At 62.0% G+C, this 135967-nt stretch overlaps 6 protein-coding genes across 13 annotated transcripts; 4 read left to right on the top strand and 2 right to left on the bottom strand.

Annotated features, from left to right (window-relative positions):
- Nucleotides 1-2302: 2302 nt before the first annotated feature.
- On the bottom strand, nt 2303-12373 carry Ctsd (cathepsin D). Its single transcript, XM_070009853.1, has 9 exons — nt 12204-12373; nt 10490-10658; nt 8464-8587; nt 7795-7913; nt 6284-6504; nt 4445-4567; nt 4205-4349; nt 3198-3296; nt 2303-3110 (listed from the first exon to the last, which is right to left on the bottom strand). The coding sequence occupies exons 1-9, from the start codon at nt 12269-12271 to the stop codon at nt 2943-2945; spliced, it is 1236 nt and encodes a 411-aa protein (XP_069865954.1). The 5' UTR covers nt 12272-12373; the 3' UTR covers nt 2303-2942.
- Nucleotides 12374-45680: 33307 nt separating this feature from the next.
- Nucleotides 45681-51007, top strand: Syt8 (synaptotagmin 8). The gene is made up of 10 exons (XM_070009952.1): nt 45681-45869; nt 46105-46200; nt 48754-48856; nt 48957-49123; nt 49479-49577; nt 49669-49827; nt 49953-50120; nt 50248-50353; nt 50451-50584; nt 50691-51007. Exons 3-10 carry the CDS (start codon nt 48763-48765, stop codon nt 50922-50924), a joined length of 1161 nt encoding a protein of 386 aa, XP_069866053.1. The 5' UTR covers nt 45681-45869; nt 46105-46200; nt 48754-48762; the 3' UTR covers nt 50925-51007.
- Nucleotides 51008-55068: 4061 nt separating this feature from the next.
- On the top strand, nt 55069-56884 carry Tnni2 (troponin I2, fast skeletal type). Its single transcript, XM_070009614.1, has 6 exons — nt 55069-55149; nt 55312-55353; nt 55817-55945; nt 56090-56179; nt 56367-56543; nt 56675-56884. Exons 1-6 carry the CDS (start codon nt 55069-55071, stop codon nt 56768-56770), a joined length of 615 nt encoding a protein of 204 aa, XP_069865715.1. The 3' UTR covers nt 56771-56884.
- Nucleotides 56885-63505: 6621 nt separating this feature from the next.
- Lsp1 (lymphocyte specific protein 1) lies at nt 63506-103297 on the top strand. 3 transcript variants are annotated; one of them, XM_070009751.1, is made up of 11 exons: nt 63506-63701; nt 91422-91550; nt 95536-95682; nt 97208-97334; nt 97487-97579; nt 97736-97779; nt 97910-97991; nt 98373-98507; nt 98774-98851; nt 98958-99069; nt 102907-103297. In XM_070009751.1, exons 1-10 carry the CDS (start codon nt 63634-63636, stop codon nt 99045-99047), a joined length of 993 nt encoding a protein of 330 aa, XP_069865852.1. In that variant the 5' UTR covers nt 63506-63633; the 3' UTR covers nt 99048-99069; nt 102907-103297. The 3 variants fall into 3 exon arrangements, with proteins under 3 accessions (XP_069865852.1, XP_069865855.1, XP_069865854.1); XM_070009753.1 differs by lacking the exon at nt 63506-63701 and adding an exon at nt 78742-78929; XM_070009754.1 differs by lacking the exon at nt 95536-95682 and having other exon boundaries at nt 63508-63701.
- Prr33 (proline rich 33) lies at nt 100469-101799 on the bottom strand. Its single transcript, XM_070009613.1, has one exon. The coding sequence runs from the start codon at nt 101797-101799 to the stop codon at nt 100492-100494; it is 1308 nt and encodes a 435-aa protein (XP_069865714.1). The 3' UTR covers nt 100469-100491.
- Nucleotides 103298-111416: 8119 nt separating the features above from the next.
- Tnnt3 (troponin T3, fast skeletal type) lies at nt 111417-123211 on the top strand. Of its 6 annotated transcripts, XM_070009756.1 has the most exons (11): nt 112523-112538; nt 112757-112771; nt 115242-115260; nt 117844-117889; nt 119192-119308; nt 119393-119470; nt 119747-119860; nt 119960-120069; nt 120193-120283; nt 121088-121128; nt 122960-123211. In XM_070009756.1, the coding sequence occupies exons 5-11, from the start codon at nt 119225-119227 to the stop codon at nt 123012-123014; spliced, it is 573 nt and encodes a 190-aa protein (XP_069865857.1). In that variant the 5' UTR covers nt 112523-112538; nt 112757-112771; nt 115242-115260; nt 117844-117889; nt 119192-119224; the 3' UTR covers nt 123015-123211. The 6 variants fall into 6 exon arrangements, with proteins under 6 accessions (XP_069865862.1, XP_069865861.1, XP_069865860.1 ...); XM_070009761.1 differs by lacking the exons at nt 112523-112538; nt 112757-112771; nt 121088-121128 and adding exons at nt 111417-111434; nt 121656-121696; XM_070009760.1 differs by lacking the exons at nt 112523-112538; nt 112757-112771 and adding an exon at nt 111417-111434.
- The last annotated feature ends 12756 nt before the right edge of the window (nt 123212-135967 follow it).

Below are 135967 nucleotides of genomic sequence, written 5' to 3'. Positions count from 1 at the left end.
CTGAGCTGTCCCATGACAATCGGGCCAGTCACCTGGGAATGCCCCATCTCCACCCAGCCCGCCCCCAAGCTTGCTACTCTGAGCCCCTCTACCCGCACTCCCATTGTCTTGGCCACTTGTCCCCAGCTGCTTTCCCAGCCTCAGAAAAGAGGGTCCTGGGGCTGGGAAGGTGGCTCAGTGGTAGAGTGCTGGCCTAGCATGCATGAAGCCCTGGGTTTGATGCCTCGGTACCACATACACAGAAAAGGCCAGAAGTGGTGCTGTGGCTCCAGTGGTAGAGCGCCTGCCTTAGCAAAGGAAGCTCAGAGGCAGCGCCTGGGCCTGAGCTCAAGCCCCAGGACTGAAAAAAAAAGAGGGGCCTGCATCTCTGGGGCTCCACCCACCACACAGGGGTCTCCCCGGGGTGCCAGCCCCTGCCCCGCAGCCGCCCCGAAGCCTCGCCCCTGTGCAGCGCCTCCGTTTCCATCCTCTCCACTGCCCAGGCCCCCTCTGTCCCATTTTCTCATTGGCCTCTCACAGCCAGCCCTCCCCCTTCCTCCTGGCGCGTCTGAGACCCACTCCTCACAGAGTGCCCACCCGCCCTGACCTGAACCCCTCCCCGGTTCTCAGAACCCCTTCTCTCCATGGATCTGTGTGCTCTGAGAAACCCTGTCCCTAGGCAAGCCCTCCACGCCCTCCAGAGCACAGGCCCCAGCCCCGCCCGGTGACCCCTGTCCGGGACCCACGGTGCTTGGCACATCTCGAACGTTGGTAAAGCCCTTGGCCAGCGGGGGCAGTGCCCAGACACAAGGGGCTTGACTGGCCTCTCCCCAGCAGACCTAGCCATACCCTGGCGAAGCTCAGCCTCGGCATACACCCCACGCAGGGGCGGGTGGACGGATCCTGGCAGGCAGCCAAGTTCCATGCCCCACTGATGGCCCTTTTGACTGCCCAGGGCTTCAAGCCAGGGACCCCCCAGACCCTTGTTCTCCAGACTTCCCAGGGCTGGGCCTGGCTGAACACCATGTCAGCCTACAGGGGGCTGCACGCTGTGCTTGTCTTCTAGGGGCTGTCCCACCCTCAACGCCCCCCCCCCCCACACCTTGTTATCTAGCTTTAGCCTATGGTTGCTCTAGCAGGTTTGGGGACAGCCCAGAAGCCAGCTCTGTGCCCCTCAGACAAGAGTGAAGCCAGGGCCCACTTCCGGGTATCCGCTTTGGGGGAGACCTTAGGTCCCTCTGGGCAGAGGAGTGACGGGCTGGCCTCTGGTGGAGGTAAGAGCCTCACATCTGCCAAGCGAGGAGGGTCCCGTTTCCTCCACACCCCAGAGCCAGGGCCCTGAGGCGGCCGCTGGGCAGGCCAGCCTCCTGCAGCGGTGCCCGGCAGTGGCAGAGCAGGCCGCACAGGTTGGGGAGGAGCAGCAGCAGCCTGCAGGAGGGAGGAGGGGCTGCGGGCTTCTGGAATGTGCCTTTGATGACACTGGTCTCCCCGGAAACCCTGCCGGGCCCTGCTGAGCTCTGCCCAGCACCACTCATGTTTCAGGCGCACAGAGCACTGGGCACGCGCGCTTACCAGCCTCAGCAGCTCCGGAAGAACCTTCTCCAGAGCAGCTGCCTGCTGGGGGTACCAGGGACCCAGAGCCTGAGCCAGAGACGGCCCAGGATCATGCCGGGACAGGGAGGGATCATCTACACTGCACCTGCTGGGTGGGGCTCCTGACCCAGAAGAGAACCCTTGCCCACAGACTCCTACCTGATGCCCAAAGCCCTCTGGCTGATGCCCTGGTCTCTCCCTCCCCAAGGCCATCTGAGGGCTCCCATCAAACCAGAATGACTCCTGCTGCTCAGTAGAGGGCCTCTGACCCCTGACCCAATGACCCCAGGTGGGTGCAGCAGCACCGGCTTGGCACACGCAAGCACAGGCTGCTTCCGGGACCTGGTGAGGCGGGCCGGGCTAGGAGGGGCAGGCTGCCCATACCACCCAGGCCATGCAAGTGCCTGCTCTGTCCAGGCCCCAAGAGGGGCACACGCGGGGCCAGAGGCCCCACCTGTTTCCTCCCAGGGCAGGGGCGAGGCTGGACCACCACTCTGGAAACAGAACCTCCGGGTGGGCACCCACACCAAGAGTGCGCCAGGACGCATCTGCTGGTCGCCGCGCACGCCTCCAAGCCGGCCAGCTCTTCCCAGCCACATCTCGACCACAAGGCAGGGCAGCAAGTTCGTGCCTGGGTCGCCTGGAAGCCAGGCTGGGGTGTCAGCCCCCACCAAACTCACCAGCACCCTTCCCAGGCTTACACAGAACACAAAGCACACGGACACCAACAGAGGCCCAAACAACTGTATTTGCCCGTGGGCTTTGGTTCTTGGCCGCTGGGAGGAGTGCAGCCACAGAGAGCCAGCCAGGCCCCGCTTCCAGCCCTTTCCACAGGCCAGGGCACGCGCTGGGTGGCCCCGCTTTGTCCCCTTGCTCCTTCCTGCTCCACTCGAGGCTCAGTGGCCAGGATCCTTAGCTGGGGGGGGGGGGGGAGGCACGGTCCGGGCATCTGCCCCGGGCTGGGCAGGTTCCTGAGGACTGCTGCCACCGGGTGCGGAGGACCTTGTGTCCAAGGGTGGCAGGGCTGGGGGGGGGGTGAGGGGTCCGGGGATGCTTAAACCCAGCAGCTGCCAAGCTTGGGCCAAGTCTTCTAAGGCAGTGAAACGGATCAGGGTGCTGGACTGGCCTCCGCCCCACCCCAGACAGACAGACAAGCAGCACTTCTGAGGCCCAGGAGGGCAAACCACAGAACAGGACAAGGAGACCAGCTCAGCCCTGCCTCCCGGGGTGGGGGAACAGGCAGCGAGTGTGTGTGTGTGTGTGTGTGTGTGTGTGTGTGTGTGTGTGTGTGTACGCACACGCGTGTGAGTGGGGAGGGGAAGGCAGGACAAGGCCTGGCCAGCCCCTCCCACTGGACCGTGGTCTGCCGGCTAGAGCCGGGTGGCTTTGGCAAAGCCCACTCTGTTGCTGTCGCGGTCGAACACCGTGTAGTAGCTGCCGATGAAGACGTCGCCCAGGATCCAGAGCGGCCCACTGGGTGGGGGGATGTCCATGCCCATGAAGCCACTCAGGCAGATGCTCTTCCCGGCCTGGGACACCTGCGGGGCACAGAGGACGGGAGGCTGTCACCCGCCCAGCACCCCGCCCGGAGCCCGGCCCGCGGCCCCCCTGGCCATGCCTCTCACCTTGAGAATGTAGTCATCGGCAGTCAGCGTGTAGTCTTTGCCCCCAAGGTTTAGGGTGACGGAGGGCAGGCTGGACACCTTCTCACAGGGGACGATGTACTGGACAACAGAGGAGCACATCAGAATGCAAGCTCCCCACTCACCCACCAGCCCGCCCGCCAGCCACCGCCTGCCCCCCAGCTCAGAGCCCCAACCAGCCCACCAGCCTGCCCCCCAGCTCACAGAGCCCCAACCGCCTGCCAGCCTGCCCCCCAGCCCCAGCTCAGAGCCCCAACCGGCCTGCCAGCCTGCCCCCCAGCCCCAGCTCAGAGCCCCAACCGGCCTGCCAGCCTGCCCCCCAGCTCACAGAGCCCCAACCGGCCTGCCAGCCTGCCCCCAGTTCAGAGCCCCAACCGCCTGCCAGCCTGCCCCCCAGCTCACAGAGACCCAACCGGCCTGCCAGCCTGCCCCCCAGCTCAGAGCCCCAACTGGCCTGCCCACCCCCAGCTCACAGAGCCCCAACCGGCCTGCCAGCCTGCCCCCCAGCTCACAGAGCCCCAACCGGCCTGCCAGCCTGCCCCCCAGCTCACAGAGCCCCAACCGGCCTGCCAGCCTGCCCCCCAGCTCACAGAGCCCCAACCGGCCTGCCAGCCTGCCCCCCAGCTCACAGAGCCCCAACCGGCCTGCCAGCCTGCCCCCCAGCCCCAGCTCACAGGGCCCCAACCGGCCTGCCAGCCTGCCCCCCAGCTCAGAGCCCCAACTGGCCTGCCCACCCCCAGCTCACAGAGCCCAACTGGCCTGCACACCCCCAGCTCACAGAGCCCCAACCGGCCTGCCCACCCCCAGCTCACAGAGTGCAACCGGCCTGCCCACCCCCAGCTCACAGAGCCCAACTGACCTGCCCACCCCCAGCTCACAGAGCCCAACTGGCCTGCCCACCCTCAGCTCACAGAGTGCAACCGGCCTGCCCACCCCCAGCTCACAGAGCCCCAACCCGCCCACTGGCCGCCGCCCAGCTCACAGCTCACCTCGCCCTGGATCAGGGGCACCGCGCCAATGGCCTTCTGCAGCGCCTTCACCTCCTCCACCGGGCCCACCAGGAGGGAGGTGCCCGTGTCCACAATGGCCTCACAGCCCCCCTGGCACAGGGTCAGCTCCTCGCCCACAGACAACCTGGAGGTGGGTACAGGTGTGGCCGGTATGGGGTGGGGCTGGCCCCAGGGTGTGTGTGTGCCCGCCCGCCCGCCCGCGGGGACACCCCGACTCACTGGTCCATGTGCACCTGCCAGTAGGCCTTGCGGGTGACATTCAGGTAGGACAAGTCGCCCTGGTAGTACTTGGAGTCCGTGCCCCCGAGCATCAGCTCCCCTCCGGGCTGCCCGCTGGGGTTCCTGGGTAGAAAGGGGAGCACGCCTCAGTGCCCCAGCACGGGACGGGGCTGCACACAGTGCCACAAGACCTGGGGGCCAGGTCAGGGGCGGGCGGCCCCACCAAGGAGGGCTTTGCCGCTGAGGGACTTCCTGGTCCCACGGGACGGGGTGCCCCGAGGGAGCGTGGAGGGCTGCTTCCCTGCCCTCCTGCTCACAGAGCCTGCTGGGCTCTCAGGACCCAGAGGTCTGCCTAGGACCAGAGACTCAGCCACAGCTGGCCAAGGCCCAGGCTGAGAGGAACACAAGGCAGGGAGCAAGTGCCAAGACCAAGGTGGGGGCTGGGAAGGAGACAGGGAGTGAGCACCAAGAGCCCAAGGGGAGAAAACCCCCCAGCAGGCTCCTGGGAGGTAAGGCCCAACCTTGAGAAGCTGAGCCAGCTCGGCCTCCCTGGGCCTTTGCACGTCCCCACCTTCGTGACTTCTCCAGCTCCTGGCTCCCCCACCTGTGCTCCCTTCCCCTGTGGTCTCACGCAGATGCCACCCCCGGTGCCCGTGGCCCGTGGCAGGACACGGAGGGCCCAGTCAGGCTGCTCGCGCTGAAGCTCCGCCCTCCGCGGGTGTCCCCAGCAGGGCTGGCCCCCTCCTGCCGGTGCCCATCCCCGGAAAACCGGGCCTGATGCTGTCCTCCCACCAGAGCTCCACCCTGTCACCACTTTTGAAACTCCAGGTGTGCAAACATGACAGGTGCATGCCTCTCCTCGACTTGCTCACGTCTAGCCCAACAAGCCTGTTCGGAAGCTGTGGCCCTTCACCCGCTTGCTTCACCCCGGCCCAGCCCCACAGTTGGACCTGTGGGTCTTGTCTGGGACCTTGCTGGAAGAGGGGCCACCCCGCCCTACACCACGGCCTCCCTGCACAGGCTAGGAAGGGATGGAGGAAAGTGTGCTGAGGGCAGGTGGGAAGCTGGGGGAACAAGAGCAGAACGATTTGGGCCAGGATTCTGCCAGAAGTGCCCCCAGGGCCAAGGGTCAAGTGAGGGCCAGGCCTGGAGAAGGACTCTCAGCACGGAGCACTGTGGTCCTGGAAGAGGCCGCCGGCATCAGGCCGGGCTCTGGCCGCCAGGGCCTCCCAGACACCTGCCTGCGCCCCGGGGCACAGCGAGCCTGAGCCAAGATGGCACAGGGCCCCAGTAACCCAGCCCCCCCTTCCAGCCTGACCTCCCGCCAGTGCCTGCCGCACTGGCCTCAGGACCAAAGCGTGAGGCCTGCGGGGTCACCCGTGCCAGGCAGCGGCTTTCCTATGCCCGCAGGGAGGGCCCAGGGGCCACACTCCACGCAGGACCCGGGCCCTGAGTCTTCCTCAAGTGGCATACGTCTCTGATATCCCTTCCTGGTCCTGGGGCATCTCGAGAAGCTTCATCCCCCAGGTCCTAGCACAGACTGAGGCTCACAGGAGGGAAGCCTTGGCCACGGCCAGAACAACCTATCACTGGGCTCAGGGAGCATGGGAGACCACACAGTCACTCAAGTTGTGACTGGGAGCAGTCAGGACCCTGGGCCTGTCAGACAGCCTTGCCTGTCCGGCAGAGCCTGACCCTGAGATCAGAGTTCAGGCTGCAGCCCAACCTCACTGCCTGTATTTCAACACTTCAGAGCCCAGGAGGTCCGGGTGCTGAGTGAAGACAGAGCACTATAGCCTGGCCCTCCCTCACACCTGGTCAGGTGCACCACGTGCTCACCTGTTCAGGTAGAAGGAGAAGATGTTTTTGTCAACGAGTTTCTGCTCCATCAGGTTGTCGAAGACCGGCAGCACGTTTTTGACAGAGATGTAGGGGTAGCCCATGCCCAGGATGCCATCGAACTTGGCCGCGATAAAGGTGATGCCGGGCTGGCTGGTGGCTTCGCCGAAGACCTGCCTCTCCACCTGGATGCTGGCAGTGGACGAGGACTTGCAGGGCACCTGTGGTCAGATGTGTGCAGGGCAGAGGTCAGCAGGACGCACGCCCGGCCACGCCCTCACACCTGCCCCACCCACAGCGCAGCCCAGCTCTGCGACACCCCTGCATCTTGCAGGACCGGCAGAGGAGGGAGGCCGTGTGCGTGTGTGTGTGTGCAAACTGCAGGCCCAGGGCAGAGGGTGTGGCAGGGATGGGGTTGGCACCTCTCCTGATAGAGCTGGCAGGACTTCATTTTCACGAAATACCTTCTAAACCGTCGTTATGAAGGTGGCGTACGGGGGATCCATTTGCGCGAGTCAGGTAACGAGCGCGTTTCCATTTGGACGGTGGCCCCTCTTTCCTTGCTCTCGCCCAGTTCTTCCCTCCCAACCCACCCCCTGGCTCCATGGCCCCTTCTCCTCGTAGGAGTCCGGTGGGGACCACCGCTGCCTTTGCGAGGGCTTCATTTTAAACCACATTGGAGGGTGGGAGGGAGCACAGAGCATCGGACCCTGCTTTCAGCCCCTCCTCCCAGGCCACTTGTGCTCCTGTCCTCGGCTGTGGGGACACGCCACCCAGCCAGGCCTACAACTGGGGCCCCATCCCTGGCCCCACCTGCACTGTGGCTGCGGAGATAAGAGGCCAAGGCGGGATGGGAGGGGCTGGCTGGACCACATCCTGCTCACGGAGGGACCCCAGCCGGCAGTGTGGGGGACAGAGCCCCAAGGCCGCGTTGTGGCAGCACCCTTGGGATGAGAGGGTGCTGCTGGCTCGAGGCCCGGCAAGCGGAGCCCAGGCCAGTCTGTCCCATCCCCCTGTCCAGGGCAGGGAGGGGTGGGGACACCCTCTCCTCTTGTGGTCCCACATACGCAAACGGATCCACATCTCCCCCACCCATGCCTCTCCAAGATGACGTTTCTGACCGTGTACCCCTCAGCCAGCTCCAGGGACCCCTCCTCTCCCCAGGCTTGGCCCTGGGTGCCCTGCAGGCACCTATAAAACAGAAGCCGAAGCTTCTCCATCCCCGGCCCACACCCCCAGGCCAGTGGCTGGGAGGCCTGGCTGGCTCTGCCTGGCCCGCAGCTCCTCCTCCCTCCTCCATCCTTTACCACCAGGCACCAAGGCTGCTCCGGCCCTGGCGGTAGCTCAAGCGGTGCCCCTCCCCGCAGGCCGCAGACCACACCACTTCCTCCCCCACCAACGGCTGCTGTGGGCCGCCCACTGCCGGCAACCGTCCCAGAGAGCTGGGCTCAGGCCAGGGTCACGGTGCCCTCGCCTCGAGCAGGTGCCCGGGACAGGCCCCGGGCACTCACCGACACGGTGTCCTGGCTCAGGTACCCCGAGAGGCTGCCGGAGCCGTAGTGGATGTCGAAGGTCGTGCCGTTCTTCACATAGGTGTTGGACTTGGCACTGTTGTACTTGCGATGGATCCCTGCACAAGTGGGGGGCAGGGAAGGGGTGTCGGGCCACCACCGCCCCTGCGGAGGGCCCTGGGCCTCCCCACAGGGCCTACATCTGAGCTGACCTGGGCCCACACCCTGGAGCCCTGCCTTGCTCTGGGTGCCATAAGTGGTAAGTGGCCTACGCTCTCCCCCAGCTTCCCCCCCTCCCCTTGGTCCGTGCTTGGCCAGCTCAAGTGGCACGAACGGATGCAAAAAGAAGGCAAGTCCTTGGGGAGGGGCAGAGGCCAGCCTGTCTGACGGGGCTGAGTTGAGAGTGAGGTGAACTTCACCAGGCCACCCCCAGCACGCACCCCCTCCCCGCCCCCCGGCCTATCCCAGGAAGCCCGACCCAGCCACATTCCCAGCTCCCCAGAGGTGGCCCATGTGCAGGAAAACGTGGTGCGTGCCCACTCCCCAGGGACCCCCCACACCACGTCTCCACCGCCCTGTGTGTTCCTGCAGTCCTAAGGGGGCAGAGGCCTAAGGGGCAGTCCTAAGGGGCATGGCAGAGGCCGTGCGGTGCCTGGGGCATCAACTCACAGCAGGCCAAGTCGAACATGCGGCAGTGGACAGAAGGGACCCACAGGTTGGAGGAGCCGGTGTCGAACACGACCGTGAAGCACTGCGGGGGCGTCCCGATGCCGATCTCACCGTAGTACTGGGCCTGAGGGCAGCGAGGTCGGGGTGAGGAGAAGGTTCCAGAGCAGAGCTCCTGGCTATCCTGGGAGCTGGGCCTGAATGTCCAGGCTGGAGGTGGGGGTGCCCGGAGTCCACTCCCATCTACAGACTCAGGCACGGGGTGGCCACGCCCCGGCCAGGTGGTGTGCGGTGGGGGCTGTGGAAGGGCAGTGGCCCCGGGAGGAAAGGCCCATGGTCAGGCCAGAGCGAGGCCAGCTGGCCTGCAGACCCCTAGGCTGTTGGAGTCCAAGAACCAGGCTCAGGCTCCAACTCTGAAGGCCTTCATTGAGCACGGGGAGGGCCCTGAGGCCAACAGCCCTGACTCAGTCACAGACACGCCTCCACTGCCAGGGCCTCGGCACCCCATCTGTTCCCAGGACCAAGCCTGGATAAGGGGGTTCGTGCCCCGCTGACCCACATCTCATCCTCAGAGGTGGAGGCTGAGGGGCCTGGGAGCCTGGGACCCAGATCTCCACAGGACACTGGCTCCAACCCCAACCGTCTCCACCACTTGTTTCCAGAAAGCAGCAGCTAGCATTAACTCCTGACATGAGAGAAGGGGACGGGGAAGGGAGGGGGAGTGAGGTGACTCAGCAGCTGTGCCCGCACGCGCGTGTGTGTGCGTGTGCGTGTGTGTGCGCGCATGCACTTGTACACTCTGATGGGATCAGGAACTGACCTGTCCACCCAGACAGGCGGCCCCTCGTCCCCCCGCCAGTCACATGCCTGGCCCTCAGGCTTCCTGTCACAGGGCAGAGGCCTCAGGCCAAACAGGCCAGAGGGTACAGTCTTCCCCTGCCCCGTGAGCAGGGGGACAAGGACAGTCTAGGCAGTTGGTCCTGAGAGAGCCACAAGGGCTCAGGACCGAGCAGAGGCGCTGCCCCCGCCTCCCCCAGTACAGGCAGAAGACAGAGGCTCCAGCCAACTGTGCTCAGGCAGGCCTGATGAGCCACGTTCAGAGATCGAAGGGCAGGCTGGGTCCTCCACCCCACAGCCTCCAGTCAGGCTAGGGTGAGGCTGGGTCCTCCACCCCGCAGCCTCCAGTCAGGCTAGAGTGAGGCTGGGTCCTCCACCCCACAGCCTCCAGTCAGGCTAGGGTGAGGCTGGGTCCTCCACCCCACAGCCTCCAGTCAGGCTAGGGTGAGGCTGGGTCCTCCACCCCGCAGCCTCCAGTCAGGCTAGGGTGAGGCTGGGTCCTCCACCCCGCAGCCTCCAGTCAGGCTAGAGTGAGGCTGGGTCCTCCACCCCACAGCCTCCAGTCAGGCTAGGGTGAGGCTGGGTCCTCCACACCACAGCCTCCAGTCAGGCTAGGGTGAGGCTGGGTTTGACTCCAGGTCTCCTAGGCAGTCCTACAAAATTAAACAGCTTTCAACTAGTGGTCAGTGTTCAAGACACACAGGGAGCTGGGTACAATCCCTACAACTCCGGGGAATACAGAGTGAGGCCAGACTCAAGCAGAAAAAGTGTAAGATCCTACCTAAAAGGAACACCCAAGAAAGAGTGGCTCATTCCTGCCATCCTAGATACTTAGGAGGCTGCAGAAGATTCCATCTAAACCACCAACCAAAGCATCCACAACAAACAGGGCTGAGGGTGGATGTGGGAGTGGCTCAAAGTGCAGACTCCCAGCCCAGCAGCCCGAGGCCTGAGTTCACACCCCAGGACCACACCAAAAGCAAAAGACACACACAGGCAAAGTGGTCTCCACAGTGCCAGTGCCAGAGGCCGGCCCAGCCTGGCAGCATCAGGAGCTCAAACGGCTGGCAGGATGGGGTGGTGCTGGCCAGGGACCTGCAGGCAGGAGCCAGAGGTCCCGCCCACTGAACAGGTGCAGATCCAGGGAGAAGGGCACCCTGCCGCACGAGGCCCAGGTCCTGCCCACACTCACGTCCATGTAGTTCTTGAGTATCTCTGGGACGGGGCCCTTGGTCTCCTTGGCCTCCCCGGGTGACTGCAGGGAGTACTTGGTGATGGGACCCCGAAAGATCAGGTCTTCCACGGGGCCTCCCGCTTCTGTCATGGTCCGGCGGATGGAGGTGAACTTTTTCAGGGGGATTCTGTGAAGATGAAGCAAGGAGATGTCAGACCACACCCCTCCTATCCCAGGAAGCACCCTGCCCCTCCCCATGCTGAGAGCAACTACCAGGAACCCCCACAGCTGCTTACAGGCCTGTTCACCTGGCCATGGCCCACGCAATGCTCCTGCCCAAACCTGCAGGTCCCTAATCAGCGTGGCGGCAACCCTACAACACTCCAGGCTGCTGAGGCCAAGCTCACCGGTGGTCCCATCTGAGCCAAAGGCCACTAACCACCCCCAAAGCCCCACTGGTCTCCAGCCCTCCCAGGACACCTGCTCTGGTCTGCTCTGGGGTGGCAGTCCATAGGTCTGTTTGGGGGTGCTGGTGGGCACCTGTGACCCTAGATGACTGACTTCAAGGCATCTCACTGCATCTGAACCCCACATCAAAGTGGCCCCCACCCCTGGCTGGCAGTGGCAGCAGTCTGCCTGACTTCTCCAGGGGTTTCTATCGTCTCATGAGGTAGATCTGAGAACATCTACACAGCCAGTCTCCACATGGCTCAGGCTGGGGGCACCATGGCCACCAGGGGCAAACCCATGAGCTCAAGGTGCCAGAAGCTTCTATGTCCTCGTGTATATACCCTATGACCTGCTGAGAGCAGGCCTGGCTTGCAGGAGGGTACTGGAGGTGGTGCTCGGGGCTCTGCTACGCCTGGAGCTCCACCCTGTCCGGACGGGGTGTGGACTGGTTGGCCTGGCCCCAGAGTCTCCAGCCTCCTATCTCATTTGGGCTAGTGCTCCCAGGAGAGCCTGTGATCACTCAGAAGCAACTTCTTCCCTACCCAGGAATTTAAGCCCAAGGTCAAAGCTGGCTTTTCCTGGCACGCCAAGGGCGTGCTCCAGGAAGACAGGATTCTTGCCCAAGAGTGGTGGGCTGGAAGAGCCTGGGCCAGGTCCTGGCCTGGAGGGACGGACCAGAGATCACAAAACAGATACCACAATCAGTCCCTAGACCCAGAGTAGGTGGGAGGGGCTCCGGCTCTGCCCACCCCTAGGGGGCTGCTTCCCCACCCCCCACCCCACCATCCAATCTTGACCTTCCCCAGAGAAGGGTGGGCGGAGGACAGAGTGGGCAAGGCCGGGCAGGTTCCAGCCTGTGGCTGTGTCTACAAAGCTCCCACGGAGGCTGCACGGCCTTGGGCAAGGCTCAGAGCCACCCAGCCCCCTGCCCCCCTCACCCAGCCGCCCACGGGATAAACCTCAGCGCGGCCCGAAGGCCCCACGTCCACCGGGCCCCCAAGGCCCCAGCTCGGATGAACCGTGCCATTCCCCAGCCTCCTCCTGGCCGGGCCTAGGGTCCCTGGGGTGCCCACGCCCAGCAGGCTGGGGGGGGGGGGGCTGGCCCGGCCCCAGCGCGCGCCCCGATGCCCCGGGGAGCACGGCTCAGCAGAGCGGCAGCACCGACCCCGGCTCGGCCGGGACCCCGCGCCCGGACCCCCGGCAGGCGCTGCGCCCCGGGCTCCGGGCCTCGAGACGGGGGCGCGCGGGACGCGGGGCGCAGGGCCCGGCCCCGGGTCCTCACCTGATGAGCGCGGAGGAGGACGCGGCCAGCAGGCCGAGGGCCAGCAGCGCGAAGCCGGGGGTCTGCATGGCGGCGGCGGCCGGGCCGGGACGGAGCGCAGCGCCAGAGGTCGCGCGCTTATAGCCGGGGTGACCGCGCAGCCGGGCCCCGTCAGCTGACCGGCTTGTTTGCCCCGGGCCGGTCACGTGGGCCGCGGACCTGGGGCGGGGCGGGGCGACCGCCGCGGCGGGCGGGCACGCACGTCGCCGGGAGCGCGCACGTCGCTCGTCCGGCTCGGGTTGCAGACGCCCGGCCGCCGGGGCCGCCGGGGCCGCGCGACGTGCGCGTAGCCGCGAGGCGGGCGCGCGCCTGTCCCGGGCCCGCGCTCTCCGCCCGGGGCGCGCCGACCCGGCCCCCGGCCCCCCCCGGTCCCCGACCCCCGGCCCCGGACTCCCCGTCCCGGCTCCCCCAGTCCCGGCTCCCTGGCCCCCCGGCCCCCTGGTCCTCGACCCCCCGGCACCGACCCCTGGCTCCCCGGCCCCAGACCCTCTGACACCCTGGCCCCCTGACCCCCTGGCCCTCCGGCCCTGGACCCCCCCAACCCCGAACCCCCTGACACCCCAGTCCCCAACCCCCTGGACCCCAGTCCCCGACCCCCTGGCCCCGGACCCCCCCAGTCCCGGACCCCTGACACCCTGGCCCCGACTCCCCGGCCCCGGACCCCCCCAGTCCCGGACCCCTGACACCCTGGCCCCGACCCCCCCGGTCCCCGACCCCGACCCCGACCCCCCGGTCCCCGACCCCCCCGGTCCCCGACCCCCGGCCCCAGACCCCCCGGTCCCCGACCCCCAGCCCCGGCCCCCCCGGTCCCCGACCCCCCGGTCCCCGACCCCCGGCCCCGGCCCCCCCGGTCCCCGACCCCCTGACCCCCGGCCCCCCCGGCCCCGGCCCCCCCGGTCCCCGACCCCCGGCCCCGGACCCCCCAGTCCCCGACCACCCGGTCCCCGACCCCCGGCCCCGGCCCCCCCGGTCCCCGACCCCCTGACCCCCTGGCCCCCCGGCCCCGGCCCCCCCGGTCCCCGACCCCCGGCCCCAGACCCCCCGGTCCCCGACCCCCCGGTCCCCGACCCCCAGCCCCGGCCCCCCCGGTCCCCGACCCCCTGACCCCCTGGCCCCCCGGCCCCGGCCCCCCCGGTCCCCGACCCCCGGCCCCAGACCCCCCGGTCCCCGACCCCCCGGTCCCCGACCCCCGGCCCCAGACCCCCCGGTCCCCGACCCCCGGCCCCGGACCCCCCGTCCCGGCTCCCCGTCCCCCCAGTCCCGAATCCCCAGTCCCCGACCCCCTGGCCCCCTGGTCCCCCTGCCCCGGACCCCCTGACACACTGGCTCCCCAACCCCCTGGCCCCCCGGCCCCCTGGCCCCCCCAACCCCGAACCCCCAACACCCCAGTCCCCAACCCCCTGGACCCCAGTCCCTGACCCCCTGGCCCCGGACCCCCCCCCAGTCCCGGACCCCTGACACCCTGGCCCCAGACCCCCTGGCCTCCCAACCCCCTGGCCCCCTAGCCCCGGACCCTCTGACACCCTGGCCCCCTGACCCCCTGGCCCCCCCCCGGTCCCCGACCCCGTGGTCCCAGACTCCCTGACACCCTGGCCCTGGCCCCCCGGTCCCCCAACCTCCTGGGCCCCCGAACCCCTGGCCCCAGGCTCCCTGGCCCCAGGCTCCCTGGCCCCAGGCCCCCCCCGGTCCCGGACCCCCTGACCCCCCCCAGCCCCCTTGTGACCCCCTGATCCCCTGGCCCCCGGCCCCCAGGCCTCCCTGAGCCCTTCGCCCTTGCGGCGAGGACCCCAGGTCAGCTTCGATGAGGCCCAGAGCCTCAGGGTCACCTACTGCCCCGGGGCTTGAACTCACTGCCTGAGTACGGCATCTCGGGCCACAGCTCTGCCTCCCGTGCGTTTGCTTGAAGGAGGGAGGTTGTTGGGTACAACTCTGGATCCTCCAACCCCAGCCTCTGTGGAGCTGGGGTGCAGAGCAGGAGCCCCCTGCAGGGCTGGGGTTGGGGAGCAGGCTGAGCTCCTGCTGGCCTGAGCCCCTGCGGAGCTGGGGTGCAGGGCCTGAGCCCCCTGCGGGCCTGAGCCCCCGGTGCCGGAAGGGCTTGGGGTCAGAAACGGTGTTGTACAGGAGGGAAGCAGGATCCACCGCTGGGCCCGCTGGGCTCCACATCCAGATGCCCGAGCCGGGCCTCAGGTCCACCTCCAGCCCCACTCCACAGCACTGGAGCCACGTGGCCCCCAACGGCAGCATCGGATTCCCCATGGTTCCCTCCGCTGAGGAGGCCAGGCCCCTGGCCTCCCCGACCTGTCACCTGCTGCTGGGTCAGGGCCACGCGTGGAGGACCACGGCTGGGCCCTACCTCCGTGTGCGGCTCCTGTATGTACGGGATGCCACTCCAGGTGGGATAACGGAGGCCGGGAGTGAGGCAGGCAAGCTGCTCACCTTGGAATCCGGGGCCCTGCTCCTGGTGGCAGGCACGCCAGAGGCAGGACGTGGCACCTGACTGCCGGGCGTCCGATGCACAGGCTGCTGGCAGGGGCAGGAAGTCCCCTGGGCACTGGGCAGAGGACAAAGAGGCTGTGTCCACATGCAGATGGAGGCATTTCTGAGAGACCCTGCCCACTGGAGAGAGTGGGCCGTGTGGAGGTGTGGCATGGGGGCCAGCTGTTGAGGGTGCATGGCTGAGCCAGGCTGAGAGGCCTGTGCTGGCCCTGGGAATGGTGGGGGGCCCAGAGGCTGGCTGTGGCCCACTCTGCAGAGGAGGCCTCCTTGGCCCCGCCCCTGGGTCTTCCCAACTTGCAGCAGAGCCCAGGCGTTCCGTAATTGGTGTGGGATGGATCCCAGAGGGTCTGGTAGATGCAGGAGGGAAGGGGCAGGGGTGCAGCCCCTGGCCGGGGGAACGTCCCTCACCCCCCAAGTCCTGCCCACTCCTTTCACCTGCTGATCCCCTGAGGAGCCGATGTCAGTGCATGCCCAGCTCTGGCCCCAGGACTCTGGCACCTGCCAGCCTGGCTGGGGGAGGGAGCTTCCTCTTCTTTGTTGGGTTTCTGCCTGCCCCAAGCCACTCCGGCTGTGTGGCGAGTACCCAGTCTGAGAGGGAAGGGGCGGGAGGGGCGGGTCTGCTGAGCACCTGTGTGCAGGGTTCCCCCCAAACTCCCCTTGCAGCACCTCTGTCTTTGTGCAGGGGCTGGGATGGGGGTCTGTGGGGAGCGGGGTGAGGGATGTCGGCCGGGAGACAGGAGAGGAGCTTGGAAGCCATGACCCCAGCATAGACCCCACCGGCCTCATGTGCCAGGCCTCTTGTGCCCCCCGCCCCAGCACCCAGCATCTATGCATTATCTTGATTCACTGCACTCACGACTACTGACCGCCTGCCACGTGCCAGGCCCTGCTGTAGACGTGGGGAAACTGAGGCACGGTGCAGGGTGTGTATTCTAGAGGAGACTAGATAAAACACAGCAGCGGCCCATGTGGCCCAGAGCTGTGTGGTGACCGGGCCCAGGAGTGGCAGGGAGGGGACCAGAGTCTGCTTCCAGCCGCTTTTGTTTTTTGTGTTTTGGTCTTTTATAGCTCCTCCCCTGCCCCCCCCCCCCCCCAGCCGAGGACCTAACCCTGGGCCTTGCATTTACCGCGCAAGTGCTCTTCCTCTTAGCTAAATCCCCAACCCTTTTTTCCATCAACTTTAAAGGAGGTCCCAGAACTGGGCAAAACACACAGGGCACTGGACACACATGAGCAGATGGCCCCAGGCATGCCTGCCCAGGGGACAGGTCAGAGACGTATCTGGAAAGAGTCATTGTACCACGCTGCTCACACCTGCCACCCAGGATTGCCCTGGAGTGAGTGTGTGGAGAGGCCCGAGTGTCTCCCTGGTGTGTATCTGCAGGCAGCTCTGGGGGTCCTGGAGGGCTGTCGCTTGGGTTTGTGCATTCGGATGGGAAGGGAGCCTGTGTGAAAGACGGGCCGGCCGGGAGGCAGGGGCGGCTGTCCAGTCCGAGGGCAGTGCTGGCCGGGGGGCGTCTCCCGATGGCCCCGCACACGCTGCATGAGAGGGTACGGAGGTGGCCTCTTGTTTTTCCAGAACAGCAGGTGATTGGCAAGGAAGGGAACAGAAGCAGGAGGAAGGGACCTGTGGGGGCCGGCAGGAGCTCAGCTTTGCGTGTTTGGTGGAGATGCTGCCGTGGGTATGCGAGAGGCCCTGGAGCCGGGAGCTGGGAGACGTGGCATGCATGCAGGGCCGCTGGAGGTGGTAGGGGCTGAGCACGCGCATGCACACGAGGTCCAGTGTGGAACCCTGGGGCTCCTGACCCCAGGAGATCAGAGAAGAAAGGAGGATCCAGGCCAGGAGACTGGACCGGCACACAGAGGAGCCCAAGTCACCAAAGAACGTGTCTCCGGAAGGGGCGTGGCCTGGGGAGCCGGCGCCTCTCCAGAAAGACGGGTGGACGGAAGACACAGTCAAGCTGGAGACACTGGGTTTTGCAATCTGACCCGGACACGAGCTGTTGGGGTGAGGTTTCAGGGAGTGAGCACTATACTGGGTGATAAGTGCGGTGTGGGCAGAGGGGGGTGGTCTCATGGGGTTCCCGGTGACAGAACTGAAGCGAGGGGACCAGCTTCTCGGGGCACTGGGGTCCACATACCCTGCAGGACCGCGACACCGGCACTGGGGAGGTCAGCTTCCTGGAGAGTCCACAGGAAAGCGAGGCCAGCCTCCTCCTGCCTGGCACCCAGCCAGGCACTGGTGCCTCACGCCTGCAACCCTGGCTGCTTGGGAGGCTGAGATCCGAGGATCATGATTCTAAGCCAGACTGGGCAAGAAAGTCCATGACTTATCTCCAAAAAGCCAGAAGTGGAGATGTGCCTCAAGTGGTAGAGCTCCAGCCCTGAGGAAACAAAGCTCAGGGATGACCAAGTGGTAGAGCTCCAGCCCTGAGGAAACAAAGCTCAGGGATGACATCCAGGCCCTGAGTTCAAGTCCCAAGGCTGGCACAAAAAACAAACAAATAAATAAAGACACAAAAGCCAAAGAAAAAGATACCATGTAGGGAATGAACAGCCATGCCAGAAATCAGGGAGAAAAACTTTTTTTTTTGTTTTTTTGCTTTTTTTGGGGTCCAGTCATGGGGTCTGACCTCTGGGCCTGGGCGCTGTCCCTCAACTCTTCAGCTCAAGGCTAACACTCTACCACTTGAGCCACAGCGCCACTTCCAGCTTTTTTCTTTTTGCTTATGTGGTGCTGAGGAATCAAACCCAAGGCCTCATGCATGCAAGGCAAGCGCTCTACCACTGAGCCACCTTCCCAGCCCCGGGGAGAAAAACTTTTGCAAATGATTTATTTGACTCATATCTGAAACATAGGAAGAACCCACAAAGCTCAACAAGAAGAAAACAAACAATCCAATTAAAAAATGGCCAAAGGGCCTCGACAGTCACCTGGCAGACAAGGGGGCTGGTGACACACAAGAAGAGCCGCCCGCCTGCCCGCTGACATCACCGGGAGTGACAGATGACAACAACTTTGAGACACCCCTGCAGCCACACCAGGTGTCCCAGACCCCAAACACCCAACAGCCCTCACCACATCCAGAGCCTGTGGGCCACAGGACAGCTCATCCGGTGCCCGGGAGCGCAGAATGGATCACACCTGTGATCCAAGCTACTCAGGAGGCTGAGATCTGAGGATCAGGGTTTGAAGCCACCCTGGAAAGTCCATAAGACTCTTATCTCCAATGATGCACCAAAAAGCTAGAAGTGGAGCTGTGGCTTGAGTGGTAGAACACCAGCCTTGAGCCAAAAAAAAAAAAAGGCTCAGGAACAGCACCCAGATCCTGAGTTCAAGTCCCAGGACCAGCACAAAACAAACACTCCCAAACATTCTCCCATTGTAAGGCCCAGCAAGTTTTCTCCTTGCTATAACCCAAAGAAGTTAATTTTTTTTTCCACACAGAAATGTGTACACCGGTGTTTGGTGTTTATAGCGGCTTCCTTCATGGGGCTGGAGGTAGCCCAGATGCCCTCGTAGGGAGAGCAGGCGGGCACACAGCAGGACCTGGCCCCGCAGAGTGCTGGCCCTCCTGACAAGCGAGGAGCTACCAGTCCTGACCACATGCAGAGGAGACAGGTGCACACTGAGCGAAGGAGCCCTCCTTGCTTTCCACCTAGTTTCCCTGTGCTTGTAAAACGGTTCTGAAACGGAAACTATCCATAGAGGAAAAAAAAAGTCATCAATTAGCCATCGAAATGCTGGAAGTGGAGTTGAGGCTAAGCAGAAGAGGCCAAGCCTTGGGTGAAGACGAAAGAGTGCTAGGCCCTGAGTCAAGTGCTTTCTGTTGAGAACGGGGTTCAGGCAGAGGTAGGCCGGGTGGAAACAGCCCCAGATCGGGTGTGGCTGGGCTGACTGGGAGCTCCAGTCTTCTCAGTGGATCTGGGAGAAGCTTCCAGAAGGTGTCAGCTCTGGTGTGGGTGGGGGCGGGGCACAGCAGTCACGGCGCTGGCTGTCCTGAGCCTCCTGCTGTTCTCTTCCTTTGGGGGCAGTTTGCCTTTGTCACAGGTGGGCGTGTGGCTCTGCGGTGAGGGACCCTGGCCTCGGGTCGGTCGGGTCACGCTCGCTGGCCTGCGTCCTGGCCTCTGGAGCCCGCGCAGAGAGCTGCAGCACCACAGCCCACGGGGGAGGAGGCTGCTGCGTGGGGCTTTATCCTGCTTGGAGTTAATTCGCGGGCCCCAGCAAGGCCTGTGTGGTTCTTCTCCAAAGCTGGTTTTCAGCACCTCGCACGCCTGCCTCCTGTCCAGCCCGCCTGCACCTGCCTGCTGGGGGCCCTGCACCCTGCCGGGAGCTTCAGCCTCGGAGCAGCCCCCTGCACCCTGCCGGGAGCTTCAGCCTCGGAGCGGGCCAGCCCAGCGTGCAGCCCCCTGCACCCTGCCGGGAGCTTCAGCCTCGGAGCGGGCCAGCCCAGCGTGCAGCCCGGCAGAGCCGGCGCCGGCCAGCAGCCAGGCAGCTCCCAGCTCTGCTTCCTACCCCGTGCTCCCCAGCCCGGCTCCCCTCCCCGGCCTGGCTCGGGGCGTCAGGATGGGAGACCCCAGCCTCTCCTCGGAACTGGGGGCGAGCTGGGCCCCCCCGCCGCGTGGGCCGCCCGCAGGAGGCTGACAGGAAGTGCTGAGTCACCCCAGCTCCTCGGCCGCCCCTCCCCCTCGGGGCTGAGTCACCACCAGGTCACCCGGGCCCTGGGGGACAAGGGGACTTGGCTCCTTGGCACCGGCAAGGAGGTTTCCCCTGGGGCAGCCGAGGCCACCAGAGAGAATGAGCTAAGGGCCAGCGGAGGAGGGAAGGGTGGGGCTGTGGCTCTGGCAGAGCTGGGGAGGAGCAGGTTCTAGACAGGTTGGGTGGGTGGGGGACCGAGGGGATGCCCAGACCCAAGGGAGAGAGGGGGAGGGGTGGGGAGACCCCAGTGGGGGGGCAGCAGTCCTGGAGGGTAGGGGGCAGGAGAGGGGAAGGGGAGGAGAGGGAAGCTCCCACCCTGGCCTCCGGCCTCCAGGGACAGCACAGCCCCTCACAGGGGGACCCAGAGGTGTCCTGCTGTGTCTAGAGGACCTCCCTGAGGCCCTTCCTTGGGCCTTGACGGGAGCAGGCAGCGGGTCAGACTTGTCTGGTGGGTGAACAGGGCGTGTTTCAAGACAATGGCAGGCTCTGGGGTGCCCTGAGCTCGGGGGTTCTGAGCGGAGCCTAGAACCAGTCCCCCAGGAGGCTCTGAGGCCCTCAGTGACCACCGCGCGGGGCTGTGCTCAGCCCCAGAGACTGAGCTGAGGCTCGGGGCCCTGCCTGTCTCATCATGAGGATCTAGGAGAAGCAGGTTCGGGGACCCCAGGCCGTCCCTGGACCAGCCAGGGCCTCCGGGGACCGGGGAACCCGCCCCCTCCCTGGGCAGAAGGTCCTGGTGGCACTCCTGTGACAGGGTAGGGGACAGCGGGTCGGTGGCTGAGCAAAGCAAGGCCCAGAGACCTCGCCGTCTCGGAATAACAGCCAGCCAGCCTCGCTGGCCGCCCAGAGGTCAGGCCACGCACCATCCCCCACTCGGAAGGAAGACGCAGCTGCGGCCACCCCAGGCCTCCATCCTCCTTCCTGCGCGGGAAGCAGGAAATGCTCCTCTCTTTCTCTGTGTTAACCTTGGCACACTAAAATAAATCCTTGGGCTGGGTGGCGCAGTGGTAGCGTGCTTGCCCTGCATGCAGGAGGCCTTGGGTTCGACTCCTCAGCACACCATAGGCAGAATAAGCTGGAAGTGGGGCTGTGGCTCAAATGGTATAGCGCTCGCCTTGAGCTGAAGAGCTGGGGACAACGCCTAGGCCCAGAGTTCAGGCCCCACAACTGACCAAAAATAATAATTATTATAACTCCTTGCTAAAACTTCCCCCATCCTGAGACGCTTTCCACATGCGGATCTCAAGGGCCGGTGCTTTGGTGTGAACACGGGGAGCTGAGGGGGGCGGGGGGGGGTGCTCTCTGGTGAGTCCCGCGTGGGGAGTGGCCACAGGTCCCCACAGGCCAGGTGAAGAGACCCGGTCCAGGCAGAGGAGGAGATGGCTTTGCCCGGCACCCTTACACCATGTCATGACAGTGCGTCACCCACCGTCCACCATCTTTAGGTCCAGACGTGCTCGAGGTTTCATAGGCTAAGAACTGGGAAAGATCCAACAGCCCTGCTCAAAGCACGCCCAGCCGGCCACTGTTCCAGTATGTTCCGGAAAGGTCAGAGCTGTTACCCGGGGTGAGGACAAACCCGTCGTCTGCCCTGTCCATCTGTGGGCAGTGTCCCCAGGAAGAGGCCAGTCCCGCCTGCAGGGAGACACAGGGGAAATGGAGGAGGAGCTGCCACAGCTTTCCCGGGCTTCGGCCCGGTCATGGCTTGGTGGCGGCGGCCGGAATGACCTCTCACGTGGGGTCAGAGGGCCCAGCTCTGCTCACAGGCCTGCAGCCCCACAGGAAGTGGCCGGGTAGGCGGCTTGCCGGCCCTCAGCTCTGCAAAGGGCCTTTTCTCCCACACTGGCTGGGCTGTGGATGCCAACCACGGCGCTGCCCGTGGGCAGGACAATGGGCCCCAAGCTCAGCCGGCGCTCAGCCAATAGGTAACATGGTTACAGATGCTAGCTTGGGGCTTTAAGGACTGAGGGGGTCCAGCCCCTGTGGCTGGGCCAGCCTGTGTGTGGGTAGCACAGACCCCAGGGGACGTTCTGGTGGTGGCAGGGGCTGAGGAGGACGTGGAGAGGACCAGGCCGTGGGCCTGTGCTCAGCCTGGCTGTGGGAGGCTGGAGGCCAAGCTGCCACCCGCCTGGCTTATTGTGTGGCTGAGGAGACAGGTTATTGTGTGGGAGGAGACAGGTGTTGGCCTGTGCTCGGTATCCTCTATGGGCTTCGGTCTCTCCTACGTGCCAGTACTAGGGCTTAGACTTAGAGCCTGTTGTTCTTGCTTAGCTTTTTCACTCAAGGCTGGAGCTCTGCCACTTGAACCACATCTCTACTTCTGGCTTTTTGCTGGTTAAAGACAAGAAACTCTCAGATTTGTCCTCCCTGGAGCTGGTTTTGAACTGTGCTCCTCAGCGCTCTGCTTGCTTCCTGAGTAGCCAGGATGACAGGCGTGACCACCGGTGCCCTGTGGGGCCGCTGTATATTCCTAGCTACTCAGGAGGCTGAGATCTTGATCATGGTTCGAAGCCAGCTCTGGCAGAACAGTCTCCAAAATAACTCAGACGAGAAGCTAGGCTGGAGGTATGGCTCAAATGACAGAGACAGATCAGGAAGCAAAGCGGAGCAATAGCCGTCCTGGGCATCTGCCCCATACAGGAGGGGTCCCCAATCCCCTCCCCTCAGCCCCCCTCAGTCCCGCCAAGGTGGAGCAGAGACACAGGGTGGGGGCGGGGGACAGGGTCCACGGGGAAGCATGCGTGGGTCCCACGTGGACTCTGTTTCCGGAAAACCTGTCCTTCCAGGCAGGTCCAGTCTGCAGGAAAGGCCTCTCTTTTCTGTGCTAGCCGCTCCGCCGGCTGGTCCCCAGGGTGGGGGAAGAGCACTGGCAGTCAGCGTACTGGATTCCCGTGCCAGCTCTGGGGTGCCCGCCCCATCCAGGCAGCCGGATAAACGGGTCTGTGGCTGCCAAGCCCTCTGAAGGCCGTGACTCAGAGGGGCCGGCGGCCAGGTGGGCAGAGAACAGGGCAGGTGCGGCCATCCGTGAACCTGGCCGGGGGCAGCAGGGGACCTTGCCTGTGACCTGCCCCTGTGGTCTCTGCTTGGCCGTGCGCAGGAAGCCAAAGCTCAGAGCACACGGGGAGGGAGCGTGTGGACTGTGGGGGACCAGGTTGAGGACCCAGGCAGGCCTGGGGGACAGCTAGGGGGGAGGGTACAGGAAAAGAAGCCCCATTTTGTACACAGACTGGCTGGCGCCAAAGGGCGCAGGTACCGGGGTTCTAGTCCAGGAGTGGCCTCTCCTCCCAGCGAGACTCAGCAAGAGAAACTCGTTCATCCAATCAACATTTTTCTCGACTTGGAGCCTTCAGAAATGAAGAACAAGTGTCACCATCCTTTTTCGTGGTTTCTTGGCAGTACCGGGATTTGAACTCAGGGCCTCACACTTGCTCGGGGGCGCTCTATCTCTTGAGCCACACACTCAGCACTTTTCGCTTTGTTTTATTTTTCAGCTAGGGTGTCCCTCTTGCCGGAGTGTGGGGTGGGGTGGGGTGGCCTTGGACCACGAGCCTCCTGCCTCTGCCTCCTGAGTGGCCAGCTGAGCTTTCAGTGGGGTCTTAGGTCTTCACTTTTTGCCCAGACTGGCCTCGGACCAGATGCTCTTCCCTTCTCTGCCTCCTGGGAAACTGTCCATTTTTATTTCCATGCCTGTTGAATGTAGATGTGTAGACTGGACGAAGCTTTGTGGCCAGCCCATCTGCTCTGAGTCTCCAGACCCTGAGTGTGGCCTGGCCCTCTGAAGGGAGAGCCTTTTATGGCCTCTCCTGCGTGCATAGCAGGCCTGGGGAAGGCTGGGCAATTTTGAGGGGTTTTGTTTGTCCGTTTCCCTGTTTGTCTGTGTGCAGGTATCGGGGCCTGAGCTCAGGACCTGGGCACTGGCGCTGAGCTTTCCTGCTCCAGGCTGGTGCTTTATCACGGGAGCCACGCTTCCATTTCTGCCTTTGTGCTGGCTAATTAGAGACAAGTGCATGAGCGAGACTTCTGTGAGGGCCGGCTCTGAGCCCTCATTCTCAGATCTCAGCCTCCTGAGGCAGATCTCAGGCCTGTATTCCTAGTATTGAGGATGCTTTAGGTGTGTCTTGTCTCGGTCCAGCCCGGCAGCCTGGCCCTGAGCTTCATACTGTGCTGGAGCGCACGCACCCCTCAGAGGAGGATGGGGAGGGCCGTACTCCCCGGCAGGCAGAGCCAGCAGATGGGGGGAAGGGGACAAGCCGGTCCGTCCCTGCAGGGTGGCTCACGCCTGTCATCCCAGCTACTCAGGAGGCTGTGATCTGAGGAGCGTGGTTCAAAGCCAGCCTGGGCAGGAAAGTCTGTGAGATTATCTCCAATGAACCACCAAAAAAATCCAGAAGTGGAGCCATGGCTCAAGTAGTAGAGCGCCAGGCTTGAGTATAACAGGCCAGGCCCCAAGTTTAAAGCCCAGGTCAGGAACAACAGAAAGGAGCGTGAAGGTAGGAGATGGGCAGGCAGGGCAGGGGGCAGGCGGGGGGGGGGGCAGCGGACCCTTGGCCCTGGCCTGCAGGCGACACCCAGGTCTGCTGACCTCTGCACACATGACAGCACCAACCTTCCTGCTGTCCTCAGACTGCCGCAGCTTCCTTCCCTTTCCTGAAGGGACACTGTCCTCCTGTGTGGACAGCTGTCCCCAGCCTCCCCCGCCCCAGACAGACACTTCTAGGCTCTGCCCCAGGCTGATCCTGGCCTCCATCCTCCACGGAGACCACAAGGGGCACGCACACCAGTGGGGCATAGAAGGCAGGGAGCGGTGGCCACACTGAGGGACCCTCCGACGGGACAAAGCAGGGTGGACCCGCTGGACAGTGGGGAAGAACCCGGGCCTGGCCGGGGCCGCAGGCACCGAGGTGAGCGTGGGCAGTGGGCGGTCACCGGGCCCCAGCCCGTCCTGTGCCACCCCGGCTCGGGGAGCGAGGCCTGGGCCCCTGACCCCCTGAGCACGTGGGGTGCCCACAGCAGGAAGTTGCTCAAGGGCTGTGCGTCTCCTGCTCTGGGTGTTTTGCCACCATGGCAGTTTTGCAGCCCGTACTGACCCCGCGACCCCCGAGAGTAAAGTCCTCTGTGGCTGGCCAGCCCCCGCACCGGGGCTGCACACCCAGAGAACACCTGCTGGGCTTCCGGGCCTCAGACCGGAGAGACCCCAGCTGTCAGGAGTGCTGGGACCGCACCGAGGGCCGTGAGAGGGGCCCTTGTCCCCGGCCACCAAGGAGCCACGCGCCACCCAGTTCTGTCCTTCGATCCCCTCAGTGGCCTCTGCCTGTGCTCACGGTTCACCCTGCCTGGCTCTCTGTCCCCCGGCTGGTCTGAAATCCACCCCAGAGTGGGCAGGTCTCGGTGCCGGCACCTGCGTGGCAGGCCTGCCTGGAACACAGATCTCCGGCCGGCTCAGCCCGCGCTGCGGTCAGCCGCTTTGTGGGCAGCATAGCGGGTAGCAGAGGGTCCTGTGTGCGGGACGGCAGCAGGGCCCGGCCTGAGAGCAGGCCCAGAGCTGGGCGCCAGGACTCACGTCTGTAATCCTGGAGTACAGGAGGCAAAAAATAAAAGTAAAATGAAAGCCCATGAGACTCCATCTACAAAATAACCAGCAGAAAGCTGGGGTGTCGCAGGATGGGGTCCAGCCTTGCATGACCCCCAGTCTGCCGCTGTGGGTTAGCAGGCCTGACTGCACATGCATAAGGACTCTCCATTCCTCAGTGCCCAGTCCGGCAGTGGGGGCTGGCGGGGTTCCCCGAGCCCGGCCTGGGACTCAACACTCCCAGACACCTCCCAGCACCCGAGGGCCAACGGGCCCTACAACCCCAGCTGCATAGGAGGCTCAGGTCTGAGGGCTAGTTTGAAGCCAGCTCCAGCTGCTCAGACAAGAAGACAGAAAACCTCTTACCTTTAATCAGCAAAAAGCTAGAAGTGGAGCTGTGGCTCAAGTGGTAGAATGCCAGCTAAGAGGAAACCCCAGGCCCGGAGTTCAAGCCCCACTACCAGAACACACACACACACACACACACACACACACACACACACACACACACGCACACACACACACGCACACACACACACACACACGCACACACACACGCACACACACACACACACACACACGCACACACACACACACGCACACACACACGCACACACACACACACACACGCACACGCGCACACACACACACACACACACACACACACACACACACACACTCCCTTGCGTCCTGGCCCTTCCTTCCTTTTCTTCAGTCCCCACTGGCTGCACAGCCTTTCACTGCCTCTGCAGTCCATTCTTTTCCCAACTGTCTCAGGGTGGAGTCACACTGGGGTTTTTAAAGTCATAACAGGCACTCAAGATTCCTCTCTATTTCTCTCTGTCTCTCTCTGTCTCTATCTGTCTCTCTCTCTCTCTGCTGTTAGTAGGGATTAAACTCATGGCCTTTTGCTCTAAGTTGGTGCTCTACACTTGAGCCACAGCTCCACTTCTGGCTTTTTGCTGATTAATTGGAGATAAGTCTCATGGACTTTCCTGCCCAGGCTGGTTTTGAACCACCTTCCTCAGATCTCAGCTTCCTCAGTAGCTGGGATGATGGGTACAAGCCACCTGCAGCATCAAATACTTGCTACCATATTGTTTCTTTGATTTCCGTGTGGTCCTCTGCTTCTTTGTTCTGAGGTCTGCCTGAGGAAGGGCGTCTGTGTGCCTAGAAGGTGGCTATAGAAAACAAAGCCGCTGGGAGTATTCAGTGGTGAGACCACAAGAAGAGAGTCCACCGCGTCCCGACCACACTCGATGGCCGGACTCCACGCGCGTCCACCGTGTCCTGACCACACTCGGTGGCCGGGCTCCACGCGCGTCCACCGCGTCCTGACCACACTCGGTGGCCGGACTCCACATGCATCCACCACGCCCTGACCACACTCGGTGGCCAGACTCCACGCGCATCCACCGCGTCCTGACCACACTTGGTGGCCGGACTCCACCCGCGTCCAACGTGTCCTGACCACACTCGATGGCCGGACTCCACACGCGTCCACCACGTCCTGACCACACTCGGTGGCCGGACTCCACATGCATCCACCACGCCCTGACCACACTTGGTGGCCGGAATCCACAAGGACATTTTCAAGAAAGGGTCCACTGAGTTCCGGCCGCTGGCCGTGTGCATCTCCGTGGCCGTGGGGGCCGTGGCTCTGTGCTGGCTGCCAGGCGGCTGGGTGAGCTCACCACTCTAGATGGCTGTCATTTTCCTGGGTGTGGCAGGGAGCTCCTGGTGCTTCTACACAGAGGTTCCCAGTGACGCAGACTTCCAGCCTGGGGACCTGTGCCTGTGTCACCTCAGTATCTTGATGGAAGGCATCCATGCACACCAGTGCCTATTTTAATTTATATATAGGTATGAGATGTACATAAAGTATATTACATGGCGATGCACACAGCATATGCAAATTATGTTATTGTGACTTTAATACAGTATGACGCATAATTTATATATTAAATCTGTATATTAAACTTAAAGTACAAATATTAGCCAGATGTTGGTGGCTCACACCTGTAACCTTATCTAGTCAGGAGGCTAAGATCTGGAGGATCACAGTTTGAGGCCAGCCTAGGCAGAAAAGTCTTTGAGACTCTATCTCCAATTAAGCAGCAAAAAGTTGAACTGGAGGCATGGCTCAAGTGGTAGAAAGTTAGCTGTGAGCAAATGTGAGGTTCTGAGTTAAAACTTAAGTACAGGAAGAAAAAATATACAGTAAAATATTCATAAACTATATTGTTATAATTTATACTATAATATATGACACAGCCTTATTATTATTATTATTATTATTATTATTACTATTATTATTATTATTATTGCTAGTAGTAGTAGTGTTTTGTCAGTCCTGGGGCTTGAACTCTGGGCCTGGCTATTGTCCCTGAGCCCCTTTTGCTCAAGGCTAGTGCTCTACCTCTTGAGTCACAACACCACTTCTGGCTTTTCCTGTGATTCATTGGAGATAAGAGCCTCACAGACTTTCCTGCCTGGGTTAACTTTAAACTGTGATCCTCAGATCTCAGACTCCCAAGTAGCTAGGATTATAGGCGTGAGTCAATGGGGCCGGCTTGCCTGTGGCTCCTGTGAGCCTTCTGATAGGTATTTATTTGTTATCAGCAACATTAATTGTGTAAAGGGGCTTTCCGTGTACAGCTTTCACCCATACACACAACACACCCATCAACTTTACTTCTATCACTCTTCCTTAATCCCTCTCCCTCCTTAAAACAATGTCCACTGTTTTCATTGATTGGTTTTCGTCTATGCATATGAAGTACAAGTTTATTTGTTTTTAGTGTTGGGCTGGGGACGTGGCTCAGTGTGCAGCGCGCGGTTGGAAAGCACAGGCCTTCTTGGGTTCAAGCCCCAGAAACTCCTCCCCTCCCATGTCACTTTTCTTTTGCTGGTCCTGGGGCAACTCAAGGCTTGGGCCCTGTTCCTAAGCTTTTATTTATTTATTTTTTTCAAGGTGAGCACTTTAACACTTGAGCCACAGCACTACTTCAGGCTTCTTTTGAGTAGTTTATTGGAGATAAGAGTCTCACAGAGTTCCCTGTCTGGGCTGACTTTGAACTGAGATCCTCAGATCTGAGTCTACTGAGTAGCTAGGATGACAGGATTTCTAGGGATGAGCGGTTATTCTGCTCATTTTTCTGACTTAACAAACCCGCTCTTTCAGGTGCTTGGAAAACCCTGTGCCTCAGATGTTTTCATGCCTCCTGAGTTCTGAATTCTCTCACTTCTGAGTCTGTTTATTCTTTGTCTTGCAGCTACTTTAGATCTATCTTTGCTCCCTGTTTAAGAATGCATCTTGCCAGACACTGGTAGTTCATACCTATAATCCTGGCCATTCAGGAGGCTGAGATTTGAGGACTGAAGTCTGAAGCCAGCCAGGAAAGAAAAGTCTATGAGAGAGACTCTTACCTCTAATTAACCACCAGAAAGCCAGAAGTGGAGGTGGTTCAAGTGTTAAGAGAATCAGCCTTGAGCAAAAAAGCTAAGGGACAGACAGCACCCAGGCCTTGAGTTCAAGCCCTAGTTATCACCACACACACAAAAGAGAGGAATAATAAAGAAAGTAGAAAATATTTGTTCTGAATAAAATAAAAGTGCCTATGTCCCAATTGATTAGGGGCGGGAATGAAATGTCTGGCTTTAAATAATGCCATTAGTAAAGAATCATTATAAAACTTTCCATCCAGCGAAGCTAAGAAATAGCGAACTACACCGAGCAGGTGCCGCAGCGCCAGCAGAGCAAAGCGGTATTCACCCGAAGGACAGACACTGGTGCGCCCACAGCCAGAAAAAACAGCAGGATAACCAACAGATTGTGAACCCCCCACCCCCCAAAAAAAACTTAGAGAAAGAAGTAAGTGGAAGGCAGTTCTCTGAGGCCGTAGGAGAGAGGTGCTGGGGGCCACCCCAGAAGGGGCCCCTGCCACCCACCCCACCAGCCGCCAGCAAGCCAAGAGAAAGGTCCTTCTGGCCTTCAGGCTGTGGCTTAAAAGAGGGGACACTTAGAGAGACAAAGGCCGAGTCCTTATCTCCCAAAGCCTTGCAGGTCCGGCTGACCTCATTAACTCTTATCTTTTAATCCTTCTCTGCAGTTCCCCTGCTTCCTCCCAGTGCTTTGTCCACTGCCGGCCACACTGGACCGGCCTCTGCCGGCTTTGTGAGTCACCTGACCTCCCAGCTCCCTGCCCCCCCCACCCCCAAGCTGCGTAAATACAATTGCGTGCTTCTTTCTGGTTAATCTGCCCCTACGAGTTCCCGGATCCCTGGGGGACGGGGTGGGGTGGGCTCCACTGGCCGGGCCAGGGCCCAGGGGCAACACTGGGGGTCAGGGCAGCACAGAGCTCCCTATAAACCCCTGGTCCTCCACACAGCGCCCCCTCTGAGCTGTCCCGCACCGTCCTGGGCTAGGGCTCCAGGCTCAGCTGGCTGGGAGGGTGTGTGCTGTGTCCCCAGGGGTCTCCGCTGCCCCTCGGAAGGGAAGGAGGGCCAGGGAGGGCAGCAGAGATGACCCCCCCCAGCAGTGTGGGGGGCCAGCGGTGCATGCATGACCCTCTGGAGCTCAAACCCCGGCAGGAGCCTGGAGCTGGGGACACACACTTGGAATCCAAGATACTCAGCTGTGGGAATCTGAGGACAGAGGTTCAAAGCCAGCCCAGGCAGAAAAGTGTGTGAGACTCTCCTGTATTCACTTCACCAGCCACAGACTCCCAGTGGAGCTGTGGCTTAAGTGGTAGAGTGTCAGCCTGGAGCAAAGCAGCTCAGGAGCAGAGCCCAAGCCCTGAGTTCAAGCCCGAATCACACGCCTCTCTCACATGATAATGGATTGGTATGGAGCGCCAGGGTCCCTGGGGGGAATTCTCAGAATCTAACAAGATGCAAGCCATGAAGCGGAGGGCTAAGGGGGAACTGGGGGTGGGGGGAGTGGGGTCTGCGGGGGCTCGGGGAGCCTCCCTGTGGCGGGTGTGAGCGCTGGCACTGAGAAAGTCCAGGAGGCCACCAGAACCTTCGAGAAGCCCACAGTGGTTACAAATTGGGGCCGAGCAGATGGGGAGGCGGGGCCTGCTCCTCCCGCCCAATGCTGGGGAATGGGGTGGCGTTCACCCCTCCAGCACGCCATGCGGGGTGACCTGTGAGCACACCTGACCGGAGTGCTCACCGCGGCCTGCTCACGATCAGGAAGCGTGTCCTCCACATATCCCGAGGTCCATCCTTGCGGTGAAAAGGATGGCAGCCGGCCGCCATCTCATCCCCGGCACTCGCTGTCTGTCGGGGTGGCGGGAGCCGTGCGGTGGACCCAGCGTTCCCTTCCTCTTGTGAGTGCGTCCAGGAGCAGAACCCCGGGGCGAAGGGCAACTCTTTTTTTTTTTTTTGGCCTGGTCGTGGGGTCTGAACTCTGGGCCTGGGCGCTGTCCCTCAGCTCTTCAGCTCAAGGCTAGCGCTCTACCACTTGAGCTACAGCGCCACTTCCGGCTTTTTTCTTATGTGGTGCTGAGGAATCGAACCCAGGGCCTCAGGCATGCAAGGCAAGCGCTCTACCACTGAGCCACCTTCCCAGCCCCGAAGGGCAACTCTTACGCCTGTGGAGGCGCCGCCAGCCGCATGGGCGTTTGGACCACTGGAAGTGCTGCAGGGGCCGGTCCACCAGCTCCTCGCGGTCCTCCTCCCTGCGGGATCCCTTTTGTGTTTATGGACCATTTGCATCTCCATCCTGAGGAATGACTGGTTTGAATATTTTCTGTGTTTCCTTTTACAGCAGTGCTGGGGCTTGAACTCAAGGCCTCGTGTGATCTCATTGGCTCACCTTTCCTTCCTTCCTTCCTTCCTTCCTTCCTTCCTTCCTTCCTTTCTTTCTCTCTTTTTTTTTTTTTTTGTCTGTCGTGGGGCTTGAACTCTGTGCCTGGGCGCTGTCCCTGTGCTCTTCAGCTCCAGGAGAGCGCTCTACTGCTTGAGCCACAGCGCCACTTCCGGGTTTCTGGTGGTTCATTGGAGATAAGTCTCACCGACTTTCCTGCCCAGGCTGACTTTGGACTGCGATCCTCAGATCTCAACCTCCTGAGTAGCTAGGATGACAGGTGTGAGCCACGGGTGCCCGGCTCCTTGGCTTTTTCATTGAAGGCTGATGCTCTACCACTTGGGCCACAGCTTCACTTCTGGATTTTGGTGGTTAACTGGAGAGAAAATCTCTTGACTTTGCCTGGCTGGGCTGACTTTGAACCGCAATCCTCCATTCTCGCTCTCTGGAGTAACTGGGATTTATTATAGCTGTGAGCCACTGCACTGGGCTGTGCATTGTTGATGTCTTGACTGTCTTCCCAGGGACTTGAGTTTTTTAGTAACAGCATTGTCCCTTCATTTTTCCCAGTGCTTCAGCGCACTGTCCCACTGGACACTGTCCGGCTGTGCTGCTCTGCCCCTGCCACTGTGGCTTTGCCCAGCTGGATTTGAGGGGTTAAAGGCAGGAAGACATTTAACTCTTTCAAGCACAACCTAAGGAATATTTAGGTATTCATCCTCACAACATCCTTGGTTGGTTGGATGGTTTGTTTAGAAATGTTTATACCTAGGGTCTTGCATTCCCTCAGTTAGCAGGTGCTCTACCACCTGAGCCACACTGCCATCTCTGCTTTTTGCCGGTTATTTTGAAGGTAGCATCTCAAGGACTCTTCAGCCCAGGCTGATCCCAAACCTTGATTCTCTGAGTCTCAGCCTTCTGATTAGCTAGGATAACAGGATTGCGGATGTGACGATGTGAGGGTTTTGGGTTTTTTTGAAGACCAGATCTCTGGGTGTGCAGCCCGGGGTTGGCTTTAAATTCACGACCCTCCAGCGTCAGCCTCAGAGGGCGGGGATACCAGGCTGTGTGGCCAGGGCTGGCTGACGTGTCTCCGCCTTCATCCACCGACCTCACAGCTCCCTCACTGTGTCCTAGTGACTGTCCTTTAGCGCCAGCACACCGCTGTTCAAACACGAGCTTTGCGTTCCCTTCTGCTTTGTCAGTGACCTGGATCTCGGGCGCTTTTAATGCCCTGCTATCTGATTGGGCAGCGCTCCAGGCTTCCGGGCTCTGTGTGTCTCCGCACTCACTGCCCGCTTCTCAGACGCCCGTGTGGTGGAGGGTCGGGGGGGGGGGACCCTAGCCCTCCGTGAGCCGCTGTGGGGACAGCGGCCGTCCCGCACGGGTCACGTCCGGATCGTGTAGGTGGGACAGGCGGGCGTGGGGCGTGGTGGAGTTGCACAGAGTTAGACACAGAGCAGCGTGGACAGTGCTGGGCATTGCCTAGAGTGGTGCAGGAGCCCAGGCACCACCAGCGTCCCGGCCGCCCGCGCTTCCCACCCTCAGAGGTGGAGGTGGTGTCCAGCCTTGTGGACAGTGCTGATTTATTCCTCTCGTAATTCACATCTGCCCAGGCACGCGGGAGTCCTGCGTGGCACCGGGCAAGTCATTTTGTGAATCACCGCACAGTCCCTGCCCACTCCCTGCCTCCTGTCCCCCCCATCTCAGGAGCCTTCTTTCCTGGGTACTGGGACTGGGACTTGAACTCAGGACCTCATACTCTCATTTAGCTTTTTCAGTCAAGGCTGGTGTTCTGCTGCATGAACCTCAGTTCCACTTCTGTTTTTTTCATGATTAATTGGAGAGAAGAGTCACACGGACTTTTCTGGCCAGGCTGGCTTTGATCTGCAATCCCCAGATCTCAACCTCCTGAGCAGCTAGGATGACAAGGCTGAGCCTTGGAGCCTGGCTTTCCTGCTTCTCCTCCTCCTCCTCCCTTCTCCACTTCTTTTCCTCCTCCTCTTTCCACTTCCTCTCCTTCCTCACTCTTCCTTGCCTTCTTCCTTCTGGGGACTTAACATGCTGTCCAGGCTGGTCTTGAACTCCTAGGGTCCACTGATCCTCCTGCCTCAGGCTCCTGCGTAGCTCTAGTGTTACAAGTATGCACCACCCCTGCCCGCTCTGGGTTTGCATGACTCACATATTACACTCTGAGTCACGTAGATTGTGCAAACGATGATGGGTGATGCACATGCATGGTCCGGTGAGCGTGTGCTGGACAGGAGGCTGGGGCTTGCTGCACAGCCCGCGTGGCTTCCCGAGATGCTGGGACGGCCTTCCTGGAGACGGGGCTGGACGCTCCGCCCTGGGATGCCCACTTGGTGTGGAAGGGCCAGTGGCCTGGATGGGACTTCCGTAGGCCCCTGTGAGGGAGGGGCAGAGGCCTGGCTTTCTAGGCAGGAGGCCAGGAGGAGCACTGGAGGTCAGGTGAAGGACATCAGGACAGGGGCTGTGGATGACCGGGGAGCAGGCCTCAGTGTGAGGGTTCTGGGTGTCGCAGAGGCTGCTGGAAGACAGCTGGCCTGGCCACCATGCAGAGCCGCCGTGTGCGCCAGCTGCCGGGCCTGGCCACAGGGACAAGGAGGCGGGGGAGAGGCCGCCGGCCACGCGGGCCTCCCTCCAGTCCTCATCCATAGCAGCAAACCTCATCCACACACCTCTCACACACTCACACAACACGGGCTGTGCACCGGCAGCGATGCACGAAGACAGGAGGGTGGAGAGGCCCAGACGGAGGCTGGAGGGTGGAGAGGCCCAGACGGAGGCTGGAGGGTGGAGAGGCCCAGACGGAGGCTGGAGGGTGGAGAGGCCCAGAACGAGGCTGGAGGGTGGAGAGGCCCAGACGGAGGCTGAGGCCGGGGCTGGAGGGTGGAGAGGCCCAGACGGAGGCTGGAGGGTGGAGAGGCCCAGACAGAGGCTGGAGGGTGGAGAGGCCCAGACGGAGGCTGGAGGGTGGAGAGGCCCAGACGGAGGGTGGAGAGGCCCAGACGGAGGCTGGAGGGTGGAGAGGCCCAGACGGAGGCTGGAGGGTGGAGAGGCCCAGACGGAGGCTGAGGCTGAGGCTGGAGGGTGGAGAGGCCCAGACGGAGGCTGGAGGGTGGAGAGGCCCAGGCGGAGGCTGAGGCCGAGGCTGGAGGCCGGGGCTGGGGTAGTCCTGACAGGCAGGAACCTCTCTGCGGGGACGCGTTGCGTCTGTGGACGGCGCAGGTTGGAGCAGCCGTTCTGGTGCGTCCCTCTGAGGTGCGGTGTCTGTCACAGGTGGAGCCGGGCGGCTTCTGCCCAGGGCCCAGCCGCAGGGTCTCCTTTTCGAGTCGAGGAGGGAGAGTTTCACCCGGTGACTTTGATGAACTCCTGGCTCTCGGGTGTCTCATTCGATGCATGTGTACGTGCAGGGACTGCGGCTTGAAGTCGGGGCCTGCCCCTGAGCTTACTCCAGATTTGGCGCTCTGCCACTTGAGCCACAGCTCTACTTCTGACTCGTTGCTGGGAGAGGAGTCTCATGGGCTTTTCTGTCCTGGGCTGGCTTTGAACTGGGATCCTCGGCCTCCTGCGTACCTAGGATGACAGGCGTGAGTCTGTGATCCACAGTGCCCGGTATATTCAATCTGTGGTATTCGTAGGAATCGTTCTTCGTTTGTGCATTTGCTTTGTCAGCCTGTGCCTCGGTGCTGGCTGACGGCGGCTGCTCACTGGTGTGAACGAGATGTGGAGTTGCTCTGGGTCGGCATTCAGCCCCTCAACGCTGTCCCAGCCTTACAAACAGCATTCAGCCCCTCAACGCTCTCCCAGCCTTACAAACACAGTCAGCGGAGTCCGGAGCAGCCCAGACAGGAGCAGACACAGCCTTCTCTCCCAGGCCAAACCTGCCAGCCCAACCCCGGCCCGGCCCGGCTGGGAAGTTCACACTTCCAGCCGTAAGGCAGCCCTGCGCCCCAGCACCGCACTGCTCCTGGGGTCCCAGCCCATGGGCCGCAGGCCAGGGAGCCTCCAAGAAGGTGGGGAGTCAGGAGGGCACCGTGCAGGTGCAGGCCCCAGCACCCAGAGTGCGGGAGGACAGGGGGGCGGGGCTGTGGGGACGGGGGGAGGGTGTCCATCTCCCAGGGGCACTGAGATGTAATTAATTCTGTGACCAAGGCAGATGCTGGCCTGTGCTCCCCACAGCGGAGACCACGGGTGAGGAGGAGGAGGACGCAGGTACCCCTTCTCTCTCCTGGGACCCCAGGGCCGCTGGGTCTCCCCTCCACCACCCCAGCTCTATGTGGTGAGGGACACAGCCAAGGTTCCCTGGGGGCTGCCGGCCACGGGCGCTGCCGGGAGGTGAGGAGTCAGCGAGGTGCCCCCCTCCAGGCCCACAGCCATCGGGGATGGACACAGGACACGCCTAGCCCCTCATCCGATGACCTCAGGCTTGGGCAGGAGCGGTTGGGGATGAGGGGGATTTAGAGTGGAGAGAGGCAGCAGGGAGGGAGGACAGGAGCCGGATCGGGGCAGCGGGGTCCGTTGCTGACGGACAGCCACAGATGCTGGCCGCGGGGCAGCGCCGGCCACCGCCAGAGGAAGAGTCCTGCAGCCACACACAGCTCCCCACAAGTGCTGCCCGCACTGGGGACCGGGGCTTCTCCCGCTCCCCCATACCCTTTCCTGGACCGGGGGATGTGGGCTTCTCCTGCTCCCCACACCCCCTCCCTGGGGACCAGGGGACGGGGGCTTCTCCTGCTCCCCACACCCCCTCCCTGGGGACCAGGGGATGGGGGCTTCTCCTGCTCCCCACACCCCCTCCCTGGGGACCGGGGGCTTCTCCTGCTCCTCCCACACCCCCTCCCTGGGGACCGGGGGCTTCTCCCGCTCCCCACACCCCCTCCCTGGGGACCGGGGGATGTGGGCTTCTCCCGCTCCCCACACCCCCTCCCTGGGGACCGGGGGATGTGGGCTTCTCCTGCTCCCCACACCCCCTCCCTGGGGACCGGGGGATGGGGGCTTCTCCCGCTCCTCCCTGGGGACCGGGGGCTTCTCCCGCTCCTCCCACACCCCCTCCCTCTCCTACCTCCCCCCGCAGGGGTACAGAGCTTCCTCCTTCCTCCCCACCTTCCTCTTCCTCTCTCCTTCTCCTTCTCTCACTTCCTTCCTTCTCCCTCCCACTTCCCTCCTCCTCCCTCCTTCCTCCCACTTTCCTCCTCCTCCTTCCCCTACTCTTTCCTCTTCCTTCCTCCTCCCACCTTCTTCCTACTACTTCCTCCTCCTCCCACCTTGCTCCTCCTCCTTCCTCCCTCCCTAATCTCTCCTCCCTCTTGCCTTTCTTCCCTCCCTCCCTCCCTCCCTCCTTTCTTCTTTTCCTTATTTCATCCATTTTTCCCTCCTCCCTATTTTCTTTTCCTTTCTTTCTGCCTTTCTTCTCCCCTTATTTCCTTCCCTCCCTCCCTTCCTTCCTTCCTTCCTTCCACTCCTTCCTCCTTCTTCCTTTTTATCTTTTCCCACCTTGTCCCCTGTGCTGATGACTCCATGTTGACAGCTGTGTGCCTGAGCTGTCCTGGTGCTCTCCAGATCCAGCCCTCCCCCTCCCAGCACAGCCTCCAGAGCCTGCCCTCCCCCCCAGCACGGCCTCCAGAGCCTGCCCTCCCCCTCCCAGCACAGCCTCCAGAGCCTGCCCTCCCCCCCAGCACGGCCTCCAGAGCCTGCCCTCCCCCCCAGCACAGACTCCAGAGCCTGCCCTCCCCCCCAGCACAGACTCCAGATCCAGCCCTCCCCCCCAGCACGGCCTCCAGAGCCTGCCCTCCCCCCCAGCACAGCCTCCAGAGCCTGCCCTCCCCACCCAGCACGGCCTCCAGAGCCTGCCCTCCCCCCCAGCACGGCCTCCAGCCCTTCCCCCTCCCAGCACAGCCTCCAGAGCCTGCCCTCCCCCCCAGCACGGCCTCCAGATCCAGCCCTCCCCCCCAGCACGGCCTCCAGAGCCTGCCCTCCCCCTCCCAGCATGGCCTCCAGAGCCTGCCCTCCCCCCCAGCACAGACTCCAGAGCCTGCCCTCCCCCCCAGCACAGACTCCAGATCCAGCCCTCCCCCCCAGCACGGCCTCCAGAGCCTGCCCTCCCCCCCAGCACAGCCTCCAGAGCCTGCCCTCCCCACCCAGCACGGCCTCCAGATCCAGCCCTCCCCACCCAGCACGGCCTCCAGAGCCTGCCCTTCCCAGCACTGAGTCTGTGCAGTGGGAGGAAAGAGGAAGTTAGAGGCCAGCCCACTTTCAATAGAAGCATTATATACAGCTACCCCTCGATATTGCTCTTTTCTCAGTAACTGCGTGCGGGTCTGGTTCAGGATCTCCTGCGGTGGCTGCCCTGGTCTCTCTGGAGGGGTCCCGTTTGCCCTGGAGCGGGAGGGGCCCTGCCCCGTCCTCCTCCCTGGCACACTCAGGTGGAGTGTGGGACCGGCTGCTTCGCTCAGCGCCCGGGCTCACATCTGAACCACACCCGGTGCTCGAGCGCCCCGGGGTGGGAGCCCGTGCAAGGCAGCAGCACAGGCAGCAACACAGCAGCCCGGCCTCCACGCTGGAGCACAGATGAGGTGGAGGAGTCGGGCCGGGGTCCTCCTCCCGCACCTCTCCTGGCCGGCTCCTCCCTGGCTTGCTGCGGGGCACCAAGTAGTGCTCGCGCCTGGACGGGTCCTCTTACGGGGCAGAGTCATGTGGTTAGGACCAGCCTATGACCATGCTTCCTCAGTTGCTGTGTGCACATGTGCATGTGTGTGCGTGTGCGCATGTGTGTGCATGTGGGTGGACCGGGATTGAACTCAGGGTCTTGTGTTCTCACGTGGCTTCTTCCACTCAAGGTGGTACTCTACCAGGTGTGTCATACCTCTCCTGCTGGTGATACACACCGAGGGGTGCAGGGCCCTCGGGGCCCCAGGCAGGCAGGACTGTGCCCACTCCCAGCACCCCAGGCTGTGGCGCCAGGAGGAGGCAAACCGGCCCACCAGCAGCTCCACACCTCTCCAGCTCCAGGGAGGCCCCAGAAAGAGGAGGCGAAAGGGGCAGGTGTATGTGGGGGAGTCCGGGAAGGCGGTGTGTTTACAAGCCTGGGAGCTCCCCCCCCCCCCCCGCCGCCCACCACCCAGCCCTGCCAGGCCCCGGCCCCTTCCCCTGCTTCCTGGGAGTGGCCCTGTGTGGGGGACCTGCGTCAGGAGGGGAGGAGGAGATGGCACACAGGACTGAGCGGCCCCTGTGCTGTGTTGTCACTTGCACAGCCCATGGCCAGGTTGTGACAACGAGGCTGTGAGGTGCCCCGGGGTACTGTCACGGGCCCCCCGTGCCCTGGGCAAGCGTGGACAGTGTGCTTCACAACCATCCCTGCTGTCCTCGGCCGTGGGTCCCACCCTGCAATGGGACATGGACACACAGCCCCTCCAGGGGAGGACGCTTAGCACCCCGAGGCGAAGACGGAAGACGGGCAGGTCACAGGCTCTGAGGTGCCCGGTGTTCGGGTAGAGACGGGCCCTTGGAGACCCCGCAGCCACCCTTGGCCTGCCCAGGCCCGGCCCTGCGGAGGCAGCTCCGGGGCAGACCAAGGGCACGGGCCACCGGAGGAGCGGAGGATGGAGAGGAAGAAGGAGGGGTGGCATCTCAGAAAACCAGGGGAGGGCAGGCCCCCGCAGAGGGGCCGAGGTTTGGTTCTGGCCCCAAGTGGCAGGCAAGGAATGGAGGCCGTGTCTGTGGTTAGAGCCAGGCAAGGTGGGGAGGCGCTGGGCTCCGGGTGGGCACTGTCTGGAGACGCCACGCCCCCTGGCCCGCGCCTCCGGCCTCTGGCCTGGGCTGGGGCTGCCCCCCGGCTGTCCCGTGTGCATGTGTGCCGGCTCCCCTTCCGCGGCCTAACACTTGAGCTCTGTTACTTCCTGCTCTGTTCTGTTTTGTGCCAGTCCCGGGGCTTGAACTCGGGGCCTGGACGCTATCCCCCTTCACTTTCTTCCTCGGGGCTGGTGCTCTGCCACCTGAGCCACAGCTCTACTCCTGGCTCGCTTTTGAGGGAAAGAGTCTCACAGACTTACCTGCCCAGGCTGACTTTGAGTGTGATGCTCAGGTTTCTGCTTGCTCGGTAGCTAGGATGACAGGTGTGAGCCCCGGCACCCCTCTGACTTCCTTACCTCTCTTGCCCTCCTTAGTTGGGTCCTGTGGACTTTGTCACCTCCCCTGTGTTCTCCGGCAGCCATACCTGCCTCCCAGAGTCAGGTGAGCCCGCAGACGGGAAGGCCGGTCTGCCCTGCCTCAGTCTGTCCATCTGCATGCCTGGCGCATGGGGCAGTCAGTCAGGACAGGACATGACTTCTCCCTTCACCGTCCATCTGGTGGTCTCTGCACCTGCTGGACAGTCCACTCTCTCAATGATAGCACATCTGCTCCCTCCCTCCCTCCCTCCCTCCCTCCCTCCCTCCCTCCCTCCCTCCCTCCCTCCCTCCCTCCCTCCGTCCCTCCATTCCTTCCTTTTAAATTTGACTTGAACTCAGAGCCTGGGCACTGTCCCTGAGCTTTCTACTCAAGGCGCATGCTCTATTACTGGAGCCACAGCTCCACTTCTGGTTTTCCGGTGGTTCATTGGAGATCAGAGTCTCACAGACTTTCACTGAAGCTGTATCCTCAGATCTCAGCCTCCTGCAGAGCTAGCTTTGCAGGTGTGAGCAGGGTGCAGGGCTCCCACCTGGTCTTCTTACCTGGCACTGGGGACACGGTGGGGCCCGTGCTCTGGGCGGCTTCTTCTGCCAGCCATGCCTGGGCTCACAGGCCCTCAAGGCCTGGGCTGAGGACCATCCTAGATCAGAGAGCCGAGGCTCCGTTCACATGGGCCTGGAGTGGTGGGCGGGCAGCGCAGGGAAAGGGCTGCTAGAGCTCCACCCAGCCAGCGCCTCAGGACAGAGACCCAGGAAGAATGCGACCCCTGTGGGAGAGGACCCTCAGGAGGGTGGGTGCGGCACCCCCCCCAGGGCAGCCCCCAGGGAGGAGAGCCAGGCCCCGGTGCTGGGATGCCCAACGCCCACGGGCCGTAAGGTAGAGCCAGGCTGCTGCCCGGCAGGAGCAGGGTCCGTGGAGCGGGAGGTCAGGCCTTCTCCAGGAGCGTCCAGCGGACAGCAGGGGGAGCTTAGAGCCAGGCTCAGACCGGGCCAGTCGCTGCCTGTGGGGTGGGTCCTGGGCCTGTGGAGGGGGAGCGGGTGGCCAGGCTCAGACCAGGCCAGTCGCTGCCTGGGGGGTGGGTCCTGGGCCTGTGGAGGGAGGCCCCATTCTGAGCCTCCGGCTCCCAACCCCGGAACCAAGCTGTGCTCACCTGCAGACCACCAGAGGGGTCGGGGCAGCCCAGCCGGGGCTCCCTAAACACGAGCAAGGGCTAGGACCCGGAGAGGGAAGGAGCAGGCTCTTTCTCTGGTCTGGGCACCCGAGGCTCATCCTGTAATTCTAGCCACTCAAGGCTGAGGGTCTTAGCTCAAAGCTAGCCCGTGTAGATAAACCCTAAAGATTCTTATGTCCAATTAACCACCACAAAACCAGAAGTGGAGGTGCTGCTCAAGAGGTAGAGCATCAGCTGTGAGCAAAAAGAAGTTAGGGGATAATGACTAGACCCTGAATCCAGCCTCAGTGCGCAAACACACACACACACACACACACACATGTATGCACACACACACGCACACATGCACATACGTACACACACTCCCTCCCTCTCACACCCACCCACACAGCTGTCCCTCTGTAGTTGTGGTGAGCTGCCGTGTGTCTGGAGAAAGAAGCAGCAGCCTGTGGCGACCCCCACCGGGCCTTCACCTTGACCCCAGAGACCTTGGCCCTGGCCCGTCTCTCTCACGGCCCCGGCCCCTCGCAGCCAAGCAGGTCTACGGCTTCAGTTTGGCCAGCCGACACCACCCTCAGGAAACCACCAGGGAAGGGCCCCAACTTGCTTGAGGGCACCCCTTGTCCATCTTGGACCACCAGGCCTCTGAGATGGCCCCAACCTAGGGGGTCCTGGGGAGGGATTGTGGTGACGAGGGGCAGGGGCTGCATCCTGAGCAGCAGAGCAGGGCCGGCATCACGCTGGCCACCCAGCACCCCAGCAAGACCGGCAGAGCGGGAAAGCAAGGTGTCTCCAGACTGGGGTCTATACCCCCAGGTCCCAAGAGCAGCGTCCCAGGCCCTTCCTCCCCCAGAGACACCCAGGGGACACCAGGCCACCCTCTAGACAGCCTGGACAGCTTCCAGAGACCATGAACCGTCCCTACTCCCAGAGACCACAGAGAACCCCAGCACACAGAGACCACAGACTCTCCCTCACACAGAGACCACAGACCCTCCCTCACACAGAGACCACAGACCCTCCCTCACACACAGAGACCACAGACCCTCCCTCACACAGAGACCACAGACCCTCCCTCATACACAGACCACAGACCCTCCCTCACACAGAGACCACGGACCCTCCCTCACACAGAGACCACAGACCCTCCCTCACACACAGACCAGACCCTCCCTCACACAGAGACCACAGACCCTCCCTCACACACAGAGACCACAGACCCTCCCTCACACACAGAGACCACAGACCCTCCCTCACACACAGAGACCACAGACCCTCCCTCACACACAGAGACCACGGACCCTCCCTCACACAGAGACCACAGACCCTCCCTCACACACAGAGACCACAGACCCTCCCTCACACAGAGACCATGGACTGTCCCTCACACAGAGACCACAGACCCTCCCTCACACACAGAGACCACAGACCCTCCCTCACACACAGACCACAGACCCTCCCTCACACACAGACCACAGACCCTCCCTCACACACAGACCACAGACCCTCCCTCACACACAGAGACCACAGACCCTCCCTCACACAGAGACCACAGACCCTCCCTCACACAGAGACCATGGACTGTCCCTCACACCCAGGGACATTGGAAGGCCCAACACCCAGAGACCAAGGAAGGCCCAACACCCAGAGAATATTGTCCCCCCCCCCCCCCCATCACTGGGAGTGCCTGGCCAGCTCCTGGGTCTCATAAAGATCCCAGAAGGTGAGGTCCAGATGCTTTCTCACACGGGGGGTGCGGGAAAGCCGGGAGCTGCCCGTGTGACCCCCAGGGTCCCCTAGATCACAGGAGGCCGCAGGGTCATCCCTGCCATCCTCTGACCCCTGGGGTGACCTGGCCCGTGTCCTCCAGGGCACGGCCCAGTGGGCAGGGCTGCGGCAGCTGGACACCCGCCTCCCCGGCCTTTTTGGCCCTGAGCACCTCCAGCCATGTTCAAGGGGGGGCAGTGGGGTCTCTGTCCCCCTGAGCCTAGCCTTGCCCTGGGAGTAACGAGTCTGGAGCCCGTGTCCCCCACTTCCTGGCCAGGCAGTCAGTCGGTGGAACAGCCTGGCCAGGAAATGGCTGCCGCAGTAGAGGGTCTGGAGCCTTCCACCCTGTGCACACAGCCGCTGCTGCTGGCAGTCACGCCTCTGGTGGGGGGTGGGCTTGGCTCCCAGCACCCCCTTGGCCGGGGGGCCGGTGTGCACAGGGAAGGCTTTGATCGGTGCCCCCTAGCCCGCGCCCCCCTCCCCGTGGCGCTCTCCGCACAGTGCTTGCGCCAGCAGCTCAGTCGTTTGTGTTGGCCTCCGGCCAGACCCCGGAATGTGCCTGCCGAGGCGGTGGGACATGGTGACAATGCACAGACTCCATGACAGGGGTGGACGGGCCCAGAGGCCCGAGACAGGGGCTCAGAAGCCCCACAGACAGGCCACCCGGGAGCTGAGTCCCAGACGTGGTTCTAAGGGAGCCCCGGGAGCCTGGGGGGAGCGGCGCGGCCCCCTCGCGGGCTGATGAGTGAGCAGGGCACCCTTGTGCACACTCAGAGCGAGGTGCGGCGACAGCACCCCGATTCCAGCACACACAGCCAAAGACAGGACCCCTGGATTCCCGGGCACGAGGACTCAGAGCTGCGGGGTGCAGGCCGCCCAGCTTCCTGGCCATCAGCAGGGTTTACCTCCCGGCGGGCACACTCCTGGATTGTGGGGCTCCCAGGGAAGGGGCCCGGCACTCCCAGTGCCGGAGGTGGAGCGCCTGCCTGGAGCAGGCATGAATAGGTTCACAGACTCCCCCTGGCCGCACGCTGGCCGGTGATGGATGGCTAATGGGCAGCCGAGACGGCGGAGCTCAGAACTGCTGCCAGGGCCGTCGCTGTGGGATGTGGGTCTACGTGAGAGACAGGCGGGGGCGGGGGGGGGGCTTCCAGCGCCCCCGGGGGAAGGAAGACACGCCGTCCAAAATGTGGGTGGTGGAGAAGAGGACACGGATCTGGGGTTGGGTGCACACCACTCACTACGTGGCACTTCAAGCCTAAGAGGGGGGGCTCCCAGGAAGAGGAGCTGTCTCGGGACCCTGGCTGAGGACAAGGGGTCTGTCCAGCCACCCCAGACAAGGGGCCTGGGCACAGACAGGTGTCTACTGGGGACAGGGTCCCCCTCCCCCAGCTCTGCAGGGGGCAGGGCTGTGTCCAGCTTCAGGCGACCAGGGGTGCCCGTGCGCAGAGCATCCTGCTTCTCTGATGGAGGCCCGGAAGGAGCGGCAGCAGCTCTCACGGAGAGGATGCGAGCAGGGCTCTGGGGAGCTGGGTGTCTCAGGCACCCAGACATGCAGCAACCGGGGTGCCTGGCTCCCGGGGTTACATCATCTTAGGTATTCAGATGAGCACCAGAAGTAGCAAGTCAGGATGGATCTGTTCCCTGGTCCTCCAGGAGTGGGGTTCAGGTCATGGAGCCCCAGCTGCATGCTATAAACACAAGAAAGGCAGGCGCTGGAGGAGCTCAGGGGGTCCCCGCGGTGAAGTGGGGCGAGGTACAGGGGCCTGGATTCCAGCTGAGGGAGAACAAGGCTCCAGCTATGCTCAGAAGTGGGTTCCGGAGTCAGACGCTCAGGGAATGGTTGTAGGGACCTGGCATTTGGATTCCTGGGGTTCGGGGACAAGACACAAAAGCTTATGGGGTGCAGGAACCCAGATACTAAGCCCATGTGACCCAGCGACCCCACCCTTCCAGGCATAGAGACCAAGGTGCTCAGGTAAGCGGGCATAGAGAACAGAAGGGACTTCCAACAATGAGCCACGGGTGTGGGACGCCCGGGAAACACACTCACTCACGGGTGCCGGAGGCAAAAACCTGGGGCTGATAGATACAGGGCAGACACTCAACTAGCCAGGCAAGGGACGAGACCTGAGACCAGTGGGACATGGGGACCAGGCACTGGGATTAGTGGGGTGCAAAGCACAGATTCAGCCCATCCGCCACGGAGGGAAGCCACCGGCCTCGTGCGGCAGGTAGAGATCCAGACACCAGGGTGGCTGGGCGGGTGCGCGGCCCAGTGCAGGGATGAATGGCATGCAGAGAGCCGGACCCGGGAGAATGGGACACACAGAAAAGAGGCCCCGGCCCCGGGCCAGCTCACTGGGCCACGTGTGAAGTCTCAGTAGGTGATTCGGCGTGCCTAGCAAGCTGGGTACAGGCTGTGTGGAACAGAGCGGCCCTCCGCCCAGACCCTCAGGCCGCGGGTCAGCTGGGGTGCACCCGGGTGTTCACAAGCACAAAGATACTAACTCCAGGCTTGCCCTGAACAACGGGGACCCCAACGCTAGGGGAACAGGGCCCACACAAAGCTTTGGGGGAATGAAGGCCCGGACCCCAGGCTCCGGAGACTTCCAGGAGCGTCCGCAGAAGGCAGGGCTGCCTGCACACAGCCATCCACGACGGGCTGGAGGGGCTTGCATCCCGGAAACGGGGTACAGGTGGGCAGGATGCGGGGTGCACACCCAAGGATTCAGCTGCGTGGCCACCGTGTGCAAAGCTCTGCCCGGGCTCGGGCACGGGACCTCTTCTGGGGCCTGAGCACAAGCTCCCCCAGGCTGGGCCGTGGCTGGCACCGTCCCGGTGCAGCTTCCAATGGGAGACCCAGACTCCCTGGATGATTAGGGATTAGGGCACCGTCACACCACGTGCTTAGCTGGTGGGGCACAGGCTCACTCGGATGCCAGGATGTTGGGATGCAGAGAGCCAGCATCAAGGGTAACCGAGGCACACACGGGCTAGGACGGAAGCACAGAGGCCCGTCCCTGCCACCCCAGGCTCCAGGTGAGCAGCATGCCCCTTGCGTCGGGGTCGGCGTGGGCAGAGGGCCGCGTGCTGACCCAGCGGGCCTGGTCCCTGGCAGCGTCTGCGCCAGCGGCTCCGCGCTCCCCAGCCAGAGTTCTTACCTCAAACATTCCCCAGGCCCTCAAAGGAAGCGCCCCCCCCCAGGAGCCCCGCCAGCCCTCCACGGGCTGCCGGCTGCCAAGCCGCTGTCTGGGGGCCGCCGGCCTGGCCCGCAGGCTGCCAGCTCTGTTTGGTTTTCTCCTTCCTGCCCGGGAACCTCAGACGCCGTCTGGCCGCGGACGCCCTTCTTCTGGAGAGGCACAAAGCCCCCATACAGCTGGGTCGGGGGAGCAGCTCTCAGGGCTCGGGGCACCGTGGGGCTCCGGGCCTGGGGCTCCCAGGGGCCTCCTCACCTGGGGGTCTTGTTGGGCCCAGGCCGAATAAGAGAGCGGCTGCGATCTCGGGTTGGAGTGGCACCAGGGGACAGACCCTTGCACGTGTCCACGTGGGGTGACATGCCCGGAGCCATTCAGCCCCCCAGGACCCCGCAGCCCGGCCTCTGCCTGCCCCGTCCTGTGGCCTGCCTCGGCTGGACGAGTCTCGTTAAGCATTAACTGGTCCCACCTCCGGCGCCAGCCACAGATAAGGCGTTGGTGAGCCATCCTGGCCTCGGCCCTGAAGTGACCAGACCTGATCTACTGGCCTGGCACCGGGGGCTCACGAGCTCGGATGCAAACCCTGCCCAGGCCCAACAGAAGCAAGCGGTCGGCTCTGAGGTTAGACTGCACTGTGGCAGGCCCTGGGCTTCACGCCCCCCGCCCTGCCCGACAAAGCCCAGAAACCAGGGGAGGCTTGGGCGGTGGCGTGGCCACCGCTGTGTCCAGGTGAGCAGGCTGAGGGGCTGGCAGCCCACGGCTGCACCTTTACAGAGGCCCACCCTGTGCGCCCTTCACCCCCTCCTGCTGAGCCCGGTGGGGCTCAGGACCCCTGGAAGTAGGGAGAATCCAGACACCGGGCTTTAGGATTTGAGGGGGGAGCCTTCTTCCCCAGGGGAGTTCCCCAGTCACGAGGTGGGGCTCCCCAAAGCCCTGCCTCCCACACCCCTTCCTTCCACTCCAGACAGAGCCAACGCAAAACCCTGACCGCAGGCCCCACGCGCTGTCCGACAGCAGGGCCGGCCGAGGCCAGCTGACTGCGGTGAACGGCGGGCATCAGGTGAGAGGGCTGGGGGGACCGGTCCTCCCGGGAGAGGCCTGAGCCGTGCACTCCCGGAAGACCAACAAGCCCAGTGGAACTCGGGGAGGGGTTGGGGAGCAAGCCCAAGTCCTGAGCCATGGGACCCAGTGCTGCTATTCTGCTGGGGTCCAGCTGGGAGGGGTGCTGGGAGGGGAGGGGGCTGTGGTGTAGGGCTGGGGGATCCCCAGCAGGGCTGAGCAGGCCGGGCCGGGAAGGGCCAGGGAGGACCTGGGTGGGGAGGAACCCCTGGGGAGGACTCCGGGGTCTGACAGGGCCTGTCACTAGGGAGTTCTTTAGCAGGCTCACAGATGGACAGCAGGTGTGGCAGTTGTCCTAGCAATGGGCAGCTGAGTCCCTGGGGAAGAGAAGAGGGGAGAGAGACCCCCTGGGCACGGTGCCCATGAGTTGCTCCTCATGTGTGTCCTGCCCAGGGCTCTGGGGTGCTTCCCCCCACCCTCCCCCCCAGCCCCCGTCCAGAGGCCAGGCACCGCCAAGCAGCTGGAGCCAGTAGGGGGGACAGCGCCACCTGGTGGCCGCGCACCGCCCAAACCTTTACCTCCACGGGAACCTGGAGGTCCGGAGGGACCACAAGTTTTCCAGGCCTTTCCCAAGGCAGCCCATGTGATGCTCTGACAGGGAGCTCCACCAGGCGGCTCGAAAGGCCGTCCCCTCACCGCAACAAGGCCCTCCCTGTCCCTGCCTGCCAGCTCTCAGGCCGAGGGAGAGAGGCCAGACAAGGGTACGGGAGAGGTGCCCACGTGCACATAAACATGGAGATCGTGTGGGCAATGGATCCCAACTCTTAAAAAAAACCTCAAACAGCTGGGCACCCATAGCTCACACCTGTCATCCTAGCTACTGAGGAGGCTGAGACGTGAGGATCGCAGTTCAAAGCCAGCCTGGGCAGGAAAGTCTCCGCGAGACTCATTATCTCCAATTAACCATTCAAAAACCGGGAGTGGTGCCGTACCTTGAGCACAAAGATGGCTCAGGGACAGCTCCCAGGCCCTGAGTTCAAGTCCCACAACCATCAACCCCCTCCAAAAGCCCCCCCCCCCACAAAACCCTTCAATCAATAACATATTTCCAGAGTGCACAGGTATAAAAACGATGCCCTTGACCTCTGGGTGGAGGAGGCTGCCTTGCTCTAGGGACACCACAAGACCCTCAGAAGTTCCTGCCCATCAGTTCTACCACTGCTCCCAGGGAGCTTCAGAGCCACATGCCAGCTGCAGGGCTCATCTGTAGTGGCCCCAGAAAGGAAGCGGGCGGCGGGCAGGGGGCTGCATGCCCTGAAAGTTCAGGGCCCTCTCCCCCACCATCTTCGGGTGCTCACGACTGGATGATAGACCAGGGCCATCACCAAATCCCAAGGCAGCGGCACAAACTTCAGGCGGGGAGAGCGGCGTTGGACCCAGGCCCCGCCCTCTGTGCCCCTGGCTGCCCGCTCTGCCCTCCTGCCGGGGCCTCCCCCGGCTCTGAGCGGTGTGTGTCTCTGGGACCGCTGCCTCCCTCAGTGCACTGGGCAGCACAGCTCTGCTGCTGCTGCGGATCTCGTGTTGGGGTTCACCGTGGAGCCCTCTCTTCTCACCAGGCTCTAGCACAAAGGTAGAGGTGCCAGCCAGCCCAACGCCTGGTCATCCCCATTCTGGGCCCTTACGGCCAGTCTGCTGGGCATGGCAGAGGCGGCGGCGGGCTCTGTGGGCACAGCTGGAGAGGACTGTCCAGCAGCTGCCTCCCTTTCTTCCTTGCTCCTGGGTGGGAGGAGCTGGCCTGCAGGTACTCGGCCTCCCCAGGGCCCCGGGCAGGTGGGGTGCAGCCGTCCGGGCAGGTGCCAAGGTGGCTGGGCAGGCAAGCAGGCAGGTAAGCGAGTCTGGGCGGGCAGTGAGTCAGAGCACAGGAATGTTCTGGCCCTCCCGTGCGCCCCCCCTGCACACACTGCCCCCCCCCCGCCTCGCCCTCGTCTCTCCAGGCACTGCTGGCCTGGTGCCCATGCCAGGGAGGTGCTTCAGCCGGGCTTGCTCAAGCAAGCGCCCGGCCCCGATCCCAGGACCCTGGGCTCCCTTTGATCCACACAGCCCCTTCCTCAAGTCCCAAATGCTTCTGGGCCCAGGGCCACAGTGAACAGGTCTACCCGGCGGCACGTTTGTGGCTTACGTGTGGACATGTTGGTGGGCCGGGGGGCAGGGTAGGGGAATGGGCTTGCTCTCCCATGAGGGGAGACCCTCTCCCAAGGATGAGATGAACCCTGGGGAAGGCCCGGGCTCCCTGCAGAGGGGGACAGCCCATGCGAGAGTGCCAGCAAGGGCAGAGACCCCACTGCCCAGGCCTGGCCTACTTGGCTGGGGCTGGGGGGCCGGGGAGGTGGCCAGGAGGCTGGGCACTAGCCACTGCTTTGGCCAAGGCCCAGCGCCTTCCTCTCTTTGGGTTCCCAGGCCCGGCCTGGCCACCCCAGGCGTCCTCCTTGCCCCAGCAGCATGGCCGGCGGAGGCCCCAGGGCCCCTGCACAGATGGCCCTCTCCCAACCAGCAGGAGCAGAATATGGGGCTCACGCCAGACCCCCACGGAACCGCGATCCCGGCCGGCACCACAGCCACGCCTGGGCTGGTTCCAGAGCTCGTGTCCAGAACCCCCTGTGAGTGGTGGGACCCCCCACGGGGGCGTGGGGCTAGCCTTGCCCAGGGAGGCCCGAGGTCCGCCATGGAAAGACCTCAGCCTCCCACGCCCTGGCCCAGGGTCCGGCTGGGGCCTTGTTGCCCTGGCCCTGGCTGTGGGGGTCCTCGCTGTCACCTGTCTGCTCTGCGTCCTCCGCTGCCACCGCCGCCAGCGCCGCCGGAAACAGCCGGGGACAAAGGAAGCCGTGGGCCTGGCCAGCATCTCCAGCTGCACAGCCGCGCACCTGGTGAGGAGCTGCCTCCTGCGGCCAGCCCCTTCTGGCCGCTCCCAGGATGCAGGGGCCCACGCCGACCGGTGGGAGGAGGTGGATGCCCCAGGGGGAGGGGGACACGGGGCAAAGGAGGGACAGAGGTCGGTCCCTGGGGGAGCCAAGCGGATTCTCGGTGCAGGCCACGGGGCCCCAGCTGCCCCGTGTCTGCTTGCCGCTGAACAGTCTGGTGAAGCCCCTCCGGTGGCCGGGCCTGGAAGAGGGGGTGGTGAGTGCTGGGTTTAGGCGTGGGGCCGCTGCCCGGGAGCCTGGGGGCGCGGTCCCGCGTGCTGTGGTCCCAGCCACACAGTCTGCTCTGACCCCGCGCACCAAGGTGCAGCCAGACGTGGACGCTGTGGAGGCCAGCGCTGGGGGGGCCCAGCAGTGGGGGCGCGTCCTGCTCTCTCTAGAGTATGACTTTGGGAGCCAGGAGGTGAGACCGCTCTGCCGGGCTAGATGAAGCCGGGCGGGGGGGGGGGTCGCTGCCCACCCCCCCCGGGCTGAGTTCACCTGCCGGTTCCCAGATCAAAGTGGGTCTGAAGCGCGCCGCAGACCTGCGGGCCGAGGGCTCCGCAGACCCCTACGCGCGCCTCAGCATCTCCACCCAGGCCGGGCGAGGGCACGAGAGCAAGGTGCACCGCGGCACGCTCTGCCCCGTGTTCGAGGAAACCTGCCGCTTCCCCGTGAGTCTGGCCACACTGGTGGGGGTGGGTGAGGGGCGGGTGGGGGAGACGGAGCCCGGCTGGCCGGGGGCGGGTGCAGGGTCTGACCGGCGTGGCCCGGCCCCGGCTCACAGCCCTACCCACAGGTCTCGCGGGAAGAGCTGCCCCGAGCAGCCCTGCAGGTGCGGCTGCTGGACTTCAGGCGCTTCTCGGAGCACGAGCCTCTGGGGGAGCTCCACCTGCCTCTGGCCGCCGTGGACCTCCAGCATGTCCTGGAGCGCTGGTACCAGCTGGGCCCCCCTGGCACGGCGGAGGTGAGGCAGAGCTGGAGGGGAGCCCGGCCTCGTGCCCCGGGGGGAGACTGAGGCTCAAGGGGAGGGCCCGTGGGGGCTGAGCGCCCCAGGCCCGGATGGAGCTCCCCCGGCTTCCCACCACCTGCAGCCCGAGCGGAGCGGCGAGCTGTGCCTGTCGCTGCAGTACGTGCCCGGCTCGGGCCGCCTGACGGTGGTGGTGCTGGAGGCCCGCGGCCTGGGTCCCAGGCTGGCAGGTGAGAGCCCCTCTGCCCACGTGGGTGGACAGAGGGTTGGGAACCTCGTGCTGGACTCTTCATGGTGAGACCTCCCCTGCCCCCTGAGGGCCCCCAGAGCCCTATGTGAAGGTCCAGCTCGTGCTGAACCACAGGAAATGGAAGAAGAGGACCACCTCCCCCCGGAAGGGCACAGCCGCCCCCTACTTCAACCAGGCCTTCAGCTTCCCGGTGCCCGTCAGTCAGATCCAGGTGGGCAGTGGATGGGGAGGGCTCAGAGGGGCAGCATCTGGTGCGTGTGCGCACGCGTGGCCGGGCTGATCACGTGCTCTCCCCCCACCCCGGCCCGTCTCTGCAGAGTGTGGACCTGGTGCTGGCCGTCTGGGCCCGTGGCCCACATCTCCGGGCTGAGCCTGTGGGCAAGGTGCTGCTGGGCGCCCGGGCCTCGGGGCAGCCGCTGCAGCACTGGGCGGACATGCTGGCCCATGCTCGGAGGCCCATCACTCAGTGGCACAGCCTGCGGCCCCCCAGGGAGGTGGACGCTGTCCTGGCCTTGAAGCCCCGCCTGCGCCTGCCTGTGCCTGGCTCCTGAAGATGCTCCAGGCCTCAGTTTCCCTAGGCGGAGCCCAGGCCCTCCAACAGACTATCCCAAGGTTTCTTTGGGTAATAAACACTCTTCAGCCATGCCTGAGTGGGTGGAGGGGATGCCGACGAAGGGCGGACCCAGCCACGTGGCCACGCGGGGCAGTGTGTGCCACCTCTCCACACGCAGGCCTGAGTCGCCGAAGGAGGCCTGGGCCCCCGCAGAGGAGGGGAGATTTCCCCAGCTCTGGCCAGTAGGGATGCCCTGTGGCGAACCTGGCTGGCCCTGCACAGGACCACTGCGGAGCCCCCCCCCGCCCTTCGGGGGCCCAGCGGCACAGAGCCTCCCCACACGAGCAGCAGGGGGCAGCAGATGTCTTCGGAAGTGCTCCGGGGCCTCTGGGGGTTCAGCCCTGGCTGAGGACGCACCTCGGGGCCTCTGGGGGTTCAGCCCTGGCTGAGGACACACCTCCTAATCCCACCCCGACCCCCCCCCCGCACATCTGGACAGCTTTAGCGGCTCCAACCTCCCTCTGACCCCCACGGGCCGGGGTGCAGGCAGGGCTCGGAGGCTGGGGATCGGCAGGGTGGGGCCCACGAGGGCGGGCCAGGGGCGAAGGCCCCCTCTCGGGTGAGAAGGGTGGCGCGGGGCCTGCCCGGGCGGCCACGGGGCCCCCGGTCCCCCGGGGTCAGAGGGAGGTTCCCAGGGTGGTGGCGCCACCACCCCGTGGTTGAAGGATGGGTTCCAAGCTCCCGTGAGGAGCCTGGGGCGGGGTGCCGGAGCGGGCTGGGAGCGGCCCGTCTCGGGGGGGGGGGGGGGACCTCGTGCCTGGCTCCCAGAGGTGCAGGCAGGGTCACACAGAGGGGAGCATCTGCCTCGTGGGGTCCACCCTGCAGGACCCCGGGGGCTGACTGGAGGTCCAGGCTCACAAAAAGGGACACGTGCCCCGCACCACCACCGGAGCGGGCTCTGGGCTGACTTGGGGGCAATCTGCTGGGGGGCGGCCAGGGAGACAGCACCTGGCCGGCTGGGGGGATCTGGGGGGCAGAACCACGGGGCCACACAGGAGGGCACAGGGGACACCGGTGTGGAGGGGGACAGGATGTCAGGGGCCAGGCCCCCCAGGTGTGAAGCCCTGGGCTGATGTCCGGGCCTGTGCCCGTCAGAAGCCCCACATGAAGCCACACGAGGCCACGCTCACTCGCTGTCCCCAGGCACTTCTCAAGAACAAGTCCGGCATCTCAGACTCGTCATTGAGACCTAAATAGAGCAACCCAGCCCCCCCCCCCCAAGACTTCTTGGACAGGCAAGTGCGGGGCCGGGCCACGGCCGCCGGGCAGGTGGAGGCTTCTCTGGCTTGCTGGGCCCCCATTGGTCTGAGGAGGACTTCATGCCCTTTCTGAGCAGGGGCCTGGCCTGCAGGAGGTCATTTATACCCCTCCCACGGGGCCACAGCCCAGTGCGCTGCTCCTGGCCCGGATCTCACTCCCAGCCCTGACGCCCTGACTCTAGGTGAGGCCGGCCCGGCCCCGACGGCCAGAGCGTAGGAGAATGAGCAAGGAAGCTTGCTCTAGCATGCTGGGGCCGGGGCGTGGGGGGCAGAGGGGGCCAGCGGCAGCTCTTCTGGGCCTCTGCCCCGGGGGGAGGAGACATGGGGAGCAGCCTTGGAGGAGGCTGGGGTGTCGGACAGGCCTCTGATGTCCAAACTTGGGGGTGGGACCCCTGGCAGGAGGGCTGGGGGTCCGCCAGCCGGGCAGGAGCCCCCAGACCGCAGGGCGCGCACTCTCCTCCCTGTCTTTAAGTCCAATGCCAAAGGAGCAGAGTTAAAAATAGCTGCGGCGCTGGCACCTGTGCTGCGTCCGTGGGGACAGCTGGGCTCCTCGGGCCCCGCCTGGGACTTTCTGGGAACGCATCTCCTCTTACTTCTCACCCCGGGATTCCTCCAGGCCCTTGTCCCCCGGACTTGGGGCGGGGAGCTAGGGCAGGGGGGTGCGGCCTGGGGTGCTGTGCCGGCCAGGCCCTGATGCCTCGGCCTCTCTCATCTTACAGCCTCTAAGCGCAAGACTTCAGGATGGGGGAGTAAGTGGCACCCAGCATGGGGACCCCTGCTGACCAGCCCCTCTCCCTGGGGGGCGGTGACCCCTGCTGACCAGCCCCTCTCCCTGGGGGGCGGTGACCCCTGCTGACCAGCCCCTCTCCCTGGGGGGCGGTGACCCCTGCTGACCAGCCCCTCTCCCTGGGGGGCGATGACCCCTGCTGACCAGCCCCTCTCCCTGGGGGGCGGTGACCCCTGCTGACCAGCCCCTCTCCCTGGGGGGCGGTGACCCCTGCTGACCAGCCCCTCTCCCTGGGGGCAGTGACCCCTGCTGACCAGCCCCTCTCCCTGGGGGGCGGTGACCCCTGCTGACCAGCCCCTCTCCCTGGGGGGCGATGACCCTGCTGACCAGCCCCTCTCCCTGGGGGGCAGTGACCCCTGCTGACCAGCCCCTCTCCCTGGGGGAGGCCGGGTGACCCCTGCTGACCAGCCCCTCTCCCTGGGGGGCGGTGACCCCTGCTGACCAGCCCCTCTCCCTGGGGGGCGATGACCCTGCTGACCAGCCCCTCTCCCTGGGGGCAGTGACCCCTGCTGACCAGCCCCTCTCCCTGGGGGGCGATGACCCCTGCTGACCAGCCCCTCTCCCTGGGGGGCGATGACCCTGCTGACCAGCCCCTCTCCCTGGGGGAGGCCGGGTGACCCCTGCTGACCAGCCCCTCTCCCTGGGGGGCGATGACCCCTGCTGACCAGCCCCTTTCCCTGGGGGGCGGTGACCCCTGCTGACCAGCCCCTCTCCCTGGGGGGCGGTGACCCCTGCTGACCAGCCCCTCTCCCTGGGGGGCGGTGACCCCTGCTGACCAGCCCCTCTCCCTGGGGGCAGTGACCCCTGCTGACCAGCCCCTCTCCCTGGGGGGCGGTGACCCCTGCTGACCAGCCCCTCTCCCTGGGGGGCGATGACCCTGCTGACCAGCCCCTCTCCCTGGGGGGCAGTGACCCCTGCTGACCAGCCCCTCTCCCTGGGGGAGGCCGGGTGACCCCTGCTGACCAGCCCCTCTCCCTGGGGGGCGGTGACCCCTGCTGACCAGCCCCTCTCCCTGGGGGGCGATGACCCTGCTGACCAGCCCCTCTCCCTGGGGGCAGTGACCCCTGCTGACCAGCCCCTCTCCCTGGGGGGCGATGACCCCTGCTGACCAGCCCCTCTCCCTGGGGGGCGGTGACCCCTGCTGACCAGCCCCTCTCCCTGGGGGCAGTGACCCCTGCTGACCAGCCCCTCTCCCTGGGGGCAGTGACCCCTGCTGACCAGCCCCTCTCCCTGGGGGGCGGTGACCCCTGCTGACCAGCCCCTCTCCCTGGGGGAGGCCGGGTGACCCCTGCTGACCAGCCCCTTTCCCTGGGGGGCGGTGACCCCTGCTGACCAGCCCCTCTCCCTGGGGGAGGCCGGGTGACCCCTGCTGACCAGCCCCTCTCCCTGGGGGGCGGTGACCCTGCTGACCAGCCCCTCTCCCTGGGGGGCGGTGACCCCTGCTGACCAGCCCCTCTCCCTGGGGGCAGTGACCCCTGCTGACCAGCCCCTCTCCCTGGGGGGCGGTGACCCCTGCTGACCAGCCCCTCTCCCTGGGGGGCGGTGACCCCTGCTGACCAGCCCCTCTCCCTGGGGGGCGGTGACCCCTGCTGACCAGCCCCTCTCCCTGGGGGGCGGTGACCCCTGCTGACCAGCCCCTCTCCCTGGGGGGCGATGACCCCTGCTGACCAGCCCCTCTCCCTGGGGGAGGGCGGGTGACCCCTGCATTGCTCCCAGCAATGCACCTGCCTGCCCCATCAGGCCCACTCTTACTTACATGTCCTGACCTCTCTCTTTCCTCCCCCACCCCCTGTACCTCCGGGACAGTGAGGAGGTGAGTACCACCGGGGGTGGGGGGCAGGATCTGGTTGGGAAAGGTCAGAGGGCAGAGCTTCAAGAGATAGAGAAGACTCCCCTAAAAGTGCTCCGCCCCCTGGGAATACTGGTGGGGGGCGTGGACACCGTGCCTGACGGGTGAAGGCAGTGCGCCTCATCCCCCCTGCTCCCCCACCCAGGTCCCCAGGACACTTCTGAGTTCTGTCCCCATTTTCATGGCCATGGCTCTGAAGCCAGGCCCCCCCCTCCTCATCTCCACCTCCAGCCCCCCCCCCACGCCTTGTACCCACGGGGGTCGGATGGTAGGCCTGGACTGGGGAGTGGGACCCTGGGCAGGACCACCTTGAGAGTCCCAGGTGCAGCCCCCCACCCCCGGACTGGACGCTGCTGAAAGCCGGGGTTGCAGCCACCTACCAGGGACCCCATCAGCAGCCTGACTCTCCTCCCTCCGCCCTGTCCCACAGAAACGCAACAGGGCCATCACGGCCCGGAGACAGCACCTGAAGGTGGGTATGGGCGATGGTGGTGGGGCAGTGCCGGGGCGCGGGGTGCGGGGTGTGGGGTGCCGGGGTGCCGGGGTGCCGGGGCGCGGGGTGCGGGGTGCGGGGTGCCGGGGTGCCGGGGTGTGGGGTGCCGGGGTGCGGGGTGCCGGGGTGCGGGGTGCCGGGGTGTGGGATGCTGGGGTGCGGGGTGCGGGGTGCCGGGGTGTGGGGTGCGGGGTGCCGGGGTGCTGGGGTGCGGGATGCCGGGGTGCGGGGTGCGGGGTGCCGGGGTGTGGGGTGCGGGGTGCCGGGGTGCTGGGGTGCGGGGTGCCGGGGTGTGGGATGCCGGGGTGCGGGGTGCGGGGTGTGGGGTGTGGGGTGCGGGGTGCCGGGGTGTGGAATGCCGGGGTGTGGGATGCCGGGGGGGTGCGGGGTGCCAGGCTAGGCTGCGGTCTCTCACATCGGCCCCCCCCCCACTGCCCTCCAGAGCGTGATGCTCCAGATCGCAGCCACAGAGCTGGAGAAGGAGGAGAGCCGCCGCGAGTCAGAGAAGCAGAACTACCTGTCGGAGCACTGCCCTCCCCTGCACATCCCTGGCTCCATGTCTGAAGTCCAGGTACCGGCGCTGCACCGCTCACCTGTCAGCCACCTGCCTCCCAAGCTTCTCCAGGGGACGGGGGTCAGGCCGGGGAGGGCAGGGCGTGGATGGGCCACTGCAGGCCTGGGGGGTGGCTGCCCACCTGCTGCCTGTCCACCCCAGGAGCTCTGCAAGCAATTGCACGCGAAGATCGACGTGGCAGAGGAGGAGAAGTACGACATGGAGGTGAAGGTGCAGAAGAGCAGCAAGGAGGTGAGCAGGCAGGGCCAGGAGCGAGGCCAGGGGACACAGTAAAGGTGATGCGAAGGTAGGGCGAGGTGACAGGGGGGTGGGCCAGATGAGATGGACCAGGAGACACGGGGGGGGGCAGAGACGGCACGGTGGGGGTGGGGCCAGGTGGCTACCGGGCTCCCACCCCCCTCCCCCTCCCCCCCCCCAGCTGGAAGACATGAACCAGAAGCTGTTCGACCTGAGGGGCAAGTTCAAGAGACCTCCTCTGCGGCGTGTGCGCATGTCTGCCGATGCCATGCTCAAGGCGCTGCTGGGCTCCAAGCACAAGGTGTGCATGGACCTGCGGGCCAACCTGAAGCAAGTCAAGAAAGAGGACACAGAGAAGGTAGGCCTGGGCTCCCACGGTGTCCACAGCTGCGGGCTGCGGGGTCAGCCCGGCCCCCTGCGTGAGGAGGGGAGGCCGAGGCGGTGTGCGGGTGGTGGGCCTGGGCCTGAGGCGTGTCTGGACCACCCCAGGAGCGGGACCTTCGTGACGTGGGTGACTGGAGGAAGAACATCGAGGAGAAGTCCGGCATGGAGGGCCGGAAGAAGATGTTTGAATCCGAGTCCTAGGCCCCTGCCGTCCAGGCCCCTGCCCCGAGCGCCCGGTGCCCAGCGGGGTGGCTCGGCAGGGCCCCCTGAGGCCCTGCCTCACCTCTGTGATCAATAAAGGATTCGTATCCCCGTGCCTGGTGTGGTCTGGCTCCCTGGGTCCACTCGGGTCCATCGGCTGTGGAGGGAGAGTGGTGAGAGAGAGCTTAGGAAGTTCTTCCTGGAGTCCTGGGCTGGGTGCGTCCAACCCTCCAGGGCCGGATGAGCCAGCCACAGGGCCTGTTTGTGTCCTAGTGGCTTGCCGGTACCCTGTCTGGGCACCTCAGCTGGTGCCCTGCCCTATACGCCAGGCAGGCCACCCCTGCCTCGGTGGGAGCCCCCCCCCTCAGCCGCCTCTCCTCGAGCCTCTCCTGCAGCTGTGAGCCAGGCTGCCCGGCCTGCCCGGCCTGCGGTCCGCGTCCTTGCCCGGCCTGAGGCAGGCATCCGTCCCTGGGGAAGAGGCTGAGGTGGAAAGGTTCATCGGGTCCTTGCTCTCATACCACACCATGAATGGAGCCCCCACTATCATGGGGACCCCTCATTAGAGTGAGGGACACAGGGCCAGGGCTGGCTCGGTGCTGGGCTTCTTGGCTCGGCCACGGGCTGACCCTCCCGCGGGGGCTGGCCTGCGCGGGCGGCCGGTCCACCAGGTGAAGGCTGGGTCTCTGCTTCTGTGCAGCCCACCAGAGCCCACCCTTCCAGCATCTGGGACCCTCTCCCTGGGCCTTATTGCTGGTCTGGACTGCCCCATGAAGAGCATGTGGGGTCTGGGGGAAGCCCCTCCTTACCGTGGGGCCAGCAGGCTTGGAGCAGGGCGATGTGGAGCCTGGGGGATGCCGAGGGGGAAAGCCCCGGCCCAGGCTTGTGCTTAGGATCTGGGAGCCTGCAAGGGCTTTAAATGGTGCCTGTGGCAGGCCGGGACAGGGCAAGGTGATGGCCAGGGCAAAGGACAGCGAGAAGCTGAGCACGAGGGCGTGGCCTGTGTGGAACAGGGCAGGTTACAGTGACATCAAGGACAGACGGTGGTCAGAGCACAGCCTGAGTCATGGAGACCAAGAACCTAGGGCTCTTCAGAGACCACCCTCCCCGGGGACCCCCCCCACTCCTCAGAGACTATATCCCCGGGGACCACACTCCCCAGAGAGTTCCTGGGACGGAGGGGCAGGGCAGAGCCAGAAGCAGAGGTGAGACCCTTCAGCTGCTGTGAATGTGGGGGACGTGGCCATTCTTGGATGGGATCGTGGGTTTGTAGGTGTTGGTTATACTTGTCAATGGATGGATGAAGTCGAAGAGGCCTGTGGTGGGCGGCTCAGAGCTGCGCACCCTCTGCTCTGCCTTGCGCTGCTCGGAGGTCCCTCTGGGGTCCCTCGGGGGTCCCTCTGGGGTGACGACAGCAGGGCCCAGCCGGTCTCTCCCGAGAAGCACGCAGCTGTCGTCGACAACTCTGAGCGCTAGAAGGATCTCAGCAGAGATCTAGAACATTCTGGAAAGATCTCAGCAGGTGGGGCGCATCAGGGGGAAGGGGGAGAAGCACACATACTCCCCCGCTTCCTGGGTGGTGCAGACACTGAGCAGGCTTTGTCCCAGCCCTCGGTGGCCAAGGGACCTGGGACCAGGTTTGTGTCAACCTCCAGAGTTGGCAGCAGCATGGTGCTAGCTGTGGGGTGGACTTCCACGGGGAAAGGCTACGCGGGAGATGAGACAGCAGTGTGCTCAGGAAGTAGAGAGGGGCAGGAGGGAGGACAAGGACAGAGGGGTGGGTGAGGAACTCCTGCAAGGGTAACCGAGGCCAGAGGTCCAAAGTCAGGGGGAAAACAGATACTTGACTGACAGCTCAAGGGACCAGTGCCAGGCGGGGGGGGCGGCTCCCAGGACATTGCCGGGAGCCAGGGAAGGGGACTATGCACAGGTGTGGGACTGTGCCGTCTGGAGCCGGTGGCACCCGCGGGCCGGGCCTCCAGGGGCACAGAGGCGGAGTGCCACGGACCAGCCCCGATGTCCTGTCACACCAGAAAGCAAGCAGGGGGTCAACACAAGCACAAGACGGCCAGCCAGGCGCAACCCACGCTGCTCAGGAGGCTGAGATCCCAGAATTCAAGTTTGAAGCCAGCCTGGGCAGAAAAGTCCTTAAGAAATGCAGCCCGAGAGGTGCTGGCACACAAGGCCTGGATCCCGTGATAGAGCACCAACCATGAGAGAAAGACAATCAGGTGTGTGAGGCCCCGAGATCAAGCCCCAGGACGGATGTGAGGAGTAAGGAAATAAACAAAAATAAAACTAGCCACAGGGCACAGGCCGAGGGCGTGGAGCAGATAAAAGCCGGGTAGAATCAAGGGGGGCCTGAGGAGGGAGAGGGAGGGGGGAGGGAGGGCGAGGGGGCTGGCCTGCGGGAGGGGGCACTGGGAGCAGGTGTGGATGAAGGATGCGGGGCTTCCACGCACCTGGCGGTGCTGGGATTTGCCCTCAGGGTCTCACACTTACTAGGCTCTGCCCCCTGTACCATGCCCTCAGCCCTATTTATTTTTTATTAGTTGTGGAGTTTGAACTCTGGCGCTACCCCTCAGCTCTTCAGCTCAAGGCAAGCGCTCTACGGCTTGAGCCACAGCTCCACTTCTGGTTTTCTGGTGGTTTATTGGAGATAAGAGTCTCTCGGAGTTTCCTGCCTGGGCTGGCTTTGAACCGTAATCCTCAGACCTCAGCCTCCTGAGTAGCTAGGATGACAGGCGTGAGCCACTGGCGCCCGGCTACCCCTATTTTTTTTTCCTTTTTTGATTTTTCAGCTAGAGCCTCAATGCTTTCTGGGAGTGGTTGGCTTGGCCCCGAGCTTCCTGCCCGGGCCTCCCTCCTGGCTGGGACTGGGCTGCGTGACTTGAACCTGCTCGTCTGTGGAGATGAAGGTCTCATCAACTTTCGCTTGGGTTGGTCTTGAGCTGAGCTCCGATTTCCACCTTCCAAGGAGCTGGGAGCTGCCATGCCCGGCTCCGGCCATTTTTCCTGGCCCTCTGCCTGCGCCCCCTCCAAGGCCAGCTTGAGGTCGCCTCTCCTTCCCCAGCTTGAGTGGCCCTGTGCTCCCCTCACTCTGTAGGGGACACCCAGGAGGCCCTTCCAAGGTCAGGGAAGGCTCAGGGATGACACACAGGGGCCCCGTCGGGCCCGGCTGTCTGACCCTTGCCACAACAGCTTGAGCTCTGAAGTGCCAGCCTCCCCTCAGGCCTGGGCTGCTCCGTGCCCGTGGCCCATCTGTACCCAGGCCTTCTGAACGGAGTCTCCCAGGTATCTGCTAAGCTCCAGCCTGGACCGCACTAGTCCACCCTGCCTCCCCCCCCCATGGCCAGACCTGTCCACTCTGAGGCCTCTCCCCACATGTCTGCCTTCTGACCAGCGGACATCCCCCCCACTCCCTTCTCCATGTCCCCTGGGCATGTGCCCGGGGCTGGCCGCGCCCCCAGCTCACGCATGGCCAGTGTGGAGGGGAGGAGCACAGGCCTCCCAGGAGCCCCACAGCCTTGCTAGCCATGGTGGGGCCTGCTGGTGCCCCAGCCCCCCCCCCGCAGGACTGACCAGACAAAAGCCCCTGAGGAGGAGTCCTAACCCTCCTCCACCCACTCATCTTCTGCCTCGTGCCTGCGTGCCCTGACGTCTTCCTCTGGTCCCCAGTTCTGTGTCACCTACTGGTTCTATCCCTGCAGATGGAATTCTCTGGGTCTGTGTCTGGGCCTGGCTCTGGGGCTCTTCTGCACCCCCAAGGCCTGTGCCCTGTTCACTGGAAACAGGAATGGGGTCACGGGACAAGTCTGGGACAGCCCCTCCCCACGCCCTGGCCCAGAGTGGGGTGCAGTGAGGCCTGGCCTTAGGCCTGGTCACAGCAGTCTCCCCTCCCCCCAGCTGACCGGATCTCCCCGGGAGCGACCCGGGCGGAGGTACCGAGGAGGTTGGCTCTCTGTGGCTAGTGGTTGGTGCTGTCTTCTCCCTGACCTTATCTCCTCCTCCCTAGACTAACAAGATTAGAGCAAGCCGGGCGCCAGTGTCTCACGCCTGTTATCCTAGCTACTCAGGAGGTGAGATCTGAGGACCATGGTTCAAAGCCAGCCTGGGCAGGAAACTCGGTGAGACACTTATCTCCAATAAACCACTAGAAAACCAGAAGTGGCGCTGTGGCTCAAGTGGTAGAGTGCTTGCCTTGCATGCCTGAGGCCCTGGGTTCGATTCCTCAGCACCACATAAGCAAAAAAGAAAAAAGTCAGAAGTGGCGCTGTGTCTCAAGTGGTAGAGCGCTTGCCTTGAGCTGAAGAGCTGAGGGACAGTGCCCAGGCCCAGAGTTCAAGCCCTACAACTGACCAAAAAAAAAAAAAAAATGATTAGAGCCACCCAAGTGACCTCATTTTACCTTAGTCACTTCTTTATGTCTTTTCTTTAAAAAAGATTTAGTTTTTGTTATAAAGGTGACGTACAGAGGGGTTAAAGTTACCTATGTCAGATAATGAGCACATTCCTTTTCTTTTTGGACAATGTCATCCCTTCATGATCTTTCTTTTATACGAATTGCAAAACTAAGTCACACCGCGGGGCTGGCCAGGGGTTTCACCCCTGCTTGTCCTGGGGACAGGGAGGTCTCCCCGTCCGAGGCGCTGGCTGGACACGTGCGGGCAGGGGTGGTGAGGCGCTGGAAGCCTGGTCATAGAGGTTAGTCTCTCTCGGCACAGAGGCCGGAGGCCCGAGGCCCCAGGGTAGGAGGCCGGTGCTGGTTCTGGAGGCTGTTGGGGGCAATCTGTCCAGGGCCCGGCCAGCTAGCTCTACAGTTGCTGGTGATCCTTGTCTGGTAGAAACGCCACCTGACCCCTGCCTGGTCTTCACGTGGCATTCTCCTGGTCTGGCTCATTTCCTCTTTCCACAAGGACACCGTCATAGTGACCCGGGCCCCTCCTCCCCGCGGGCCCCTCATTGCCCGGTTTTCCTCAGAAGGCGTACCATGAGGATGGGGTCCAACTCCAGCACGTGACAGAAGGGGTCAGCCTCTTCCCCCGCCTGGGCAGACGGGACGGGCACCCTCTCAAGGGCTGGATGGGGTCTGGCCAGAGCGTGGAGCGGGCAAAGCCTTCCATCTCAGAGGGAGTCGGGAGCGGACCAGGCAGCCACGTCGGGGCTTCAGGTCTGCACTGCCGCTGCACGTGTGTGCACGTGTGTGTGTGTGTGCAGAGCCTGAGAGGCTTCGGGAAGCCAGCGGGAAGGCTTCCTGCTTGCCATGCCCTCTCTAGGCCACACTCCCTGCCAGCGGGGAGTGGAGCTGATAACTAAACACGTGGTAGGGTTTCAGGGATCCATGGGGGTCCCCGTTGCCTCTGAGGGTCCTGTCCCTCAACCCCGTGGGGCGGAGGGCCGCGTCTCCCCCGAGCCCCGAGGGCCTCATTCTAAACACATCATGCAAGGGCGGCCAGAGAGGGACCTCACCCTCCCGCGCCTTGACAGACCCAGGGAAGGTCTGGAGGAGACAGGGGCTGGGAAGCAGCCCGCCGACCAGCAGGAGGACCTGCCAGGAGGCCCCACGATGGGGAAGACATCACCAAAGCCATGGGGCTCTGCCACGTGCCATGTATGATCCCAACCAAAGAAGGGCTGGGGACCTGAGCGTGCCAGGTTCAAGACTCCCCAAGGGGCTGGCTGGAGGGGAAGCCACTGGGCTCCGGCCCTGCAAGTGTCTCTGCTGACGGCTTTGTTCCTCCTTTGCGGTGTGTGGGGTGGGGAGGGGCACCCCATCTTCCTCCTGATCAGTGATGCTTTGTGGGCCCTTCTTCCCTCTCTGAATCCCCCGCCCCCCTCCCCTCCTGCTCCTCTTTGTCCTGGCACCTCCGCAAGGCAGCCGCTCAGTTAGGTTTCTGCAGCACGGAGACACCTCACTCCTCTGGCTGGCTGTCACGCTGGCTCTGCCCCTTCTGAGGATGGAGCAGCACAGACGCTGACCCCTGCCCGGTCAATTCTAGAGCATGAGGCTGGCAGAAGCTGGGTGGGCAGGACCGTGGGGGAGGGAGGGCAGCGGGAGGGGGGCAGTCGCTGTGTCAGCTCAGACGGGGCAGGGGTGCAGGGGGCAGAGGGGGTCACCAGCCCCAGGCCTGGAGGGCGGGCGGAGCGTGTGTCAGGGTGCTCGCGGCCATGATCGAGAGGCGATGAGAACGGCTCCGCCCAGTCCTGCGGGCATCCAGGCGGGCTCAGTGGGCGCCTTGGAGACCAGGCCCACTGGTGGGGGGCCTGGCGGGGCTGGGGGCTTGGGTCTCCCACTCTCTACACAGCCGTTCAGGCCATGCCCTGCCCCCCTCACCCTCCGCCCCGTGACCGGTGCCAGCTCCTCCGGCCCTGGGTTTGAATCCTACAAGCGCCTGGGCCACGGCCCCTCAGCCTCTGCACACCAGGTGCCCCCTCCGCCCTCCCGCAGGGCTGTGGGGGCTTCCTGACCCGCCACCCCGCTCCCGCGCTGTCACCTCCGAGCGCAGTTTACTCAACACTTCCTGGCGAGCGGTTGGGGTTTGGGTGACTTCCCCCCCCACAACCCTCACCCCCTCCCCCGCCCCCAGCCTCTTCTCTTTTCTTGTAGCAACGGATTAAAAAACAACATCGACCCCAGGCCCTGATAGGTCCCAAACCTCAACCTGCCACTGGAAGGGGAAGTGAAACCGGTGGGGCGGGGGCTCGGGCCAGCCAGGGGGAAGTGCCCAGGGGCCGGCACGCAGGGTGCGCACACACACACACACACACACACACACACACACACACACACACACACACACACACACACACACACACACACCCTGCCACACGCCTGCACTGCACCCAGCCGCACCCACATCAGGCCCATGGCGGAGGCTGCGGGAGACCTGGGATCCGAGGAGCGCGAGGAGCTGCTGCCTGAAGACTCCGCAGGGTGAGCATCCTTGGCTCCACCTCAGCAAGGCCCAGCCCAGGAGCCTGGTGGGCGCCATGTCTTGGACCAGAAGAGTGGGAGCCTGGTGTTCTGGGTGGGGCGGGGTGCTGGGATCCCATGCCAGACCTGTCTGAGGGGCTGCGGGGAAGGGCTGGCTCCCCAAAGCTTCCCTGTTGGGTGGGGTGCAGTGGAGACCCGACCGTCCTGTGGGCCAGGGGCCGTGGGCTGTGGGGGAATGGGGCGGGGGAGGGACAAGAAGCAAGCAGCAAGGGCCACCTGTCCACCATGGCCAGTGCTGAGGGTGAAGCTGTGCTCCGAGGGGTCACGGGGGCCTGCCCCGAGGGGGGCCTGGTTGGCGGGTGGCGGGGGCGGCAGGGGTGGCCACGCACGGCTGTCTCCTCAGTTCACTGCGGCCGAGTGAGGCCTGGTCCCCCATGAGCTTGTAGGATCCAAACCCAGGGCTGGGAGGGGCTGACGGCTGTCCCATGGAGGTGCTGGTGGAGGAGCATGGAGCCCCAATGAGCAGGCGGGTCTGGAGCGGCCCCTGCCCCCTCCTGCAGCCGCCTCCCTCCCCACCCAGCGGCCCTGGTCCCTAAGCTGTTCACTTGGGCCCTCTTGGAGGAGGGGGACCTCATCTGCAGGCGTCAGGGCCAGACCGGATCTCAGAACGAGGCCGAGGCCGTGCACGCTGGGGTACAGGCAGGGCCTCGCGGAGTGAGGGGGAGACTGGGGCACTCCCCGGCGGGGCTCGAGGCCAGGACAGGGCTCTGCAGCCAAGAGGTGCCGTAGGAAGAAAGTGAACCGGGGTGAGAAGTGGGCGAGAGACACTGCGGGAAAGGGGCCGCAGGGCTCCTGTGAACGGCTCCTGCCATGTCCCAGGCCCTGCGTCCTGGCAGAGTGGATGCCTGCCCCGGCTCCCGGGCAGGGGCAGGGGGCAGGGGGCAGGGGGCAGGGGCAGGGGGCAGGGGGCAGGGGGCAGGGGGCAGGGGGCAGGGGGCAGGGGGCAGGGATGCCCGGCCAGGAAGATGCTTTCCTGTCACAACGCACACACGGAGGCCTCTCTGTGAAGGGACGAGGGCACGGAGGAAAAACAGACGCGCTGGGACTGGCCGGGGTCTGGGCCTTCGGGGCCACGCTGTCCTCCGAGGGGATCCTGGGCGTGGGGGGCACAGGACGCGTGCGAGGTCGAGGAGGGCCGCGAGGAGCCCCGCCCAGGCCTGTGCCAGGGGAGGACACAAGCTGCTGGTCCATGGAGAAGGACGGGCAGGCGACAGCTGCTCCCAGTGTCCTCGCGCCGGCGTCGCCCCAGCCCTGCCCTGGGCACTCTCGCCCCCATGCCCTTAGAAGGGCACGGCGAGGCCTGACCGCTCCTTGGCCCTTCCTTGGCCCCCCCCCCCCGCTCCCCCCAGCTGTCGGGCATGGCCGAGGCTGCTGCGATCCGGCGGCACGGCTGAGCCTCAGGCATCCTGGCGCAGTTCGGGGAGGGCGGGGTGGGGGGGGCACCTGTGCCCGTCCATCAGAAACGCCTGCTGGCAGTGCACTGGATACTCCTTGGGCCCCAGGAGGATTGAAGGCCCTCCCCCCCCCCGCCCCCCAGGACGTCCTGCTCACTGCATCCCGAGGGAGCGCGTGGTGCTCACCTTTCAGAATGAAACTGAGACACAGGGCAGGGCTCCCCCTTTCCAGGCCAACTCAGGGAACAGGGGACTGTCCACCCAGGGAGAAGTCCCTGGTGCCCTGGGGGAAGTGCAGGGCCTGGGAAGCCCCAGAGGGTCCCCGATGTCCATGGGGGGAGGTACAGGGCCTGGGAAGCCCCCAGAGGGGCCCGGACACCCAGGGGGAGGTGCAGGGCCTGGGAAGCCCCCGGGGGTCCCCGGGAGGACCAGCCCCGCCCGGGCAGAGACTTCCTATGCCACATAGACCAGGACACTGGGGCGCTGTAGCGAGGATCTCAGAACACACAGGAGCCCCCGGCTCCCCGTCCCCTCAGCCCTGCCCAGCCCGGGGCTCCTGGCTGCCAGCGGCAGAAGGTTCCTAGGGGAGGCGCTGTTTCCCTGCCCAGATGCTCAGCCGCACAGGCCCCTGCACAGGCCTGGGGACAGAGCTAGCCCTGGCACAGGCTGGGCGCGGCTTTGCCTGAGCCTCTGAGTGAAGTCTGCAGTGCAAACCCTGTCTGTGGACTCCCCCTCCTTCCACGAGGGACTGAGTCCTGGTGCCTCGGGGGGTGGGGGGTTGCTGGGGAGGGAGGCCGGGTAGACTCTTGCACACGCCGCGTGATCTAGCACCACCCCGGCCGGGACCCCCAACCCCATGGCTCCAGGTGGCACTGGGAGGGTTTGGGGACAGGTGGCCCAGCACGGGCGGTGCTGGCCAGGTGGCGTGCTAAGTCTCCCTCTCCTCTGGCCCCAGCAGGCAGCCTCTGCCTCAGCTTCCCCAGAACTTGGCCTGGGGCCTCGTCTTTGTGGAGCGCTTACTCTGGGGCAGCAGGCTGGAGAGGGCTCCGGCGGGCTCTGGGGGCACACCCTGCATCCACGGCCAGTGCTTCCTGGGGCTGGCGAGGAGGCCTGCCCCACTGGGGCCTCAGTTTCCCCATCTCCAATCTCTGTGGGCTGTGCCCTTGGCGGCTTTCTAAGCTGGGGGCAGGGAGGGGAAACTCCAGGGAAGCCGGCCCAGAACCCGCTGGTGTGCGGTGGATTTGCCTCCTTGCTCTGGAGAGGCAGAGCCAGCCCCTGTGAGCTCGGGTGGCTGCCGGGACCCGGGGGCGGGGGGCAGACTGGGCTGTCTCTCATGAGTCCGTCTGCAGTAACTCCCAGAGGACACTCACCCTGTGTTCTTCGTGGGGTTTGGGGGGGTGCCCCCGGGAGCTGCTCAAGCACCCGGGGCTCCCAGCAGAAGGGGGACGTGGCTCTGGCCTCCTGGCACTCCCTCTGTGGGGAAGTGGGCCTCGGGTTCCCAGCTGACCCGAGGTGGGCAGAGTCAGGGCCTGTCTGGGGGGAACTGGATGGTGGTGTCCCCCGGGAGCATCCAGAGTCCTTTAGTCGGGATCAAGTTCTCTCCAGCCTGGCCCGTGCCCCTCACACCTGGGGGCACCCGAGGGCGACGTTGGGTGTAGGCAGTCAGTGGACGGAGCCCTGGCCAGGGGAGGTGGGTGGGACACAAAACCCCTGGCCCTTTGGGGGCCAGTTCAGGCCTGCCTGAGCTCCATGGGCTGACCTCCTCCACGCTGGGAAGTGGGCGAGGGTCAGGGAGGGAGGATGCCCGCCCCCAGGTCCTTCTTGTGATGGGATTGGCCGTTAGGTATGGAGACAGACATAGGTACACAATACACATGTATGTGCACACATACATACACACGTGTGTGCGTGCGCGCGTACACACACACACACACACACACACACACACACACACACACACAAGACAATTGACGTTTCTGGGAGACCCTATCTGCCTGGGTAGGTTGAGTTCTCTCTCTCTCTCCCTCTCCCCCTCTCTCTCTCTCCTTCCCTCTCTCTCCCTCTCTCTCCCTCTCTTTCTCTCTCTCTCTCTCTCTCTCTCCCTCTCTCTCTCCCTCCCTCTCTCTCCCTCTCTCCCTCTCTCTCCCTCTCTCTCTCCCTCCCTCTCTCTCCCTCTCCCTCTCTCCCTCTCTCTCTCCCTCCCTCTCTCTCTCTCTCCCTCTCTCTCCCTCTCTCTCCCTCTCCCTCTCTCTCTGTCTCTCTCTCTCTTAGCTCTTTCCTTCCCTCTCCCTTTTCTTTCAGACTCAGTCAGTTATCCAGGGGATTTCACTAGAACATGTCACTTATGTAGATGCTACCTCAGAGCAGGGTGAGTTCCACACTCCTCTCCCCCGAGCCGGGAGAGTTTTATACTCTTCTGCCCCGAGAGCGGCAGCGTTGCCAGCGGCCAGGGGTGAAGACTGGGCAATGGAGGCCCCTTCCTGGGCAGTGGGTCCGCAGATGCCACCCAGGGGGAGCAGAGCCCTCCTCCCCGCTTATTGCTCCTTCCTGGATGTGACATGCCTCCCTGAAGGCAGACGGGACCTCCCTTCCGGCCCAGTCAGCCTCTGTGCTCTGCTTCTCTCCCTGCTCTGGCATTCCTTCCTCCTCCTCCTCCACCGCCAGCTCCTCTTCCTCCTCCAGGCGCCAGTGGGACTTGAGACCGAGGGAGATAGCCAGTTCATTCAAGAAGAATCTGGGAAGAAGCCCTTGAATGCTGGCCCCAGCCACAACCCAACACGGGGCTTCATCACGAACACCGCCGCCCTTGCCACAGCCTTGGTTCTGGCTCGCTTGACCTTCGTAAGCATGTGGGACATTCGGAGTTCTCCCGCTCTGAATCAGACATGTCTCTGTCAGAAGCCACAGAGCCTCTCTGGCCTCCTCCACCTACCACCCCACCCCACCCCCACCACTCACTGCGCCTTTCCCTAGATGCTGCTCTGTTCACAAGCTTGTAGAGAAAAACCATAAACAAATTCATGAAGGGATGGATGGGCAAATTGATGGATTGATAGATGGATAGGTGGCTGGCTGGCTGGCTGGCTGGATAGATGGATAGATGGATGGATGGGTATATGGATGGATGGATGGATAGGTGGGTGGATGGATGGATGAATGGATAGATAGGTAGATGAGTAGACATATCAATGGACAGATTGATGGATAGATGGATGGGTAGGTAGATGGATAGATGGATGGAAGAGATGGATGGGTAGATAGATATGTACCAATGGATAGATGAAAAATAGATGGACAGTTGATTGGTTGGTTGGTAAGTGAACAAATGGATGGATAGGGAAAAGTAGGTAAGGTACTTAAAATCTCCAACAAGGATTCTGGTAAAGATATAAACATATCAGAATGAGTGATAGCTTTAGTCAGCTGAACACACAATTATCACATTTTCTACTATAATTATATTTATATATTCAACTGAGTATACACAATGTACCTGTGTAGCCCCGCTGCTGATAAACCCAAATAGATGAATCAGCGGGAGCACCAAAATATGAATAAATTTATGTGTGGATGGATGGAGGATGAGTAGGTGTAGCAATGAATAGATGAAATGGGTCAGAAGATGGACACATGAGCTGAATGGACAGTGGAGGAGTAGATGGGTGGAATATAGACAGATAAATGACTGGATAATTTAATAGAAGTCTATCAAGAATGAATACATAAAATAATGCACACACAAATCGACAGGTATACAAATAGGCAAATATAACACTAGATAAATAAATGGGAAATGAATAGACAATGAATCTATTTGTGGATTAATTTTTCTGGATGAACTGTCAAAGAGATGGGTAGCTTTCAATCAGAACTTTCATGTTTTGTTCCTGGAAATCTGGGCATGTGTCTCTATCTCTGTCTCTCTGTCACGGTTTCATCTCTGTCTTGCAAAATAAGCAATTGCTTATTGCTTCCCCAGGGACTTTCTGTGACTGTTATACACAGAGTATCAGCACTGCAAAGCCTGCAGAGTTCTACATCCCTTCACCCTGATTAATGTTTTCTGTACTATTTACCATCCCCTAATATGTTTACTTGTTTGTTTGTTTCCACTGAAATGTCAGGACTGTGAAAGTGGAAACTTGTCTTGATGAACCCCCAGCACTGGTGGCTCACACCTGTAACCCTAGCTTCTCAGAAGGCTGAGTTTGAGTGTTGTGGTTCAAAACCAGCTGGTACAGCAAAGGTGGTGAGACTTTTATCTCCAATTAACCACCAAAAAAAAAAAAGCCACAAGTAGAGCTGTGGCTCAATTGGTAGAGCACTAACCTTGAGTGAAAAAGTTAAGCAAGAGCCCAAGGCCCTGAGTTCAAGCCCAAAAACAAGCACCATACACACACACACACACACACACACACACACACACACACACACACACACACACACACACACACACACACAGGAAAGCACTTGGAAGTGATTACAAATGTGTTGCTATAGTTATAAGGATTGGTAGACAAATATGTGATTAAGTAAATAATAGGAGGACCTAGTTGGAGGAGAAAATGGATGGGTGGGAAATGTAAACAATGAGGGCTGACTGCCCAATAACTATCTGAATTACAGACTCGCTTGGGTGACTATATGTACACAGGTGTGTGAGCACAATTGGATACGTGGCTGGCCTTGTGGGAAGATGGGACACACGATGATGGATAAACTGGCAGGTTCAGAAATGGATATATGAGTGATATGGATAAACAGAACATTTGAGCAAATGAGCGAAAATAAAGACAGAAAAATGTTTGGAGATAAAAGTTTATACTAAAGAAATTACCTTAGTTATGCAAACAGACACGAAGATTGCTGGTTGAACATATAGAGAGTAGTAACTAGCATGTAACAAGTGGTTATAGTGTCCCAAACTGCTGGATGGCTTGACGCGCACTTCTTCTAAGTGTTTTCTGGTATGAAAACATTTGGACAAATGGAGGGGAATGGGCAGATGGACAGACAGGCCAATGCATGAGTTGATGGCTGTCTACTTGCTCAATGGAAAAGTGTAAAGGGAACAAGGGGACATGGATGTATGTGTATGGGTGGCTGCCTGAACTGACCTGGAGAATGCAGTGTGGTGTTTATATAGATAAGTGGGTTGAGAGGTGTGTTGAAGAATGGATGGGTTGACAAAAGGTACACAAAAAATCTATAATTGGGAGAAGATGGATGGATGAGGGGAAGGAAAGAGGCATAGATGGATGGATGAATAGATGAAAGGATGAATGGATGGGAAGGAGGATGGCTGGGTAGGTAGTAAATGGATGAAGGATGTATGAGTGGATAGACAGATGGGTGGGTGGGTGGATGATGGATGGGTAGATGACAGATGCATGAGTGGATGGATGGATAAGTGGATGGATGGGTGGGTGGATAATGGATGGATAGATGGATGGGTGGGTGGATGGATGAATGTGTAGATCGATGAATGGGTGGATGGATGGATGAATACATACATAGATGATGGATGGATGTGTGTGGATGGACAATGGACAGATGAATGGATGGATGGATGGGTAGCTAGCAGATAGATGAGTGGATGGATGATGGATGGATGGGTAAATGGAAGAATAGATGGATGGTAGATGAATGATGGATGGATGGATGAATGGATAAATGAGTGGATTGGTGAATGGGTAGGTGGATAGATGGGTGGATGCATATATGGATGAATAGATGGGTGGATGGATGATGGAAGAAGAGATGGAGGGATGGGTGGATGGATGGAGAGATAGATGGGTGAATGGATAAATGGATGAGTAGACGATAGATGTATGATGAGCAGATGGATGGATGGATGGATGGGAGGGTGGATGGATGGATGGGAGGGTGGAGGGTGGACTGATGCATAGGTGGGTAGATGGATGGATGGATGGATGGGAATATGGCAGGATGGATGAGTAAATGGATGGATGGGTGGATGGATGGGAAGATGAAAGGATAGATGGATAAATAATAACATAGTCGGCATCAAACACTGCTACTGTATGTACTAGGAAGCATCTAGTTTCAAAGCCATGAATCTTGCCCCCCGACTTGTCCTGTCAAGCTCTCTGACTGGGCCTTGCTGCGGTGACAGGGAGCTCTCGCCATCGCGAGGTGGCCTTCTCCTTGTGGGAACATTCTTCCTTCATCTGAACCGGGCATTTTACTCCTGGTGAGCCGTGGCTGGGCTGGGAGCAGGCGATCAGGGGATGGCATGCCAAGATGCAGATGGTGCCAGGCTGTCTTCCCCTGGGTCCTCTGCGTGATCCGCGGGCTGTGGGCTTGCCCTGGGGACCCCTGCCTCCTCACGTCATTTCCCCAGAATCCAGAGGCCTCTCCACAGCCCTGTGGTGCTGGGATGAACGGTGGGCAAGCAGCGTTTCCCGGCTCCTGTTGGAGGGCTCAGAGGGAAGGGGAGATACTATCAGCATCCCGGGAAAACCAGCCCCAGGCTCAGCCTGGCTGTAAGGGGAAGACGGGGTGCAGACTCTGATCTGAGCTGTGCACCTGAGTTTTCTGTGTTGTTGTTGCCACCTCTGCCATGGGGAGGTGTGCTTGCCGCTCCTCTGTCAGGTAGCCTCACTCGCAGCCCCTCTAGCACTTCCCCAGGTGGCTCTGGATGGCCCTGACTTCTGGGCCTGACCAGTCATACTCACCAGAAGGTGCCATGGACCGCACGCAGGAGAGGAGGTAGCAGGGGCCTGGCTGGCTGCACACAGAGAAGTGCGTGGGCAGGGCTAGGGTTGCCTGCAGTCAGTGGACCCGTCTGTGGTCCTGGCTGTGCAGGTCACTGGCTCTATGACCTAGGACACAGCGCTGCTGGCTGTGGTCATGGCCGTGCTGGTCACTGGCTCTATGACCTAGGACACGGCACTGCTGGCTGTGGTCATGGCTGTGCTGGTCACTGGCTCTATCACCTAGGACACAGCACTGCTGGCTGTGGTCATTGTTGTGCAGGTCACTGGCTCTATGACCTAGGACACAGCACTGCTGGCTGTGGTCATGGCCGTGCTGGTCACTGGCTCTATCACCTAGGACACAGCATTGCTGGCTGTGGTCATAGCTATGCGGGTCACAGGCTCTATCACCTAGGACACAGCACTGCTGGCTGTGGTCATTGTTGTGCAGGTCACTGGCTCTATCACCTAGGACACGGCATTGCTGGCTGTGGTCATAGCTATATGGGTCACTGGCTCTATCACCTAGGACACAGCACTGCTGGCTGTGGTCATGGCCGTGCTGGTCACTGGCTCTATGACCTAGGACACAGCGCTGCTGGCTGTGGTCATGGCCGTGCTGGTCACTGGCTCTATGACCTAGGACACAGCACTGATGGCTGTGGTCATAGCTGTGGGGATCACTGGCTCTATCACCTAGGACACAGCACTGATGGCTGTGGTCATGGCCGTGCTGGTCACTGGCTCTATCACCTAGGACACAGCACTGCTGGCTGTGGTCATGGCCGTGCTGGTCACTGGCTCTATCACCTAGGACACAGCACTGCTGGCTGTGGTCATGGCCGTGCTGTTCACTGGCTCTATCACCTAGGACACAGCGCTGCTGGCTGTGGTCATGGCCGTGCTGGTCACTGGCTCTATGACCTAGGACACAGCACTGCTGGCTGTGGTCATGGCCGTGCTGGTCACTGGCTCTATCACCTAAGACACAGCACTGCTGGCTGTGGTCATGGCTGTGCTGGTCACTGGCTCTATCACCTAGGACACGGCACTGCTGGCTGTGGTCATGGCCCTGTGGGTCACTGGCTCTATCACCTAGGACACAGCACTGCTGGCTGTGGTCATGGCCGTGCTGGTCACTGGCTCTATCACCTAGGACACAACACTGCTGGCTGTGGTCATGGCCGTGCTGGTCACTGGCTCTATTACCTAGGATACAGCACTGCTGGTTTTGGTCATAGCTGTGGGAATCACTGGCTCTATGACCTAGGACACAGCACTGCTGGCTGTGGTCATGGCCGTGCTGGTCACTGGCTCTATGACCTAGGACACAGCACTGATGGCTGTGGTCATGGCCGTGCTGGTCACTGGCTCTATCACCTAGGACACAGCACTGATGGCTGTGGTCATAGCTGTGGGGATCACTGGCTCTATGACCTAGGACACAGCACTGCTGGCTGTGGCCATGGCCGTGCTGGTCACTGGCTCTATCACCTAGGACACAGCATTGCTGGCTGTGGTCATAGCTATGCGGGTCACAGGCTCTATCACCTAGGACACAGCACTGCTGGCTGTGGTTATGGCTGTGCAGGCCACTGGCTTTATGACCTAGGACACAGTGCTGCTGGCTATGGTCCTGACCCTATGGGTCACTGGCTCTATGACCTAGGACACAGCACTGCTGGTTGTGGTCATGGCCGTGCTGGTCACTGGCTCTATGACCTAGGACACAGCACTGCTGGCTGTGGTCATGGCCGTGCTGGTCACTGGCTCTATGACCTAGGACACGGCACTGCTGGCTGTGGTCATTGTTGTGCAGGTCACTGGCTCTATCACCTAGGACACAGCACTGCTGGCTGTGGTTATGGCTGTGCAGGTCACTGGCTTTATGACCTAGGACACAGTGCTGCTGGCTATGGTCCTGACCCTGTGGGTCACTGGCTCTATCACCTAGGACACAGCACTGCTAGTTGTGGTCATGGCCGTGCTGGTCACTAGCTCTATCATCTAGGACACAGCACTGCTGGCTGTGGTCATGGCCGTGCTGGTCACTGGCTCTATGACCTAGGACACGGCACTGCTGGCTGTGGTCATTGTTGTGCAGGTCACTGGCTCTATCACCTAGGACACGGCATTGCTGGCTGTGGTCATAGCTATGTGGGTCACTGGCTCTATCAGCTAGGATACAGAATGCTGGCTGTGGTCATGGCCGTGCTGGTCACTGGCTCTATCACCTAGGACACAGCACTGATGCCTGTGGTCATGGCCATGCTGGTCACTGGCTCTATCACCTAGGACACGGCACTGCTGGCTGTGGTCATGGCTGTGCTGGTCACTGGCTCTATGACCTAGGACACAGCACTGCTGGCTGTGGTCATTGTTGTGCAGGTCATTGGCTCTATGACCTAGGACACAGCACTGCTGGCTGTGGTCATGGCCGTGCTGGTCACTAGCTCTATCACCTAGGACACAGCATTGCTGGCTGTGGTCATAGCTATGCGGGTCACAGGCTCTATCACCTAGGACACAGCACTGCTGGCTGTGGTCATTGTTGTGCAGGTCACTGGCTCTTACACCTAAGACACAGCACTGCTGGCTGTGGTCATAGCTATATGGGTCACTGGCTCTATCACCTAGGACACAGCACTGCTGGCTGTGGTCATGGCCGTGCTGGTCACTGGCTCTATCACCTAGGACACAGCACTGCTGGCTGTGGTCATGGCCGTGCTGGTCACTGGCTCTATCACCTAGGACACAGCACTGATGCCTGTGGTCATGGCCGTGCTGGTCACTGGCTCTATGACCTAGGACACAGCACTGCTGGCTGTGGTTATGGCCATGCTGGTCACTGGCTCTATCACCTAGGACACGGCACTGCTGGCTGTGGTCATGGCCGTGCTGGTCACTGGCTCTATCACCTAGGACACGGCGCTGCTGGCTGTGGTCATGGCCGTGCTGGTCACTGGCTCTATCACCTAGGACACGGCACTGCTGGCTGTGGTCATGGCCATGCTGGTCACTGGCTCTATCACCTAGGACACGGCACTGCTGGCTGTGGTCATGGCCGTGCTGGTCACTGGCTCTATCACCTAGGACACGGCACTGCTGGCTGTGGTCATGGCCCTGTGGGTCACTGGCTCTATCACCTAGGACACAGCACTGCTGGCTGTGGTCATTGTTGTGCAGGTCACTGGCTCTATGACCTAGGACACAGCACTGCTGGCTGTGGTCATTGTTGTGCAGGTCACTGGCTCTATCACCTAGGACACAGCATTGCTGGCTGTGGTCATAGCTATGCGGGTCACAGGCTCTATCACCTAGGACACAGCACTGCTGGCTGTGGTCATTGTTGTGCAGGTCACTGGCTCTATCACCTAGGACACGGCATTGCTGGCTGTGGTCATAGCTATATGGGTCACTGGCTCTATCACCTAGGATACAGCACTGCTGGCTGTGGTCATGGCCGTGCTAGTCACTGGCTCTATCACCTAGGACACAGTGCTGCTGGCTGTGGTCATGGCCGTGCTGGTCACTGGCTCTATGACCTAGGACACAGCACTGCTGGCTGTGGTCATGGCCGTGCTGGTCACTGGCTCTATGACCTAGGACACAGCACTGATGGCTGTGGTCATAGCTGTGGGGATCACTGGCTCTATCACCTAGGACACAGCACTGGTGGCTGTGGTCATGGCCGTGCTGGTCACTGGGTCTATCACCTAGGACACAGCACTGCTGGCTGTGGTCATGGCCGTGCTGGTCACTGGCTCTATGACCTAGGACACAGCACTGCTGGCTGTGGTCATGGCCGTGCTGGTCACTGGCTGTATCACCTAGGACACAGCACTGCTGTTTGTGGTCATGGCCGTGCTGGTCACTGGCTCTATCACCTAAGACACAGCACTGCTGGCTGTGGTCATGGCCGTGCTGGTCATTGGCTCTATCACCTAGGACACGGCACTGCTGGCTGTGGTCATCGCCGTGCTGGTCACTGGCTCTATGACCTAGGACACAGCACTGCTGGCTGTGGTCATGGCCGTGCTGGTCACTGGCTCTATGACCTAGGACACAGCACTGCTGGCTGTGGTCATGGCCGTGCTGGTCACTGGCTCTATGACCTAGGACACAGCACTGCTGGCTGTGGTCATGGCTGTGCTGGTGACTGGCTCTATGACCTAGGACACAGCACTGATGCCTGTGGTCATGGCCGTGCTGGTCACTGGCTCTATGACCTAAGACACAGCACTGCTGGCTGTGGTCATGGCCGTGCTGGTCACTGGCTCTATGACCTAAGACACGGCACTGCTGGCTGCGGTCATGGCCGTGCTGGTCACTGGCTCTATCACCTAGGACACGGCACTGCTGGCTGTGGTCATGGCCGTGCTGGTCACTGGCTCTATGACCTAGGACACAGCACTGCTGGCTGTGGTCATTGTTGTGCAGGTCACTGGCTCTATCACCTAGGACACAGCACTGATGCCTGTGGTCATGGCCGTGCTGGTCACTGGCTCTATGACCTAGGACACAGCACTGCTGGCTGTGGTCATGGCCGTGCTGGTCACTGGCTCTATCACCTAGGACACAGCACTGCTGGCTGTGGTCATTGTTGTGCAGGTCACTGGCTCTATGACCTAGGACACAGCACTGCTGGCTGTGGTCATGGCCGTGCTGGTCACTGGCTCTATCACCTAGGACACAGCATTGCTGGCTGTGGTCATAGCTATGCGGGTCACAGGCTCTATCACCTAGGACACAGCACTGCTGGCTGTGGTCATTGTTGTGCAGGTCACTGGCTCTATCACCTAGGACACGGCATTGCTGGCTGTGGTCATAGCTATATGGGTCACTGGCTCTATCACCTAGGACACAGCACTGCTGGCTGTGGTCATGGCCGTGCTGTTCACTGGCTCTATGACCTAGGACACAGCACTGCTGGCTGTGGTCATGGCCGTGCTGGTCACTGGCTCTATCACCTAGGACACAGCACTGCTGGCTGTGGTCATGGCCGTGCTGGTCACTGGCTCTATCACCAAGACACGGCACTGATGGCTGTGGTCATGGCTGTGCTGGTCACTGGCTCTATCACCTAGGACACAGCACTGCTGGCTGTGGTCATTGTTGTGCAGGTCACTGGCTCTATGACCTAGGACACAGCACTGCTGGCTGTGGTCATGGCTGTGCTGGTCACTGGCTCTATCACCTAGGATACAGCACTGCTGGCTGTGGTCATGGCCCTGTGGGTCACTGGCTCTATCACCTAGGACACAGCACTGCTGGCTGTGATCATGGCCCTGTGGGTCACTGGCTCTATCACCTAGGACACAGCACTGCTGGCTGTGGTCATGGCCGTGCTGGTCACTGGCTCTATCACCTAGGACACAGCACTACTGGCTGTGATCATGGCCCTGCGGGTCACTGGCTCTATCACCCAGGACAGGGCACTGCTGGCTGAGCCTCCGTTTCCTCATCTGGCACGCGGGTGGCTGTGAGAGTAGACTATTTGGAAAGCCACTCCATGTACTCTTGCTCACCCAGAACTGCCTGTGGTGGCTGCCCACCGTGTGAGGTGAGACTGGCCCTTCCTCTTGTCTAGCCACTCGTCTCCAGTGTTCTCAAGTACGTCATGGTGACTAAGCCCAACCAGAAAAACAATGGGCTGGGCTGCTCGTCCTGGGCCTTGGCCAGCCGGGCAGGGGGCCCAGCTGGTGAGGGCACCCACGGACCCGGTGCCCGTGGCCACCTCAGGGCCACGGTCTCTAGCACGCAGGGAAACATCTGTGTGGCAGAGGCTTTGCGTCTCCAAGACCTGGCTCTGTGAGGGTCTTAGAGAGCTGGGGAGGGCAGCAGCTTCTCCAACTGGGGGCCAAGGGAGATTCCTGGGATGCCCAGCCTCCCTCTGGAGGCTAGAACAAGGGCAGCGGCTAGGAATAAACAAAGGGAAAAATGGAGGAGGAGGGAGAGAGGGATGGGGAGGGGAGGGAGAGGAAGGGAGGGGAGGAGGAAGGATGGGGGACAGGAGGGAGGGAGGCTGAGACAGGGATACACAGACACCAGAGGGGAGAGAGGGACTGTGGGTGATGGAGGGGCCGAGGGACAAAGGAAGGTGGAGGCCCAGGCTAGAGGGAGATAGAGCAGGCCAGTCTGGGCCGCAGAGGAGGGCCGGGCTGTCCGGGCCAGGGGAGAGGGCCAAGGATGGACACCCAGTGGCCAGGCACCCATGAGGGGACAGTGGTCAGGGGAGGGGGAGGCCGCAGCTGCTGCCGAGGTAGCCAGAGGGGAGGCCGGGGAAGAGAGAGAGGGAAGGAAGGATGGCCACGCTGCCCGCCAGTAGGGCGCAGAGGTCCAGCTGGGCCCCCATGCGGCTGGCCGGGCGGGCGGGAGGGTTTCTCTCTGGCATTTTTACTAGTCTGGGAAGGAGGAGGAGGTGGTGGAGGTGGAGGAGACAAGGGGCGGAGAAGGGGGCTGGGGACAAAAGGGAAGCAGCTGGTGAGCGTCCTGGGGAAGGAACGGGGAGCGGGGAGCAGGACCCGCAGAGACGGGGGCCCAGGGACCCGGGGACAGAGGCCGGCCGGGGCGAGGGGCTGAGACAGTGATAGAACACCAAGACAGACAGACGCTTGTCACACCACGAGTCAGGAAGAAGACAGGGAGGGGGTGTGAGAGGGACTAGAGGGCCACACACATACACGGGCAGGGACACAGAGACAGGGACTCTGGGAGAGGGGACACAGAGGAAGAAGGGCAGGAAGGCAGAGTGAGGAGCAAGGACACAGAGAGAGGGCAGAGGAGTGAGGGGAGAGAGGAGGCGAGGGGAAGGGGGTAGGGGGAAGACAAGAAAAGAATAAAGGAAAGAAAAGAGAAGAAGGGGAGGAAGGGAAGGGAAGGAGGGAGCACAGGAGAGCAGAGCAGGGCAGTAGACACAAGGCCCTGCTGCGTGGACGGAGCCTTTGAAGACGCAGGCCAGGGTCAGGCCGGGCCGCCGGGCGGCCTGCCAGCAGGAGCCGCTCCCTGCCTCTGAGGAGGAGCTCTAGCAAACGGGGCCTGGAGATGCTCTTCAGGTAGGTGCTCCCCAGCCCGGCGCAGGGTGCCCGCTGGTACCCACAGACAGGGACCCCCTGGTCTGGGTAGGGGCTGCGGTGGCCTCGAGCCTCCCCGCAGCACAGCTGTGCGGCACGTGTGAGCAAGCCAGAGAGCGAGGCAGCAGACGAGGCCCGGTCTCCTGGGCCCCGGCCTCAGACCAGGCCCCTCTCCTCCAGGCGACTGGCTCAGCCTTCCCTGCGTCTCCAGGACTGGGGTGTCGTCTCCCCGCCCCCCTAGTCCTGCGGGCTCAGCCGCCCTTCACTGCGCAGATACCGAGCCTGGTCTGGAAGCCGCGGGCCCGGCCAGCCCTGTGCGAGGGGCCCGGTGCCCAGCGAACACCGACCTGGCGCCTTGGCAGGCTGGCCTGACGGCCAGGGCAGCATTCTCTCTGGGTCCGTGCTGGACTCGTTAGGTGTGGTGTGGGCGTCTGACATGTTGGTTTGGTCCTGGCAGGAGCCGCGGGGCGGCCGCCCCTGATACTGACGGCTCACCATCTTCCGGCGAGCTGCCCTCCAAGCCCTTCCCTCTCCAACCTTTCGGGCTGTAGAGTGGCTCTGCAGGAAGCCTGCCTTGGTCTCTCTCTGGGAGGGGTCTCCTCCCCCTCAGCCCCGTGGGCCGGTTCCCCGCTGCGGCTGTCCATCTGTCTGTCCGTGGAAGGGGAGGCTGGGGTGCATCAGCATCCCTTGTGCGCTTGGGTCCCGGGCCTCCCTGGCCAGAGACAGACAGTGGGGTGCCGTCACTCAGCCGAGGGGTGCGCTGAGCGGAGGGTAGGGCCAGGGCTGCCTGGTCACGCTGGTGCAGCTTGCCGCCAGCTTTCTCCTAGCCCTGGCCCTGGCCTGGGACACAGCTGCTACACAGGGTCGGGGCCAGGACCGGGCTCTGGGGTGACCCTGACTGCACGTTTCCCATCCCCCACACCTTCCCACATCCCCATGCTCCCCTGGCAGCCCCTCATCTGGCATCAGCCCCGCCAGGCCCTGACAGGACCCCCTGTCGGTCTCAGGCCCCTCCTCACCCCCTCCCTTCCCTTCCCAGCATGCTTTGTGACCTGGGAACAGAAGAGGGCCTGGGGTCAATGTCCTAGCCCCTAATGCCACTTAGCAAATGGGAAACTGAGGCCCAAGAGAGACGTGTGGGGCCTGTGTTGGTCACAGGAGGCTCAGCCACTCCCATCTGTCCAGCCATGACCCTGCTCTGCCCGCGTGGCCAGCATGGGGCAGTTGTCCCGCTAGCCGCAGGCACCCCAGAGCGGTGGGGGGCACGGGCTTGCCCTGAGGACAGGTAGAGACAGGTGACACACATGTACACACACACACGTGTGTGCACTCATATACACACAAGTACACATATGCCCCCAAGCAATCACACATACACACACCTATATATACACATATACCTAGACACATGCACACACGCGCAAGCATGTGCATGCATGAAAACACACCAGCATACCTGCACGTGCATGGAAATATGCAAATACCTATACACACATGCTCAAACACATGAACATGTGAAAATCCCCCTGCACATACACATGTGCAGCCAGGCACGCGACACACATGCACGTGCACATAGACACAGGCACACACGCACAGCGGAGGCCTCTGGTGGCTGGCAGTGGCCTGGCAGGAGTCTCTGCCTCCCTGGGGTCCCTGGGACTCCGGCAATGGCGCAGGGAGGGAGGAGAGAGGCCCTGGCGGAGGACAATGAAGTCCTGCCCCGCGCCGGTGAGCAGGTCCCCGGCACACTGCAGGGGCCAGGTCTTAGACGAAGGCTAGGCTGTCTACCGTGCTATGGAGGCTGTGCACCTCACACAAACGTACACACAGGAAGACACCACACAAGCACACACACAAGTGTGCTGTGACACCCTACACACACGTGTGACGCCACCCAGGCGCTATGGCCACGGCTGACCCCCCCATCTATTGTTGCTCTCTCCGCTTCTCCCAGTCCCTTGAGCCAGGGGAGAAAACCAGGTTCAGAGAGGTGCTGGACCTTGTTCAAGGCCACTCAGCAGAGCTGGGGAGCCTGCCCCCCATGTCTACCTGCTCCCCCAGGTCCTTCCCCCCGCCACCCCCGGTCCCACACCTGGAGACAGCATCTATCCTATGACAAACGCTGGACAGGCAGCTGAGCACCAGCAATGGTCAGGGTGCAAAAGAAATCTAGTTTAAGCTGGTTAAAAAGGACACTAGGGGCCAGAAGAGAAATGTGTCCCCCTGCGCCTCCTCATCCCCCCCCCCACCTGCTGTGTCTTGATCGGGGTCCTCTCGGTTCTACTCCAGCTTCAGCCAACACAGACCTTCTTGAAGGCTAGCAGGGCCCAACACCCAGAACCCCACACCCGGGGCTGCCCTCAGGTCTCTTCCTGCCCCTGGCCTTCCTGTCCCCCCACCCCCTCAGTGATCCAATCCCCACCCCAAGCCCGCTGCGGCCCGGGCCGGGCCCCAGGGGACCTCTCCTCGCCTGGGGATGCTGGTCCCGCAGGCCTAGGGGGCTGGCTGTGACAGGGGCTGGAGCAGGGCAAGGAGGCTGGGCTGAGGGTCACCCGGCTGGCGTCCTCCCCGGGCGATGGTGCCCGGCCCCGGGTTGCCTGCCTGGTGTCCATGCCTCTGTCCTGTGGGTCTTACTCAGGCCCACGGGTAACACCATCGCTGCTCCTCTCTGTGGCCCTCCCAGGGGCTTTAAGGGCCCCCCAGTCAGACACCACCCTGAGCACCTGGCTGAGTGTGGTCTGGAGACCCCAGCTGACCAGGAGGGCAGGAGACGGTGCCGGGAGTCTACGGGGCTGGCCCCAGGGAGGGGGGAGCCAGACCTCCAAACCACAGCGTCCAAAGGGGAGTGGCCACCGGACCATCCCGGGCCCAGCATCCCGAGGGTGGAGCGCCTCCCCCCCCCAGCAGGGCAACACCCTCCTGGGCCGGTGGTCTGTCAGCCAGAGCTCGCCTGCCCCAGAGTCTGACCGAGCCAGTAGCAGGGGTACAGGGACCAAGTGGCCCAGCCCCGTGGGCAGGGCGTCAGGGCCACAGCCCAGAGGACTGAGGTTCCGGCTCCAGTCCCAGTCGGCGAATCAGAGCCGGGCAGACCGGGCAGCCAGGAGCGATGGAGGTGCCCGGGTGCCCGGAGCCCACACTGCTTGCTGTGGCCTGGAGGGGACGGCTGGCCGGGACGGCCCCCAGCGGCCCAGCTGAGGACCGTGCTGGGGCTGGCCCCGAGGAGCCCACACAGCAGGTACAGAAGACTTCAGGGGCAGCTCGGAGGGCAAGGAGCACCGTGTGGCCCCTGGGTGGGCGTGGGGGTCCGAGGACAGGGAGGCTGCCTGCGGGCTGCTGTCCTGGGGGCAGGAGGGAGGCTCTGCGTGCCGCCCGCTGCCCACATGGGGCAGGGCAGGCTTGGGGCTGGCCGTGGGGGATGGGGTGGCTTGGGATGTGGGCTCTGGGACTGTGGTTTGTGGTGCATGGGGGCTGAGGGTGGGTCCTGCTGGGGAGAAAAGAGCTGGGAACAAGGGGCCGAGAAAGCTCAGGGTGGGAGATGGGGGGCATCCCGTGGAGGGAGGGGGTGTCCTGTGGAGGGAGGGGTGTCCCATAGAGGACAGGGGGGCATCCTGTGGAGGATGGGGTGTCCTGTGGAGGGAGGGGCGTCCTGTGGAGAGAGGGGGGGCATCCTGTGGAGGATGGGGTGTCCTGTGGAGGGAGGGGCGTCCTGTGAAGAGAGGGGGGCATCCTGTGGAGGATGGGGTGCCCTGTGGAGGGAGGGGGTGTCCTGTGGAGGACGGGGGAGTCCTGTGGAGGACGGGGGCGTCCTGTGGAGGGAGGGGGCGTCCTGTGGAGGGAGGGGGTGTCCTGTGGAGGACGGGGGCGTCCTGTGGAGGGAGGGGGCGTCCTGTGGAGGGAGGAGGGCATCCCATGGAGGACAGGGGCGTCCTGCAGAGGGCGGGGAGCATCGTGGAGGGCAGGTGGACAGGGGTCCGGGTGGCAGAGATGGGGTGTGGGGGCCTGTGCAGCTCCCTCCGTGGTTCCCACTTAGACTATAAGAAGAGGAACCCAGAGCAGGTGATGGGGTTCGTGCTGCATGCGGGGGTCCGGGGTGACCCCTGCTGGGAGGTCTCTGAAGGCAGAGGAGGAACAGAGGGAGGGGAGGGACGCGTGCAGGCCTCGGCCTCTCGGGGTGGCGGGCCTTCCTGCCCACCTGTGCCTGGTCTCTCCTCACTCGGTCCTCGGGGTGGGGGCCCCGGTCACGCATCACCTCCAGGGCCCCCAGCCTCCGCGTGTGCGTGGCAAGACAGCCGGAGACCTGGCCAGTGCCGGAGACTCCCGGCTGCTTCACGGGGGGCCGTCCGGGGCCTGGGGGCTGGGGACTGGGGAAGCCAGGACCCCAGCGCGCCCCTCTGAGGGGGCTGAGGATCTCTCCCGTCCTGGCCCTGGGTCTCTGGTGTGCAGCCTGGAGCACAGAGGCTCAGCAAGGACTGCGGCCTAGACACCCGTGGGCAGGAACCTCAGGCTGGCTCGGGGGAGCCCGTGCCCCAGGAACGGTCAGTCTCCCAGGGTCCCCGAGAGCTCAGGGGAGGCCCAGGGGCCCGACGGGGCACCCCAGCTCGGATGGGCGTCTGCCACGTGGCGGCCTCGGGCCGGAAGGCCGAGGCCCTGTGACGCCGGACCCGGCAGGACAGGTGGGCGGCGGGCGGCTGACTGGCTGCCTGCGGCTCCGGCCGGGCCGGTGTCAGCGTGACAGTCCGGCCGGTGCGGGACTGCGGGCAGAGGCCGCGAGCGAGGCCTTCCCAGTGAGGTGAATCTGGGCGCAGCCGGCCAGGCAGGGAAGAGGTGGGGATGGCAGAGGGAGCCTCGGCCAGCCGCCATCACGTGTGAGGGAACGTGCCAAGCCTCTCCTCGTGGGCCGGCCAACCTCCGCCATGGGCTCTCCGGGAGCAGCGTCCAGCGCAGCAGAGCGGCTCTGCTCTGTGCCTGCCCTGAGGCACAGGCCCCGGGGCCGCCACGGCTCCTGCTCGGGAGGATGCCGGTGGAGGAGCGGAGCCGGGAAGGTCTCCAGGGCTGCCGTGTAGCTGGCCAGGGCCCCTGTGGTGTCGCGGTCGGGGACACAGGGAGCAGAGAGGCCGGCCGGGACACAGTGTGCCGGCATCAGGCAGAGGGAGGAAGAGCAAGCTCAGGTCCCCGGCAAGTGGCGGCCCCTCGGGCCGGAGCAGGCAGGGGGCCGGGGAGCGGGGGGTCGGGCCCTGACCTCCATCCCAGACCCCCGTCAGACTTGCCTAAGCAGACAGGGCCGGAGAAGTGAAGAGCCACAGGTGCGGCTGAGGACGCTGCTGGCACCAGGCTGACCACAGAGGGCAGCAGAAGAGGTAGGGCACCCAGGCCGAAGGAGGAGCTGGGCTGGGCAGCGCCCTTCCTCCTCCCCTCCCCCCCTGCACCCCCACACACACTTGGTCTAGATCCCTTTCTGAGAGGAGCTCCTCGGTCTTTATGTCTGGTCTCACCAAGACTTTGGGGCAAGGTGCCAGGCTCTGCAGGGCTGAGGATGCCCGGGGCCCGAGGCTGGGGTGCCCTTCTGAAGGTATTCTGGTGGCTGTGGGGTCCCCCCTGCTGGCTGGGCGGTGTGACGGGCAGGCCGGGGTCCCGTGAGAGGCTGTGTGGTGCCCAGGTGCATGGCCACGTCCTTTCCCACGGTGCCTGTGGACTGCAGGGCGGGGGATCCCCGAGGGAGGCCCTGGGGCGGGCTCCTCAGGAGTCAGCACCATGCCCAGGCAGGAGGGTGCAGCTCGGGATCTGGGCCGATGGCTCCAGGCGGGCACAGGGTGGCTTGGGCTCCAGGTGAATGGGGGCAGGGAATGCAGAGGCCCAAACCCCTCCCCAATAGGTGCAGGGTAAATGGAGTGCCCAGACCTGTACGCATCAGCTTGGGGTGTGCAGGTGTGGGGGGATGGGAGAGCTGCGTCTATGTGCCCCACCCCGCCTCATCAGACCCCGGGTGCCTGTGCATTCTTCTGCCTCCTGCCCTCTGTACCGGCCTCCCTCACCCCTGCCTGTCTCCCCGAGGCCAGGCGCCGGACTCTGCTCCCCAGGGCAGGGCAGGGCTCTGGGCAGGCGGGCAGGCCTGACTGAGTGTCGCGGGCGTCTGGGGAGAGCTGGCTGCAATCACTCACCTGTGAATCCCTGCCACCTAAGAAGGAGGGCTTGGGGCAGAGTCTGCAGGGAGGAGGGACCAGGGCTGGAGGAGGGAAGAATTATGGGCTCAGCACGAGGCTTGTGGAGCAGTTTGGGGGTGGTCTGGGGTTCCTGGGGGAGGAGGGAGCAAAGAAGGCTGGAGATGTCGGTGGGGATCTCTCTGACACCCCTTGCTGGCGGTGAGACTCCCCAGGCCCAGCCTACGAAGTGGGGAGCCACGGACGCCCCAGGAACACGGTTCAGGGGCGCTTCCTGGCTCGATCACTCAGCACCGAGTCTGGGGTGAGGCCCCGCTAGTAGCCATGACACCTGGACCCGAGGCCAGAGCGCGGACGCCGGGCCGGTGGGGGAGGGCGGGGGGAGGTCTGAGGCTCGTCGGGGGCTCCGGGCCGGTGTGGGCCCGAGGCGGGCGGGACCCCATCTGAGGCTTCCTGCTCGGCCCCTTGTGGCTCACCCCAGACCACTGGCCAGCAAGGAGGACCGCAGACCAAGGGGCACGGAAGACTCGGCTTTGGGGGTTCAGGGAGAACAGCCAAGGTCACCCAACAAGAGACCACCGTGGGGGCGGGGGAAGGAGGCATGAGAGAAGATGACGTGTGACTGCGCCAGTCCTAGAAGAAGGGGTGCCCAAGATGGCCGCGGGGGGCGGGGGGGTCCCCGCACACTGTGCTGCTTCCTTCCCACCCCATCCCAAGAGCCGTTCCCATTGAAGGGCCCAGAGAGACACAGCTTCTGCCTCAGCTGCACAGCGCCTCCTCCTGGTGTGAGGGAGGGAGTGGAGCCCACAGCCTCTTCCTGGTAGTATCTCTGGATGTGTCCAGGGCTAGGCCCTCAGCTGGGCCACGGGTCCCGGGCAGGTAGAGCCCCTATCCTATGTCCCACATGGGGTCTCCTGTGAATGCAAGTCCGCAGGCTGGGGGTCCCAGAGGTTCCCAAGGGCAGGGTGCAGGGTCCTGGGATGCCAGGCCCTCCCTGATGCTGGGCACTGTGAGGCTCTGGACGCTTGGGGTAGCCTGGCCCGGAGAAGCCCTCAGCTTGCTGCCAAGGTGTGCCCAAGGCTAGAGGCCGGGGGGTGAGGCTGAGGGATGGAGGTCAGGGAGGCGAGGCCGAGTCTGGGGTCTCACCACTAGCAGAAGGACGTGGAGGGGTCACATCGGCCCTGACTCTCGCCTCCAGGGGCCATGCTGGCCCGGTTCCACGCGTGACCCCTGCCCCACGACCTCATCCCAGGCCATCCCAGATCGAGCAGTGGCTCTCCCCACATCTGCTCCTCCAGGGCAGCCAGAGGCCCAGGCTCCACGGCTCTGGGCATCCACCTCCAAGCTTAGAACCCACAGACCTTGCAAGCCTCCTGGGCCCGGCCTTCACAGCTGCCCTTTTAGGATGACCTAGCCAGCACAGAGCTGGCCTGTGCACCGTGTGGGACAGACTGCCTTTCCCTGTGTTGGCCTGCTTGGTGCTTAGGGGTAGGGACACACCGAGGCTCAGAGGGGCCACCTGGCTGTCTAGGCCCAGTGAGCCGGGAGGCCGGCCGGGGACTGTGCTGTTGGACCAGGTCCCTGGCTCTCCACCACCAGGAGTGCTCGGTGAGGCCAGCGCTGGGCTTGGCAGTGCCCTGGGGCGGGCCCACTGGGCTCCAGGGAGATGCGCAGGGCCGCTCCAGCCCGGGGCTGGGGTGTCCTCATCCTCCATCCCTCCTCCCACTCCTCCACCCCTCCTCCTTCTCCTCCATCTCCCTCCTGATCCTCCATCCCTCCTCCTCCTGATCCTCCATCCCTCCTCCTGATCCTCCATCCCTCCTCCTGATCCTCCATCCCTCCTCCCACTCTTCCACCCCTCCTCCTTCTCCTCCATCCCCCTCCTCATCCTCCATCCCTCCTCCTAATCCTCCATCCCTTCCCCTCCTCATCCTCCATCCCTCCTCCTCATCCTCTATCCCTCCTCCTGATCATCCCTCCTCCTCCTGATCCTCCATCCCCCTCCTCCTCCTCCTCATCCTCTATCCCTCCTCCTGATCATCCCTCCTCCTCCTGATCCTCCATCCCCCTCCTCCTCCTCCTCCTCCTCCTCTGTCCCTCCTCCTCATCCTCCATCCTTCCTCCTCCTCCTGGTCCTCCATCCCCTCCTGGTCCTCTACCCCTCCGCTGGTCCTCCATCTCGTCCTGGCCCTCCACCCCTCCGCTGGTCCTCCATCTCCTCCTGGCCCTCCACCCCTCCGCTGGTCCTCCATCTCGTCCTGGCCCTCCACCCCTCTCCTGGTCTGGCCTCTCTCCCTGCTGGCCTCCCTGGCATGGTGGAGCCTCTCCACTCTGAGAGCAGCGCCGGGCTCTCCTGTGGCTCTGCCCCCTCTATGAGCCCAGGCTCCGCTCATCCTTCAGGCGCACACCCCCGGCACCTCTGCCCATACTGGAGTTCTCTGTGGACAGTCCTGGGCAGTGGGAAGCCACCCTCATGCATTGGCTTGTGACAGCAGGAACACCCCGAGGACACAGACACCGCCAGGGAGGCGGTGGACAGAGGCCGGGTGCAGAGCCAGGCCTGCGTGAGTCGAGGGCGCGGGGCTCCGGTGCCTCCCCACGGGCCCGGGCAGGGCCCACGTTCCCCTGCCCGCCCCACCCAGCTCCCACCTGCTGGCCCCCGGCTGTCTGCGCTCCCGGCTCCGCTGGCATAACCACCTTTCCGGGGATGAGTGACGGCTGCTCCGTGCCCCACCTGTGCCCCTCCCTGGCCTGGGTACTGGCACTCGATCACTGGGGGAGGGGGCGTGAGTGTTGCCCCGAGTTGCAGACGTGGGCACTGGCCAAGGAGAAGCCTCCAGGAAGACAGTACCAGAGCACCCCATGCAACCCTTCCCTTCTCCCCAGTCCCCAGAGGAGGCGTGTGTGAGGCGACCCGGGATCTGTCTTCTCGGGGGTCTGCAGGCTCCCAGCTCTGTGGTGTACACACCACCAGGGCTGGGGATCTAGCGCTGCCTCGCTCCCGTAGTCTTCGTGCCCCTGTGGCCTGAGCCCCCCTCCCCACAGCCCTGCAGGGTCTGGGGAGCCAGCTAGCTGCCTGACAGGGCTGACAGGAAGGGGTGGCCATGGGCGGCCTGCAGGGGGCAGTGTTGTGGTGGGATTGAGGCCAGCAGGCCTCAGGAACCGTCTGTCCACGGGGGGGGGGGGGGGGGGGGCAGCTGCAGAGAGCGGCACAGGGCCGGCAGTGCTGGGGTCTCATGGGGTCCGGGCAGTAGGGCCGGGTGGGGGAGGCGCACAGAAGAGCAGACCCCAGGTGGCGTGTGGCCGGCGGCATGGACAGCCTGGTTTGGGGGTTCTTGCTCGGCATAGGGGTCCTGACTGGGGTCCAAGCACACTGGTGCACCTGGGTAGAATCAGGCCCCGGAGGAGCAGGCCCCCATCCTGGCCCCTCGGGCTGAGCCCGGGGCCTCGGAGCCAGAACAGACGCAGGAAATGGCTGATTGCACTGTTCAGCACAGCAAATCCTGTGCAGCTGGCCTGCCCCGCGCAGCCGCTGCGGGCGGGCGGGCGGGAGGCCTGACAGGTTCAGAGCCTGCCAAGGGGTCTGGGCTGCTGGCCGGGGGGCGCGCTTCCAGGCCAGAGGCTCCCACCCCACCCCAGGAGAGCCACCCCCTTTCAGTTCCCAGAACGGAGCCCAGCTGTGGAGCTGGTGGGGTGAGGTCATGGGGAGGGGGCCGCATTACTCACATCCGCGGGCCGCGGGGCGGGCGGGCGGGCGGGAAGGGAGGAGACAGGGAAGGGGCCGGGGGGCCTCCAGGCCTCAGCTGCGGGGTCAGGAACTGGGGCAGGCAGGGCTTTTCCCCATCATGGGGGTGGCAGAGGGGGGTCCCAGAGACCCCTGCCCTGTACCCCCACTGTCTCTGAGTTATTTTCCAGGGGTCCAAAAGGGGGTGACTTGAGAGGCAGCTCCTCAGAGATGAGGCTCCCAGAAAACCCAGCATGGCCTCCCGCCAAGCCCCTACCACGTTGTCGGGGTGACACAGGAAAACAGTAAATAAAGAGGCAGGAGCACCCCCGGGGAGCCGGGAGGGGGACAGAACTGTCCGCCCGTGATCCCCTGTTCCCAAGTCTTCTCTGCATGTGCCCAAGCATGTCCCACGTACACGTGTGTGGGCCTGTGTCTGTGGGGAGGAGTGTGTGTGCAAGGGCCCCCCTGTGCATGCGTGTGCCTGGGAATGTCTGTGTGTGCATATGCTGGTGTGTGTGAGCATGCGTGTGCCTGGGATGCCTGTGTGTGCATGTGCTGGTGTGTGTGAGCATGCGTGTGAACAAGTGTGGGTACGTATGGGTGTGTGGGGACCTGTGTGAGCATGTGTCTGGACACAGATGTGCACACATGTGTGGGCATGCGTGTGGACACACATGTGCAAGGTCTCCCGTGTGTGTGAGCATGTGTGTGGATAAGTGTGGGCATCTATGGATGTGTGTGGACATGTGTGGCATGTGTGTGGATAAGTGTGAGTATCTATGGATGTGTGTGGACATGTGTGAGCATGTGTGCAGTGTGCAGATGTGTGAGCACTGCATAGGCACATGTGTGTGAGGGCTCACACGTGTGTGTGCGTGTGCGTGTGCGTGGATGGGATGTTCCCTGGGCTTTGTGCGGATGGTGCTGCTGTGGCCCGGGGGTGCTGCTCACGGCGGGGGGCTTGGGGAGGGGCCCCCGCCAGAGGCAGTGAGGGACCCCCACGGGAAAGGACCTGGAATCCCAAGGAGGAACTGAGGCTCAGACTTGCGTTCTAGGCTCTGGCTGACACACTTGTGTGAGCACAATGGCACCCACGCCCACAACCAGACACACACAGAGACAGGAGTGGGGACGAGGCTGCCCCTCGAGTGGTCTCTTCGGGAGACGGGTGGCCCCAGGAGCAGGCAGGCAGGGTGTCCTCTTCCACCGTGCTCTGCCCGTGGCGGGGAAGGGGGCTCTGGTGTGCGTGGGTTTGGGAGGACCTGAGAGTGAGGAGCTCCGTCTCCCCAGGTAGGATGGGGCCCGGCGGCCCCAGCCAGCCAGGCCTTGGAGCCAGGAGGCCGGCCTTCATCGGCAGTGATAGGAGCCAGGTGTGGGGAGTTAAGGGGCTTTCTGGGGTGGGGGTTGCGGTGGGGGGGAGCGGCGGGCAGGCTGCGTGGCTAGAGTCCCACGTGGCTGGGGGGGCGCCGTGTGCTGGAGCCTGTGGAGGGGCCTGGCTTTCGTCTGACAGGCTTAGGGAGACCTGGAGAGATTAGATCATGTGCTGGCAGTGCTGCCTGGCCGGGGGATGGAGGCCCAGAGGGGAGCGGGCGGTGGGGTCATTCAGCGGACACTCATCAGGAAGGACCGAGACCCCGGCAAGGAGAGAGACCCAGGCCTACCCGTCCCCGGCCGCCTGCCCTGGAGCTGGGCAGTGGGCCCCCTCCCTAGGGGACTGGGGTGTGCCTCTGACACCCCCAGCCCGCCATCTCCGCCTTCCTCTCTAGCTCCGTGCGAGGGGGCCCCAAAGGAGCCTACGTGTCCCAGCACGCTGAGAGAACAGCACTCCCTGGCCTCAGCCCCCCCCCCCTTTGAAAGGCACAGATGGAGCCTGCAGAGGGGACCGAGATGCAGGCTGCCCGGCTCCCAGCAACGGCTGGTCAAGGCGGGAACGGGAAGGGCCGGGAGGAGGGGCCGGAGCCGGGGGGGGGGGGTCCAGCTTGCCTGGTCAGGCCCACGTCGCCTGACCCTCTCCCAGGACACCCCTCTGGGCCGGAAGGTGTGCTGTGGTCAGGTAGCTGGAGGCTGCTGGGGGCTAGTCACCCCAGAGTGCCTCGGCCGCGGCGCCCACGTGGAGCAGAGCACCTTTGCCCCAGCTGGTCCAGGGAGGGGGCGGTTTCTTAGGGCCCATCAGAGCCCCCCATCCCGACCACTCACCAGAGGGCACATGGTGCACGGATGTACACACAGCCCTGGGAGTCCTCCCTCCTTCTAAAGTAAACCAAAGCCTGGCCCTGGTGGCTCACGCCTGGCATCTCAGCTAGGCAGGAGGCTGAGGTCTGAGCAACACGGTTCAAAGCCAGCTGGGGCAGGAAAGACAAAAAAGCTAGAAGTGGAGGCGTGGCTCAAGTGGTAGAGTGCCAGCCTTAAGGAAAAACACCAAGGGGTGGCTAGCAGGTCGGTCTTGAGTTCAAGCCCCAGTGCTGGCACAGAGCGTGAACAACTATGAGAGTAGTAAACTGAGGCCAGAGGAGTGGCCCAGTGGCAGGGCTGGTCCAGCACCACCCCTGCGAGCCGTGGCATGACTGTCATCGGTGTCTCTCCCAGGCTCACTACCCGGTGGAGTGTGGAGGACGGAGGGGAGACCGCGTGGGAGCAGCACCAGCAGGAGCCAGGCAGAGCGCCGCGGGACCCGGACCGGGACCATTCTCCGGAGCAGCCCGAGCAGGAGGCCCTGTAGGCTGCCTTGCCCTGAACCCCAGTTTCTGGGTAGATGCTGGGGTCAGCCCTAGGCTTAGGGATCTAGGTACAAGAGTTGGGGGGCAGGCTAGAAGCAGGGCAGAGCTCCAGGGGCCGGGGGTCAGCAGCCCCGGGTGACCTCGTCCGAGGATGCCTGGGTCGGCCAGACCGCCCTCCCCGCCGGCCTCCGGGGCTCTGACTCAGGCTCTGGACACCCTGCCTGGCCCCCGGCCTTGCTTGGACTGATGCTGACCCCAGCTGCCCGGCCCTAGCCTCTCAGCCCCTCAGGGCCCCGGAGCCCCCCGCCCCAGCTCCCGGCTCCGTGACTCATGCAGCCCATATCCAAGTTGGCGGCCAGGGGCCGGCTCGTTTCCTCCGTGGGCCCAGGAGGCCTCCGTGGCTGGGCTGGGCTGTTTTTCCAATAATGCTCCCCTTCCTCCTGGCCCCCGCTTTGTTCCATTTTCTCCGAGTCAGCAGCTTCAGGCGGGGTGGGGTGCTGAGGGGTCACGGCCCCGCCACTGGCCCTCAGTTACCCCGGCCCTCACGGCCCGGCCCTGCCATGGTCACCCACCCCGCTGCTCCATGCAGGTCACAGCACCCCCGGAAGCCCCGGCTGGAGGGGACACACAGCCCCAAACTCAAGAGAAAGGCTCAGCTCTGTTCTTGGGGAGCCCCAAAGTAAACGAGAGGCACAGGCTTTCCTTTGGAGCCCGGGCTGGTGAGAGTCCAGGCTGGTGAGAGTCCAGGCTGGTGTGAGCCAGGCAGGTGAGAGTCCAGGCTGGTGTGAGCCGGGGCTGGTGAGAGTCCAGGCTGGTGAGAGCCCGGGCTGGTGAGAGTCCAGGCTGGTGTGAGCCCAGGCTGGTGAGAGCCCAGGCTGTGAGAGTCCAGGCTGGTGAGAGTCCAGGCTGGTGAGAGCCCGGGCTGGTGTGAGTCCAGGCTGGTGAGAGCCCGGGCAGGTGAGAGTCCAGGCTGGTGAGAGTCCAGGCTGGTGTGAGCCAGACAGGTGAGAGTCCAGGCTGGTGTGAGCCCGGGCTGGTGAGAGTCCAGGCTGGTGAGAGTCCAGGCTGGTGTGAGCCAGGCAGGTGAGAGTCCAGGCTGGTGTGAGCCCGGGCTGGTGAGAGTCCAGGCTGGTGAGAGTCCAGGCTGGTGAGAGCCCAGGCTGGTGAGAGTCCAGGCTGGTGTGAGCCAGGCTGGTGAGAGTCCAGGCTGGTGTGAGCCCGGGTGTGAGCCAGGCTGGTGAGAGCCCGGGCAGGTGAGAGCCCAGGCTGGTGAGAGTCCAGGCTGGTGTGAGCCCAGGCTGGTGAGAGTCCAGGCTGGTGAGAGTCCAGGCTGGTGTGAGCCCAGGCTGGTGAGAGTCCAGGCTGGTGTGAGCCCAGGCTGGTGAGAGTCCAGGCTGGTGAGAGCCTGGGCTGGTGTGAGTCCAGGCTGGTGAGAGCCCAGGCAGGTGAGAGTCCAGGCTGGTGAGAGCCTGGGCTGGTGTGAATCCAGGCTGGTGAGAGCCCAGGCTGGTGTGAGCCCGGGCAGGTGAGAGTCCAGGCTGGTGAGAGTCCAGGCTGGTGTGAGTCCAGGCTGGTGAGAGTCCAGGCTGGTGTGAGTCCAGGCTGGTGAGAGTCCAGGCTGGTGAGAGCCCAGGCTGGTGTGAGCCCGGGCTGGTGAGAGCCCGGGCTGGTGAGAGCCCAGGCTGGTGAGAGTCCAGGCTGGTGTGAGCCCAGGCTGGTGAGAGCCCAGGCTGTGAGAGTCCAGGCTGGTGAGAGTCCAGGCTGGTGAGAGCCCAGGCTGGTGAGAGTCCAGGCTGGTGAGAGTCCAGGCTGGTGAGAGCCTGGGCTGGTATGAGTCCAGGCTGGTGAGAGCCCGGGCTGGTGAGAGCCTGAACGGGGATGAAGCTCTGTCTCTAGGGAGCCCTAAAAGAAAGGGGAGCAGCCCTGTGTTTTGGGGGCCCTGTGGAAGCAGGGAGCTCAGCCCTGTGTTTTGAGGAGCCCCTATGGAAGCAGGGAGCTCAGCCTTGTGTTTTGGGGGCCCCTGTAGAAGCAGGGATCGCAGCCCTGTTTTTGGGGGGCCCTGTGGAAGAAGGGAGCTCAGCCTTGTGTTTTGGGGGGCCCTGTGGAAGCAGGGAGCTCAGCCTTGTGTTTTGGGGGCCCCTGTGGAAGCAGGGATCGCAGCCCTGTTTTTGGGGGGGCCCTGTGGAAGAAGGGAACACAGACCTGTGTTTTGGGGGGCCCTGTGGAAGCAGGACACACAGCCCTGTGTTTTGGGGGCCCTGTGGAAGCATTGAGCGCAGTCCTGTGTTTTGGGGGCCCCTGTGGAAGCAGGGAGCTCAGCCCTGTGTTTTGGGGGGCCCCTGGAGAAGCAGGGAGCTCAGCCCTGTGTTTTGGGGGCCCCTGTGGAAGCAGGGAGCTCAGCCCTGTGTTTTGGGGGGCTCCTGTGGAAGCAGGGATCGCCGCCCTGTGTTTTGGGGGGCCCTGTGGAAGCAGGGCACACAGACCTGTGTTTTGGGGGCCCTGTGGAAGCAGGGAGCTCAGCCCTGTGTTTTGGGGGGCCCCTGTGGAAGCAGGGAGTGCAGCCCTGTGTTTGGGGGGGCCCTGTGGAAGCAGGGAACACAGCCCTGTGTTTTGGGGGGCCTGTGGAAGCAGGACACACAGACCTGTGTTTTGGGGGCCCTGTGGAAGCATTGAGCGCAGCCCTGTGTTTTGGGGGCCTGTGGAAGCAGGGAGCTCAGCCCTGTGTTTTGGGGAGCCCCTGGAGAAGCAGGGAGCTCAGCCCTGTGTTTTGGGGGGCTCCTGTGGAAGCAGGGCACACAGACCTGTGTTTTGGGGGCCCTGTGGAAGCAGGGAGCACAGCCCTGTGTTTTGGGGGACCCTGTGGAAGTAGGGAGCGCAGCCCTGTGTTTTGGGGGCCCTGTGGAAGCAGGGAGCGCAGGTCTGTGTTTTGGGGCACCCTGTGGAAGCAGGGGCACAGCCCTGTGTTTTGGGGGGGCCCTGTGGAAGCAGGACACACAGCCCTGTGTTTTGGGGCACCCTGTGGAAGCAGGGGCACAGCCCTGTGTTTTGGGGGGGCCCTGTGGAAGCAGGACACACAGCCCTGTGTTTTGGGGAGCCCTGTGGAAGCAGGGGCACAGCCCTGTGTTTTGGGGAGCCCTGTGGAAGCAGGACACACAGCCCTGTGTTTTGGGGAGCCCTGTGGAAGCAGGGAGCGCAGGTCTGTGTTTTGGGGCACCCTGTGGAAGCAGGGGCACAGCCCTGTGTTTTGGGGGGGCCCTGTGGAAGCAGGACACACAGCCCTGTGTTTTGGGGCACCCTGTGGAAGCAGGGGCACAGCCCTGTGTTTTGGGGGGGCCCTGTGGAAGCAGGACACACAGCCCTGTGTTTTGGGGAGCCCTGTGGAAGCAGGGGCACAGCCCTGTGTTTTGAGGAGCCCTGTGGAAGCAGGGGCACAGCCCTGTGTTTTGGGGAGCCCTGTGGAAGCAGGGGCACAGCCCTGTGTTTTGGGGCGCCCTGTGGAAGCAGGGGCACAGCCCTGTGTTTTGGGGGGGCCCTGTGGAAGCAGGACACACAGCCCTGTGTTTTGGGGAGCCCTGTGGAAGCAGGGGCACAGCCCTGTGTTTTGGGGGCCCTGTGGAAGCAGGACACACAGCCCTGTGTTTTGGGGAGCCCCAGCCTGGTGCAGACACGGCTCTGGACTGAAGGGGGAGCCCGAGCGCTGTCGCTGCGGCTGCAGCAGGGTGGGGGAGGTGCGGCCCTGGTCTGGAGGAGCCGCACCTAACATGGGTGCCCTGAGTGCAGACGCACAGCCCTGCCCTGGGCGGGGGTGGGGGGGTGAGCCCCCTCTGCCCTAGGACGCCAGGGTGAGGGAGGAGGCTCGGCAAGTCTTAGATGGATGGAAGGCACCCGGCCTAGCCGTGGAGAGCCCCTCTGGGGCGGCTAGGGTCCCCACAGCATGGAGGGCAGGGCTGCGGCCTGACACCCCCCACCTTCTGTTCTTCCAGCCTCGGCCGGAAGCCCTCAGCGGGCCCTGAAGTGGATGAGGACGAGGGTTTTGGGGACTGGTCCCAGAAGCCGGAACTGTGGCAGCCACGCTGGGCGGCCGAGGCCCCCCAGAACGAGAGCCCCGAGGGGGGGCTGGCAGAGGACAGGCAAGTGGGGTGGAGGCCTGGAGGCTGAGCCTCCGGGCAGAGCTCTTCCTCGTCCTGAGCTCCTCACCCGTGCCGTGATCGAGACCCCTGTTTCCCTTTCCTAGCCACCCCCCCCCCCGAAAAAAAAGCCCAAAGGCTTTTGGAGGGGGAAGAGAGGGAGGCAGGAAGGGATGGGAAGGAAGAGAGCTAGACGGTGAGGTGTCCTGGGTGTGCTGGAGGGGGAAGGCGGTGAGGAAACTTCATTCCTGGCTCCCCGGGCCCTGGGGCCCCGTCCAGGCCAGCTGTGGAGGGCTGGGGTCCCAACACATCAGCACACAGCTGCAGCACGTAGCTAAGGATGTGCCAGGAAGGTACATGTCCCTTCCGCGCCTGGCCCTCCCCGGGGCCGCTGACCATCCCCAGGAGGTGGACCAGGTGTACGCCTGCAGTTCCTCACGCGTCCTGCACTCGGGGACGCCTGGGCCTGTCTGACCGGGGTGGGGGCGAAGACCCCAGACCCGCTGGGGCTGGGCATGGGGCCATCCCCCCACCTCCTCCCAGCTCAGGGTCCATGCCTGGGAGTGGGAGGGCGGGCTCCTTCAGGCCCGTGCAGCGTGTGTGTTCAGCCTCAAATGTTCACCAGTTCCAAGATTGGGGCTAGGGCCCCATGGCCTCGAGCGGGCCAGAGCCCAAGGCTGAGCTGTCCACTTTCCCGGATTCAGCCCCCTGCTGGCCCCTCGGAGGCCCCCGGCCAGCAGGCACGCCCGCTCGGCCCCTTCCTGCCTCAGGGCCTCCGCTCAGTTTCCCCCATGTGTCCTGGGGGACCTGTACACACCCAGGGCGGACGTCTTGCTGCCTTGCCTTCCACGCCGCTCTCTCTCGGGCCCCAGCTCAGGGGCACTTTTGCTCTTCCCTGGCGGAGCCCGGCCTGTGGCTTCCACCCCACCCCACACCTGCAGGGCCGCCGGGCCCCGGGTGCCTGAATGACCCCTCTGTGTGGCGGCTGCTGGCGCAGGCCCTGGCCCACCTTGGGCGGTGGGTCTGGGTCTTGGCTGGCACGCACACCCCGGGGTCTGAAATCATGGAAAATGAAAGAATTTACCGTCTTGTCCTCCAGGCTCATTCCCACTCACATACAGAGCCACACCCGGCGGCCAGCTGTCAGCCTCCCTAACCCTTCCCCGGCCCTCTCCCTCCACGGCCCTCGGTCCTGATGCAGACCCTGCCCTCCCCCCACAGCCTGACCCCCTTGCCCACCCACAGAGCAGGGCAGGAGCCGGCAGCCCGGGCAGCGAGGCCAGGGACGGCCTCTGGAATCCGGCCTTGTCCAGAGAGGGGCTACAAGGGAGGTCCAGGCTCGGTGCCCGGGCGACTCGGTGTGCAGGGCCCGGGCGGCGGTCCCTGCTCTCCGTGGGCCTAGGCCTGCAGCAGCGGGGGAGGGGGCTGCCTCTGAGGAGGCTGGGTCTCCCTCCCCAAAGAGGCAGGGATTCAGAAGCCCACCCCAGTTCACAGATGAGAACGTGGAGGCCTCCCCTTCCCGCCGTAGGCCCAGCCAGCGTGGCTGTGACAGCGAGGCCAGCGGTGGGCCATGCCGACCCGACGTCCCCCTGGAGGACCTGCACCTGAGCGCGGAGGAGGCTGCTGGAGGGCCCCCGGGGGCGGCAGAGGACGAGGTGAGGGCTCCCCAGGGGTGCGGACACACTCCTCCCCCTCCCAATCTGGGAACACATTTCTGCAGGGCTGTGAGGCTGGTGGCTCTGTGGGCGAGTTCTTCCCAGAACACAGATGGTTCCTCACCCGAGCCATCTGGCTTTCTTCTCTCTAGCACCAGACAGGTGGACAGCACAGGACCCCCAGCCCTCCACTCTCAGTGGGGACCGCGGAGCCCAGCTCACCTCCCCTGAGCCCCTCCATCAAAGTAAGTGAGGCCGTGTGCCTCCCCGCCCCGCCTCCCCAAACACGGTCCCCTAGTGATTGGGACGGGGTGGTTGGATGGTCAGCTCGGACCTCGGGGATACGGAGCATGGATCTCGTTCTGCGGCCCAAGACCCACACTTCTGCCCGCCCTCCACAGCTGGCTGACCGGACAGAGTCCCTGAACCGCTCCATAGAGAAGAGGTGGGTCTCTGTGCTCTCCAGCATTCCAGCGCCCCAGGGTGGAGATCTGGGACTGTGGAGGGGGACTGGGGCCGCTGGTAGGCCCCGGTGGGGAGACGTGAGTGGGGCTCTGCTTTCTTCTTCCCTCCAGCAACAGCGTGAGGAAGACCCAGCCGGCCCTGCCCATCTCCACCATTGATGAGCGCCTGCAGCAGTACACCCAGGCCACTGAGGTGCCCGCGCCTGCCCTGCTCACGCGCCAACCCCATCCCGCAGCACTGGTCTATCCAGGCGGTGTCAGCTCATCAACACCAGCCTGTGTCCTTCCACCCAACCAACACCCCCCTTCACTAGCCCCCACCCCACCCACCCCACCTGTCCATCCAACCGGCGCCCCTCAGCCCTCCTCCAATCTGACCTCAACTCCCTTCCTTAGCCTGCGTCCCTGCACCCATCCCTGGATACCGGAGCTTGCCCAGTGTCCTACTTTCCTTATTCCTAATGACCAGGCCCCCATCATGTATTAAGGCCCTCTAGGGGACACCCAGGATAAAGAGGGACACTGGTGGACACACCCATGTTCAACTTCTCTTGGGGCTCTGTGTTCTTCGCAGTCTGCTGGTTGGACCCCGAAGGTGTCCCGCCAGACCTCCATAGAACTGCCCAGTATGGCCGTGGCCAATACCAAGAGCCTGTGGGAGACTGGAGAAGTGCAGACTCAGTCTGCTGCGAAGACTCCCCCCTGTAAGGTAGGGGCTCCCCCGGCGGGGCCAGTCCGGGAAGGCCGAGCCGGAGAGGTCAGCGGCCAAGGAGGTCCCTTTGGACAGAGGGCCCAGGGAGGCCCTGCTGGGGGCAGCGCCGTCAGGGCACAAGGGCAGGGGGCCTTCTGTCCTGCCCTGCTTCTTGGGCCTCACTCGAAGGCAGAGGGGGTCTAGGCAAAGCCGGGCAGAGGAGAGGGGCCTAGGACCTAGAGCCTCCAGCGCCACGGCCAGACTCTCTACCCTCCTTCCTGAAGGATATCGTGGCTGGAGATATGAGCAAGAAAAGCCTCTGGGAGCAGAGAGGAGGCTGTAAGACCTCCTCCACGGTCAAGGTAGAGCTCCACATTCCGGGCACAGGCTGGGGGCAGGCAAAGAGGGGCTGCCCACGTTGGGGGGGGGATTGCCCTCACCAACCCGACTCCACCTCTTCCCCAACAGAGCACTCCGTCCGGGAAGAGGTACAAGTATGTGGCCACCGGACACGGAAAGTATGAGAAAGTGTCTGTGGACGAGGGTCCGGCGCCCTAGGCTGCGGAGGCCACCCGTCTGGGTGAGTCGGGTGAGGCGCAGAGCACGGCACATCGTCCACATGTTCACATCGCTCCACCGTTCACAGTTGCCTTCTGCAAACGTGTCCTGGGGCCTGGGCGAGGCGGGGCCCTGGGGGCTGGAGGCCACACCCAGAGGGGCCTTCCTGGGCCGGGCCCGCCGGAGCCCCTGGTCTCCAACCAGCCCAGAGTTCTGCCCCTTCTCCCTGGGCCAGGCCACTCAGCCGCCATGCCCTGGGGGACTCCCAGCAGGCCTAGCGGGGCCTGCTGGGGAGGAGAGGCCACGGCGGGGCTGGCCCTGGAGGCGCGGGGCCTCCCTGCGGAGTGCAGGCCCAGGGTCTGTCACAGGCCAGAGCCTAGGCCTGACCCTCCGTCCTCACTGAGGCTGCCGGAAAGTTCTACTGCTGGTGAAGACAGAGAGGATGATGCCGTATGGTTAGATGTGTATTTTTTTTAATTTTTTTATTGTAAAGATACTATACAGAGGGTTACAGTTACATGAGCAAGGTAATGAGTCCACTTCCTATTGAGCATTGTCACCCCCTCCATTGTTAGATGTGTATTTATTAGTGGCCTGCCCTCCAGGCTCCCTCTCAACAGCTATCCTGTGGGGGGGGGGCAGTGGGCCTGCCCCTGTTTCCTCCCCGCGGTGGCCCTGCTGTGTTCCACTGCTGGCCCCTCTGAGGTCCTCTCCTAAGAGCCGAGTGGACGGCAGAGCCCCTTCAAGGCCTTGCCCAGCTGCCGGCTGCCCCTCAACCCACCTTGGCTTGCTCTTCTGGTAGCTGGCCCCGACCTCCCCTGCCCCGTCTCTCTGTCGAGTCCTATTGCCGCAGCCCAGGAACGGGGGAGAGGAGGCAGCCGACCAGGCCACGCCAGCCCTCTCCCCTGCCCGGTCTCCTACCCCACCCTGGGCGCTCCCTATGCTAGCTAGCTCCCGAGTCCCCTTCTCCCTGCACCCTGACCCACGGGTCTGGCTCCCATCACTCCTCAGACCCAGTCACCCCCCAGCTTACTCTTAGCCTTTGACAGCGAAGGGAGAGGGCCAGGCTGGCCACTCGAAGCCTGGCTGACCTGGCTGGGTGGGTGGGTGTATTGCCCCTCCCCCATCTGACACACTCACGTCCTTCTGCCCTCCCCAACCCCCCATGCTCCTCAACAAGGACTGTCCCTGCCCTTCCTCACTGGCCCTCCTGCAGCCCCTCCATCCCCTGCCCCGTCCGCCTCTCTGACTGGTCCTTTTGGGTCCGGCTACCTGACCTGCCCCCAACTGGCAGGCTCTACCCAGCACCTGCTGCCCCGATCCCATGCCCACCTGCTCCCATGATGCCCACCTGCTCCCATGATGCCCGCCGCCCACTGGTGATGGCCACACCCCTCTTCTTCCCACCCACAACCCGTGGTCCCAGGGGAGCACCCTGGTGCCTTCACTGCAGCCGCCAGCCGGCCGCAGTCCGGTTGAAGTTCTTGGGTTGGGGGCTCAGCTCTAGGACGTGGTGGAGTGTGGGAGGGGGCCGCGCAGCCTCCTGTAGCTTTCGGGCGTTGAAGCGAGGCCGGTACAGGAAGGGCAGGCGGCTGAGGCTGGCCACGGGCTGGTCCCCGGCCCCGGGCCTCACCGGGCAGCTTCGCGATTCGGCCACTGACATTTGGTACAGCACCGCATCCCACATCCTGGAGGCCCGGGAGGCAGGCGGCCGAGGCCCGGCTGGGGCCCTGGGCTCTGGCTGTGAGGGCTCCAGGCTCTGCTCAGGCTCTGGGAATGGAGGCTGCTCAGCCTCCTCCATCAACTGCCTCTTGAGACGTGTCCAGCCGCTGAGCCGGGGCTTGGGTGCAACTTTGGGGACTGGGCATGGGTGGGGGCCGGAGGGCGGGGCCAGGAGCGAGGCCGGGGGACTGGACGCTTGCTCCGCCTGTGAGGTCAGCTCCTCCAGACTCTCAGTTTTGGGGCTCCCGGCGGCTGGGCTGAGAGGTGGAGGTCCTGGGGAACGGTAGGTGGGGGCGATGGGCACAATCACCCTGGCACCGGCCTCTCTGGGCACTGAGGCCTGGAAGCTGGGCGGCAGCCTAGCCGCCGGGGGCTCCCCTGGCCCGGGGCTGCCCGCCTGCGCCCCGGCTGGCAGCGGGCGGATGTGAGCGACTGGGATGAGAGGCTGGGTGCCCAGAGCACGTGGGGCTGTGCCTCCATCCTGGCCACGGGACCCCCCGTGCAGAGCCCTTCTGGGGGACTCAGGGGTCCCCGCGTGCGGGGATGCGGCCAGCTGGATGTGCACCTGGGTGATGTGGGTGGCGCTTGCCTCTGGGGCCGGGCTGGGGGCTCCCGGCCTCGGCGGGGCCTTGAGGTGAGCAGACAGAGCCCTCTGCTGGGTCCGGCTGACGGCAAAGGAGGACCTCTGCGGGGGTGAGGAGACCTGCTGGATGATGGGGGTGTGCGGGGGCCGGGGCTGCGGGGCCACCGCGCCAGGGGCCTCCACGGGACATGGAGCCTCCGGGGCCTGTGCGGTGGTGGTCTCCACCTCGTGGCTGGCCTCACTCACGGGGGACAAGGAGGCCCGGAAGGCCCCTGGGGGCGCAGGCGCGGCCCCTGCCATCTTCTTCCGGGCAGCTTTCCTCAGGAGCTTCTGCAGCCGCAGGTTGTCTTTTCCTGGCTTGGGCGGCAGGGGCGGTGGGGGGCCCAGGGGTCTTCCAGGGCCTGGGCCGCCTTCCCCCAGGGGCCCTGTTGCACCCAAGGTGAGCATCCCGGCGCTGGAGGAGAGGGGCAGACAGGCAGTCAGGCTGGTCGCTGCTTCTCCCTCCCTGCATGGGCAAGGGGCCTGTGGTCATCTAAGTCTGGGGAGGGCAGGGGGATCCCTGGCCCTAGAACCTTCCATGTGCCTTCTAACCATTGTCCTGAGTGAATTTGTCCTGAGTGAGTCTGAGGCCCACAGAGGCCTGCGGCCACTTGGGCAGGTGTCTTCAGGGTCTTTGTCCTCCCTGCTGGCCCGGCTCGAAGCTGGGCCGCCCGTGTGCACAGGCCCGGACAGGCCGCAGGGGCAGGAGACCCACTGGCGAGCGCCAAGTGAGATGCTTGTGCCTGGCTGGCTGCCGGCGGCCGCGGCCGCTGTGGGCAGGAAGAAGGGGCTGCCTCCAGACTCGTGAGGGGTGCTCTGCCGCCGGCAACCCAACCACAGGCGCGTCCGTCACTGGCCAGCCAGTGGTGAGAGTGCCGGCCAAGAGGATCAGGAAAGCTGAGGCGCATGGGCAGAGGTAGACCGGCCGTGAGATGGGAGCAGTTTCCGCTGAGCTGTGCTAAATCGGATATGCCCCAGACCTCCAGGCCCAGGTGGTCCTGGAGAAGCAATCTGCCTTGGTTTCTGGGCACCGGGCCTCCCTGGCCCTGCCCAGGCCTCTCCTTGGCTTCTGGGCGCCCCATGTTTGCAAGGACATTGACAAATAGCACCTGGGCGGAGCCAGGGGCCGCCTGGTTGGGGAATGGAGGAGGCCTAGTCCTGTGTGATCGGGCTGGCTCTCCCCAGGATGGGGCCGGGAGGCATCTGCTGGGGCTGCGTCCCCATGGCTGGTGGTTTCTGGGGCCTGGGCCCAGCCCTGGGGACAGGCAGGGTGGTGGGCAGTATTCCCTCCCCTGTGAGCTGGCCATGAGCAAGGCCAAGGCCCAGGGTCTAGGGCTACACCCTGGGAGGGGGTCTCAGGGGCCTCAGCAGGAGGCTGTAACAGAGATGGTCTCTGGGCTGTAGGAAGGGATGTGAGCAGGGTGACGGCGGGATGGGGGGGAGCAGAAGGTCAAGGCTGGACAGAAGACCCCCCCCCCACTAATCTTCCCCTCGCCTGTGTCTATGCCTGTGCAGGAGCCAGCGGCAGCTCCCTCCACACCCAGGAGAGGCTCCAGTCTCGTGCCGTGATCAGCGTGGCCTGCCCGGGCTCCGGCTCTGGCTGCTGTACCTTCCAGCCTCGACCCCCCCCCATTCTCTTGACCCCTTTCGTTCTCTTGCCCCCGCCCCCCCCACTCTGCCTCTTATGTCAGGGAGAAGGATGAAAACCTAGGATTGGCCACAAGAACTGCTTCCTAGACGACCCAGGAGCCCCAAGAAAGTCCAGAGCTCTGCCCCCCCCAAGCCGATCTGAGGGGCGCTTGTACTCGCGACGAATGCTCAGAACTCTGTCTCTCCCCGACCCCACTTTCAGACGCCCCCTACCCCCACCACATTTTGTGTAATAAAGCTCCTGGAATGTTCCTCACCAGCTCGCCTGTGTTCTCTCTTGCGACACAGTTACGGATTTAGGCCATCTGTTCTGTGCCCTGTGGCTGGACCCCAAGCTCCAAGTGTGTGGGAGCCTACATTGGGGTACCCATAGCGTGTGGGGACCACATTTCTTGTCCAGCATGTTTGTGATTCCTTTTCTTCTGTCCAATACAAGCTTCACAGTGTGCTCCGTTCTGTGCTCCACTGTGGCTAGTAAGGGTGACAGCCATTGTGGCACCCAGGTGCTCAGGGAAGGCTTGTGGATGGATATCTGGATGGACAGATCAGTAAATGGCTGGCTGGCTGAGCAGATGGGTGAGTGGACAGAGGGATGAATGGATGGACAGATGGACAAGTGGATAAATGAATGGGAGAATGAGTGGATGGATAGACAGATGGATAAATGGATAGAAGGACGGACGATGGATAGATGAGTGGATGGTGGGTGGGTGGGTGAACAGCTGGAGAAGCAGATAGATGGGCGAGTGAAGATGGTAGAGAGGAGGGAAGAGGGAGTGAAGGGCTGGATGTCGGAGCTGGCGCATGGATGCGGGGGGGGGGGAGGGGGGAGCTGACCGGGACTCAGGTGAGCACAGTCCCCCCCCCGTGCCTCTTCTCTTGCTGGACTAGCACTCATGTCCCCCCCCCCCAGCCCTGCGCTCGGCCATCTGAAGCCCTTTGGCTCTGTCCAGGCTTGACCTTATCCACTTAGCCGTTTCCACTGTCTACATCCTGATCTACCCGCCTTGCCAACATGGTCAGCTCAAGAAGGCTAAGGCTCTACAGAACCCGGGTGCCGAGGCTGGAGGGTCAGCTGGCCTCGTGCTCCTGAGCCCCGGCCGCCCCACTGAGTGTCCGGGCCATGCTGCCTCCTCCTGGGCAGGATGCCACGTGAGGGCGGGGAGCAGGCTGAAGCCCCCCAGGGGGCGTGGCAAGGAGGGAGTGGACAGGGGCAGGGCCCGGAGGGCGTGTACCTCACTGGAGGCGGCAAGGGGCCCCCCGGCCTGTCCCAAGGCATGAGCCCCCAGGGTCTGCCATTCGCCTGCAGCTCCACAGACAACCTCATGCCACAGTGGTGCTGGCCACGCTGCCCACACCTGGAGGGGAGGCGGGCTCTAGGGGGTCTCTGTCCAGGCAGCACCTGCCTGGACACCGGGGAGCGGTCGCCTTGCCCGACTGCCTGAAGGGCCTCAGCTGCCGCTGCTCCTCTCCCTGCCCTCCCCCCATGGCCCCACACCCAGGAGAGCCACGGGAACCCACAGAGCCAACCTGGGAGGCCCAGGGTGGCCGAGGCCGCTGGGACCGTGGCTCTGTCTCAAATGCCACGTCAGCTGCTCCTCTCTCTGGAGAGGTCAGCCTAGGGCATGGGGTGAGGCTCAGGGTCCGCAGGCTCCTTCACGGCCAGCTGTGGGTGCTGGGCAAGGGCACAACCCGGTCATCCTGCCGGGTACCCACACGGCTGCCGAGCCAAGATGGCCAGCTCCTCGTGCCCCCCGATTCTCCCACAGCTCAGCACCCACTGCCTCGGAGGTGTGCCCTCCCCACACACGGTGCGCTGGGTCCCTGGCCTCTTCTCTGGTGGAAACCAGTCTCCCATCCAACTGGCCTGGGCCACCTCTAGTCCTTGACCTCTACCAGGGTCTCCACACAACCCCTCCCCGCCTTGTACGTGCACACACGCACACACACACACGCGTGCACACACGCACACACACTCACTCACTCCCTAAGGAAGGCCTCCACCCCAGCTCTGCGCCCCACACCCAGCCTCAGCCGGGCCAGGTGGGGCCTGGGGTGGGTTACCTGCTGCAGGTTCTTGGTGGCTGGCAGCAGCCTGTGCAATGGTGCCCACTCTACGCTGTCCTGCTGCACCTTGGGCCTGGAGCCCTGAGGAGGAGGGCCCTCTCGTCCCTCTGACCTCACGGGAGGGCATCTGCCAAAGGCTGAGGCTCCAACATGGGCAGCCACCCTCCCCTGCTGGCCAGGCAGGGCCACTGCAGAGCCCCATCCTGCCCGCCTGCCCAAGACCTGTGATAGAGAGAGCAGGGTGTGCTGGCCTCCAGGACCGGCGCCGCGGAGCCCGAGGGCAGAGGGCAGAGGTGGGCGGGTGCCAGCCAGGGGTTTTCACAGATGTGGCTCCACAGCAACCTCTACAGCCAGATTGCTGGCCAGCGTCAGGGAGGCGTCCCGGCCGGGTGGGGCCTGCCCAGCGCTCGCCATCTGAAGTCACGGGCAGGGGGAGTAGGAGGGGCTGGCTCGGACCCGGAGGCCCAGCGTGGCCCAGGCGTTCCGACTCCCAGGGGTCTCCCAGAGCTGGGGACTCAGAAGGACACGGGCAGGGGTGGGGCCCTTCCCTGACAGTCGGCAGACTGGAGAAGGCCTCCCTCCCTTTGCCCTCTAACCCGGGGCCTGGCCCTGGCCCCGGTAGCCCCATCTCCAACAGGTAGGGTTTGGTGAGTACCAATCACAGCCCTCCAGATAGCCTGAGACCCAGCTGTGGCACACAGCACCAGGGCCCTAGAACTCTCAAGAGCAGGACCCCTGTGTGTGTCCCCAGGGTGTGCCCTGTCTTGGGAACTGGCTTGCACCTGACACAAATTTCTTCCTTGAACTGGGTGGCTCCACTAGTCATGCCCAGACTATAGGAACTGGGGAAGTGGAATCAAGCAAGCTGCTCATTCTCCACCAGTGCCTCAGTTTCCCTGACGGCGGGGCTATCTGGCACACACGGGGACTACCAGAAACCCAGAATGATCTGCTGGTTGGAGAGTGCCCCCTGGAGTCCTGGGGAAACACAGACCGGGCTCTGAGGCCAGGCTCCATGGCACACAGTCCAACCTGCTCAGGGCTGAGCACCTTCTGGAGAAAGAGGAGATCTCAGGGGGCCTGAACCCCTTCACAGACCAACGGCCGTGGCATGGCCCCAGCCTTGGAAGCCCCCTCATCGCTAGCTGCTGTGGGCAGTGCCTTGAGCCTGCGCCGCTGCAGGGCATGGGCCATGGTTTCTTCTGCCCTTGGGGCCTGGGTGTGCCAGGGGGGGATCCACATGGAAAATCAGGACTGGCCTCCAACGGGCTTGGGATATCTTGGGACCAAGGACTCAAAAGCCTCCATTCTCTGGGCATCTTGGGCTCCTCTGATGGAGAAAGGGGGGTTGTCCTGGGCTAAGGTGCAGGTGAAGGAGAGAGGACCCGTCCTGGGCACCAGGTCTGCTTCCCAAAGACCACTCGGATCTGGGCACTGTGGACCCGGAGGCTCTGGCTTTGTGGACCACCACCCCAGCCTGGCCAAGGGCGGCGAGCCGCCCCATCCTGCAGCCACTGAATCTCCTCCTGCTGCCATCCTTGGCCCATCAAGAATGCCCCCACTGCTGATGGTAAAAATAGCAGCTGACACCAGGCAGGGACCTTGCCTCCTTCTCCAGGCACGTCTCCTCCAACTCGCCTCCTTCGGCCTCTTCCTCCGGCCATTCCTATACTTGGTCAGGGGCCTGCACGGACACACCCTCCCCCCTGCCCAGCCACTGGCCAATGGGCTGCAGGGGAAGATCGAATGTCCTTATAACACAAGGCTGTGTGGTGTGAGCATCGTCTGCAGCCGGTCCTGACCACAGGAGCTCAGACCTTCTCAGTCTCTACTGCAGGTGGGTATGGGGTACAAGCAGCCTGCCCAGGGTCCCTGGCCAGCTCAGGGCCGGGCTGCCAGCATCTGGGGGGCACTCCGGGCCCTGGGGCTGAGGGTCGAGGTGGCATGCTGCCTAGGTCTTCGACTGAGAACATGGTGGCCGGAGCTGGGAGGCTGCCTGGGGCCCAGGTTGGGGATTCTGGCAGAGTTCCGAGGCTTCCTGCGCCTCCAGGTGAAGCAGGAGGCTGGCTCCTGACCCAGCACAGGGCATGGGCCCTGGGCACGTGGCGGGGGTCCTGGGAGCCGCGGGAATGAGCTGGAGAGAGGCGAGGAATGAGACCGAGTCCGTGCAGCGGGCCCTGTGCAGCGCGTGGAGGGCTGCCTGCTCACCGTGGCCGTGGGGCCTCAGCGGCGCGGCGGGGTGCCCGGTGAGCGGGAGCAGGGCACAGCAGCCGGGCTCTGCGTCTGAGCTCCCTCGGCCGTTTTGTAGGGGTGATGGCTACGAGGGAGATGCCTTGTGGGGAGAGGCGCCTGGGCCCCAGGTGGCCTGGGCACTCCCTGGTGTCCAGGTCCAGGTGGTGGACGGGGCATGCGAGGGAGGACGGAAGCCGGGGAGGAGGGCCCAGCCCTGTCCCACCCCGCTGGAGCCCCCTGAAGCCCCTCCCTCTCACTCGGGGTCCCCCCTGAGGCCCCCAGACAGGTCTCTCATCTCCCGGGGCCCCCCACGCTTGCCGAAGCTCTAGGGAATCCTGGGCGGAGACAGAGCCAGGCGGAGGGCAGCAGGCTCGGCTCGGGGCAGCAGGTGGGGGGCAGCAGGCTCGGGGCGTGGGTCGAGTCGGTGGCTGAGCCTCCTGCGCCTCCCTGCACTCCTGGCTAAGCCCCCAAGGAGCTTGACCTCACAGGCTATTTCCATACAGGGCCTCGGAGGGCACCCCCCCCCCCCCGCCCAGACAACTGCTTTCCTTCTCCGAGGGTGGAATGTCCTCCCAGCCCCTGGCACCCGCCTGCACCCTCCCCAGCTGACGGGGGGGTGGACAGGATAGAGCCCCAGACAGGGGAGGGCAGAGCAGCCCCGCCCAGCCTCCTGCCGGCTCCGCACTGGGCAGGGGCCTCAGTTTCCCCATGTGGATGGGGGGGGGTCTTGCCTCACCTCAGAAGGAGATCCTGCTGGCTTCATCCAGGAGCCCGGGACAGGGCTAGGAGGGTAGAGTGACCCCCTGCGCTGACCCCCTCCCCCTTGCCATCTTGGGTTTCTGGGCAGAGGTGTCTTGCTCATTTTAATGTCTATTTCTGGACACCTCAGCTGCCACTGGCTCCTTATAAATACCCACCCCCACCCTGGGCACAGGCCACAGGCCCCCCTCCCATGGTGGCTGACAGGTGTGAGCCCTGCCCGGCCAGAGGTGCTCCGGGCAGAGGGCCCGACTCCCCCCTGCACGGCCCTCCCTCCCCAAGGAGAGCAGCCCTGGGGGAAGGCAGGTGTCCGCGGCTTGGACCCTCCGCTGAAGGGCATCACTCTGGATGAAGAAGGGGTGGACGGGGCACAGGCAGGGCCAGCAGGGCGCTGAGCAACCCTGGCCGGTCGGCTGATGATGAACTCGTAGGCTCCACTGCCAATCTGGGAGGGGCTGCCCACGGAGGGCCAGTGGACCCCACAGCCTCATCACACCTCGCAGGGGTGCGCCCAGGCTGGAAGGGGGTCTACAGGCACCAGGCAGGGGGCGCCCGGGCTGGAAGGGGGTCTACAGGCACCAGGCAGGGGGCGCCCGGGCTGGAAGGGGGTCTCAGGTATGAGCTGGGTAGTCTTGTATGGAGATTAAAGTTGTTCTGGGAAAATGAACGCCATCACCGGGCTTCGGAAGGCCCCCACCCTAGCGTGGATTACAGTTCCTTTTCAGCCGGTGGACCACAGCAGGACACCTGTGGCCAGCCTTGGGCACAGGGTTCTCCAGTAGACGTCAATGGCTTCCCAAGCACCCGGGGGACGTGGGCACGTGGTGGCATCTTCTTCTCAATTCACCCAGCGCCTGCCCAGGCCCCAGCCAGGATCTCCGGGCCCGCTGGGGAAGGAGGCAGGGCGGTGTGGGCAGTCTGAGATGAGGAGGCCCTCACAGGGTCTCATGACACACAAGGGGCTGCGGGGTGCCCCGCCAGGGCACCGAACTCCCAACGGAGCCACAGTGACACACTGATTGGGGCAGGACTGAGAGGCCCCTGCCCCACGGGGAGGAGCTGGGCCAGGGGGTCTTGGACCAGCAAGAGGCAGGGTTCAGCTCAAACCCACAGGGGACTTCCAGGGTGCATTCTGGGTGACCCTCCCAGGAGGCCATGTGCCGGAGTGGGTGGACGCCATGGGAGCCCGACACCCCTCCCAGCTCTGGGCTCTGAGAGCCAGAGGCAACCAGGGCAGAAGATGCTCCGAGTCCAGGAGGCAGGGAGCAGGGTATGGAGAAGACCAAGCTTGGCCTTTCACCTCCAAGGTGGCCGCTGCCCTCTCCCAGCCCACAGGCTCCCGCACATCTGAGCTATCCAGCTCCTAACCACCCCCCTCCCCACCCCTCCACAGAACACCGCTGCCACCATGTCTGACGAGGAAGTGTGAGTAGTACCACCGCCTACAGAGTCCTCTCGGCGAAGGGCAGCTCCGGCTGACCGGGGTGGCCGGGCTGGGGACCGGCTGGCAGCACCAAAGCCACTTTTCTCTCCCTCTCTCTCTCCCTCCCTCCCTTTCTCTCAATGACAGTGAACAGGGTGAAGGTGAGTACCATTGCTATGTTCTGTCTTTCCTTCTGCCTCTGGGAGGGACCATGGTTGTAGTGGACGGAGAGCCCCCAGGAAGCCCTGACCCAGAGGTCCCAGACCAGCTAGTCAGTGGGTGTGCTTTGGAGCCACCCACCCCTCTCCAAATGACCTTGTGGCCTAATATCCCCCTTGCCAGCCTGTGCTGTGGTGTGGGTAGTGTGGCTCCCAGGACCCCATGGGCCTCTGGCATCTGTCACCCCCACAGCCACAAGAGGATAATGGAATCAGGGGACACCCAAGGTTTCCTCCACCCGGCCAGGCAGCCTCCTCTGAGCCGAGGCCCCCGGCCTCCGTCCTTAGCCAGCAAAGGTGCTGGGCTGTCCAGGGACGGGGCGTCTCGGCCCTCACCCTCCGTGCTGTCTAACAAGGCTCCTGTCTTCTGTTCTATCCCAATGCAGAGCAGTACGAAGAGGAAGGTAACTGGCGGCCCTGGTGGCCCCTAGCCTCCCCCCCACAGGTCCCCCTCTGCTTGGTGAAGGCCTGTTCTGAGGGTCCTCCCTGAGATGTCCATTAACTGCTCCCCTTCCTCGTCGTTAATTCAGCATTAACCGTCACCATTCCTCATTAACTTAGCTCATGATTAATAAAGTAACCATTCGATTAATGATCAATGACTTGATCATTAATTGAATCTCATTAACTTCCCATCCCATCCACGGGTTAGAGGATCCTCATTAATCCTTCATGAATGCCTGGTGGTCATTGTGAGCGTGCCGTGTGCCGTTGGTGGGGCGGGCATTAAACACCTCACTCATTAATATCAAGGGCCTTGGTCTACACACTTTCCTCTCATCTCTGCCTCTCAGTGTCCCTCAGATTCTCTCTCCATCTCTGCCTCTTGGTGTTCCTCATTGTCCCTGTCTCTCTGTCTCTGTCTCTGTCTCTCTCCATTTCTCTGCCTCCTTTTCCCTGTGTCTGTCTCTCGGTCCCACCGTCTTCTCTGTCTCTGTCTCTGTCTTTTCCTCTCTGTCTCCCTCCCTCCCTCTCTGTCTTCCTTTCCCCCGGTCTCTCTGTTCCTGTCCGTCTGACTCTCAATCACTCCGTGCTCCACCACTCCATGCTCTACTTTGGGCTCGGAGGCTCCTTCCTGTGTCAGGCGTGGGGGGCGTGGGCGTGGGCACCTGAGAGCCGTGCGGCGCGGTGCGGCGCAGTGCGGCACGGCATTTCCCAGACCTGCAGCGACCCACCAGGGCTGTGGGTCCTGTGAAGGAAATGTCTGGAAACACTTGCTGCCCTCAGGACGGAGGGGTAGAACCCTTCTTTTCTGTGGCTTCTGAGAGAGAAGCGTGCACTCCCAAAGAATGGCCAGGAAGGTCTGGTTTCCTGGAAGCCCTACCCTGGGGCCTTGGTGGCACAGGGTGCTGTCACCACACACTGGCTTTGCTCCAGGGCCTCACTTCTGTCCCTCACAGAGCAGGCCACAGCGACACCTCCTTCCTACCACCCCCCCACACACCATGCACCATGTGGTGCTGGGTGGCCGACTGTCTTGGGCATTCCTTGCACGTGATGCCTGCTGCCATCAGGAACAAGGGACCGGCCACTCCCTGCCAGGCCCGGGCGGCCCTGCCTGTCCCCAGGGGCCAGCCTCGTGTCCACCACTGCGCTCTCCCCTCTAACGGAGATCCTTGCTCTTTCTCTCTTTTTCTCCTGCCTGCCTCCTCCGCTGCCGGCTTGTCCTACCCCAGAAGAAGCCCAGGAGGAAGGTAAGCGGGTGCAGGACCCGAGCCCCCACCCCTCCCAGCCTTCCTGCCCGCACTGGGCCTGGCTCCCCTTGGTGACCCCTTCCTGGGGTCATGACCCCGGCCTCTGCCTCTAAGGATTCGCGTGTGCTCCTGTCTAACCCTGTCCTCTCTCCTTCCCACCCCGCACTCTCCGGCACTCTTGGGCCGCAGAAGTCCAGGAGGAAGGTACGCACACACTGGACTTCTTGTCCCCATGTGGGGCCCGGGTCTGGCTGGGGCCGGCAGGGTGGGGAGGGGAGGGGTGCACCGGGGCGCCAGCCAGCAGGGGGCCTCACATGTGGCCCCACGTAACCCACTAACCCAGCCCCATGCTTGACCAGGAAGGTCCTGGCACCCCAGGAATCCCATGGGCAGCACAGCCAGCGCCCCCCCCCCCAAGTCCCTGAGTTCTGGAGCCTGGCATGGGCTGAGACCGCACTGTGCAGGCTGACCTCCCGGTTAGGCCAGGACCCCGGGGCTGGATGTCGGGATGGCTCGGGACACAGAGGAGAGGCAGCGGGAGGCAGAGGCCTGCGGCCTGGGGCCAGGAGAGGCCCCAGCCCTCCGGTCAGTGCCCACCACTGACCCAGCAGTGTCCCCCATCCCGTCCTCAGCAGGGGTCTGTTCTACTCCCCAGAGGCCCCAGGCCAAAGGGATGCAAAGGAGGGCCTTCTCCAGTCCTTGGGATGGCAGGAAATGGGGTGTCTCCCTGGGCTTCAACCTTCTTTGGGGGCCTCTGGTGCCACCTGACCAAGCTGTATAACTAGACAGGAGCCTCCCAGTCCCAGCCTCGGTTTCCCCCTCTGTGAGGCAGCAGGGGTGTGGGGGTGGGGCGCGGGCTCAGGTCTCAGAGCCACTCCTCCCAGGTCTGAGAGGCCGTGGGATCTGGGGCACAAGGCCGGGTGGGGAAGGCGACCACACCCCCAGCTAACTCCCACCCTGTCTTGCTGGCTTCCCGCACGTGCCCCACCCCTCGGCCTCGAGTGGCGACGGGCTGTGTCCTTTCTCCTCTGACCTCTGACCTCTGACCCGCGGCTTTGCCTCTTGTTCCATGGCCCTCCTTAGCCCCTGAGACTCATGAACCAGGTATGTGACACGGCTTTGGAGTCACGTGGCACGGAGGGCCGTGTGTGGTGGGGTGCAGGAGCAGGGCCGAGGAGGAACAAGAGGGGCCGTGTAACCCACTCACACTTGGTTCTGCTGTGCTCCGGCTGCCGTCCCTCCCCTACTCCCCCCCCCCCACCTGCCTCCACTCACCCGTTCTCTCTCCTCCCTCCCTCTCCCCCACCGGCCGCTGCTCACAGAGGAAGTCCAGGAAGGTAGGCCACCCACCCCCAACAGCCACACTAGGCCCCCTCATCCTCTTCCTCCTGACATGCTCACAACCCAGTCCTGGCCCCTGGGCTGGTCGCACTGGACTCGTTTGCCCGGAGTGGAACCGAGTAGACTGGGGCAGGTTTCAGTGCCCCAGGAGACAGGGGAAGGTGGAAGGTGTGCAGAGCAGGCCTAGGGAAGACCAAGCCCTCTGGGTCCACGGGGCAGGGTAGAGGGGGGCAGACAGAGGAGGAGGGGTGGGGCGGGGCTGGGGGGTGGCCTCCACCCTGCCCCTGCCGCAGAGAACAAGCCCGGGGAGGGGGAGGAAGGAGGGGCAAGGCTCCAGGGAGGTGGAGGAGCAAGTGGGGTGAAGCGGAAAGGAAAGTCGGGCTGAGGCCCGAGGTGGGGATGCTGGGGACCCGGAACAGCCGGGGGCCATGCGTGCAAAAGAGCAATCAGTCAGCTCCCAGCATCCCACCCATGGCCTGCACCCAAGCCAGGCACACCCAGCAGGCTCCCGGGGAACCGGGGGCCTACCTGCCCCACAGCGGGGCCGGGAGCCGCAGATCCCAGGCCGAGGCCCACGCGGGGCGGAGGGAAGAGCCTCAGACCCCGTTCACACACTTCCACGGAACTGCAGGGCCTGGGCCCCCCAGGGTGCCCCCCAGGGTGCCCCTCCAGGGTCCCCGGGTCCCCCAGGAGAGGGCCTGGGTCAGACTGTCAGCTCACACAAGACGGTGGTGGCCGGAAGCCCACCTATGGGGGCCTTAGGGCACCAGGGCACCTGGGGCCAGCACTGAGGTCAGCAGATGGACAGATGGACAGACAGGAGAGCAGGGTTGCCCGGAAGCTTTGCTGCTTAGCCATGCGGCTGCCCCTGCTGCGCTCAGCTTCTTCCTCAGGACCCCACGGCCAGGTTCCATCCCACCAGACCCGGACGGGGGGCCTGCCGTCCCTCAGCACCCCCCCCCCAGCCCTGCACGGGACTCGACTCCCAGCACCTCCACATCTCCATACACTGTCTAGGACTTTGAGGAGGCTGGCATCAGGCTTGCCTTCAGAGCTGCATTGCCCAGCCATGGGGCTCTAGTTCCTAGACAACAGCGTGTTCCAGAAGCCCAGGAATAGAGATCCCAGACAGACCCTAGTCAAGTGCAGGTATCAGGAGAACTGGCAGGCTGGACCTTCACAGACAAGCTCAGACAAGGCCTGCTTGTCACTAACCATGCGCAGAAGAGGCTGGCAGTCTGGATGTCCCCAACCAAGGCTCACTAGGCCGGGCAGGCAGGGCCAAGGGTGTCTCCCGGGGCTGACCCTGGGCCCAGAGCAGGAATGAAGGCTGGTGTGGGGCCTGGCCGTGGTCAAACCCCTCCCTGCTGGAAGGCCCCAAGGCTGGAGGCCTCTGCTAGAGCCCACGTTGACACCTTTGAGATCCAGCGGGACTCCTTGGGCAGAGTTGGTGTTAGAAAGCAAATACGCATCAGGATCCACACAGGAGCAGAGCACAGAGATGGCGCCGTCCCTGTGGCTTCTGTGATGGTCTGGGGCTCAGGGCTCAGGGGGCAGGGCTGCGGGTGTGCTCGGGGCACAGAAGCTGTGCCCAGCCAGCTCCAGCCCCACAGTGTGACAGTCAAGGCCAGGACTATGTGCACCCCCAAAGAGCAGCACTGTACGTGTAGCCGGAGGGCCTGACAGGGGTCCAGGCCTCTGGGCGGGCAGAGGTGCTGCCCGACCGCCATCGGTCCCCCCTCCCCGAGGGCTCTGTGCCTGCTGCTGCTCCGCGTGGCCCATGCTCCCGGCAGCCGCTCGCTTTTCTCTTGCATGTGTGCTTGTGCCTCCGCCATGAAGAAGCTGCTGAGGACGAGAGGGAGGAGGACGAGGAAGGTAAGGTCTTCCCGCTGCTCCCCGCTGCCCGCTGCAACCCTTGCAGGACACTGGCTCTGGCGGGCTCTGCCCACGGGAGACAGAGAAGACCCACCCACCGGTGTCTGCGTCACTATCTCCCTGTCCTGCCCTTGTGCCTGTCCGTCTGTCCATCTGTCCTCCTCTCCTCCTTGGCCAGGGGCCTCGAGGCCCAGGCCCCACCGCTCTGCATGGCACCGGCCGCGGAGCCTGAGCTTCTGACCACACAAAGGTGGTCACTCAGTGGGGAGGACCCCAGAACAGCAGCCCCCAGCCCCCAGCCAACACCTTCCTCCAGCTCTCCACTGCCCCCTCCTCGTCTCCTGCCCTCTTCTTTCCCTGGGGCCCCCAGGGCACATACTTCTTGCCACGATTTCTCCTTTCTTCCCTTCCTCCCCATGCTCTGGGCCTTTCTGGGACCCCTCGGACCTTGAACAGGCCTAGAACTGGGGGCCAAGACGTGGGGGCTGGGCTCAGCTGGAGAGGTGACTGGCCCTGCAGGTCAGCCTGAAGGACCCTGTCTTACCTGCTGTCTCTTCCCTCCTTTCCCCATGCTGGCCCTGTGGTGACCAGAGGAGAAGCCCAGGCCCAAGTGAGTACAGAGTCCCAGATGGGCTGAGTGGACCCAGGCGGTCAGATACAGCGTCCAGGATGGGCTGGGTGGACACGGGTGGCCAGTGTGCAGGCATCGATCTTATTCTGGGGGAAAAGCCCAAGCGCACAGGACACTAGGGACCAAGGTTGCCTTTGGAATGCACAGGACAGTGGGGAGAGAGCCTGTGCTGGCCATCCTATGTGCGGAAGGAAAAGACTGTGGGGCCAAGGTGCAGAAGCAGGCTGGGGAGGGCTGGGGGCTGAGGCTGGCCAGGGCACTGGCAGCCCCAGCTCCCTTTGCCTCGTTAGACCACACCAGCCCAGCTGTGGCGGTGTGTGTTGGGGGAGCTCACTCAGAACCCCAGGTATGAAATGTAGGGTAGAAAATGAGAAGTGGAAAAGTCTTACCCCAAACCCACGTTGGATGGGCTGTGTCCAAATCAGCCTTGCCTGGGGGTGCTACGCCCTCCGGGGTAGCTCCTAGTTTTTAAGGGGCAAACCCTCAATTCACCCACTTGTGAGTCGTTCAGAACTCTCATTTTCTGGTTATTTAAAAATTTTGTTATTATACACAGGACAGAGGGCTGCAGTTCCCTAAGTCAGGTAGAGTGCATTTCTTTCTGGACAATGTCACCACTTCCCTCGCTCACTCTGTTTTTCCCTTCCATCCCCATTTTATTAGCTTTTTTAACCCAACTTTTCTTAGCTGCCTGGCACCGGGGCTTGTTCCCACACAGGCCTCTTCCCTGACTGCCCAGTCTCTCACCTGCACCTGGCTCAGACCGTAGGGGAGATTTTGGGGTGCAGGAGTGCACCCCCTTTGCTTGCTCCCACAAAGGAGAGCAAAGATAGGTTAGAGGTATGGCTGGCGTGTCCACATTCTCGTACTTTTATTTTCAGCAATTTAAAATAAAGTAACGCAAGGGTCGTAAGATATTTTCTCATTTTAGGAAAACTGTTTGTGTTTTCATTATGAAAATAAAACACCTCATTAAAGAAAATTTGGAAAATACGTAAAAGTCAAATGAAGAGAGAAAAAAAAGATCCATAATTCTCCCATCCACCCACCACCCACCCACTCGCCCGCCCGCCCGCCAGCGTGTGGAAAGGAGCAGAAAGAAATCAAAGTCGTTATTTCTTCCTACTCTTTTTCCACGACAAGGGCTCGGGAAAAAAAGACCTCAACTCTGCTGGTTTTCAAACATGAGACTGTCTATACAGCCTTGAATTTTGCTTTCTTTGAAAAAAAAATTAGCACTATTCATAAGTATTTTTCCATGTTTTTACATAGTCTTCTTAAATATTTTGAATGGCCACATAATATTCCGTCAATTGAGCAAACCATACTGTTCCTAACCACTCCTCTATTGCAGGCCTTCCCCCAATATTTTACTATCATAAATAACGGCGGTGAAGCATTTTCCATCTTTGGGGCTATTTCCCTAGGCCCCATTCCCAGAACTGGAATTACTGGGTCAAAGAGTGTGAATGTTCTTAAGACTTTGACATTTATTGCCAAATTGCTTTCCACAAGGGCCTGGCCAAGGAGGCCTCCTATGTGGGCTGTGCCCCACACCCTCTACCCAGAGACAGAAACGTGCTTTTTCCTCCCCGCCATTGATGGATGGCGAACAGCACCTTGTTTTCCTTTGCATTCCTGGGATGGTACGAGGGCCAGTCATCCCCGTGCTGGTGAACTGCTTGTCTTTCTTCTCTGAGAACTGGCAGCCTATGCTTTTACTCATTTATCTTACGGCCGACATTTCTCGATGTTTTCTTAGTGATTCGTTTGCATAGGGATATAAGTCTTCTCTGTACTTGCTGAATATATATTTTTTTAAGTCTGGGTGGTTTTTTTTCCGCCTGTGCTACAGTTTTTGCTTTTTTTTTTTTAACGTACATAAGTTTTTCATTTGTGCGGTGTCATCTGCACGTCTTTTCCTTGGAGGAGGCTCCAGAGCTCGGAGAACAGCCTTCCGCTCCAGGTTTTGATCGATATTCAGCCCCCCTCTCTTCTGTGTCTTGGTTTTGAAAGCCGTTCTTGTCGTAACTCTCTGCTCCATCTGGAACGGATTGTCGGGGGGAGGGGGTGGTACAGCCAGCACACTGGGGGCTTCTTTCCTCTTCACACTGCTCGCGGAGCCCCCTCTTCTCCTTCCTCTGGGCCTCCAGAAAGAAAGATGAAAGAGAGGCCAGAGACGTGAGGAAGACCCACAGTCAGTCCCGGCTCCGGAGCCTCCCGACACCCATGCCCCCAGAGGGCCTGCGGTGGCATCCTGTCCTCCAAAGGGACCTGGCCATGCTTCGGGGGGTTGAGAAAGAACTTGGGGGTCCCCTCCCAGAGAGGCGGGATCTCAGAACCTTCTCTCAGGGGGTCAGGGCCCTCTTGGAATGTGGGCTATAAATCAGATAAGAACAAAGCCCAGGCAAATGTGCCATTAGGCAAGATGCCCTCTCCTGCCAGGTGCACAAGAATGAGGGCGGACCTGGGGCCAGGTCAGTGCAGGTTCACCCCCACCCCCCAACACACACACAGGGGCCTCAGCTCTACCTGCTCATAATCAACCTCTCTCCTCCTCAGACTGACGGCTCCTAAGATCCCAGAAGGGGAGAAAGTAGACTTCGATGTAAGTTTATGGGACCCAGATCAACACCCATCCCCTGTCCCCACCCCCTAGCCTTGGTGGTCCAGGCAAGGTCTCAGAAGCACATCTCTTCCAGAGTCAGGGCTTCCTGATTCTAGGCCACTCTTCCAGAATTGATTCCTAGACTTGAAGAAACTCTTCCAAAGATAGTACCTTCTTCCCTTCCCATCCATCCATCCCTTCCTCCATCCCTCCATCCATCCATCCATCCCCCTCCCTCCCTCCATCCCTCCATCCATCCATCCACCCATCCATCCATCCATCCCTCCCTCCATCCACCCATCCATCCATCCATGTATCTATCCATCCATCCATCCACACATCTATCTACCCATCCCTCCATCCATCCATCCACACATCTATCCATCCATTGTTCCATGCATGCCTGCATCCACCCACCCATTCATTCATCTATCCAGCCCATCTGTTATCCACATACTCATTCATCCTCTCACTCACCCATCTGTTTATCCATCCATCCTTCCTTCCATCCTTCCAGTCACTCATCCATCCATCCACCATCCATTATTCCATGCATGTCCACATCCATTCACTCACTCACTCATCCATCCATCCCATCTGTTATCCATACATGTACTCACCTAGCCATCTGTCCATCCATCCATCCATTATGCCATGCATCCATCCATCCACTCATCCAGTCACTCATCTATCCATCCATCTATTATCCACACATTTACCCATGCAGTTACTCATATGCATCCATTTATTGTTTATTTGCTCATTCATCAACTCACTGAGCCACACTTCTACTGGTCACTTCTTATCTATCTATCCACACAGACATCTCCAATCATCCATCTGTCCATCTCTCCAGCCATCCTCTACCAATAACCCATCCACTTATCTATCCACTCATCTGTTCACACACCTATCCACCCATCTATACAAAACATTTCACCTCCTGTTCGCCTACCCATCAACCCATTTGTACAATGAGTTCCTCTCACCAGTCTCCTCTTGGCTACATGGATGTAGTCATCTCTGAAGATGGCAGCCTATCCCAGACATGCCCCGTGGCTTCAAGGTTGGCTGCAAATAGCACAGGCACCATTCCTGCAATGGGGCTTGGGGGTCAGGTCATCATGAAACCAGGAGGGCAGCAGCCATTGAGGTGTTGCAAGTCACGGTCATTATGATGATGACTAGAGGAAAAAGACTGAGGAGTGGAAAGTGCCCCTTTGCTACATGGAGGGTCTGGTCTAGATAAGAGGGGTGGTACCTAAGAGCTCTCCCCGTGCCCCCCTGCCCCCTGCCTCCCAGGACATCCAAAAGAAGCGTCAGAACAAAGACCTTATGGAGCTCCAGGCCCTCATTGACAGCCATTTTGAGGCCAGGAAGAAGGAGGAGGAAGAGCTGATCGCGCTCAAAGAGAGGATTGTGAGTGCGGTTGTTCTGCGGGTTGTTCTGGGCATGGCGAGGTGGGGCATGGCAGGGCCCGTCCGACCCGCCTTTCGGCTGCAGGAGAAGCGCCGCGCAGAGAGGGCCGAGCAGCAGAGGATTCGTGCCGAGAAGGAGCGGGAACGCCAGAACAGACTGGCGGTGAGCAGTACCACCCTGGCCGGGCCCTCCAGGGAGCCCAGAGCAAGAGGAGGGTACTCTGGCTTTCCTTCTCCTGGGGCCCCCAGCTCACCACCACTGATCAGAGGCGTCGGCTAGGACTCCTTGCCCCACACCTCCCCTGCAAGCCAGCAGACCCTGACAGGCTGGAGTTTGCTCCCAAAGAACTTCCAAGTCCGGGGTGGGTTCTCCAAGTCTGCCCTAGAGGGCAGCCCTGGCCCAGCCTGCCCTGAGGATCTGGGGATGGCATCTCCGTAGGAAGAGAAGGCCAGGAGAGAGGAGGAGGATGCCAAGAGGAGAGCCGAGGATGACCTGAAGAAGAAGAAGGCCCTGTCCTCCATGGGAGCCAACTACAGCAGCTACCTGGCCAAGGTAAGGCCAGTACTGAGAGCCCTGGGGCGGGTGTGGCTCTGGCCCAGGCTGGCGTAGGCCCCTTCTGAGACCAGGCCTTTCCACCCGGCCCTTCTTCAGGCTGACCAGAAGAGAGGCAAGAAGCAGACAGCCAGGGAGATGAAGAAGAAGATTCTTGCCGAGAGACGCAAGCCACTCAACATCGACCATCTTAGTGATGACAAGCTGAGGTGGGGGAGGAGGATGTCCACTGGGAAGGCCCCAAGGCAGGACCGGGGCCGGGGGGGGGGGGGGCCGTTCGGCCCTGCCTGTGTGCTGTGCACCACCCATGTCGCCCCTTCTCCACCTCTCAGGGACAAGGCAAAGGAGCTCTGGGATACTCTGTACCAACTTGAGACGGACAAGTTTGAGTTTGGGGAGAAGCTAAAACGCCAGAAGTATGATGTGAGTCCAGGCCCTGTCCCCCGCCGCGGGCCCCAGGGCTTCACCGCCCCCCACCCCCGCCATGGCGCCATTCCCCTCTGGATTGCCTGGGACCCAGGCCCGCAGGCACACTGGTTTGCCTGCCCCGAGCCCCTCCGCCCAGATGCCAGTCTTCTCAGCACAGGCCAGGCCCGATGCACGGCCCTGCCTAGAGCTGGGAAGGAGGAGGCGGGATGGGTCTCCTCGGTGGGGGAGGTGGCCAGCTGGAGGGGGGGATTTTGAACAATCTGAGGGCAACGCGGGGGCAGAAGGCCGACTTGGATGTAAGGCTCTGGGCTCCGGCTGCCCAGGGGAGGCTGAGGCCTCCGGGCTAGGCGGGGAGCTGGACACTGGCTCCCTTTGAGGGCTTGTGTCAGGAGACAGGGCCCAGGCCTGGGAGTGAATCACTCAGTGCCAGCACTGGCACGTGAACTTGGTCATCAAAGCCACCTTCAGCGTCCAGGATGAGCTCAGGATGGAAGGGCATGTGGGGCTTCCCGCCCAGCTCCTTCAACCACCTAGCGGGCCCTGGCTCCCTGGGAGTGGGGACAGGCGACGTCCTGAGCCCAGTGTGCCTACCTCTCATGGAAGGAGCTCCAGCCCTCCCCTGGAGGCTGGGGCTGGCCCAGAGCTGGCTCCATCACCCTGGGCCTTGGGACCCTAGAGGGAGGCAGGACAGAAGACTCAGCTCACGTCAGGTCCCGGGGGCTCAGAGAGCAGCGCCAATGAGCCAGCTCACAGGCCTCGGCCGCCCGCCCAGCCCGGTAACCATCTTGGTCTTTCTAGATCATGACTGTCCGGGCCAGAGTGGAGATGCTGGCCAAGTTGTGAGTAGCCCGAGCCTGCCGTGGGCCAGGCTGGTGGGTGTGTTGAGTAGATGTCTCTCGCATGGCAAGAACCTGGTCGCTCAGGGCGCCGGTGGCAGGAGGTCGCTCTCCTTCCCGCCCGGTCGCAGGGGCTTCCCGGCTGGTCTGGCGCCCTCGCTGGCAGGTGAGGAAGAGCCTCACCTCAGGTGGCTGAGAGCAGGAGGGTCGGGGCGGGCAGCAGCTGGGGAAGGAGGGGTCTGCAAGGACTCACCTCCACCCTGCCCACGGCCTCACCCCCTCCTGCCACAAGCCCAAGGTAAGTGGCCAGCTCTGAGCTGCTGCTGTGTGGTGTAGCCAGTGAGTGAGACGTGAGCCCCAGGGCCTGGGACAGAGCCCACCGGTCCTCAGAAGGAGCCGCCAGGACACAGTAAGGGAGCCGGCACAGGAAGGCGTGGACCCCCAGCGGGCACACCGGCGTGGCCCCGCACCCGGCCCCGCTGGGCTTCCTGGTCCCTGGCTTCACAGTAAGTTGCCTGTGTTGTTTACAGATCACCACCCTCAGGAGCCGCATTGACCAGGCCCAGAAGCAGTGAGTAGCTTGGCCGTTCTCGCTCTGCTCGGGACACAGGTTCCCCTGGGGCCAGCCACCCTCCTCCCCACCCAGGCCAGGCGGTGTTAGCCGGTCCTGAACCCGGGCCACTGGTGGCTGGCCCTGGACTGAGCAGTAACCAGACTAACCCAGCCAGGCCTTCAGCCGGCTTGTACAGGCCACGCCCCTCGGGACACCAGCCAGCTCCTTCCCCACCTCTCCCACCAGGTGTGGCCCAAGCCCGTGCACCCCCACCAAGTGCTGCGCAGGGTGGGCGGTGGGCAGGCAGCCGGGAAGCCCCGTTGCGGCTGCCATGGACCCGGCGTGGCTGGCCGGTCCATTGCAAGGCGCTTCACCCTCAGAAGCAGGCTGGGCTAGTGACTCGGAGGCCAGGGCAGCTCTGGGCATGAGACTGGCTCCTTGGGAGGGTCACCCCAGAGGACGCCGTGCCCCGGACCACGGGCCCGGGCTCCGAGTCCCGTCCTGGGGCTAGCTGCCGAGCCGGCCGGTGGTGTGGCGGCCTCTGGGGACGCCGGCTTCCCAGGACTCATCATCCCTCTTCCCACTGCTTCCTCTCTGCTTCCCAACTTGAGACCCTCATCGGAGAGAAGGGGGCTGATGACGGAGGCCCCCGCCGCCTCTCTGTGTCTGTGCTGTGGGTCAGGGGTCATTACAGGCTGGTTTGGCAAGTTGCCCGGTGTGCACATGGGTGCACATGTGTGCGCACACCTGTGAGGGTGCCGGGGAACACGGGTGAGCAGCGCCGCCTCGGAGTCCAGTCCCACGGGCCTCCCCGCCCTCCCTGGCATCCAGCAGGGACAGGTGTGGCCAGCCTGCCTGGGTCTCTGGCGTGCAGGGCCTCAGACAATGGGGCAGCCCCAGCGGCCACCTTCAGACAGGGACATGGCTGTGGCCTTCCGGGACAGCTCCCCTACGGGGGATGGGGGGGGTCTGTCTGCAGTGACCCTGGTGGGGCAGGCGGGTCCCTGGCTCGCCTTGCTTGCTCCTGTCCTAACCACACTAAGTGCTCACGCAGGCCTGACCGGCCAGCCACAGGTGAGTCAGCACTGCTTGGCCTGGAGTGAGTGTGAGCTGAGTGTGCAGGGGGTGGGGGGGTCGAGGGAGGAGGCCAGAGGCTCACCCTGCAGAGCCTGGGGAGGCCAGCGTGGGAGGCTCCAGGGCCAGCCCGGGCCTGGAGGCCAGCCTCGGCCCCGGCTCCACTGGACACCCAGACCTCAAGGGCAACTTGTTTCCCGCTTACAGCAGCAAGAAGGCCGGTGCCACGGCCAAGGGCAAAGTCGGCGGGCGCTGGAAGTAGAGGAGCCGGGAGGCTCCCCGTGGCAGAGACCCTCAGCCCCAACTGGCTCCGACACCGCGCGCCCCACCACCACGCGGCCCAGCCCCCGCGCTGCCTCTCTTCCCTGGGCTCAGAGGTGCTGTCGGGGGCACCACGGAGGCCACCCCCATGTCTCTGCCCTCCCTGTCCTCACCCCCCGGGGTCTGTGAATAAAGTTACCAGGCTCCCCTTGGCTGGCCGTGTGCTGACCCGTGTAGGGGGCTCTGGAGGGCTGGACGCACCCCTGGAAAGCCACTTCCCGGAGGGGCCCACGGGACTGCTGGTCTGCTGCTCGTGACTGGGGCGGGCCCTGGGGGTGCTGGGCTCAGACTCTGCGGCCGCTGCTCCCAACCAGCCCCTCACCTCCATCCTGGGAGGCCCCACCACCAGCCTGGGCTGGCCCCACGGCCCCCTCAGGACAGACACACCGGGCCTCGGCAGGGAGGGTCAGAGCTGGCCACCTGGAAGCCATGCAGCACCCCAAAAGGTGAAGGCAGGCAGATCCTGCTCTCAGGGGGCTCCTGAGCCCCCTCCCCGGCACCAGGCACAGGCAGGGGAGGAGGGCAGGGCAGACCACGAGAGCGCCGGCTCCACACAGACCATTTTTCTACATCGTACAAGCACCAGCACACGGCTGTGCAATGAGTTTGAAAGTCATGACCAAATAGAATTATGGAAAATATAAATCATGAAAATTGGATCAAGACCCAGAGCCTAGCACAGGAAGGTACTCGGGGGGAAGGTGGGTGTGGAGAGGCTTCTCCTGAGGCTCGGAGAGGGCTTCGGGCTGTGAGGGCCCTGAGCAGGCCAGAGTGACCGGCCTTCATTACTGGGCTGTGGGGGGACCTCGGGGACAAAGTGGAATGAGCAGATCCCCCCACATGCATAGGCATACCCAATAGGCAGAACGATGTACCCCATGTGTACCCCAGGACACAGAGCAATGTACCCCTGTGTGTACCCCAGGACACCCACACTTATGAGCAGGCTGTTGAGGAACACATTCCCGGTGACACTGGCAAAGTCCTGCAGGAGAAGCTTTCTGCAGGGCTTGGGAGCAGGAGTGGACCTGTGGGGAGACCCTGTGGAGAGACACTGCGGGTGGAGAGGCAGCCAGGGAGCAGGGGCTGGACTGTGACTGAGAGGAGGGGCAGAAGGCGGCTGGAGGGAGACACCCCCGGAGCAGACGGGGAGGGGGGAGAACGGGCATTCGGTGAGGGTCCCACCAGCCGGACAGCCTGGACGGCTCTTTGCGAGAACTGCTTTGTATCACGTGAGCCCCGGGGAGCTCGAGAGTAAAGTGCGGCCAAACAGAGAATCTCTGTCTGCACCCTGTCTCTCTCTCTCTCTCTCTCTCTCTCTCTCTCTCTCTCTCTCTCTCTCTCTCTCTCTCTCTCTCTCTCTCTCTCTCTCTCTCTCTCACACACACACACACACACATACACACACACCCTTGGACCCTCCTACGTATAAAATGCTAAGTGTGCCCATGGACACTTTTTCCCCAAGTGTGCAAAGGTGGAAGCCATCACAACAGTGCACGTGAGACCATTGGTCCGCTTGGCCCATCTCTGGGACTGCTTGCCTTGTTCCAAAAGGCAGCTGAACACAGCACTGCCTGTTCTGTGGACAGGCCTGTGTCCCGGCAGGGAGGGAGGGAGCAGGTTGGGCTCACAATGGTGGAGCAGATGGGTGGAGGTGGAGGACCGGGGAGCTGCAAGCGAACCAGAATGCACACGGAGAGGAATGCAGGTGAAGGCCCACCTCAGACTCCAACCCAAAGCAAATCCCAACAAAGCCGGGACCACTGGACATCCATCCCAGCCAGGGGCCGGCGTGGAGGCCCAGCCCACAGGCAGCAGGGGCGACTGTTCTAACATATGTTTAGGAATATAAAAACACACTGAATAGCTTTGGGTCCAAAAGGAAGTCATCGAGGAAGGCAGGAAGCACTTAGGGACTTCTGATAACGGGTCACCGGGCCCAGGACCGGGACAAGGCACGGTACCTTTGGGAGCCTCAGCTGACACCAGGAAAGGGAAAGATGTCTCCAACTTTACTGCGTTTCACGTAAAATTCAAAAAAGCAACAACTGAAAACAACAACAAGAGACCAGAAACAGAGAAGCACAGAGATAATAAGAAACAGGAAAGATGGTAATGACATAAAAATCCAAGATGAATAGAGATCAGGAGAGTAAAAAGGAAATGGTTCTTGGAAAAGAGCAGAAGAATAAATAGTCCAACATCTGACATGACAATTAAGTAGACCTGGGAGAAGACACAGACGTTGCTAGGACGAGGCTCCATTTGTACTAAAAGAACACATTTATAAACAACCTTATGGCGATATATTTGAAAACGGGATAAAACAGCCAATTCCCAGGAGAAATATAACTCACAGAATCGGCTCAAGGTCAAGTGCAAACCGTGAATAGACTGATTCATTTTAAAGACGTTGAACCAGTGGTTAAATCATTCTCACCAAAAACCACTGTGAGTTTTTTTTAAGTTACATCATGGCCAAGACCAAGGGCTCTCTGTGTAAGGAAAGACAGTTTTACATCAGAAAAATGAATGATGTAGTGTTGTATGTTCGTAACACATAAAGACTTTAAAGGCTACAGAAAAAGAAAAAGAAAAAGAAATTGAGGGCCGGAGGTGTTGCTCAGGGGTGGAGGGTAGGAATGAGGTCTGGTCTGGAAGGCTCCTACTTCAAACTGACCAGGTGTCCCCTCCAGAGCTTTGAAATAAGAAAAAGGATTTTCTTTGACAGAGGTTCTGGTAGGGAAGGCAAAAGAAAAATCACCCCCTTCATCACTGTACGGTTATTTCCCGGGAAACCAGGGGCACTGGCAGTTCTGAGCTAGGATGGAGTGGGTTCAGCTGCCAGGGGCATAAGTTACAGACAGGGGATTTCTCCTGAGGTGCTGGGGACATGCGGCTGCTTAAAGACCTGATGCAGACCCCAGCGGCCGGGCAGGAGCTGTGAGGCCAGGCTGGGCTGTGGAGACTGAGGTCCAGATACTCAGTTTCAGACATGAAGGGAAGGAAAGAAGGAAGGGAAGAAAAGCAAAGGTGGGGGTAACAAGAAAAAAAAATCACAATTAAAATGTAAAGACGTAAGGGAGAAAGAACCGTGGAAGGGGGAAAACAGGAGCCACATGCATTCTACTGAGAATGGAGCCAGCACAATTCCAAACAAGGTGGTTAGACCCCAGGCCCAAAGTCCAAGAGTCCCGTGGCAAGCCAAATAAGGAGATGTGGTGGAGGGAAGAGAAAAGAGGCGTGAGGGCAGACACGGGGCACCCATCTTCAGGGGACAAACACTGGCCTGGGGTTAAGGAGGACGTGATTGGGAACACACAGTTCAAACAGCCCCCAGTGGAGTCAGGAGGCTGCCTTGGATGACCATTATCTCTGTCTCTGGCCCTCCGAGGGCTTTCCGGGCGTTTTTTATCAGTTCAGCATTAGGACAGAGCTGGATGAGTTGCCTCGCGGGTGATCTTTGGAGTTCTTTGGCTGTTTTTTTGAAGATGATAAGAAGAAGCCATGCCTGCGTGAGGGGCTGTTTGCCTTCCACACACACGATGGTTATCAGCAAATCTTCTCTTTCTGGAGCCCAAGAGGATTGCAAAATGATGGCCGGAGATAAGAGTTCAGATCAAAGGGCACAGGCACAGAGTTGAGGAGCTTTTCGTGAATTCACAAGGCCCAGCTTCTCAGACCCTCACAGGGTCCGATCAATATGATTCCTAATATGGGAAAGACAGACAGACCATAGCATGGCAGCAGGAATAGAGCCACCAGGAGACAGGCCCTGTGATGAGGAGAGTAGGGAGGAAAAGTAAGACCCCACGGGCAGGCTGACGGAGGATGTGTTGAACAGCAGGGACCCCTGAGGGGCAGTCCTGTGGCATGGCCCACTGCCAGTGTGGACCCAGCAGGGAGGGTCTCACAATGTGGGGAAGTGGGTTCTGGGAAGGCACTGAATATTTTTTCAGTTGTGGGGCTTGAACTCTGGGCCTGGGCGCTGTCCCTGCGCTCTTCAACTCAAGGCGAGCGCTCTACCCCTCGAGCCACAGAGCCGGTTCCCTGGTGGTTCATTGGAGATAAGAGTCCCATGGAGTTTCCTTGCCCGGGCTGGCTTTGAACTCAGATCACAACCTCCTGAGTAGCTAGGATGACAGGCGTGAGCCACCAGTGCCTGACCAAACAGTGAATTTTGGCTAAGTTGACCCGGAGACAGTGTGAGACTTGAACTTGGGGCCTGGGTGCTGTCCTTAAGCTTCTTTTGCTCAAGGTTAGCATGCTACCATTTTCAGCCACATGTGTCACTCCCAGTTTTCTGGTGGTTCATTGTAGATAAGACTCGCCAACTTTCCTGCCCGGGCTGGCTTTGAACCACAATCTTCAGATCACAGCCTCCTGAGTAGCTAGGATGACAGGCGTGAGCCACCGGTTGCCCGGCTACTGTGTGGGTCTTTTTTTTCCCCCTTCCACAGAGCAGCCCAGGGGCCAGGGGAGGCTCTACAGGCAAGCAGAGAACCTTTGTGCAAAGACGTGGTATTTACTGTCCCTCCGCCAGCCAGGACACCATGAGGGAAGAGGCAAAGGGGAGAGGGGAGCAGAAGGCCCGAGCACACGCAGCTCCCAGAGAAGGGGCATCAGGAGAGATGTCGGCCCAGAGGGGGCGCTGTTTCCTCTGCAGCTGAGAGCCCGGCAAGCGAAGGCGGGAAAGCCAGGAAGGCTCGGCTCCCTGGAGACAGAAGGGCCCTGTGTAACCACGGAAAGACAGTTGACGCAGGCAGGGATTACCAGAGGGGCTCTGTTCCCGGGGGTCAGAACGCTGACCTCCAGGCACCGCTTGTGTGACTACTGATGAAATAAAACAGAGACAAGCATCAGTGGCCTTTAATGTCATCAATGCTGAGAAGACTCAGAAGATGCCTAAAGAAGGACATGGCTTTTCCACTAACCATCCAACCACCTGGAGTCAGTCCCAAGCAGCCTGCTGTCCTGCCCGACCAGGCGTGGACCCCTGCGGCCTGGAGAGGTGTAGGCCACGGGCCGGTGGGCTTCGGGACAGCTCTCAAGGGGGATGATGGGCAGGTCAAGTGTGGGCTGTGGCGGATGGATCCTGCATGAAGTCGACACCACTCCCATAGAATTCCAACACAGGCCTTTATCTTTAAAAAGTAAATCAGATATGCCTGCAGTTGCCCCCCACGCCCCACCCCCTCGCCCCTGCAGGGGAAGGGGTGCAGAAAACGATCCCAAGAACGGATACCTCACAGTTCCCTTCCCAGGGCTGGGGGGGCTTGGGACAGGGGCTCTTCCTGTTTTTATTGATGCCTTCTGGTACACCTCACACCGGTCCTGAACTGTCCCCTTTGGCGGGAAGCGCATCGTTGCTAAAGGTCCATCGTTAAACAAAACAGGAGCCCCACAAACCACAGAGATCTATAAATAAGTACTTCCTTTATCTCTGCCTGTGAAAGGCGACACGGAACATTCCATCCAGGGCGGGAAGTACAGGAGGATGGCTGCTTTCAGCATTACTGCTCTTCCCCGATCTGGAAATGGGGGACAATGCATGAGATGTTGGACGGAAACAAGATATATAAGTTCTGGAAGGGAGCGGCTAGCTGCTGCATTCCTACGGGCCCCAGAGAGCCCGGGAACAGCCCCAGACCCTGAGTACTCAGAGGGGACACATGCAAAACACATATTTAACTCCATATATTTTTATCATTTTTTTCCACCAACGGCTATAGTCTCAAAATAAAGTGGAATGAAAAAAAATCAGCCTCAAAATAAAGCAAAACAAAATCACATACACCCAACAATGGTAGCACAAAGGTACTTAGCATCCAGGCTCTTAAAAACAAAACAACAACAAAAAAAAACTGTCCAGAGTGGGTAGCAAGAAAACCACAACTTTTACTGAAACATAGAATAAAATTGGAAACCAACAAACACTGTTATACTCTTGAGTAGAAAGCTGGACTTACAAAAATGGAGTCTTTTTTGTTGCTGTTATTTCATTTTTTGGAGTAAGGAGGGCGAGAGGAGGAGGTGCCTGAATGAATTAGGGCAAAGTCATTTATTCACATGTTTGAAAATAGAAAAAGCAACCTGTTGCCTTTGTTCTAAGAGGGGGCCTCGGGGCCAGGGCGAGTGGTCGTCATCGGAGCTGGACTGAAGGTATTCGTGCACGGTGACGTCACGATCAAACACTCCCATGCATGATTCAGGAGTGCTAATAATTTTTTAAACCTAAAAACAAAAACATCTAGTTTTTCTAGCACTCACGTATAGCTGCGCCACATGTGTCAAACAAAATTCCAAGGGGATGGGAGGCAGAATGAACATGAAAGGCTGGGAAACCTCATAGCACCTTCAGGGCCCGTGTCCTAGCTCCTGGGATCAGCCACGGCCTTGCTGACCTTTGGGTTTCACCCCTGTGGCCCTCAGATGTGTTCTGTTATGATATGGGATTCCCCAAAGATAAACTGCAGGCCCACAAATCACCCAGCCACCAGGTTGGAAGGAAAAGGCAGGCTCCACCAGGCACCGTGACTCTACTCTGTAGTTACAACGTTTATTCCACTTTCACAGTATTTATCCATGCGACACTGGGTGCACGTAACCATCAAGGGGCACCATGATCAACAAGAGAGGGGCATGCATGAAGCAGGATGGGGGTGGGGTGTGAGAGAGTTCATCTGAACTCCGAGCAGGCTGGCGAGTTCGAGGTCAGCTTGGCCTCCAGAGGGAGATCCTGCCTTAGAAACACAGTGAAAGAAGAAAGAAGGAAGGAAGGAAGGAGAGGAGGTGAGATCAAATACATAACGTGGAATTAATTCGTTCACTGCACATCAATGACTGACGTTCTCTGGAGAATCAATGTGGGGGGGAAAAAAACAAATTAGTTGAAGATAAAGCCAGAGAGACATTGAGGTAGGGGTGTGTGTGTGTGTGTGTGTGTGTGTGTGTGTGTGTGTGTGTGTGTGTGTGTGTGTGTGTGTGTGTGTGTCTTCATACTAGGGAACACAGTCCTGTCTACTAAAAATAAAGCCAGCATCCTAGAGGAGCAGAAAAAGCTCAGAATATTCCGTGACTTCGGTCTGATGTTCAAGTAGCTGCGTACCATAGAGAGAAAGAAAATTGTCCACTAAATGAAAAGGCAGGTTTTCATTCGGGATAAGATGGAGTCAGAGACAGGAGTTCTCCGCCCGCCTGCAACAATGAACAAAACAAAAGCCCAACCAAGCAGACAGGGCTCCATGAAACAATGGTGTCTAGGGTCCCCACACAGGACAATGGTCCCTAACTATGGGAAAGCGTCCAGGGCCCCGCGTGCGTCCAGCGCACTTCCTCCCGAGCGTTCCCAGGCCTCCTGCAGGAAGGGGGTGTTGAGGTGGAGTCCAGAGACTCCTTGAGCTCAGCGGAGGGACTCAGGCGACTGGAGCCAGGGAAGCTCCTCAGGCGGGCTGGCAAGCTCCTGGGCTGACCCGCAGCACACCGGGGGTGGAGGGGGCAGCCTTCTGCATGACCAGGGGGCCCTCACCCAAGGCCCCCCAGGGCAGGGACGTGGTGGACTCACTGACACCGGGGTCCGGGAAGGCCTTGCCACTGTGGGGGGCTTTGGCCCTGGGCAGGATGCTGTGATCCAGGCCTCCCTGCTAGTATTAAAAAAGAAGAGGTGAGGTATATAACAACTACATTCAAGAATGACACAGAAAAACCCTTCACCAAAACACAACAATCTCCAACTCCGTCCGGCCTGGGGAGATGCCACATGCTCCCACACCCGATTAAAAAAAAGTCAAGAGAGGCTGGGAAGGTGGCTCAGTGGTAGAGCGCTTGCCTTGCATACCTGAGGCCCTGGGTTCGATTCCTCAGCACCACATAAGCAAAAAGAAAAAAGCCAGAAGTGGGGCTGTGGCTCAAGTGGTAGAGTGCTAGCCTTGAGCTGAAGAGCTGAGGGACAGCGCCCAGGCCCAGAGTTCAGGCCCCACGACCGGACCCAAAAAAAAAAAAAAAAAAAAAGTCAAGAATCTGAAAAGGGTGACCCAGGGGGCTGGAAGCAATCAAGTGTGTGGGGTGGGGTGCTGTGTGACCCCAAAACAACCATGGAAATACCGCTGCAGAGTTCCCGGAGAGGCCCACAAAGGGGGTGACAACGCAAGGGGAGGAGAGGGACAGAGGCCACCGCAGGACAGGGCCCTCGAGCCTGTATTAACATGCCTGCTGCCATCCTCACAAAGCCTAAGCACCCCACACAAGAAGCAGAGCTGTCAGACTGTATTCGAGAAAAACAAGACTCAGCTGTGTGCTTCCTACCAAAAAAAAAAAAAAAAAAAAAGTGCTTTAAAGGTAGATACAAATGAGTTCAAAGAAATAACAAAGCTTAAAAAAAATAACACCCCAACCCACCAAGTCACAAAACTAAACCAGATAGAACTGAAAGGAGTAATAGACAAAAGCATGAAGAGTAGAGCCTGGTGGTGCACCTCTGTTTTCCTGGCAGGCAGTAGATGGAGGCCAGGGGACTGTGAGTAAGCAGCCAGCTGGGGCTTCCTCCGAAAAGGAAAAAAAGACAAAGAAAAATTCACAATGATAGTGAGAAAATGTCACACCTCTCTTCCAACAAGTAAAGGGATAAGCGGGCAGCTAACCCTCGGGACAGGAGAGACCCACAGTACAGTCGACCCCAATGACCAGATGGGCACAGCGCACGTGGCCATGGGCGAAGCTCACCCCAGGGCCCCCCCACCCCCCCGGCCTTCCCGCCGCCACCTTCTCCAGTTGAGAACTGAGAACGGGAACCTGTCTGACTAGAAAGGAACCAAACCACCAATCTCAGCGACAAAAACACCCAGGGGAAATCCCTCAGTGTTTGCAGGCCACATTATGCATTTGGTGTGCGTGTGTGTTGGTACCAGGGCTTGAACTCAGGGCCTTGTACTCTTGCTGTTTTTTTTTTTTCTTCTAGAGGCTGGTGTTCTACCACTTGAGCCACAACTCCACTTCTAGCTTTTTGGTGGCTTACTAGTGGGAAGAAGAATCTCACAGACTTTCCTGGCTGGACTGGCTTTGAACCGTCTCCTCAGGGCTCAGTTTCCTGAGTAGCCAAGCATCAGCCAGCAGTATCCAGCTCAGATGACAACGCACTGTTAAATAAGAAAAGGCAAGAGGAAAGTTCAGAAGCATTTTCTTTTCTCTTTTTTAAAATAATTTTTTATTGAGATTAAGTGATCACATAAATTTCACAGTATTGTGAGATAGTGACACTCAGTTAAAGTCACAAACACATTTTAACCTTCACAAGGCAAATTGTCATTATCATGGTCTATAAAGTGTGAATTCTATGAGCTTTGACAAGACAACTATTTCTTCCACATTGTGTGATATGCACATTTTCTTTCTTTTTTGCTTAGTGTGAACTGTTCCCTCTTTCCCTCTCATTCCCTCCCTCCAGAAGCATTTTCAACAGAATGAAAATGAAAACACAGAGAATCTGCCACTCCAGAGAGCAACCCCCGGGATTCCCATGTCTTCAAGGTTTCCAGTGTCTTCAAGAAAGCGAAAGAGGTCTCCCTGGGCAGGACCGGGGAAGGAGAAGCAGATTGCACCCCCCTGAAGAAAGCGCAGAAGAAGAAACGAGTAAAAGTCAAGTGGACATTGACAAAAATAAATAACATAAAAATGCACACAGCAGAAAAGCAATAGAAAACCTGCAAACAAACCAAACCCTTAGAGGCTGGGCAGTTGAACCGCACCCCTGGAGGCTGTGCAGAAATCCCAAGTCGGGAACGGGGGCAGCTCCATGGGAGGGGGGGGGGCAGTTTTATGCCAGTAACCTTGAAAAGTTAGGTGGAACAGACACATTTCACGAAAAAACTCAAAATGCCAGAGTTCTGTCGAGAAGCAGCAGGAAAAACAAGTTTCCCTGAGCACGTTTGAGGTCAGAGAAGACGACATCTCCAAACCTTCACCCAAAACCCCCAGGCCCACTAGTAGATCTGAACAAACATTTAAAGAAGCAATTATAGCAATCATATACAGATTCTTCCAAAAGAAAATTTGAAAAAGGAGGAAAGAAGATTTTCCAGCTCATTCGATGAGGTCAGAATTTCCCCGATACCAAAACCAAAGGCTTAACAACAACAACAACAAAAAAAAAGCAAAGTATAGACCAATGTTCCTTAGAAACCTAAGTGCAAATGTTAAACTACAGCTTTAGCCAACAGCTTTCAAGTGTATATAAAAGGGCCCATATACTGTGGTTGATGCTGTGGGGTTTAGCCTGGGAACATAAGGTCAAAACATTTGAAAATCAGAGTCATTTGCTGAATAAACAGTTGAACAAGAAAAAGCACAGGGTCTGGCGAAGAAGCTCAAACTAGCTTTGAACTCCCAGAACTCTGGAACTGCCGGCCTGGAGCTGCTCTGTCATCCTGTTTCGCAAGATCATCTAAGTACGTGCAGAAAAGGCATCTGAAGAAATCCACCCTCCATTCCTAACTTAAGAAAAAAAAAGAGTTCTCAGCAGACTAAGACAAGTGAGGAATTTTCTCAGCCTCAGGACTGAGGATGAGGGCCTGGCGGGCTCCGGCGGGCTCCAGAGGGGCCTGGAATCTGCCCCCCTGCCCGGGGGCTCTGTACAGCAGGCCCCAAAGGTTCCCACCAGAGCCCAAGAAGAAATCAAAGCCAGCTAGATAAGAGAGGGAGGTAGAAAACTATTTTGTTTACAGATAACAAGTTCATCTAATCTGATGGAATCTACAAAAAAGAAGAAGATGAAGAAGAAGCAGAAGAAAAAAAAAAGGAGATAAAAATGGGGCATGGATGGGATTAGCTGGGTAGTAGGAAATAAGACAGATAAACAAAGTCAACTGTACTGACACAAAATGACCGGCAATCACCGGACACTGACTTTCTTCAGAAGGTACACAAATAGGCCATACGTAATGGTGACTCTGACAGACATGGTGAAATGCCTGTGTGCACGGAAACGTGTAAAAACCTCCCCAAAGGGAAACTGAGGGAAAGCTGCGTCAATAGAAGAATACAAAGGATTTCAAGACCAGCAGGCTCCTGACTGATAAGATGCCCACTCTCCCTGTCGAAATTAACAGGCCGATTGTAAAATTTATATGGATGGTAAAACTTGCTGATGCTAAGATAAAATTGTTCTTGTCAGACAGAAAAAGCTGGGAAGCAATAAAGGGTCCTGCCTGCCTGGCTGAGATAAATACTTTCTCAGAGACTTTTCTAAAATCCCACCAGCCGTTCCTGTCCGTTCCACAGGCCCCCCACCCCCGCCCTCCCTCCCTTCCTCGCCCAAGGTTCTGCTTCCCTTGCAGGCACGTAGGCACAGATTTCTACAGTAAAGTTTATCTATAACATTCTTTAAGACTGCGGCAATGCACACGAGGCACTCTGGACCGAACCCGGGCCTTGCCAGCGGGGCACCTCCACCGGCGTGCTGACGCCAAGACCAGCCTCCGATCTCTGAGACCTGTCCGTAAACTTTGTGCCCAAGCAGCTGACGTGAATTCCCCTGTACTCCTGCTCTTACAAACTTGCCCCTGACCTTTTTAAATACACGCTTTCTTTACAGTGGGCTTTAGTGCAGTCTGTTTGCAGGGTGTGGCTGACTCCTATTGAAGATTGTTTTTTTTTTCCTTTGGATGGCACTCCCCTGCTTGATGTTCCTGTCCCAAGAAGAAAGCAAAGGTTCTAGATGGGCAAAACCAGGCCTTCACAAGAACCATAAGATCACAGGATTGACATTCCAAGAATTAGTGACCGGTCCACACAGAGTGGTGTAGGTAAATATTCAGAGAGGAGAGCCACAGAGCTCAGAGATAAACAAACTCACATGTCTGCTGGTGAGTGATGTGGGGAAGATGTGTAGAAATGATCGCTTTGTCAGAACACCCTGCTGGGAAAGCTGTACGCAAAGAAAAGGAAAGGGAAAATAAATAGAACTTAAATTCACGTTTCACAGGATGACTGAAAATCTACTCAAAAAAGATGGATGAATCCACATGTAAGACTAGAGCGCTAAGAAACTCAGGGACACCTCTTTGTGATTTTTGTTCACTCAAAAACTTCTTAGATACAAAACCACAAAGCTTTATCCTTAAGTGGATAAAAATTAAAAATTCATCTTAAAATTCAATCCTTGACATGACCATTTTTGAGGGACTAAGAAGACAAGCCCAGGATTGGGAGAAAAATCTTTGTAAATGGGTACTTCATCGGGGCCGTGTTCCAGACTACATAAAGATCACTCCCAATCCAACTGCCAAAGCAGAGGCTCAGGTTGGGAGGTTCTCCACCCAGTAAACTACAGAAATGCATAGGAGAGGACCCTCAGATCTGTCTGTCACTGGAAACACGCAGAATGAAATCCTCAGACAGCACAGCCCTGCCCTGAGGCCGTGAAAATTAAGTCTAAAGGGAAAATCTTCACTCCCATGTTCTGCGTGGGGAGCGGGAAATGATTCTCTCTCTCCCTCGCTCTTTCTCTCCTCTGTTCCTTGTGACTTTAACACTGTTTGGCTAGAATACATCTTTGCTAAAACCTAAATTAAACTTAAAATTAAACTTTAAAAAAAATCCACAAAGTCTATCAGGCCAACGGCCCCCAAGGATGGGGGGGCAGGGTACTGGCCCCCGGAAGACGAGCAGGCAGCTGTAACCTGGAGGCTCAGCCTGCTGGGCCCCGGGCTCCCGGGGGCCTGAGGCCTCTCTTCCAGACCTTTTCCCAGGAGGGCCGGAAACGCACTTTCTGAGGAAGATCTGCATGGGAATGTGGACGGGCAGTGGAATGTGAACCATCGAGAACTGGAAAGAGCCTGGTGTCCATCAGAGGCCCGGGTACATGGACGGCAGTGTGTCCACACTCACAGACAGCCC

This window comes from Dipodomys merriami, unplaced genomic scaffold, assembly GCF_024711535.1.
Source record: "Dipodomys merriami isolate MVZ:Mamm:240054 unplaced genomic scaffold, mDipMer1.0.p SCAF_78, whole genome shotgun sequence".
Classification (NCBI taxonomy): Eukaryota; Metazoa; Chordata; class Mammalia; order Rodentia; family Heteromyidae; genus Dipodomys; species Dipodomys merriami.
Note: the sequence above shows the minus strand (reverse complement) of the source record. Positions and strands in the feature narration are given on the sequence as shown.

Coding starts and splice junctions, on each gene's coding strand:
- Tnni2 (XM_070009614.1), top strand. CDS start 55,069: ATGGCTCTGAAGCCAGGCCCCCCCCTCCTCATCTCCACCTCCAGCCCC. Junction 55,150..55,311: donor GTACCCACGGGGGTCGGATG/GTAGGCCTGGAC, acceptor CCTGTCCCACAG/AAACGCAACAGGGCCATCAC. Junction 56,544..56,674: donor AGAAAGAGGACACAGAGAAG/GTAGGCCTGGGC, acceptor GGACCACCCCAG/GAGCGGGACCTTCGTGACGT.
- Syt8 (XM_070009952.1), top strand. CDS start 48,763: ATGGGGCTCACGCCAGACCCCCACGGAACCGCGATCCCGGCCGGCACC. Junction 48,857..48,956: donor GCTCGTGTCCAGAACCCCCT/GTGAGTGGTGGG, acceptor GCCCTGGCCCAG/GGTCCGGCTGGGGCCTTGTT. Junction 50,354..50,450: donor CCTGGGTCCCAGGCTGGCAG/GTGAGAGCCCCT, acceptor GAGGGCCCCCAG/AGCCCTATGTGAAGGTCCAG.
- Tnnt3 (XM_070009761.1), top strand. CDS start 119,225: ATGGAGCTCCAGGCCCTCATTGACAGCCATTTTGAGGCCAGGAAGAAG. Junction 119,309..119,392: donor TCGCGCTCAAAGAGAGGATT/GTGAGTGCGGTT, acceptor TTTCGGCTGCAG/GAGAAGCGCCGCGCAGAGAG. Junction 119,861..119,959: donor ACAGCAGCTACCTGGCCAAG/GTAAGGCCAGTA, acceptor GCCCTTCTTCAG/GCTGACCAGAAGAGAGGCAA.
- Prr33 (XM_070009613.1), bottom strand. CDS start 101,799: ATGCTCACCTTGGGTGCAACAGGGCCCCTGGGGGAAGGCGGCCCAGGC.
- Lsp1 (XM_070009751.1), top strand. CDS start 63,634: ATGGCGGAGGCTGCGGGAGACCTGGGATCCGAGGAGCGCGAGGAGCTG. Junction 97,335..97,486: donor CGGGGGCGGCAGAGGACGAG/GTGAGGGCTCCC, acceptor TCTTCTCTCTAG/CACCAGACAGGTGGACAGCA. Junction 98,508..98,773: donor CGAAGACTCCCCCCTGTAAG/GTAGGGGCTCCC, acceptor TCCTTCCTGAAG/GATATCGTGGCTGGAGATAT.
- Ctsd (XM_070009853.1), bottom strand. CDS start 12,271: ATGCAGACCCCCGGCTTCGCGCTGCTGGCCCTCGGCCTGCTGGCCGCG. Junction 10,659..12,203: donor TCCTCCTCCGCGCTCATCAG/GTGAGGACCCGG, acceptor TCATCTTCACAG/AATCCCCCTGAAAAAGTTCA. Junction 4,568..6,283: donor TTCTCCTTCTACCTGAACAG/GTGAGCACGTGG, acceptor CTTTCTACCCAG/GAACCCCAGCGGGCAGCCCG.